Source organism: Phyllostomus discolor, chromosome 13 (genome assembly GCF_004126475.2).
Source record: "Phyllostomus discolor isolate MPI-MPIP mPhyDis1 chromosome 13, mPhyDis1.pri.v3, whole genome shotgun sequence".
NCBI lineage: Eukaryota > Metazoa > Chordata > Mammalia > Chiroptera > Phyllostomidae > Phyllostomus > Phyllostomus discolor.
The window spans coordinates 49,325,253-49,443,627 of NC_040915.2; the positions used below are offsets into that span (position 1 = coordinate 49,325,253).

A 118,375-nucleotide genomic window follows, 5' to 3' on the forward strand; every position below is an offset into this window, starting at 1 on the left:
CCCAGTCTTGGCAACAGCGGCTTGCCTGGTTTCCTCAACTCTCTTAGAGACAACAACATTCAGAAGAGTTGTTGATTTTTTTTTTCTGTCCAGCTTTTTACTTGTTAGGATGGAGTGGAGACTTCCAAGCTCCATACCTGGGGAACCAGAAGTCAACCTAAGAATCTTAACCCAGTCTGGAGAGGGGAGAAGTCAGGGGAGGCTTCTTGGAAGAGGTGACCTCTAAAATAAAACCAAACAGAAGTTAGGCAGGTACAGGTGAGAGAAAATGAGAGATCCAAAGAAGATGCAGCATGCTGGGGTGGAAAGCTACGAAAGGCTGAGATGATTAGAGCTTAGAGGTGATGAGGGAAAGTGTTGAGAGGTCAGACTGCAGAGGGGGCCTAGAGTCAGCCTTTGGAAGGTCATACATGGCATTGGCCTTGGCGAGATCTTGTGGAAATGGACATTAAGATTCACAACACTGACACATCTCTAAGACTTCAGGCGCATTATAAACATCCCTGACTTCATCCTCAAGAAAGCTCCTGCGATGTCCGTCTACAAAGTGCTTGAGCTAATTCTGAGTGGCTCAGGGCACTTCGCTGCTATTAAGTGCCCATATAAATTGCAACGTATTGGCTCAAATGTTTGATTTCCTATTTTTCTTTCCATTTGTGTGTCACCTGTAATTAGAGTTCCAAAGAGCTCAGTGCACCAAAGTGCTCAGAGTGATTTTTCTATTAAAACAGAAAGGAGAGACTCGTCTCTTCAGCAGATTACAAAGTGGAAAGGACCAAGCATCTGTATCTCCGGGATGGGCACTTGTGTTGAGATTTATGTGACCTACGACGTTCCTCGCTTCTTTCTTTGGGGAGTAGATACATCTTTCTCTCTGCTACTCGTGTCTGCGTGTGCGTGGTTGTGCCTACCTTTATTGTCTGCAGTCTCGTCAGCGACACGTATTTTTTGAGCTTCTATTATGCGTGGACGCGAATCTCAGAAATGCCCCTGCCCTCTCTTAGCTTCGTTGTTCGTGGATTAATGCATTCGCTCATTCACTCATGCATTCATTCATTCGTTCAACCAACAATTACTGAGCACTTCCTGGGAACCAGACTCCGTGCCAGGGCTGAGGACACAGGAAGGGCAAGACAGACGTGTTCCCACCCTCAGGGAGCCTGCATTCTACTGGGGGAGACACACCGACAAACGCATAATAAAGAAAACAACGTATCCATTGTTTCGCGCTGACCCAAAGTAAGGGTCAGTATCAGTGGTACAGAAAACTGCGTGTGGACATACTGCTTAGATGCAGGGCTCAGGGGTGTGGAGGTCCCATTCCAGCTGAGAGCTGACGGCCGAAGGGGGGCAGCCGCACTGAGGAACGATATGGGAAAAGTCTTTTGGGAAGAGGAAGGGAAGCGTGTGCGAAGGCCCCCAAGATGGAGAAGGGCTTCGCCTTTCCAGACCACAGACGGGTTTGCACAGGAGGGTGTAAATTACGCACTGAATCCTCGCACGCACTTGCGAGGATGTCACGTGGTGCAGCCGCTGTGCACAAGCAGCATGGCCGGTCCTCAAATCTTTATACGTGATTAGAAATGACAACCCAGCAATGCCCTGCCTCAGAATATACCCAACAGAAACGAAAACGCACGTCTGTGCAAAGATCTCTACTATATGGATGTTCGTAGCAGTGTTATTCACACTTGCTGAACGGTGGAAACAACCCAGATCCCCACCAGTGGACGGCTGGAGAACCAAAATGTGGTCCATCCATATAATGCAGCGTTATTCAGCCATAAAAAGGCATGAAGTCCGAATACATTATACAACATGGACAGAACTTGAAAACACTATGCTAAGTGGGGAAAAAAAGCCAGTCACAAAGGACTTCATATAATATGACTGCATTTACGTGAAATGTCCAAAACACAGAAATCTATAGCGACAGAAAGTGGAATTGTGGTTGCCTAGGGCAGGGTCAGGGGTGATGGCTTTTTTGGGAGTGGAGCTTTTTTTTGGGGGGGGGGTGAAATGTTCTAAAATGTGGTGATGGTACCCTGGCTGCTGTGGCTCAGTGGATTGAGCATATAGGCCTGGGAAACAAAGGGTCACCAGTTTGATTCCCAGTCAGGGCACAGGCCTGGGTTGTGGGCCAGGTCCCCAGTAGGGGGCGCCCGAGAGGCAGCCACACATGGGTGTCTCTCTTCCCTCTCTCCCTTCCTTCCCCTTTTTATAATAAAAAATAAAATCTTTAAAAAAATAAATGAGCCCTGGCTGGTGTAGCTCAATGGGTTGAGTGCGGGCTGCGAGCCAAAGCATCGCATGTTCAATTCCCAGTCAGGGCACATGCCTGGGTTGCAGGCCAGGTCCCCAGTGGGGGCCACGTGAGAAGCAACCACACATTGATGTTTCTGTCTCTCTTTCTCCCTCCCTTCCTGTCTCTAAACATAAATAAATAAATAAAAATACTTTAAAAAATAATGAAGAGGCATATTCTTTAAAAAAATTAATAAAAATAAAAAAATAAATGAAATGAAATGTGGTGATGGTCACACATACCTGTGAACATTCTAAAAGCCATTGACTTGTACACTTTCAACAGGTGAATTATACAGAACGTGAATTATATCTGAATAAAACAGTTTATACAATAAAGTGATTTTGTTTGTTATTTCAAGAACAGTGGTGGTACCTTGAGGTGTTTTCAATAGAGGGGTGTCCCGGTCTGACTCACGTTTCCAAAGCTCTCTGAGATGCATTGCCAGGAGCAAGAGCGGAGGCAGGGAGACCAGTGAGAGTAACTCTAGTGGTCCAGGTGCGATGATGGGGCACCTTGACCTTCAGGCTGTCCAATCTGGCAAATAAAAATACAGGACACCTAGCTAACATTGAATCTCAGATAAGCAAGGGTTTCTGTTTAGTGTAAGTAACCCCACATATGACATAGGATATGCTTATACTATGTTATTCTGGCAATGGGCATACTTATACTAAAAAATAATAACAATAATTGTCTATCTGCAATTCCAATGGAATGGGACACCTACACTTTTTTACCTGGTAATGTTAGGTGGATTAGGTTGTCGGTGGGGGAGGTGCAGGGAGGAGAACAGCTTCAAGATGTATGGTGAAGGCTTAGTGGTCAGGCTCGCTGACTGAGAAGAAAGGGGGCAGGAGAACCAGGTGCCTGGCCGAAGCACCAGCGGAGTGGTGCCATTTGCTGAGAGAGGAAAAGCTTGGATGGGGTCGCAAAGACACAAGTGGAGAGGCTGTGATTTGGAATAAAAATAATGTTGAGGTTCTCATTTCATTGGAGTCAGGGTCAAAGTCACGCTAGCAGCAACGCCTTGACCGCATGGGAGCTACGCCTGGGACAGCCCCAAGGAAAGCTGGCACTTGTGTGGATGTGGCGCTTCCCAAGCAGGCAGGCAGCTGAGTGGAATTGGTTCTCGGGGTCTGGGGTCTGGGCACCCATCCTGCAACCCAAAGCCGCGGGTCGCTTCTGCCCTCGGCGCCTGCGGCGTCTGAACAAAGCTCCTCTGCTGAGCATCAGGCTGGATGGAGCTGCGAGTTCAAGACAGAACTGACCCAAGGACAGAAGCCATTCCTTCTCTGGGGGAAGGGAAGTCTTTCAGAGGGGAGGGCTTTGGAACCCAGATGGGAAGATGCAGTGCTGGTGGGGTGGGGCTGGGGCTTCAGTAAAAGCAGAGGGGGTTAGGGGAGAGAAGGAGAGGTGGGGTGGGTGTCTGGGTAGGACGAACCTCTTGAATGACCGCGTCTGTAACTGGCCGTGGACACCAAAACCTGTCTGTGGAGTGTTTTTTTTTTAAATGAAATTAACGATGGGCAAGTTTTCAGGAATAGGCAAATTGTTTCTTGCTACAGTTTTTCTTTTTTTAAAGACCAAAGTGGTTTTTGTTTTTGTTTTTTTTCTCTGCACAGAGTGTTAGATTTTTGATCATATGAAGGCATCAAACAGCAACAACAGTGCCCATAGTGATGATGACATCAGGGCCACGCTGATACCAAATGGCAAGTTTATATCCCTCTGATGCTTTTGTTAATGCGTCTAAACAATATACTTTGAAATATAAAGTGTATCATATATAGTCATTCTCTTCTCTTAGCTCTCACACTATTCTCCTGCCCTGGATGCTCTCCACACACCAGTGATCCCAAACGAGGTTCGATTCCCCAGTTCCGCTCACAAGAACTCAGGATGTATCTTCCTGTGAGTCGAAGGAGTTTTGTGCTAACTCAGGGATTGTTCGAGAAAGGACTCCTGTTGGGTTTGGCAGCCGCTGAATGCAGCTTACGCTCTTAATAAAAACCTTTTTCTTTTAAAAAGTGGAATCTGTTTTTCATAATTAAAACCCAGGATATTGATTTTTAGAAGCCCTAGACCAGGGGTGTCAAACTCATTTTTACTGGGGGCCATATCAGCCTCGAGGTCGCCATCCAAGGCCCGAATGTGATGTTAGGACTGTATAAATGTAACTGCTCCTTAACAGGCGAAAGCTCAGCGCTGCTGCTGGGTAGAAACAAGGCGCCGGGCCGGACAAAACAAGGTGGAGGGCCGGATTCGGCCCACAGGCCTTGTGTTTGCCACCTGCGCTCCAGACTAAGATCCAAGAGTTGGGTGGAGCCGAGTCCTGTTTTCCCCTGCAGATGGGCATCCACGTCCCCCAGTCCACACCTGGCCCACGCGCCCCATGTCTGATTCCTGGCCTCACCTGGAGGCATTTGAGTCTGCGCTCGCTGGAGGCTGTCTGTGCAGGCCGATTAACGGCCCCCGGAGATATCCAGGACTGAATCCCTGGAACCTGTGAGTGTTACCTTACGTGATAAACAAGCTTTTGCAGATGGAGTAAGTGAAGGAGTGTAGTGTGGATTATCCAGGTGGGCCCAATGCCATCATAATGCCCTTCTAAGAGGGAGGCAAAGGGAGACTTGAATGGAGACAGCGTGATGACAGGGGCAGGAGGCTGTGCTGCTAGCCTTGAAGGTGGAGGAAGCAGCCACAGACCAAGCAGAGCAGTGCCAGAAGCCGGAGAGGGCAAGGAGGCAGATTCACCCCGAGAGCCCCTGGAGGAGGCAGGGCCCTGCCGACACCTGGAAGTCAGCCCTGTGACATGGATTTGGACTCCTAGCTTCTAGAGCCACACGGGAATACTTACGTGTTGTTTTAAGTCACTGAATTTGTTTTGCGGCAGCAACGTAGGAAACTGATCAACCTTCTCACCTTGGACGATGGGTGAACGGATCAGTCTCTGCTCCTGCCACCCACCCTCAGTCCTTTCCTGAGACCCACCTGACGCTGCAGGAAACAAGTGCGTGCCCCTTGGTAGTTCAGCGTGCGACAGATCTCAGAGGACAGTGAGATAGGAGGTGCTTTAGGGAAGAATGAGGGCCATTTTTCAGCCATCATTCTGGGGTTCTGGCAGCCCTGAGCGGGGGTTCCGAGGGGAATGCACAGCCGGTTGACAAAGGGCAGAGACAACTGGTAGCAGGGGAGACCCCAAGACTGAATCCCAGAGCCCCCCTCCTATGACAGCCCCGTTGGTGTTATACTTCGGTTCAGTATCCCACCCCCTTCTTCTGTTTTGGGGAACTTTGCCCCTTTCACTTCATGTGGTCCCAGAAATCCAGCCCATTGTGACCCTTGCCCCCCCTCAAGGGCTGGGAGTGTGACCCAACCAGGCCATTCAGATGCTCTTCTTGGGGAGCGGTTCTCAGGCTGGACTGTGCATCAGAATCACCTGGACAGGTTGTTGCATCTCCTCCCCCGCACAGTGCCTCTGACAGGTTCCCAGGAGATGCTGGGCCAGGGGCCACATTGCGTGAGCCCCTGCTCTGGGAACTGGATTCCCCAAAGACAGAAAGCAGGTGGTGAGGTCATTCAGGACGGGTGGTTCCTGCCCACCTCTAATAAAATCCCTGATTCTGGTTATTCCTTTTCTCTTTTAACCTGGTGAGCCATCCTCCAATCTCAGTTCCCTTTTGCTTAAGGTAGCAAGGCTTGTTGCTTGCAGCTGCAGAATTTTAATGGACTGAACTTGTGATTTAATATCGAGGAAACTGTTTTATATTAAAAACAGGTGGAGCCCCTGGAACATGAGATTTTTGAGAGCATAAGCTAGAGGTAATCTCTACCTGCATGACCGTGATTATGTGGACCACAGCCAGCATTTATTAAATGCCTACTATGTACCTTACGCACGACCTCTAGGAGTGTTCCCGTATTTTATCAGCCTTATGGTCACTCGGAAGGGAAGGCATTTTTACCTTTATTTTTCATTTGAGGCAACAGAGGCCCAGGGATTTGGTGTTGGAGAGATACAAAGTCGGCATACGTATTGTCAGTAAACAACAGATGACACGGACCAAAGGACAGTATTTTCCTTCTTAGCTTATTTCTCTTTTTCGTTTTCCCCGGGTGACCAATGGCCCATTAACCTGCATGCAGAGTCCCTGTAAAAAAATTCTTTGAAAGAGGCAAAAGGAAACCTTGGTTTTTGACCATCATAATTAGGCACTGAAAAATTTTCCAGTTAGCTTTTTGTTTAAAATAACAGATGTTCCATAACTTCTAGAAATATCAGCAGAGCCATATTTGGCTTTTGACCCACAAGTGGATAATCCAAAGAAGTGTGATCCCTGGAATTCATACAGAAAGCACTGAGAATGGAGTGAGATGTCAGATGAACGTTTGGGGAAAATGGCTCATGGTCGATTTTTAGTACAAAAATACTTATTTGTATTAGACAGTTCTTGCACCCGCCCCATATCACGTCCTCTTGACTCATCTTTTACATCAGTTTTTGCTGCAGCACCTGGCTCTGTGCAATGGTAACCTGACAGTCCCTCCTGCTAGCTGCACAGAGTATCTCTTGCTTTTCTTTCCAGGGCATCTCTGCTTTATTGGTGTGGAACGTCCATGGGAATGCATTTACTTACACTCAGCCTGGAAGTGGGAGATTAAAAAAACTCCTGGCTAAAATGTTCTCGAACAGAGAATGAGCCAGTGGATAAATACTCCTCTCTTCCAGCTCTTATCTGGGAAGGCAGTTCTGAGGTGTGTTCTTCAAGGCTCCTTAGAAGGTCCCACTGGGATGGAGTGTAAGTTGCCCACAGCAGGACCAGCTCAGGAATGCTCTTTGGATTAGCTGGCCCTCCTTCCCATTTCACTCTTCTTGGTCCCCAACTCCTGTCCTCTGGAGTCACTTCCACAAATAACAAGCTTCTTGCAAGCCCGGCCTCAGGCTCTGCTCCTAGGGGAACCAGGCTGGGACAACATTCGCTGCAGAAAGTTAGAACATACAGATAAAGACCATAATCCTGTCCTTTCTAGAAACCTGTTCTGAGTTGGAAGCATAGTCCTTTTCAATGCATGCACACTTCTATTTTAAAGACACCACTAAGCTCACGCTGTATCCATGGTTATGTATCCTCACTTTTTTTCACTTGCTGTATTGTGAAAATCTTTTCGTCTGATTAAATTTTTCCAATGTAATTTTTAATAGTGGCACAATTTTTCATTTATTATTTATAGAACAGCTACTATACCCCAGGTACTATTCTGAGTGCTGAAGACATAGCAATGAATAAATATTGGGTTGGCCAAAATGTTTGTTTTTTCCATACAATGACTCTAGCACTGCTTAGTTATATTTAACTTCATTCGCAACAATTTTGTTAGATTGTGTTGTGACAGCTGTCATATCAGCATGCATTTAAAACAACTTATCAAAATTGGTGAGTTTTTATGCAGCCATTTTAATACTGAAGATGGAAGAAGATATGCAACATTTTTACTATATTATGCTTTAATATTTGAAGAAAGGTAAAAATGCAACTGAAATGTAAAAAGAGGTTTATGCAGTGTATAGAGAAGGTGCTGTGACTGATTGAATGTGTCAAAAGCGGTTTGCAAAGTTTCTTGGTACTATTGACATTTTGGCCAAATAATTCTTTGCTCTGGGGTTGTCTGGGGCATTGGAAGATATTTGGCATCACCCCTGACCTCTATCCACTAGAAGCCAATAGCCGACATACTCAAAATACCCAAATCAATAAAACTATTGGTGAAAATGAAAAATGTGTCTTTTTAAAAAAAATTAATATTTTATTTATTTATTTTTAGAGAGGGAAGGGAGGGAGATAGAGAGAAAGAGAAACTTCAATGTGTGGTTGCTGGGGGTCATGGCCTACAACCCAGGCATGTGCTCTGACTCGGAATTGAACCTGCGACACTTTGGTTCACAGCCCACGCTCAATCCACTGAGCTACACCAGCCAGGGTTGTGTCTTTTATTTTATGGAAAAAACTAAATGGGCTTTTTGGCCAACCCAATAAATCAGGTCTCTGCTCCTGTGGATCTTTCTTACCTTCCAATGAGGAAAATTTACTTAATCAGTGCCCTATTTAGATTGCCTCTGACTTTCAGTACTATAAACAGTGCCTCTGTGAACATTCTTGAAGGGATCCTTTGAACTCTTCTCAACTTTCTTCTTTTGGGATAAATTCCTAGAAATGGAATTGCTGGAACAAAGGGGAGGTGAATAAATGAGGGCCCTGGGAGTCTCACCTAGGTCTGTCTGGCCCTGGAGCACTGACTATTAATAATCACACTGTTAATATCACTGAATTGACAAAATAAAACATGGTAACCAGAGGCAGCCAAGTGGTTTCTAGCTGGCTTAGCCAGGTAGGCTGTGTGATTTAATCATTAACAGGTCAGACGTGGGGTTAAAAAAACAAACAAACAAACTTAGAAATGGTGGTGTGCAAATTACCAGCTGTGTGATTTTTGGCTTAGTTTCTTTATCTGTAACGTGAGGGACAATGGTTCCCATATTAAGGGGTTATTTATTCAGTAAATATTTGAGTGCGTACCAATCACCAACCTCCAAGCTAAGAACTTAACAGTCCAGTGGGGAAGGGAGATGTTAATAAACAATCAGACAGATATAATATTACAAGCTGTATTCTGTGCTACAATAAGGATGGGATGCTGTAAGAATGAATAATGGAGACCTGATATTTTTGGAGGGCCTGGCGGGGTCTGGGAGACTAAATAATGTATGAGCTAAGATATGAAAGATGCATAGAGTTACCCAGGTCAAGGTGGGGAGAAAGACTCTGAGAAGGCAACAGCAGGAACTGCAGAGCATTTGAAGGTGGACTGCGACTATATACCTCTTTCTTTTCAACTTGGGGCCCCAAAAGCTACTGGTGCCCGGGACGGCACTCGGGGCGCGCCGGGGGCGGGGCCGCCGACCCGGAACCCGAGTGCGGCCGCGGCTCTGGTTTCCGCCGCAGCGGACACTTCCCGCGGAGGGACCGTCCCGTGGCACCGGCAGAGCCGAGGAGGGCGCGGGGCGCGGGCCACGGGCCGCGGGCCGCGGGCCATGGACGACCACGGTCTGGACGAGTTCCGCCGGCGCTGGCAGGAGGAGCTGGCACAGGCCCAGGCGCTGAGGAAGCGGCGGCGGCCACGGCGGCCCGAGGTGGCCCCCGTGCACGGGGAGCAGGCCTCGGGGTACCTGGCGCTGGCCCAGGACCTCCTGGAGGGCGCGGGGCGACCCCCGGCGGCGCGTGCCACCCGGGCGGAGAGGCCGGACTCGGCGGGCCGTTCTCGCTCCCCTCTAGCCCGTGAGGGCGCCGGGGGCGGGGAGCAGCTGGTGGACCAGCTCATCCGCGACCTGGTGAGTGGCCATCGCGTCCTGCCGAGGCCAGGGCCAGCCCCCGCCCCCGGTACCAACCTCCCAGTGAGTTGGAAAGTAACTCTGTGTCACCAATGTGGGGAGAAAAGCAAGTGAGGGAACACAACTTCCGTGCATGCTTGGAGTGTCAAGTAGTGGTTCCCAACTGCGGGGACTTTGTCCCCCATTTGGCAGTGTTTGCAGACAGTTTTGGACGCCACCACGGGGAGCGGGGCGCGTTGCTAGGAGACGAGGCCAGGGATGCTCGTGTACATTCTGCAACGCACAGGACGGCGCGCCCCACACAAATTATCTGGCCCAAGACGTCAGTTAGTGTAAGAGTGAGAAATCTTGCCCCGGAAGGATTCCTAAACTTTTAACAAGGTTGCCTTTGGGGAGGAGGACCCAGGACACGGTTAGGAAGGAATTTTAACTTGTCTCTATGTACTGGTTGTACTATTGAAGCTTTTCTGACCGTGAGTGTATTCCCTCAATAATAATGAAACCAGAAACAAAGTAGAATCCTTGGGTACTATCAGTATGGAGGTTCTTATCATTTTGTGGGGCGAGGACCTCTTGGCAAATCTGGAAGAAGATGAGAATCCTTATGTTCTCCGAACCTCCCCCCTACCCGTCCCCACCAAAAATAAAAAAAAGGCCTCCTTTACACAGTTGAGACAAGTAAGCTCACCTTGAAACGTATCCATGGTTAAGAGAACAAGACAGCAGGTTTAATTGTGCATTTTAAGTTGGGCTTTTACAACTTCTCAATTGGGCGGGAGTACTTCTGTTATTGGCAGGTGGTTTTGATGAGTGGTGGCTCAGTATTTTACATATTATGTAGCTCTATTCTAATAATATAATAGCTCTGTTTTTTACCACATGTCTGGCTTTGTGCCCTGCTTTATCTCTCATGTTCGGTATAACCTTTTCTTGTGTATGTTAGAAATGTCGTTTAATGGGACAATTCTTATACATATGAAAATGTATGCTGGCATCGCGCCTGCTGCTGTAAAAAGTGGGTCATCCCTGAAGAAGCCTGGCAGGTGTGAAAATAGAATCAGTGCCTTGGGAAGGTGGCCGAGCACCTCCTGATCAGGTGCTCAGACCGGTCCAGATCTGTGCCGAAGGTGTTCCCATGGAAGTGGATTTGTAGGCCGAGGCAAGGCCAGCCCGTGGGAGCAGAAATAAACAGGCAGGTGGGCTATTAGGACAAAGGCAGAGGTGGGGCCTGAAATCCTCCCCACTGAAGGCGGCAGTGTCTGGGGGCTTCACAACAACCCTGGGCACTAGGCTTATCGGTCTTTTAAAATGAAGGAAACTCAAAGAGGTTTTCTGTTATTGGCCTTGGCCTAACCAGCTGATAAATTCTAGGGATTGAATTTGGATGCAGGTCTGTTGGGTTCGACATTTCACCAGGTTTTCCACAACTGACTTGGCATAAGAATGACCTTAAGCTGTATTAAAGTAGAGGTTCGCCCTGGCTGGTGTGGCTCAGTGGATTGAGTGCCAGCCTGTGAACCAAAGGGTCACCAGTTCAGTTCCCAGTCAGGGCACATGCCTGGGTTGTGGGCCAGGCCCCCAGTTGGGGGCATGTGAGAGGGGCAACCAATAGATGTATCTCTCACACATCTTTGTTTCTCTCTCTCTTTTTCTCCCTCTTTTTCCCTCTCTCTAAAAATAAATCTTTAAAATAATATATAGGTTCTGGCCCTTCCCCAGACCTGCTGCCTCACTCCCTGGAGGAGGCATCGGGAAACCTGGTGGCCAGGATGATCGGGCAAGTCTGAGATACTTGCTACTGCACAAGTTCCTTTGGCTGGAGGGCCTGACTCTCAAGGCTCCCCAGCCCTATCACTCGTGAGAGGTAGGCTTTATGCCAGAATAGTGGAGTCCTAAATGAAGTGTTCTAAAAGTGGGAGGGGCCTGCCTGCCGGACGATTCCTGGGGCACACCAGAATCTCAGTTGCGCAGGTAGGTAGTAGAAGCCTTCCTGGAGTGTGCGCCTGTGACCTCTGTCTCCTTCAGAATCACCACGTTGGGCGCTGCTCCACTATGGGCAGCAGCCTACTTTGGAGACACCTCTGCTTTTATTGCTAGTATTTTGCAATCATCAGTAACGCTGCTATAAATAAAGCAGTAACTCATTGTGCGTGCTTCCATGCTGTCTCCTCGGTACTGTCTCACAGGCTTAGGGACATCATTATCTTCTTCAGTTCTCCCAGCAGCCCTCTCCAGTGGCCACTATTAACCCCATTGGACAGATGAGCATTAGGGAGGTAATTGATTTCTTTTTCTTTTTTTTTAAGGGGCAGTAAACCCGATATCTTAAGTCTGAGAAATGGTAACCTTTATAGAAAAGGCTCGGATTCGTAATTCATTGGTTGTAAGCCTCCAAGCCCACGAGGGCCAGGCTGGCGATGCAGGTGAGCGGAGGCGGCTCGGGGTTGCTCTATGGGCCTCGTTTCCCTTGTTCATCAGGTGTTCTGTCGTGCCCTTTTCCCAGATTCTGGCCCTGCTTCCGTAACGATTTGTTTCATAGTGGCTATTGTTCTTTTTATCGTGTTGAATATTGAAGTGTAGAATTTGTCTGTCTGATATCCCCTAAGAAAAATACCTAACTCTGTTTGTGAAACATGGGCACCCGGTTGTCCTTGGTTTTCCACTTCTGAAGTTTCTTAGAAAAATCAAACTCTGTACTGAAGAGTACGAATCTTAAATGTACAGCACGATGGATTTTCAGGCGTGCGTGTCTGTGTAAACAGCACCCAGATCAGAGAACAGTATCACCAGCCTGTCGGAACCCTTGCATGTGCTGGTTCACAGTGAGGCATATGCCACGGGTCACCACTCACCCGACTCCTGACGCCGTTTTCCTTTGTCTGCTTTTGAACTACGTAAGTAGATACGTACAGCACGTGCTCTCTCGTGTCTGGGTTCTCGTGTATAGCGAGCTTTACGTGGGAGACTGAACCATGCGGACGGAGAGTGAGAGTGGGGTGGTTTCCTGAAAGCAGAGGGAATGGGTTCTGGACAGTGGATACAAGAGATGCCAACTTAAAAAAAAGATTTTTATTTATTGTTAGAGGGGAAGGGAGGGGGAGAAACAATGACGTGAGAGAGAAGCATTAATCCGTCGCCTCCTGCACGCCCCCAGTGGCCTGCTATCCAGGCATGTGCCGTGACCAGAAAACAAGCCAGTGACCCTTTGGTTTGTAGGATGATTCCCCAACCCACTGAGCCACACCAGCCAGGGGAAGAGATGCCCACTTTAAGTGGGTGTTTTATGCAATACCAAACTATGGTTAATGTATGTGTTTTCTATCATCCAACATACATGTTTTGATCAGCCGGGTGCTGGGGAATCAACAGTAAACAGAATAGACACTTCCTGGCCTCGGAAGCCTACAGTCTCGCCTCTTCTAGCTGAAAGGATTACATTAATGGGGCAGGATAGCCCTGGTTCTGAGTCCCGGCTCCAGGGTCAGGCAGGCCTGAGTTCAAATTCAGCCTCTGCTGCTGACTAGCTTTTTGACCGTGGGTGAATTAACGCCCTCTGCCTTGCTTGCCAGATGAGGTGATGCTAGTACCTATTTTGTGACGAGGTAATGAATAAGAATGACATGGGACTTTCTTAGCACCAAGCCTGGTGTATAGTCAGCGACCAGTAAATTTAAGCTGGTGCTGTTATTATTAGGATTATGCAAGAGTTCATTTCACTTCCTCTTGCTAAGAGTTATCACTGATAAGCCTCTATTTTCCCCGAGTCTTGTACTGGGAACCCGGAGGGCAGGGTCTGTCATCTTACTCTTGTATTTTCACCTGTGGGACTTCGTGCAGTCGGAGCCCAGCTGCAGTTGTCGAGGTGGAGCAACGTGGGCAGGATTGCTGCTTCCAGCAGGAATCTTGTAAACAGGCCTGACGGTTGTTGGAACCCCTGGGAACATTCAGAGCATTCTGCAAGTTACGATGTGGGATTTTCGGCCTGATAAAGTTCTAATGCTGCCGGCCTATATTTACTGCTCACCATGCCAGCATTTAGTTCATCCGAGCCTCCCTCTGTGTTGTCAGCAAGATCGGCCTGACGGCTTGACCTCTGTGTGTGAATCAGAAACAAGGAAACGTTCTAGTGTGAAATGAGAAGGCAGGTGGAATCCAGTGTGAACTTGTGCGTTGTCCCTGGAGAGACTTCCCTTCTTCTTTGCCTTCCTTGTAAGGCTCAAGTTGAATTTTCTCCCCTATGTTAACTCTTCCCTGATCCCTCCAGCCCAGAGTTCTCTTCCTTCTCCGTTTCTCCATCTAAAAAGTTCTGTTGTGAGTGCCATTTATTTGTTTTTTTCCTGCTATGAATGAGCAGGGGGTCTCTGCTTAGGCACATTTTGAAACAGGCCCTGTGTATCCTAGAACAGCTAGTAACTGAAGTCATCTCTTTGTTGGAAGTTTCCACTGACTGAAGCAGTTTGGGCTTCGTTTGTTCATTCCTAAATATTCACTGAGTGGCTTCTTAGTGCCAGGCGCTCTTCTAGGCACTGAGGATATGGCAGCAAGCAAGATGGGAAAAAAAATCTGTGCCTTTATAGAACTTACGTGGCAGGGAAGAAGAGAAGAGAAAATCAACAAATAATTGTCAGACATGAAGTGGTCTCGGGAAAGGTAAAGCAGCTAGAAGGGATACAGTGTGCATGAGTTTGTGAAGGGCTGTGATTTTAAAAAGTGCTGTCCCGGAAGGCCTTCCTGGGAAAGGTGGCATTTCCGGGAGAGGAAGGAGTGGGTGTTCCGGGGACCTGGGGGGAGGGCTTCTAGGCACAGAGCCTGAGTGCGGAGGTTCTGTGGCCACCAGGGCCAGCTGGCTTCATGGGTCGGTGTGATCACACAGCGCCCCAGGGTCAGAAGGGGCCTGTGCTTGGTTTGATGCTGTGTTGTTGCCATCTTGAAATTTTTAATCATTTTAAACAAGGGGCTCCACGTTTTTGTTTTACAATGGCTTTCACAAATTACACAGCCCATCCTGTTGGTAGAAATGTGCTTGGAGAACTTGAGACCTTTGACATGAAACTGTTTACTCTTTCCACAAACAAATCCCATACCCATACTTAGACCCAAGTTCTGATGAGGGAGCCCCTCCTCCCTCTGACCTCTCCTTCCTGGATCTCAGACCTCCCATCCCAGCTTAGACTAACAGGGAGCTCCGGAAGCAGAGGCCCCGCCCCCTCTGCCTGCTCCTGCACTCCTCAGTGGGCCCCGCCTCCTGGGATGCCCCAGCACTTGCTTCCCCAGTCCTTTAGATTGGCGTTTTTGGCCCCCATCCCTTGCTAGAGGGCTTAGGGGAGTTATACCAGTAGGTGGCGAATGAAAGTTGGGAAGCCCATACAAAAGTGATAAATCCCATAGACATTTATTGTGCACCTACTGTGTATAAGGCACTATTCTGGTTAGAGTCTGTAGTGTTGCAGTTCAGTTATAGCATCCACACACGCAATCAACAGAAATGTATTGAGTGCCTCTTGCTCTCTGTCATAGCTGGGCACGGGGATCAGGTTAAGCGTTCAGAGATAAATAGGCCTGCTGTGGGCTGTTTGGGAGCTTAGCCATTCTGCACAACATTGTTTCTCTGGAAAAATGATTCCTAAGTTCTAAATAGCTGACTTACTAATGAACTTTGGAGTACCTGAGGGGTCCATTTATGTTGCCTTTTGTATTTCCTGATTTTATTCTATTTTACATGAATGACGACTTAATCTTTTTTTTAAGATTTTATTTATTTATTTTTAGAGAATGGAAAGGAAGGAGAAAGAGAGGGAGAGAAGCATCAATGTGTGGTTGCTTCTCACATGCCCCCAAATGGGTGACCTGGCCTGCAACCCAGGCATGTGCCCCGACTGGGAATCAAACCAGTGACCTTTTGGTTCACAGGCCGGCACTCAATCCATTGAACCACACCAGCCAGGACACGACTTATCTTTGTAAAAGATTTTAGCTCTTTGAGTGTAGACCTCACTTCTCATACACTTGTTAACAGTACTTTCCCTTTCCCTCCCCCTCCCCCACAGTGCCATGGCCCTGAATTTGGATAGTGATTTGAACATAAGACAACTTATCTAAAAAAAAAACATGTATTGCTTCTCTTTGTCAGTGAAACGATCACATTCACATGCTCATTGTAAAAAGATGTAGAATAATTCGGAAGTATAGAAAAAAGAAAAATCTCTTGTAATGTCATTGTTCAGGAGCTCCTGCTTTCTATTAAAAAAAAAGCAACATGAATTTTGGGACAAATTTGGGATTGCATAAATAAATGAATGCCTATTTAGTCTGACAGTGTTTCAGGCGCCCCCTTGCCCCGCTCCCTGCCCCCATCCAACTTCTTCTCCTTTAAAGAAGACGCGGCACTCGTCTGGGACTCGTCACCTCTGCTTGAGATCCTGTGGCTGTGCCCAATGCAGGTTTTGCAGTATCTGGGAGGCTGAGATAAATTCCTGTAGAAAACAGTCTCCTTTCAGTCACAGATTGAGCAGAAATGTTATTAAATGTCTATTGTTTGAACTTGAGGTGCTTTTCTCAGTCTCTTAAACACCACCTAGAGAGGTCTTGAGTGTTCTGTTTGCCCTGGAGATATACACTGGGAACCAAACCGAAGTCAGTTGCTTCACTTTTTACTGGTTTGGCTCTGAGTAATTATCCCTTCTTCTACTAAACAAGAGAAGCCAGATTGAATTTCTAACAGTAAGGCACAAAACCAATCCATTTACAGAATTAGTCTTACATTAGCACATAGGAGTACAAATCAGCCTCCCTCGGGAGGGATCTGTTTGCAATTTCTCTTAGCATTTTTGGAGTAAGTCCAGTAGACTTTGGGAAAATCTAGTATTCACTGACTTTGAATTAACAAAGTAACTTGACCCCTTTGTGGGTTTTCTTTTCTTTCTTTGTTTTTTTTTTTTTTTTGTCTTGGTTGAGAAAGAATTGATTTTTATATCTGTCTATAATTTAGGGTTGGGATTCTCAACTGTTAGTATGTGTGAGGGTCCCTGAGGAAGAGATGCTTGAGCCCACCCTCGGAAATTTGGGGCCAAGGTCTGAGAGACCGTGGGCAGTTTTGTAACTCCACAGATCATTCTGACGTGTAACACGGGACAGGAGTCACGAGCAGAGGGAGAGAACACATCCCTACGCTATTAAGGAGCTAAAAGTCACCTTGTACAATATATTACTAAAAAGGTGTTTTTCCTTAAGTTTTAAAAATGTTAGCATTTTGAATTTATTGGTCTTCTGTATCATAAATTTGGCTCTTCCTCCTTTGCTTGGGCTATTACCGTGAAATTATTCTCTCTAAACATTTTCATCACATTGGCATTTTTATAGCGTGACCAAGTTTCCCTGTAGTAGTATTTCCGGTGTCTTTAATCTCTTTCTTGTGGAATATCTTTTCTTCTGAAATGTCATCTCGTGGACTTCTGTGCTCTTAAGCCAGTACAGCAGAGACGTGGTCAGCGTGGCCCGCACCTTCTCGGACGGCGGGGCCCCGCGGCAGCCTGGGTGGAAGTCCGGTAGCACCTTTTACGCTACAAGGCATTGCTCCACACCTTGGTGGGAAGTAACATTTCTCACTCACATTCATGAGCCGTGGGAAGTACCGAGGCCAGTGCTTCAGACACTGCCGCTGCCGTTCGGGCGAACACGGTGACGGGGCCGAGCTCCTGTCCGGGACGTGGCTCTGACTTCCCTCCAGTCACGCGTGCCTACGAAAGAGTTGCATTTCCAACCACAAGGTCCAGCGTGCTCATAACTTCAGTTTTTAGTGAGGTGTTTCCCACGTGATACATTACCATGATAACAAAGCGAAGTTTATGAATGATTGGCTTACCCTTGAAGCTGCTCCAGTGTTTTGTTTGGGGATTTTTGCGGCACGGTGATGTGACTGCTTTGCCTGCGCGCCTTACGTCTCCGTGAGCGGCGGAGAGGGAAGCGCGTCACCTAATGTTCCCGGAGCTGCGCAGGACACCCCTTGGGAACCTGCTGCGCACAGTTACTGTTGTGGATGTGTCTGTCGCCTCGAGGGAATGGAGGTTGGATCTTTCGTGAAGTGGGCTCCGAGATGGAGGTTTACGAGCAGGTGGTGGCTTGGCCTTTCTGAGAGGCCCCGAACGGAGGCAAGGGGGCCAGGCCGTGGCGTCTAGGCACCGGCGAGTTACTGGGTGTGGACTGCCCTCCGGGAGGGGACGCAGCCTCGGAGGATGAGGCCGCTCGCTGGGCCCAGGACAGTGCCAGAGGGGGGACTCAGCTGTGAGCCCGCAGCGGGCAGCATTCTGGGCGCCCGAGGAAGGCGTGTCATGGGGCCAGGGAGGCGACACTAGTGGCCTGCTGCAGCGTCCACTGCAGGGGCCACTGATGGACGGTCTGGCCAAAAAGACGGAAAGTGCTCCACACGAAACTTCAGCATTTGGCCTCCTGACCTGTGGGTCTGCCCGTGTCTTAAAACATAGACCCTCCTTTAGTGTATCTGTTCCCCTTTTTCCTGCGGTTCCCTGACCCTGGCGGCTGCAGGGAAGGTTGTTGACGTAAAAACCTGGGTCTCGATCTTTTTGGAGGTTGACCATTATTTATAATTTGAAGAGCCCAGTGATTTTTTTTTTTAAAGTTTGATTTTGTAATGTTGGTGTTTACATAATTTTAATCAAAGCTTCGAAGCAGCTGTCGCCCTTCAGAACTAATAAATGGTCCAGAGCCACTGGTGCGTTAACAGAGCGGCGTGGCACCTCTCCCCTTCTGGGGGTGCGGCAGCCGTAACCCCCCGACGGTCACGGGCACCCGGGTGGCTGCGCCCCTTTCAGCTGCTGTGCATGAGAGTGTATCCTTCTGTAGTTATTACTATGGTACAACCTTTAAAATAGACAATTCTATGGGAGTAGGGGGGAGAAAACTGTACTTGAACAATGATTAAAATTTAAAAAAATAGACAATTCTTTTTACTTAGTTATTTTTAAAGGGTTTTTACTTATTATTTTTAGAGAGGGGAAGGGAGGGAGAAAGAGGGAGAGAAACATCAGTGTGTGGTTGCCTGCCATGCGCCTCCTACTGGGGGCCAGGCCTGCAACCCACTGGGAACTGAACTGGTGACCCTTCTCAGGCTGGCACTCAGTCCCCTGAGCCACACCAGCCAGGGCTAAAATCAACAATTCTTTCTAGGAAGCCTCTCGGGAAAGACCTGTTGTGTGGGCAGACTCAGTGTCAGAGCCCTGGATGACCTCGCCTCTGCTGTGCCACCCCCGTCCCACCGTCCCCACCGAGTAGCTGCTTGTAGCAGGACTGGGGAGGCGGTTCTGGGTGAACAGCAAGGCAGCGTGGGAGTCGCGTGGAAGGGCAGCCTAGTCAACAAACACGTGTCCAAGGGAAAGGGGCTGGAGTGCCACCGAAGGAGAGAAAGTGGCAGTGTGAGCCCTCTGTGATCACATGCTCAGCCCCGGCACCTGTGTCGGCTCTGCCCTGTTGTGTCGCATTTTCTGTTCGATGACATGCCTGTTCGTTCGTAGGGGAGTCACGTCTGTTTTGCAGTTGAGGAAGCTGAGGCTTAGGTGCGTGTAGCCTGGCCTTGGGGCTAGTCAGGTGGGAGAGCCAGCGTCCTCAGTGTGAATCTCAGCTGCGAACTCCTGTGCTGGGCCGCGCCCCGAGATCTCGGTGGTCGGGATCACAGGGGACGGTGGCAGGGTTGGGGTCCACTGAGGCAGGGGCGCTGTTTTCCAGGGTGAGACGGGAGAATTGGTCCCCCGGATAGGCAAGGGACGGAAGGCTGCCGCCCCCGGAACTGCGACTTTCCCACACCAGAATAGGCGACTTCTCCTGCTTCTTCACAGCAGCTCACAGCAGCGTCAGGTCCCGACTCCGGTTTACAGCGAGTAAGTCCTGGGGCGCCCGGCGGAAGAGAACCGGGCTTGGCAGGCTTCTTAGCAGCGAAAAGCTAAGTTCAGTTTGTGCGAGCCCAGGCTTTCCTTCGCCTTTATTCCGCTTGTTTGGGGATAGGGAGCACTTTTCTCTTGCTGCTTCTGTGAATAGGCGAGGTGGGCTTCTCCATCTCACTGTGCTCAGAGAATCTGAAGGAGGAAGCATGAGCTTGCAGAGGATAGTCTCGCCTCGTTGGGACCCCCTTCCCCCATCGCCTGTGACGGCCTCCAGGGTCGTGTTGAGGGGTCTCAAGTGCATCTGGGCTAGAGAGAGTGATGCCGCATTTCCTTGGCGAGTGAAGCCAATTAGTTGTGGGAGGGTGCGGAGCCCGACGTTAGACCGATGACTCCCCACTGTTGTTTTAGGCAAGGACCCCTTTGTCTTCCAGTTACACGTGCAGATTTCCCCCTGTTCCCCCCTGTACAGCCAACATTTCTCTCTTGATTTAACATTCTGTTCCTTCTTTGCCCACAACGAGCTGTCATCTCTTATTCTTTTCCCCCCTAGAGGTCCTTTTTGGCCCTCACACTTAACTCGCACTGTTTTTGTAGTTAAATACATTTCCTTCTTGTGCCCTGGATTATCTTTTAGCCCCGAGACTCCTAGATGAATGGAAACCATGATTCCAGAAAAATCTGTGCCTTGAGTCTTGGTAGGGTTTAAAGTGGTGCTCACACTCCCTTAAAAATGCTGAGACTATTTTAGTTTTGAGACTTCACCCTTTCCATAAATGAGTGTTGTGTTTGAGTGATGAATTAGTAATTTGTTTGCAACCAGAAAGTCACTGATGTCAGTCAAAGCTTATTAAAGATGAATTTTATTAAGCAATTTCTGTTGGGACAGAGAGCGCGGCTTGGCAGAGCTCTGCAGACGCAGACTCCAGAGCGAGCGGTGGCAGGTGGATTTGGGAGCAGGTGGAGGGCGCGTGTGCACGCTTGGGGTTTTTTTCTGTTTCACACTCATATTTCTTTGTGCTACCAGGATCGTTGTGACAGCCTTATCTCTCAAATGAAGCCTGTTACCTCATCCCTAATTGCTTATCCAGAGGCAGACGAGCTCTAATTTCTCTGCATTAATAAATGACACCGAAGAAGAACTGCTTTGTTTGCACTGGCTCACTCAGGTTAACCAGCGTGCGCCCCCGAGTGCATTAGGAAACCTCGTGCCTCTCCGGCGGCCGCGGCGGGATGCTGTGCGCCCCACTCAAGAGCAGCATTTCATTTATTTGCTTTTTGCTCATGTTCGCCGCCCTATTCCCCTTCTCCTGATGAAAACACTTGAGTGACCCGGGTCAGCATTTCTCCTGTGGCTGTGGGGTACTCACCCCCTCCAGGTCGGTGGGGTGGCAGCAGCTGTCCTGAGGGGGCCGACCGCCTCCCCGATTTCAAGGCTCGCTCTCTTGGCTGCCTGCTGCTCGCCTTTCCTTAGAAGCCAGGAGGCCCCCCCCAAACCTCCACCCAGATACCTGACACACCCCAGCTTGTACCATGGCACCGCTTCTCCTTGTGAAGCATGGTGGGAAACGGTCTTGTGGGTTTCAGACATGGACGTGGGGCGGACTTGGGGGGCGGTGGAGAACTGAGAGTGGTTGTCCAGTGCTGAGTGAGTTCTGTGTGCTCGGCCGAACAGTGAGAAGGGTTGGCTCCTCCTGGGATACACCATAGCTCTCCTGTTGCTGCCTGAGGGTGTCACTGGTTGTTTAAAGGGCCTGGAAATACTTGCATTTCCACATTCAGAACTGTGAGCTCATTTCCTTTCCCTTTCTGTCCTCAGGATGAAATGGACGACGTGCCCTTCTTTGATATCCAGCTGCCGTATGAACTGGCAATCAATATATTTCAGTACCTGGACAGGAGAGACCTGGGAAGGTGTGCGCAGGTGAGCTGCCGTTAACCGATGTGCCAGATTTACCTATGTATGTAATTAAAGCGTAGGGAGCTCCTCCGTAACAGAAATTTCCTTACAGAGTGACCGGCTTTGAAGAAGTAATGAGTTGGGTAGCAGCTTTCCTTGAAGGAATGCAGCCTTGAATGAATAAGAGTTGTGTTCCACATCGGCACTTGGTGTTCGTCTGCCTGTGACCGTCTGCTCAGGAGCTCCGTTCTCCCCTTGGCCTGAGTCGTGGTTGGCCTGGGGCTGCGTGCTTGAGGCCGACCGCTCTGTGCAGCGTCTGTGCTGAGCTAGCCTGAGCCGCTACTGTCCTCCCCGTGTTCAGCGCGAGGGTACGAGCCCTCGGTTTACTCAAGCCGCCCGTCGGGCTGGGAGCCGAGGGTCAACCTGGGGACAGAACAGTGAAGTCATGTTTTAGGTGTATAGTCCAAATTACCCTTTAAACACCAGCAGCCCACTCAGCGAGGTGCGAGGCACGTGAGACCTGAGACCCCCCAGGGAATCGCAGGCCAGTGCCGCCCGTCTCATGCTCGCTCTGGGGCAGATGTTCGCTGGGCGGAGCGGTGGGAGGTAGCGTCTGGGCCAAACTTCATTGTGCACGCGAGTCACAGGGGATCTTGATAAAATGCAAATCCATGCTCAGGAGGTCCAGGGTGGGGCCCGGTAATCTGTATTTCTAACTGGGTGGTGCCAGTGTGGCTTTGCCATGTTTTGAGAGGCAAGGAGTTAGGCCATTAAAATTAGTCTCTTCTTTTCTTTTTGGGGACGAGTGTATAATTTCTCACAAGTTAAATGTGTATATGATTGCTGACCACTGGCTTTTCACGGACAGCTGTGTTGCCCAGAGGACACTGGAATATCCATTGTCCATAAATGCCAAAAAATGAATTTGCTTGGTGGTTGCCACTTCCCACCTCTGGATTATAGAATGATTTTACACGCGTGTCCATAGCTTCCAAAGAAAGGGTTTGGTAAAACTGAGGGGCAGGAGAGCTGCAGTCCCAAGTGCCACCAAGAATGTGAAGTTAAAAGTGTTCAGGTAGTTAGAGAGTGGCGAAGACTGTAGCTACATTGAGAGTCTAGAGCTTGCTATTTCTATGGCAGTTCAGTGAAATCACACACAACACAGGGCAATTGAGAGGGTTTTTGCTTTTATGCTATTTCTTTATGAAGTGTTTTTGCTTAATCAGAATTACAGGATGGGGCAAGAGCAGGCTTACAGTTCTTTGTATGGAAAAGAATACAACATTTAATAAATAATAATACAAGAAAAAAACTCTGGGTTTCATGTATTCACAACTGTAAACATATTTTTGCCCCAACCTTTATTTTTCCACTTAAATAAGAATTTGAAAAATTTTTCAGTATTCTTGATTGCCACAGTATCATTCCAGTGGGGATGCTGGCAAGTGTTTTTTTGATGCAGAGTGTGGAAATCTTTGGGAAATTATGGAAGAAATTATTCAAAGGCTAAAATTCACTAAGTAAAAATGTACTGGAGTGTGAACCGCGCTTAGAGCCTATCGGTTACACTGAGTAAGAGTACCCGCATTGTCTTCTGCTTTCCCCTGCAAACGGCATTTGTTATATTCTAACTTTACACCTTGGCCCTGTTCCCAAGAGTTGAAAACAAGGGTGTAGCTGAGTGAGGCCGACTTCTGGATGTCAGCCTGATCCCGTGAGCCGGAGTCTTGGAACGGGGGCTGATAGCTCGCTGCTTTCCACAGAGTCAGCATTAGATGATACAATCTTCATTCTTGATGGGGAGCTGCTGTTTAAGGAATCTTTTCTTCTAACATTGCTTTTTGCTCTCTCGCTTTGTAGAGGGCCATGTGGTTTTCACATCTGCTGCTGGTTTTCTCATCCAGAGGGTTTATCAGCGACAGATAGGATCTCGTGGAAGAGGAGATCCTCCTCTGGGCACAATGGGGCTGCGTTTCGGGGGGGGGGGGGGGGGGCGGGGGGCTGTGCCGCCGAGATTACTCTGCAGGTGTGAACGGTTTAATTTGCGGCACAGTGGTCCGATTGTCCACCAGAATTCTTCCCTCTTTGGCCAGTTGGATTTGGGTTTGTTTTTTTTTTTTTTAAACCTCACTTTTAGAGCACATGTATAAGGATAGAAAATATTTTAAACAGAATCCCTAAGAGCCGTTACAAAATCATAGAGCTGTTACGTGAAGGTGACCATGGATGGCCAGTACTTGCTAGAATTGGTTTTGTTTTTTTTCCAGGCGTTAAAATAAAACCACAACATAATAAAGATAAGTAGCATTTTCATTTGTTTCTCGTGGTGTTTTTATTTTTGAAACAGGGAAGAAGTCCTTCTGTTGAGTGGACCGTCCTGCTGCTTTATGATTTTATTGTAGAGGGGCTCACTCTCTGTCTCGCGCTCTCTCTTTTAATGGCGCCACCTTGGGATTTTAGTGAAATCGGGCCAGTTGTGTGGAATCGGCTCCACGCACGGTATGTGTGCCCTTAGGAAAAACCTGTTTGCTTAGATCCTTAGGCCAAAATGGTAACTGGCTCACAGGAAGGAACCCCGAGAGGGGAGGACTTTGGAGATTTGATTATGCCACAGACGATGCTCGATGCTCGAGAACTGACTTGGCTCCGACTTGGTCGCCTTTCTGCATCCCCTCTCTCTTTCTGCGTTGTTGTGAGGCTTTCCGCTTTCCAACAGAAAGCCCCACCTCGTTAGTGACCCCTGCGTGCTTTTGATGCTGACCTCTCCAGTTCCGTGCTGTCAATAGTTGTCCCTCCGGGGACTTAGTACCTCCTTGGGAGTGCACCGAACTGAAATGCCTTGGAAACAGTATGTCTCTTAGTAAGCTGAGTTGCTCACTGGGCAGCGCATCGAACAGCTTTACCATCTTCCGTTTATGATGTCGTGGTCATTTCATCACGTGTGCCCACAGGGTTCCTGGCACTTTAAGGGGTGATATTTTTAAATGAGTAATAGTTACAAAATTATCGATTTTAAAAATAGGCAATTGTTTAGTTTTTATGAGAAGGGTAAGTAAGTGTGCTGTTGTTTACGGCATGAATAATTCTCAGGAGTAAAGGTTTTTAGGTATTTACCAGCATTCATTTACTTTTTTAAAGATTTTATTGATTTATTTTTAGGGAGAGGGGAAGGAAGGCAGGGAGAAAAAGGTGAGAAACATCAGTGTGTGGTTGCCTCTCGCGCTCCCCCTACTGGGGACCTGGCCTGCAACAGGCATGTGCCCGACTGGGAATTGAACCAGCGACCCTTTGGTTTGCAGACCGGCACTCAGTCCGCTGAGCCATACCAGCCAGGGCTCAACATTCATTAAAAAACACAAAAACAAAAACTTAAGATAATTATAAATTCACAGGAAGTTGCAAAACATAATACTGAGAGGTCCCTGCATACACTTCCCTGGGCCTCCTCCTCTGGAGGAGCAATAGGAACACCAGGAAGCTGGCGTTGGTGTGGGCCGCAGAGCCTGCGCACGTCTTGCCAGTTTTCCACGCTCTTGTGTGTGTGTGTGTGTGTAGTCCTCCGCAGTGTTGTCGCAGGTGTGGATTCGTGTGGCCGCAGTGAAGGTGCGGAGCGTTCACCAGCGAGGCCGTCTGGCTGCCTTCCTGTAGCCACAGTCACCTCCTTCCCTGTCCCCTGTCTCTGACCACGGCAGCCATTAATCTGCTCCCCTTACCTATGAGTCTCTCTGAAGTCGCATTTTTAACACGCAGTTTAGTTACGTGTATTTCCTAATGTGTCATTCTAGAAGTTTAGCTGTGTAGGTAACATTGTCGTGTTTTTCAAACAAGAGGTGGAGAATTGTGCATAAAGAGAGCAACAGAGAAAAAGAGGCGAGGTGCAGAGGTCACAGACCTGAGATTTAGGAGCAAACTGGTGAGCAGGAAGTAGGTGTCATCTAAATAAGTAAGTAATTCTGGAACTAAAGCCAGTATGTTGGGTAATGATATTTCAGGTTTCACGAAAAATGTGATCTTACGATCTTCCCAGATGTCCAAATAGGAGAAACTAAAAGCTGAGGATTTATGGTTAAAGATCTTAATGAAGTCTTTAAAAGCGGGAATCCATAGCCAAGTGCAGCTAAATTGATTTTCATAGCAGAAATGATTCTGAAGAACCGTTGTTGCTGGCAGGGGTCCCTTAGTTCTTAACTTTCACCTTCCACCGGACCTCTCTCTCTCCCAAGAAGTCGTGTGCAGGCCCGGGACCCGAGCATCCTGAGGAGTTTCCTTTTACTCCGCCAGGTTGCCGTGGCTGCCCCCTCTAGACAGGGGTTGTGGAAAAGCAAAGAGCTCTGGAAAGAAAGGTGGGGGCTGGGTGAAACAAGAGTGGCCAACCAGTAGTGGTGGTGGTTTCAGCTGAGTGGTGGGTACTTGGGAGTTCTTTATACTGTCCGCTTTACTTTTGTGTTTTTGCTAAGTTTTCCATATTAAAGTTTCAAAGAAAAAAAAAGCACGGCATAAGAGATTGTATTTGCATAAGAAAGTCAGGGCCTCCCGAGGGCAGCACACGCCAGAAGCTGACCTTTGAAAATACAAGCAATCTAGTTTATTGAAGTGTTGAATTAAAACAAATTGACTTATTCTTTTCAGTTATGTACAGAGGACCTGCTGTGTGCCATGTAGTGTTCCACACAGTGAGCACCGCAGTGAACAAAGCATAAAGAAGAAACCCTGTCCCTCTGAAAGCCTGCCCTTTGTGGTGGTAACTGCAGTGAAGAAAAACCAGACAGCAGAGGTGGTGCTGGGGGCCACTTTTAGGTGGCCTGGGAAACCTTCACAGACAAGGTGGCCTTTGAGCAAAGACCCGAAGGAGGGAGCAAGGACGCTGTGCAGGTCTCCGCAGAGGTGAGTAGCAGGTGCACAGGCCTTGCGCCGAGCGCACCTGCTGCTGTGTTTGGGGGCAGCGGGCAGGTCACAGAGCGTAGGCTGTGCTAGGCTGAACCACGTCCCCCCAGAGATGCTCACCTCCTAAGCCTCGGAACCCGTGAGTGTGTTCCTCTTATGGTAAAAGGACTTTGCCGATGTAAGCTAAGGATCTTACGGTGGGGTGATTATCCAAGTGGGTTCCGTGTAACTACAGTGCTCCTTTGAGAGAAGAGCGGGGAGCCAAGAGGGGAGAAAAGGCGGTGCTGCTGGCTTGGAGGATGGAGGGAGGGGCCACAAGCCAAGGGCTGCAGGCAGCTGTTAGGAGCTGGAAGCGCGAAGGAAACAGATGAAAGCCTCCTGAAGGAGCGCAGCCCTGCGGCCACACACCTTGCTTTAGACTTCTGGCCTCCAGAACTGCAGGAGAATAAATGTCCATTGTTTTAACCACGAGGTCTGCGGTGGTTTGCTAGAGCATCAGTACGAAACTGACCGGGGAGGAGAGTGGGCAGGTGCGGGTCAGAGAAGGAGACGTGGTCAGAACGGGAGAGACACCTAATCCGTGAACAGAACTTGGACTTTTACTCTGAATGAGATGGAAAGTCATCGAAGTGTTCCGAGCAGAGGGGTGACAGGGTCTGACTTACATTTGGAAAGGGATCCTTTTGGCTGCGATGTAGTGGGACAAGGATGGCAGCAAGGAGACCAGTTACAAGGTCACTGAGATACTCCAGGGGAGAGAATGTGGCAGTAAGGATCAGGACCGCACCAGCAGAATGAGGCAGAGTCGGGACTGCTCCTGGGCTGGCGTGGCGGGAGGAGGAGTCAGCAGGAACTCCCAGGTATTTGGCCTGAGCACCTGGGTGGACGAGGTGGCCCTCTCCAAGGGGAAACGGTGGGTGTGCGAGTTGAGGGGGAAGTAGTAGTTGGCTGTGAGGCTGGAGGTGAGCGCTGGGTTCAGCTCTGCACTCAAGACCCAAAGTTAGAGGCTGTCCGCACACTGATGGCATTGGAAGCCAGGAAACCGGGAGAGATTGTCAGGGAAGTAAGTGTGGCTAGAGGAAGGGGTTCAGGGGTTGCGCCCGGCACACCACAGTGATCAGAGGCCAAGGAGATGGGGAGATGGAGAAGCCGTTACCTGTGAGCTGGGGAGAAAACCCAGGGTACTATAATTTGTTGTGTACAATGTGCACTTTTTTGCCCAAATTTTTTAGGGAAAAATAAGGATGCACACTATACATGGGCATGATGAATATATACTGTGGTATAATGATGGGTATAATAGTCCCGTGTGCAATGTGCACAAAACGGGGTGCACGTTATACATGGGAAAACACGGTACGTGGCACCCCGGAAGCAGGGGCGGGAGTCTTCCAGCAGGAGGAAGGGATCAAAGCAGGTCACGCTGCCCTGAGTCAAGTGAGGAGGGCTGAGAGGTGACCACGGGATCTGGCCACTTGGAGGTCACTGGTAACCTCGGCCGGAATCAGTGGCATGGGGAGGGCAAACGTGAGTGGGTTTCAGAGTGACTGGGGAGAAAGGAAGCCGAGGTAACGAGTCTGTTCCCCCTCAAGTGGACTTGATGTATGGAAGTGTGACCAGAACAATGACGCTCCCCCTGCCGTGGGCCTCACTGGTAACCCTAATCCAGGGGAGTTAATAAAGGTAATTTCTGAGCCAAGGGTTTTTTTTCTTTTTCTTTTTCTTTTCTTTCTTTTTTTGTAATGCTGCAATTCACAGTGGTGCTATAAAGCAAAATGCTGGAGACACTTTTATTAGCAGACTCTTGCAGCTGAGGCTCACTCAGTGGGGCTTTTACCGGGAGAGCCATTCCAGTCCTGGTGTGTTAAAAAAGGACCACTAGGCCTTTGGAAAATCGAGGCTTGTAAACTTGCTAGATTTAATATAACTTAAGAAATCCAAACAATTACATTTCATTTGGGTGAGAGTCTTTACAGTTTACTCGTGAAAGTTTAACTAGGTCTTTTCTTGTTGATTTTTTTCCCTTCAGGATTAAAAGAAATTCTTAATGCCCATAATTTTTGTTCTCCTTTAAGAGAAGGAAAAAAAGGCACCCTCCTTTTATAGTTTGCTAAAGAAATTGTTGGCACATTTCTACGTTTAATACCTAATTGTGGATACAGTCCTGATCCCTTTTTGGAAGTAATTCTCACCTCTAGCTTTTATAAATCCGTCAAAGAGATTTATTGTTTGTTATCCAGGATTTAAACCTTATCCTGAATATCATTTTCTACAGCATAAGCCCCGTGATTCAGTGGTCGGTGGTGGGATGGTGCACCGAAACATCAACTGTTTGTTCTTAGTTTTCCATCCCGTACTCCTGTTGTACAAATTTCAGATTGTGCCATTTAAAACGACCTGGCATTTTCTTTGAAGCTGATAATACAAATCTGTTTTCAGCTTCCAAACTTTTTAACGTCTGATATATTTGAGACTTCTTGAAAATCTCCAAAGTTTCTCCATTTTAAAGTGGTTGAAATTTTGTACGGTTCAGTTCCCAGTGAAAACTTATCCAGAATGTCTAACCTAATTGGGATCTTCTGGTTTGTGATCACTGAGCACTGATTGGGATTCTCCTAAAATGCTGATGATTCAGTGGTCCCATCTGACAAAATGCAGCCTCGTAGCTGGTTTTGGACTGCAAAGTCATGAAGGTTGTCCCCTACTTGGGGCCACTCGTGGGATTCATCCTGACTGCAAGGGCAGAGAGCAAACATTTCCCTCTGGTCCACGGGAAGTCACTCACATGAAAACATATCCGTGTAAGTTTGGCAGATCGAGGTGGAAAGTGGGTGAGAATTGCCAGTCTTAGCGCTCAGCATGTAGCTAGCTCACTACACATGTCTTAATTGATGGGCCAGTGACCCATCTCAGAATTTTCCAGAGTGTCTTCCGCAGAGCACTAGGCTTTCGAGACACTCCTTGTAAGAAGTATTCAGGAACCAAGTCAGTCTGGGGAATGAAGCTTTTTCTGTGTCCTTCTTAGAGATTTGTAACACGTGTCAGGCTATTGAAGGTAATGTATTAACACCCGAGGACCTGTTGTTTTGCGGAGCGTGCCTGGGGGAGTGTTGGTCTCTGCAGTGAAGTCAGAACTTACATTTATGTGACCTCCTAGCACCTCGGTGTGTCTTTCATCAATACTGACATCTCGTACATTTTACTGCATTTTGCGTCTTAAATTTTTACAAAAATGCCTCTGTATCCCGGGATCAGAGTAAATTGTCCTGTGTTTAGTTAGCACTCTCTGCCTCTGAGAACCCCTGAATGCTGGCTGCGTCTTACACTTCTTTAACCCTGCGTCCCAGGGGTCCGTTGGAGGAGGACTCTGCTCTGGAACCGTTTGAGCTGTGGCCTGGCTCAGTCACAGCGATGTCGGTCTTGTCTCTGTGCTTCTCGATTGCCGAGTGCCGAGACTCCCTCTGGCACAGACAGATGGACAGACACCACCCAGTGTCACGGACAGGCTCAGCTGTGGACCAGACATGCCAGAAATGAATCCATGGTGTTCTGTCTAGCGAAAACCGGAACTCCAGCGTTACGGAGTCATCACCCCGTCCTCGATCGCTGACCGCCTGTGATCGGGTGAGGGTCTGTTTCCCTGACGCTGTCGTGGCGAAGATGGGCAAGTGTGGGGTGCCAGTGTGGGTGCGTGGACTTGTGACTGATGCTGTGGCCACGTCAGGCTGGGCTGCTTAATGGACCCACGTGAGCGGGGGGAGCGCGAGAGTGGTTTGCCACAGGCTCTGTCCTCAGCCCCGTCCTGGTTAGTTGTTTGTTTGTTTTTTAATACTTAAGACGTGAAGGCCCGCAGACTGTATTTTGCTGGTGATCTGAGTGTGGGAGAAGTAGCTCATGCAAAGGACGGCAGGATGGAGATGCAAGGATGACATGAAATGCAGGGCCGGGTGTGTGTGTGTGTGTGGTGAGCTGGACTTCAAAATGGATAGAAAGTTTATTGAGAATTTAGTTTTAAAAATACTGTAGAGGTAAGAGACAGGGGCTTTTTTTCTTAATTACAATTCGTTTTAAAAGACTCTGAAGAATAATAAACACCAAAATGAGATTACCATGGGGTTGGGGGGAGGGGACATGAACCCAGAGATGCACAGGAGTCTTAACCTCATTAGTATTGTACTAGTTTATGTCTGAAGTGGGTGGTGAGTCCGTGGGTGTTTGTGATATTCCTTATACCTCTTTGTGTGCCTTGCATGTCTAATGAAACAGACCCCAGAAACTTGGGTGGACCATCCGCTCAGTAGCCGTGAAGCAAAGTAGCAAATTAGAGTCTGGTGACATCCTTCCATTCCTGGCACTCGACAGTCCACACTCAGGGGACTGTTTAGCCCTGGGTGCCACGTTTGGAGAGGGACCGTGGAGATGCAGAAACCCTAGGGTAGTTCAGAGACGGCGGGGCGGGAACTGTCCTCTGACAGGTCGTCGGAGGAAGTGGGCAGTGTTCAGACCCGTGGAGAAATGACTGCAGGGCAGTGGGGTGGCCTTCTTCAGCCATTTGAGGGGCTGTCAGGTGGAAGGGGGAGTAGATTTATTTTTTCAAAAGGGCAAAAATCGGGGCCCTGGTTGGAATGGAACCCGTTTTCTAACCGGTGGAAGGAAGTACTCTGTAGTAGAGCTGCAGGGAACCCGGCTGCTTTGGGAGATCAGCTCTCCCCCCGTGGCCCGCACCGGCCAGGGGTGCTGGGAGGAGCCTCCTGCGACGGGGAGAGGGGTCCAGGTGATCTCCAGGGCCGCTCCTATGTATTCAGTTTCTAAACCACGGAAGACTTGAGCCAGTGTGACCCTTTGGTTCAGAGAAGTGACAGAAGCCTTGCACTTCTTCATGCCGCCTGGTCTAACTGCTGGTGCTGGGAACTCCACACAGAGCGTCCGGGCCGTCCGGGACAGTGACTCGGGTGGCGTGGCACTCCACCTGGTGTCCGCGTGCTCTCGTGGGCAGCCACAGCGCAGTGAAGGAAGCCGGCCCTTCAGTGGACCGTCGGAGTGTTCTGCAGGTCGTTACTGCTCTGACCTGCTCTTGGTTGAATAGAGTATTGTGATAGCGATGATTTTGAATATAGTTTGCTTGTGATGGAAAATCAGAAATTTTGAGATTGAAACAAGCTGAATTCTTGGATTCTGATTCGTTTTTACTTGATTACATTTTAGCGTCTCATGCCATGGAGCAAGTAGAAACCCACTACAGATTTAATAAAAGTTCTTTATTAAAACATAAGGAAGCTCATGGCTTCCTTCTTTAAAGTACTACTGGGAAACATATAATTTCATAGCAAGGTGCTTGGGTCCTGCAGTGCTCTCAGTAGTGGTCTGGGTTAGTATGTGGCGTATGTGGAATTACATTTGCGGAGTACTTCTGTGTGAGTTCTTTGAACTACACAACAGCTCTGTTGTTGGGGGGGTATGATTATTCACATTTTTTAAAAAAATATTTATTTTTAGAGAGAGGGGGCAGGGAGGGAGAAAGAGAGGGAGAGAAACATCAGTGTGTGGCTGCCTCTCATGTGCCCCCTACTGGGGACCTGGCCCGCAACCCAGGCATGTGCCCTGAGTGGGAATCGAACCAGCGACCTTTTGGTTGGAAGGTCCACGCTCAACCCACTGAGCCACACCAGCCAGGGCTGATTATTCACATTTTAAAGAGGAAACAAAGACCCTGAGGTCATAGAATTTAGTGTTGTAAGGGACGCTTTAGAATCCGACGCCCCCACCCCGCACCATTGCAGAGGAGGAAAGGGGTGCAGAGAAGCGCAGCAACTTGCTCTTCACGACACAGCTGGGAGGACCCGGCGCTGGAGGCTGGGTGTGTCCCCGCGCGTGTAACTGGCTCCTGTGGCATCACGCTGCTTCTCGAACGAGGGAGGCAGTCATAACGACGTTTCTGAAAATGTTGTCAAATATATGTGTATACACGATATCCAGTCACTTTATGTCCCCTCGGGGAGGTGGTTACGTAAAGGAACTCTGCCGTGCCGTGAGTTTTTTTGTACCATGTAGAATCGTTTTGAATATACAGAACTCCCGTACTGTTTTTAAAATTTTTATAGTTTTTAACAAAATTTATGAGACCTTCATGTGGTTTATGTCCTTTATTCTAGTAATATATATTACATCGATTTTTATGTTTTAAACCAACCTTGCGTGCTGGGATAGATTGTATTTGGTCATGGCACACATTTCATGTGTTGCTGGATTCAGTTTGCTAGTGTCTCGTTGGGAATTTTTGTGTATATTCGTAAGAGGTGTTGGTTTGTAGTGTTCTTGTCTCATGGTGTTTGTCTGGCTCTGGTATCAGGGTGACACTGGCCTCCTAGCTGAGTTGGAAAGCGTTCCCTCTTCTCTTTTTTGGAAGAGTTTGTGAATGTTTGGTATCAGTTCCTTTTTAAACATTTGGCGGAGTTCACCAGGGAAGCCATCTAGGCCTGGGCTTCTCTGTATGTGAAGTTTTAAAATTATTAATGAAACGTCTTTACTTGTTATAGGTCTGTTTCAGATTTTCTGTTTTTTGAGTTGGTTTCAGTAGTTTGTGTCTTTCTAGGAATGTAACCATTTCATCTAGTTTATCTGATTTGTTGGCATATAATTGTTCACGGTATTCCCTTATAATACTTCACGTCGTAGTGGTGGCTTCTCTTTCATTCTTGAATTTAGTGATTTGAGTCTTTTTTTTTTCTCTTGGTCAGGCTGGGGAAAGTTTCGTTAACTGTTGATCTTTTCTAAGAACTCATTTTATTTCCTTGATTTTTCTTAATTTCACTTATTTCTATTGTAATCTTTATTTCCTTTGTTCTGCTTGCTTTGGGTTTAGTTTTCTCTTCCAGTTTTTGAAGGGAAAAGGCTTTTTGGCCTCAGATCTCTTTCAATGCGGGGAGTTTTGCAGATATAAATTTCCCATGAAGCACTGTGTTTACTCTGTCCCATAAGCTTTGCATGTTCCATTTTTGTTTTCACTCATCTCCAAGTACTTTCTACTTTCTCTCATGATTTCTTTGACCTATCGGTTATTTAGGAGTATGGTGTTTAATTTCCACACATTTGTGAATTTCCCAGATTACTTCTGTTACTGATTTCTGACTTCACTCTGTTGTGGTCAGAGAACATACTTTGTATGAAGTCAGTCCCTTTAAATGGGCTGAGATTCGTTTTACGCCCTAGCACACGGGCTGTCCTGGAGAGAGTCCGCTGCCCTTGAGAAGGGCTGCACCCTGTTGTGGGGAGTGTTCTACGGACGTCTCCTACGTCTGGCTGGTTTGCAGGGCTGTCCAGGTCTTACATTTCCTTGTTGGTATCCTTCTGCTTAGGTTCTCTGTCCATTATTGGAAGTGGCGTGGGGCAGCCTTGGGTATCGTGGTGGAACTGTCCATGTTTTCCTTTACATTGACCAGTTTTTGATTTGTGCGTGTTGGGGCTCTGTTGTTAAGTGCGTGTGTTAAGTTTGTAGTTGTCGTATCTTCCTGTTGGGTTCACTCTCATTATAAAAATATCCTTGTCTCTAGAAACAAGTTTTGTCTTAAAGTTCATTTTATGTGGCATTAGTGTACAAATTCCAGCTCCCTTTTGGGTATTGTTTGTGCCGTGTATCTTTTTTCATCCTTCACTTCCGTCCTGTCTGTGCGTTTGAATCTGCAGTGCGTCTCTCAGAGATGCCGCAGGTCACGTCGTGTGTGTTTGCTTTGCCAGTCTGTGTTCCGACTGGGACACTCGGTCACTTCACCTTCAGTGTGATCACCGATGAGGGAGCCTCGATGCCTGCCGTGCGCTCTTTGTTTTCTGTGCGTCGTGCGTCTTCTTTGTTCCCCTTTTCCTGTATTACTCTCTTCTTTTATGACGACATTTTTCTAGCATACCGTTTTAATTCCCTTGTTGTTTCTGTTACCGTATTTTAAAAAGTTACTGTGTTTTCTCAGTGGTTGCGCTGGGGATTACAAGTACATTATAAAACATTTTACTTTGGGTTAATACCAATTTATAATTTCAAGATTATACCAAAACTGCTCCAATATAATTTTGTTCCCTCTTTCTCCTTTGTACTATCATTTCATACACATCATATTTTTATATGTTATATGCCTGTCAACACGGTTTTGTGCTTCAGGCAGTTGTCTGTGTAACCAGACACTAGAAAAGAGTTGCAAGCAAAAACACACTTATGCCGTCTCTCGTGTGCACCTCCAGAGCGATAGCGACTGGTGTGTGATGCCCTCCCTTGCGTGCGCCCAGTTGGGGTCTGAAGTCCTTTCATTTCAGCCTGAAGGGTTCCCTCCCTTCAGTGTTGCTTGCAGGTCAGGGCTACTAGTGGCGAATTGTTTTTTGTTTATTTGGGAATAACCTCGTTCCTCTTTTCTTCTCAAAGGATAGTTTGGTCGGACAGATAGTTATTGGCTGACAGTCTCTTTTGGCAATTTGCATAGGCCGCCCCGTGATTTCTGATACGAACAGACTCCCTGTGTGCAGTGGGTCTTTTTTCTCTGACGCTTTCAAGATTCACTCCGTCTTGGCTTTCAACAGCTTGACTGTGATGTGTCTAGGTGTGAAATCTTCGTGGAGTTTGTTGAATTTTTTTGATGTGTAGATTGATGTTTTTCATTGAACGTGACAAGTTTTCGATCATTATTTCTTCAGCTAGTCTTTCCACCCCCTCGTCTCCCTCCCTCCTTCTGGAGCTCTCATAGTACTTATGCTGGCCCACATGCACGGTGCCCCTCAGGTCTCTGCGGCTTGGTCGTTTTCTTCGTCGTTTGCTTGGTTGGTTTATTTGTGTATTTTTCCTTCATTTCTTTCTTTCTCAGACTGAAGAATCTTAACTGACCTTGAGTTTCCCGATTCTTCTGCTAGCTCATGTCTGTTTTTGCACCCCGCTGGTGAAGGTTTTATTCCAGTTATTGTGCCTCTCAACTCTAAAATTTCTATTTGTTTTCTAAAAATAGCATATCTCTTTATCGGTATTCTCTACTGGGCGAGACTTTGTGCTTATACCATACCCCTCTACTCCTCAGACATGCTTTCCTTTAGTGTTTTGAACACACACAGTGGCTGGTGCAAAGTCTTTGTTTAGTGATTTTATGATGTCTGGGCTTCCCCAGGGATGATTTCTAGCTCCTGTTTTTCTTGCCCTGTACATGGGTCGCACCTTCCCATTTCTCGTGTGTCTCATCATTTTGTGTTAAAAACCGGCCTTTTAAAACAGTGTGGCACTCTGGAAATCAGATTGCCCACCTCTGCAGGGTTCGTTAACGTGATATTTTTGTTATTGCTCCTCCTGTTTGTTTTGTTTCAGACCAAGTCTCTGCTCAGTTTGCTTAGTGGTTAGGTAGTGTTTAGATGGAGATTCCCTTAAGTACGTTGGACCAATACGTTTCCCAGCCTTTGCTGAGGTGCACCCTGGGTGTGGGGCATGCCTTCAGTGTGCTTGTAGTTTACAGCCTGCGTTAGCCTGCACCTCCTGCTTGTGCAGAGCCTCGGGGTTTGCAAGAGCTGAGAGACCAGGGCTTCCCTGGGCACACGCACACATTTCCGTTCATGCTCGTGACATTCTTTGTTCCCAGAAACATCTTGGAGCCTTTCAGAGCCCGCTCTGGGCACCCCATCCCCCAGATTTTCCTTCTGAGTGTTCTAGTCCTTCTCTTTTGAGCCCCGGTTGGTCATGCTGCCTTAGGCAGCTGCCATGTTCAACAGTTGCCCCTTACTGTCTTTGACAAATGCCCTGGGGACAGGACAGAGTGCACTCTGAGGCAGTTTGGATGAAGACCGGCCTTCAGAAGAGTTTCTCGGCAAGCTGCCAGGCAGGCCAAATGGCGACGGTTCCCTGGGGATGGCACTCTGGGGGCACTGGAAACCTGCCTGGCCCCCCCCAGTGGCTGCGGGGCTCCTGGACTTTACAGCTACTGTGGCTGCAAGGCTGTCGGTCTTCACGGCCACCACGGAGCTGAAGGAGGAAGACGGGATTAGCGCAAGTTCAAACAAAACAGAAGTTTCGCTTCTTACCAAGATTCAGCCATTTTTCTTGAATAAACGCTCCTCAAAATGTTGCAAGCCTTTAGTTAATTTCCAGAGCTGTGAAAAAGTTGATTTTTGACAACTTTTGGCAGCATTTTTGTTGCTTTTATGGAGGAGCAGATTTTTGGAGATCTTTACTCTGTAATTCCAAAAGTCAACCCCTATCAGTTCGTCATTAAGTGAGGCATCCGTGTGCGGGGAGCAGGGCCATGCGAGTGCTGCGTGCGCTCTCTTACTCTGGCTCACGTGTGTTCTTCTCGTCTGTGTACTTGATGTCTTGAAGTGGCCTCGCGGCACTGTTAAGGAGCACTGGTAACTGAAGCCATTGGTCACAACTCTTACTTTATTAAAAATGAGTTGGGTGAGCCACAATCAGAACGCATTGCGACCCACGATCACGGTGATCTGCTGGGTCAGTTTCTCACCTTGCCGGCGGAGTCCACCTTCTGCAGTCTGCCCCACCTTGTGCATTATCGGGGGGTGAAGTAAACTCATTGTTCCCCTCAGATAGGCCTGGAAGACAAAGCACTAATAGCTAAAACTGCCGTTTCCTCTGGATACTGTTGGGATTTGAAACTCAGTCCAGACATAACATTCATTTCTCTGTATCAGATCTTACAGTCCTGGTTAACAGCTTGAGTTTCTGTTAAATATTTTTTAAGGTACACACTTAAAATCTAAGCTTTCACACGTACCATAAATCTGAAATTCTCACACAAGCAGAAGTTTCGAGTTAGGGATATTTATTTTATTATGGCTTCTATTTCAGAGGCCCCGGGTCTCCAGCCCTGTAAGACGGGACTGCAAGGGCCCGTCGGTGGGAGCAAAGTGGTTCTGTTCTGACAAGCTGTGTGCGATTGTCTACCACTCAGCACGGCATAGCGTGTATCTCTTGCCTTTTGTGTGTTTGCGTATTTTTCTCTGAGGTTATATAATACTTCAAGTAGTCTAAAATGTGATATCAGATGATAATACAATAATTTTGCAATCTTGAAAGATAAAACTGGAAACATTTGCTTGTTGCTTTTTTTTTTTTCCCCACCTCGGAGTGTTTTGTTAATGAGACATTTTATACTGCCATAAACCCAGGGCAATAGTAAAGGTGTTGATTGATTTTTGGATGACAAGGGCCTTCTCTAATTGCAGGATTTGACACTTGTGTCACTTCTGCCGTTGTAGGTGAGCAAGACGTGGAAGGTGATCGCCGAGGACGAAGTGCTGTGGTACCGGCTGTGCCAGCAGGACGGCCGCCTTCCCGAGAGCAGCATCTCCGACTACTCTTGCTGGAAGCGCGTCTTCCGAGAGTGCCGAGCCAAGGAACACATGTTAAGAACCAACTGGAAGGTAGGCGGTGGCCAATATCATTACCTGCAGAAGAGCCTGCAAGGACACGGGGATCCCAGCCCGGGACTGATCACCGAGTCCTTCTAGTTGCAGCCCGAGGTCAACTGCCAGGAGCAAAGGGAGAGGAGGATGGGGAGCGTACCTTCAGCTGTTGGTGCCTCGTTGCCTGTTTTGTTCGCCCTCGGAGTCTCTGCTCCTGTTCCAACCACGCTCTTTGGGAGCGTCCTGCTGTTCTCCGGGAGGGGAGGGGGAGTCAGAGAGGCTGGCCACCCCCCTCCGCCGGCAGGGTCTTTGACTCAGGGCTCCGTGTGGCCCCTCTCACCTTCTCCACCTCCCTGGATGGACTGAGAAAGCGAAAGCGCCACCTGAATACAAAAGAGGGGCTGTTTCCAGTAAGTGTTAAGAGGGAGATTATTAAATGTCTCTAAGCACTGTCTTCTCTTCCCTCCCATAACCTCTTGGCTTGCTTCCATCACATTTATCACTTCAGAATCTCTACAGAAATATTAGATCACAGCTAAGACTTTCACAGCGCAGTGTTTCTGTAGGAAGTAAGTGTCGAGAACAGTGTTCCGTGAAGCTGCTTGAGGCGTGACGAGACAGCCGGGCGGCGGTCGTGTTTCGTTGTGTTTCTCCCCACCTGCGTAGCTGGCTATTGGCTGTGTGGAGGGGATAAAACCATACTCTGTCCTCTCCTGTAAAGGTCAGTCCTAGTAGACTTGGAGATGAGCAGGCTTTTGCTCATTACCAATGGTGACACATGGCTTGTGTGCATGTCTGTCCCCAGTCACCTCTAACCTGATTAGTGACTGATACTCTCGATCTGGGCGACCTCGCACGGCTTCTGGCAAAGTCAGTAAGAGCGGTGGGTCTCAGCCCTTGTGCTGGAGGCGTTGGGGCCAGGTAGTTCTCCGCGGCGAGGGCTGCCCTCTGCCCTGGAGGACGCTGAGCAGCCCCCGTAGTCTCTACCCGGTAGGTGCCAGGGGCATTCTCTTTCTCTCCCAGCTGCGACAAACAAAAATGTCTTCAGACATCTTCAGATGTCTCCTGGGGGCAACATCGCTCCTGGTGGAGAACCACCTTTCTAAGGAGAATGAGCAGAGCTATCCTTTCTCAGGCCATTAAGATGCCACCACTAAGTATCAGTTAAAAGTCACACCGCCCACAGGTTGCCTCCTCACCAGGTAATGAACGTGTGTGGGGGGACCCGTGGCTCTCTTGCCTGTGTGCTTGAGTAGGTGGCAGGGGAGGGCAGAAAGCCAGGGTCTAATGCTGGTAGGAGGGGCTGTAATTTAAGGTAGGCTTGAGAGGTGGGCATTAACTGGGCTGTTTCAGGCGGGGAGGAAGGGGAGCTTCTGAGATCAGTGAGCATGAGAGCTGCAGACACTCCGTGTGCTTGTGCTCCGGTTCAGAGATGTCAGGCCCTGAGAGAGAGCGGCGGCCGAGTTTTTGTTTCCTCTGTGGTGCTGGAGAAGGTGAGGGGGGACGTGGCCCGGACATCTCCCCTCCTCCAGGCTGGGGGTGGCCGAAGTGAAGGGGTTTAAACACCCACCTCGTGTCATCTGGCACTTATTAACAGTGCACAAGTCACATGGGGTTTAACTGAACATCTATTTATTGATTTCCTCCAACCAGCATGAAGCCCTGTGTTTGATGAGTGGTTGTTGACCGAATGAACTGAGTCAAACTGCAGGCAGAAGGTGAGAAAGGCTTCTCTTTGGAGTATCTTGGACCTGTTTTTCGGAGTGTTACCAGTGAGGACCACATAAGTAAAGTATTCAGTAGCAAACACTGCATGAGCTGTAATGATGGGATTCTCACTGTGATTCTAGAACAAAAAAGTCCTATCAAAACAGGAAAGGCGGTGTCAGGGCAAGTCGAGTTGCTTCTGTGCGGTGGTGTTCTCCACTCTCCAGTGGGGCTCAGAGCAGCCCTGCTCTCGGGGCTGTGGAGGGGGTGGCGGTCCAACGCTGCACGTCTAATGCTGCACATGTAACGCTACCCCCGCAGAGCGCGGCCTGGTGCTCAGTTAGTGTTGGCCGGAGCGCTCACGGGCCTTTGCACGCAGACACTGTGGTTCGGTGCTGCTTGTGGCTGATGTCGGGATGGGTTGGGCAGGTGATCTGGTTTGGCATTCCCTGGGTCAGTGTCTGGGGAACCCGAGAGGGGACCCCAGGGCTCTCAGGCGTTTCTACACGGGAGACGGGCTGTGAACGCAGGACCTTCCTTGGACCTGCAGGTCAGAGCCAACAGGGAAGTGATTTGATAGGCTGGGCGTGGTGGCTGCAGTGTTCCTCTTCCTGGTGTTTGCGTTAACTCTTTTCTCTGGCCTTCAGAGGATTTCTCCAAGACCAGAGGACCACTGGGGTGGCAGCGGGGTGGGGAAGCCACGTGGCAGAAAGGAGAGAATGCCGTAAGCACTCAGGTTTTGCTTTTTCTTTCAACACCTGCCCCTCAAAAGGGCATTGTTATCCTTGTGCTTACGCCTGGGCTGTGCCCTCACACAGATGACTCCCAAGTCCTCCCCTTCCATCCCCATACATCCACTGGCAGGACAGCTCCACTTGGGTGTCCCTCAGCCTTGGACTTGGTCTTCAAGTGAGATCATCACGCAGATCATCTCACACAGTGCCTAGAATACAACTACTCAGATGTTGTTTTTAATGGGTGGGTGTCATCAGCCGTCTCCTAGTAACATAATAATAAGGGTTGCTACCATTTTTGAACACTTGCTATGTGTTACCAGCCGTGCTCAGCACTCACACGGTTTCCAGTCCTTGGGCCAGTCCTGCAAAGCGGGAGTGACGGCTGGCCCGGTGTTCAGGAATACCATCACGCACGCTTCCTTTCGGCTTCACTCTCCCAGCCTTCCCAGCATCCCACATGTAAATGCTTTATAATCCTTCAGGTTCCCTTTACTTGTATTTATTTATTTATTTATTTTATTTATTTTTAGACAGAGGGGAAGGGAGGGAGAAAGAGAGTAGAGAAACATCAGTGTGTGGTTGCCTCTAGCACACCCCCTACTGGGGACCTGGCCTTCAACCCAGACACGTGTCCTGACTGGGAACTGAACCAATGACCCTTTGGTTCGCAGGCTGGTGCTCAATCCACTGAGCTACACCAGCCAGGGCTATTTGTATTTTAAAAATAATTATTTTACGTGTATATTTGGGTCAATAAAATGCCACGGTACACATCATTTGAGAGTCAGAAAAGGGCATACGGTGAAGGGTACGTCTTTTTCTCGCCTCTCTCCGCCGACCATCTGGTCCCCTGCCCTGGAGTGGCAAATGTCGTGGGTTCCAGGGTTTCCTTGAAGAACTGCTTTCATGGACCTCTGGCCTCTCAATCCGGATCAGCGTCTTTTCTTCCTTTCCCATCCTGATTTTTCCTCTTTGAGTGTACTTGTTCATTTTATTCTGAGGGCTGTTAACAGGTAAAATATCACTAAATACTTCCTCTTCTCTGACCCGAACTTTTTCATGCACTTCATACCTTTCTCCAGATACTTGCCGCTGCCAGCCTTGTGTGGATTGCAGCTACCAGTGCGGACAGGTCGCCTTCCTGTCCCCTTGAGCACAGGGCAGCGTTCTCCCACGCCGGGGCCCCTAGTTCAGTGCTTGTCATGTGTGTGTGTGTGTGTGTGCATGTGTGTGCTCGCGTGTGGTAACTCGTGTGTGCTAATGGGGCAGCGTGTCAGTTGTCATCTTTGCCTGTTTGGCTGTCCAGATAGCTTTGAATGCAGTCTCTGCCGTAAATCCCTGCGGAGTGTAGGTGAGGCTGACCTGCTATGTCTCTGGCCGTCCCAGGAGTAACGAGAACACACCCCCTTTTCCTTACACAGAACCGCAAGGGCGCCGTGAGTGAGCTGGAGCACGTCGCCGACGCGGTTTTGTGTGACGTGCACTCGCACGATGGTGTCGTCATCGCTGGGTAAGCCAGAACAGCTTTTCACTTTGTTCTCCACGCGCTGCCCCTGCGTCCCGGGAATGCTGTCTGTCCTCGAGTGGAGCACACACTCCCGGAGAGGTGGCCCGTGTTTGAGAGGACTCGTCCCCTGGGGCTTGAGACCGCCGGCGTGGGTGGTGAGAAGCGAACGGTGTGGAGCTGAGCTGCGATCCGTTTGTCTCAGTGTGTCCTCCCTGGCTTTAGAGCCACTCCTGTGGCGTGTGTTATGTTATGGTTTCGTTAAGGCAAACAGTTTGTGTTTTATGAAGACATAAAAAAGTCAAGCAAGAGTAATACGCATTGGCACAGAGAGGTCCTTTTCTCGTCCTCTTGTTCTGAAGCTTTTATTGTTGAGGAAGGGCTGCGGCCACACACAGTCCTGCTTCTCCACCACACGGTGCGCGTTTGCCATTTAACTCGGCCTGAAATAGGCTTTCGATTCGTCTCCATGGCCAAGAAATTTAATTTCACTTCTGTGGATTTCTTTGGCTTCTGTTCCAAAAACCACTTTCATGAGGTCTTCATATTTTACTACAGAGATGTGTTGATGTATTTCTGTAATGCATAATAAGAACATCGGTTTTGTTTTGGTTTTGTTTTTGTTATTTTTGATGGAGGTGCCTTGGACTAGATTCTCAAATTGTATCCTCAGTGCTGCAGGCCACTCACGCTTCTGAGACTTGACTGGCATGGGAGCGAGCCGTCCCAGAGGGGCTCCCACCCAGAAGAAGACAGAAACACACGTTGGGCCTAACAACTTAGTAATACGCAAGTTCTTCTTTAAGGAAATTTTTTTTTCTTTAAGAAGCATTTCTTCAAGAGAACCACTTGAAATTGCAGTCAGATTATTTTAATATGTTCTGGCATTCAGTACCTATGAAAAAGTCTTTTTTGCTTTAAACAAGATATGCCCAAGAGGAGCATGTTTGGGGTTTTTTGTTGTTGTTGTTGTTGTTTTAGTTTTCTTATTTTTGTAAGTGCAATTAAATTTTTTTTAAATTACAGTTTACATTCAGCATGCTTTTGTATTAGTTTCATGTGTACAACATAAAGGAACACTTTTGTTCAGAATTTGTTTTTCCTGGCCACAATGTAGGGGTTAATGCTCTTCCTCAGAGCACGATAGAACTACTATTTTAGAAAGATTGATGGGCCGGAAACCTGGAGTTCTGTCCAACCCATGCGGCTTTGGGCTTGCGCCCCTCGCTGTGCAGGTGCGGGCCTGAGAGCTCGTGGTGTGTGCTGTGAGGTCCCCCCTCCCACCAGTGCCGAGGTCCCATGTTACCCGAGAAAGGGACCGCTACCCTTCTAGCCTGAAGGCTGTCTCCTCGTGTGTCTTGGGACCTCTGAGGACCGAATGTGGAGACTGGACTGAGAGAGTCATAAAAGAAATCAGAAATAAAGCAGGCTTGAATCTCGGGGGCCAGTGATGAATTTCTTATCTGGACGTGGACCTCACAAAAGGCAGGCTGGTGCCAGTCCTTTCTCTCCCGCCTCTGTGCTCCCCCGAGGCCTGCCCAGCCCGGCAGATTAGACCCGCACAGAGCACAGCGATGGCAGAGCTGTGCGGATCGATAAGGTGGAACTTGATCCGTGGACCAGAGAGGCTCCTCGCGGCTCCTCTTTCTGAGAGGACCTTGCGTTTACAGCCTAGCATCAGCTACTTCACATCTTGCTTGTGTGTAGAGCATCTTGTGTTTATCATTAAAATTTTATCTGGTGGTTACGATGCTTGTTTTCTGGGTCAGATCTTGAATCCCTTTTCATTTGAGACAGCGGTGTTTGTGGTTACCTCATTCCCAATCAATGTTGTATTCGCCAGGCTTTCTCCAGTCATGTATCTCCAAGGAGCCTCTTAAAGAGACAGTGGCCACTCATCGTTTCTTTCTCTTCTGCTCATCTCGTGTTTCTTATTTTTTTCTCCTCCCCTCTCTCTCTCTCCTTCTCTCTCTCTCTTTCTCTCTCTCCCTCTCTCTAGTGGAATTCAGTTTGTATACCTGGAGCTAAACTCTGTAACATTTTTGCATTTAAACCTATGAAATATATTTCATACCCTTGATAGAGAGCAAAGACTCTTGGAAAATCTCTTGCTTCTTTCCATCCTCTCGATCCTGTGTGTAAATACTCCTGGTGCGGAGTACTTACTGGGCCGTGCTGTGTAGGCCTGGACTCCCCCTCATTCAGTTAGACGTCACTGCCCCAGGCCCGGCTCTCCCGTGTTCTTCTTTCCGCACGTACCCAGAGTAACCTCCGGCTGGCCGTCCACTCATAAACTCGCCCGAGATACTCGAGTGCCTGCCAGGCGAGTGGGACCTGGCCCCGCTCTACCTACTCGAGGCGCATTTTTCCAGCAGAGGACACGCACACACAGCTGTGATCGTTCATGTTTCGGTTCGTCAGTCTTCGCTTCCCTTACTGTCTTGCGGATGATGATTCCCAGTCACCTTTTCCTGACGCTCTCGGTCCCTTGAAACTTGTTTCCAGCCGGCCCTGTCCTCATTACTCTGCTCAGCGTGCCTTTGGATGTTTCTGCACTTTTCAATGAGTTACTTCTGACCCTGTTTTTTAAAAAATTGAAATGTAATTTCCACACCATAAAACTCAACCTTGTAAACTGTATGTCAGTGATCTGGGGCATGTTTACAAGGTTGTGCTGCCATCCACCATTATCCAAGCGAACGTTCGCTTCAGCCCCAGAAGAAACCCCGCCCCCACTCTTCAGTGGGCCTGGGGGTGTCCCTCCTGCGGGTGTCGCAGCACTGCCGCCTGTGAGCCCTCCCCACACCGACACCTGCCCTCTCCTGACTCCTGGAGACGCTGTCCGCCGCAGCTTATAGGGCAGTGGACCGACTGTGTGGCTTCACACTTTCCCCGAACACTTTTGTTTTATGTTGTCGTTTCAACTCTACAGCTGTGTATTTATCCGTAAGCACCTTCTACACCTGGGGGAGGGATATAGTATTTCACTAAGTGCCCGCAGTGCTCACGCACCGTTTTGTCTGAAGCGTTAAGACTTAATGACCAGATGGTCCCTCCCCCACCCTGTTTCCTACACTATGTGGGGAATTGGAGAGATTTCTCTCCAATTCCTGATTTCTCTTGCCTGTTCTCTGATTTCTTAGTTTTTTCAACTTAAAATCATACAGTGTTAAACCTGGAGGCGCTTTAGAGGTGAGCTATTCCAAAACCCTCATTTGTGCAAGGTGGCCGAGGCGCTGAGAGGGCCGATGAGCCGGGCCAGGCGCGCCTACCCTGCAGGGCTGCCCCCTGCAGGCCCACACGCACAGGGCTGCCTTCTCCAGCCCGCACTGCCACTCTGACGGCCTGTCTCTTCTAGCATCATTTTGGTTTTTCTTTTGTGGCATCTTTCTTCTTAAAAATAAAAGCAACAGCTCTGGCTGGTGTGGCTCAGTCAATTGAGTGCCAGCTGGTGAACCAAAGGGTTGCTAGTTTGATTCCCAGTCAGGGCACATGCCTGGGTTGCAGGCCAGGTCTCCCAGTTGGGGGTGCAGGAGAGGCAACCACACACTGATGTTTCTCTCCCTCTCTTTCTCCCTCCCTTCCCTTCTCTCTAAAAATAAATAAATAAAATCTTTTTTAAAAAGCAGCAATAAAGTCATGTTTTTGCAAAACTGTTAGTGGAGAGGAGAAAGCCACCTAAATCTTTGCATGCTAACACAATCTGTTAAGTTTTATGTGTGTGGTTTATTTTTCAGCAGGCTTTTTAATACATACCTTTACAGAACATAATCACAGCCTACATTACATTTTTGGCCTTTTTCCCCCTTACTAAACTGATGAAGTTTTTTTCATGTTATTACATACTTGTCATTACATTCTTTGCTTTGTTGCAAAAGCTCCTAGGATATAATTATATCCTAATTTTCTTACTCATTTCCCTAGTACTGGACATTAAAAGTCATTTTTTTGTGTTTTGTTGTTATACAATAGGAGTATTTTCTGTATAGAGATTTGCAGCATTTTCCCCTTTTTAGTGCTATAAGTCTTTGTTACTTAAAAGCTGTGAGACACCGGCTTATTACAGAAGCTTCGAATTCTGTGAAGTGTGTAGACCGAAGAGTGAGTGAGAGTCCTTCCTTTGCCCTCCCCGGTCTCACTGTTTTCCTGGGCTAAGTCCCACAGGTGAAGTCAATGGATTTAGAAGGATGAATTTTTTGACGTTCCAGGTTACGTTATCTTAAATTACCTCATAACACTCAACTTTTTTCTAATTTAACCTTTTGGTTTGAAGTCTCTCAAACCATTTCTCAAGCCTGCTTCCCCGGATAAACCGCATTTCTATCAATACCATAAGTGACCAGAGTACGCACCCCTTTTCCACTGTCCAGTCTTACGTCTCTGAAGTCCGGCCTCGGTCCCAGTCCCTCCACTGAGCCACACGCACAGGTCACACGTGGTCACACCCCCATCGGCCTTTTGGCACTGATTGATCTTATTGACTGGACCCTCTAAAAACGCGGAGACCACGCACTGAGCCTCCTGATACCCCCAGAGCCTCACACCAGCCCCAGCACACGGGAGACTCTGTGGGATGTGTGCGTGGGCGGAAGACTCACACTCTGGTGGCCCTGCGCTCTCTGAGCGTCCCGCCGCGTCTCTGACCGGCCCCCCTCCCGCTCCGGCCCTTCGTCTGGCCGTCCTGTGCTCTCACGTGGTCCCTCCCTCCGTGGTGACATGCAGATTCCCAGGAAGTACCGGAGCCAGCTGTTTTCCTTGCTGGTTAGGTAAAAGGGAAGTTCCTTCAGCTGTGACTAAGTCATTCAGACTCAGCCTTCACTTTGATTTTCCAGCCAGAGTTCCCCATTTCTTCAACTCGAGAGAAATTTGTGTTCTGAAGCCACCAGTCTCCTACACAATAAGCCGCCTGCCTGCCTGCTTCCCTCTGAGTTAGTTCAGCCTCTGGCTGCATCTTCCCTGGGATCTGACGTCACTGCTGATATAGACGGAGGTTCGGTGTGCGCTTTCCTTGTATTTGGGGAAAAAAGGTGTTATCTAGAAAGTCCGTTGGTAATAAGTGGTTAGAAAGTGTGGCTTATGTTTATTTTACTTTGGTTTTTGTGGTGACAGCCCTGAGAATTTTAGAATGTTTTTCGAATCACGTTTGTCATTGAGGAAAAAGAGTAGAAGAGATGAAATGGAAGCACCCTGCCCTGCTTCTTGGTGCCCAGACTGTTCCCTTGCTCCCCCGTTGCACTGTGGGAGAGAGTCGAAACGGATGATGTCACGAGTTCAGAAAGATCACGTTATAAAACCTGAGATGCAGGGCTAGGTCTGAGTTGCCAGAAGTTTATTTGCTTGACTGCCACCTAGTGAAGGAGCGCGTCGCAGGTGCACCTACAGGAGAAAGTGAGCCCGGGGCGCGCCGGGGCCGCGTGCCAGCGGGCTCACCGTTCAGCTGTGAGCTCACCAGGAGCCTTTATCAGATGCCCAGGAGCGTGGCGGTGCCTTGCAGTGAACTGCCTCCTCACTCCCACTTAGGGCTCCTAGTCCGAAGCGTGTCAGTTTGCACAGGGAAGCACACTTTTCTGTTTGCATTGTAGGACCGGCTTCCTTCCCCCACTGTTGGTTTAAAAAAATTTCAGGCACCCTCCGTGTACTGAGGTTTCTCGCCCTTGCTTCCCTTTGATGTGACTGGCCTTTGTAGGGTGCAGTCCCCGCCTTCCCGGAGCAGTGACTGTATCCTGGTTTCCCTCTGCCAAGTGTGGCTGCAGGGAAAAGTGTATCATTTAATGTTGCAAAATATTAGCACTCCTCTTTCGCAAGAGACGTTCAGTTGTCCCGTCAGGTCTTGCGAGCTTTCCCCTGTCTGCACTCCCTGTGAGGCAAACGTGTCCCGGCAGACACACGGCAGGACGGCGACAGCTCCCCTGGCAGCCAGGCGGCCTCTGGCTGGCGTGCTGGCTTTCACCTGTACTCGGTCCGTCTGTCCGCACACCCCGGACATCGGAGTCGGGGGGTTCCCAGTCTTCTGCAGACATGAGGCACAATTTGGAGCTTCTAGTTTATATACGAAAATCTGAATTCTGAGTATCTTGTCCGTTCAGTTTGCCTCACAGCACTCGGCACTCACGGGGCAAGTTATCATCGCTTATAACTAGAACTGTCAGAAATACCAGTTCAGACAAGGGGGTGCGTCTGAGAGAACTTGGGATTCCTTGCTTTTTGCCATTTTCCTCCAGTTTCTCCAGTAACTAAAAAGGTGCCTTTGTACTGGCCATGTACTGGGCCAAAATATGGTTTTGATCTGAGATGGTGTGTCTTTGCCCTGAATTTTAAAATAGTGTCTAGTCAGGAGCTGAAGATCCCCTGGATGGTGTTTTGAACACTGTCTGGTTTCTTGTGAGTGGGTACAAAATGGATCACACCCAGGACTGTTGTGAGGCTTTTCGGATAAGAGATGCTTTTTAAATACAGACCGGCAATGCAAGCTGAGTTAGGCAGATGTCACCCCGTATTTATACTTACTAAGGCCGTACTTTCTGTCCTTCTCCTTTTTTAAAAAAGAACTTCTCCTCTTGACAGTTTCCCTTTCAACCTCGCTTCGTATTGATTTTGTGCTAGTGCTTATTATGACATCGGGCTGTTTCCCATAAGGAATTTGGTCATTACCCGTTAGGGACTTCTTCTTAAACTACTTTTATTTATTTTCTGCTGCGAGGTATACATGCTCTTCTGGTAAATAAGTCTGAGGTAAGATATTGATAAGAGACCAGAGGAGAGCAGTGCATCTATTTCGTCCTTAATGAAGGGGCTCCAGAATACCCTTAATAAACACTGGTGGACTCGCGGCTGCATTTATCCATCTCTGGCTCTCCAAGGAATAATGGGAAGGGCCACAGCCCCGGCAGCTCTGCATAATCATCACTGACTCGGGCTCTATTGATTGTGATTAACCAAGATGTATGGAAAGCAGTTTTAAGTGTGTAGTGCATGTATCTCATAAGGTCCATTAAGATGTTCATTATTTTTCAATTGATGCGTCTTAAGCTGCACTTGATGTTTGCAGGAGTGCATTTCCACAAAAAGACGGCACTTTGGGATTGAGTTCATTTTGTTAATTGCATAATACAACACAGTCATGTTTCATAGAAAACAGTAAATACTCTTAATTTCATTGATTTGTAATTTTTGGCATTGGTAATGAAAGTATGGAGTCTGTAAATAGTTCTTAAAGCCTCCACATAGTCAGGGGGTAAACGTTTCTTGAGACACGGGTGCTGTGCTTTTTAGGGGCCTCTGCCTCACTGCCCTGTAGGCCTTACACCGCTGCGTCTTGTGAGTTTAAGTGCCAGGAGATTCACCCACTCACCGTTAACGAGCGCAGACGGGCGCCGCAGACACCCCTCGTGCTCACAGCTGCCCGCGGGACGCGGTGGTGGGCGGCCGCAGAACGGCCCGGGGGTCTCGAGGAGGGCACCAGTGCACACTGGAGAGGCAGCTTGTACCGGCTCAGTGGCAGCCCGGGCTCCTCCTGGGACGTGACCTCCCAGCTGAGTCCAGAAGGATGTGAGGGGTCGGCCAGGTAGCGTGTAGGACGGGGCAGAGATGCAGGTGACCTGTGCATTTGCTGCCACTCCCCCCGCCAAACCGACGCTGGGCGCTGGTGACCGTGACAGCGCTTGCTGTTCTGGTGACCTGGGTGGGATACGGCTTCAGAACCCTTCTCAGCACAGGCTGTAGGCAGCCACGAGCTGTTGATTGGATTCGGCTCACAGGTGAAACCCTTGTGCTGTTCCTGGGCCGAGGCCTCATCCCCGGGCTCCTTTTGGCTGCTGGGAGCACCTGAGAGGAGTAAACTCGTGACTTCGTCAGGGGGTGGCTGCGTGAGTGTGGCCCTGTGGGGCGAAGTTTTACCACCTGCCCCCTGTGTCTTCCCGCCTCACCTGTGCCGCAGGTGTGGGAGGCGCCACTGCACCTGCCAGTGTCACTTCTTCCTGAGTCCTGAGCTTTCCGTTGTCGTCGTTGGCTTCTTGCCTTCCGGCCGAGATGCAGCGGTGGAATGGGCGGGGCAGGGTCGGCAGGGGCTGTGTCCTGCAAGCCTGAGTCACACTGTCAAAAACAATAAATTCCTCGTATTGCACTCCAGTGGGATGGCTCTTAAAAACTGCATTTGTGTAAAGACACCGTCATCTGAGGAGGTGGAGTGGCTCGTTGGCTGAGCAGCAGATTGAAAAAAGCCCAAGAACCTGTTGTGATCCCAGCTGTGCCGCTGAAATGTTTCTTGTGACCTTGGGTAAGTCACTTAGCCTTACTTCCAGCATTCTTAAATCAGAACGACCCCCAGGTTATTATGAACAGCTCTGAAAAAATGGTTTTTAGCAAAGAAGCGCTGGCGCCCGGGAGCAAGGTGGAACCAGGCCCCCACCTCTTGCACCCCGGCCAGACAGGACGTTCATGCCTCGAGAAGGAAGGTGGAAGGTTGTGTTTAGTGGTTTGTCTTCTTTTTCCTCCGGTCTCTTAGTCCAAATCAGTAGTCTGCTTGTTGGAAACACTAGTTAGTGAAAGCTTTTTGGTGATAAATCATTTTAAGTTGGCAATTGCTCTGGCGTGCTGAGCTCCAGAGAGGTGCTATTCCCATTCTTCCAACAGAAAGCCAGCTGTGGTCTCTGACCTGTTTGTCTGGGGGGAAGCGCGGCCTTGCCGAGCGTGGAGAGCGGTGGAGAAGGCGCACAGCCCCACGGCCGTGCCATGGGCGGGGGCACCTGCCCTCGTTTGGACCAGGCTGCCTCTTCAGTTCTTCCTTAGGTTCTCCCATCAGCGCACGTGTTAGTGGCAGTTGTACTTTGCACAGGCACTAATTAGAGAGCCATCAGCGTTGGGGTCCAAAGGCTTACTGACAATGCAACTGTCATAGTGGTGTCTTAATTGGTTGAGTGTAATTGTCATTAGGCAGCGATAAAGACATCTGGAGCTCTGGAGGAGAATCAACCTCTCTCCCTACCTCGCTTTGCTGTCTGTTCTTGCTGCTCCCGGCCAAGGCTGGTTAAGTGCTTTTAGATCGCGTTTAGGGTTTTGGTCCAGGCCCCTCTGCCCCAACCAGTGCTTTGCCCTGCGAAAGGTCTGTTTCGTTAGTGCTGAGTTAGAGGGCCACCGCGTTAGGTTTTAGAACCTACAGCTGAGTCATCACGCAGTACCTGCTGAAATAGGCTATTTATTCTCTGTTCTCATCATAAAAGAGACATAAAGTCTCTTATAGCTTGCTTCCTGAGTCATTTGGCAGCAAAACGTTTGTGTTATCGTGCTCTTTGGCCGTGAAGAATAGAGTTAATTTGAATGGTTATCTGTGGAAAATTTCATGTTTACTGAGATAATGTAGCTTATCCTGTGTTTTATTGAGATATTTTATTTTTAAATTTTTATTTATTTACTTTTAAAGAGAAGGGAACAGAGGGAGGAAGAGAGATACAGGGATCTGTTGCCCTACTGGGGACCTGGCCCACAACCTGGGCATGTGCCCTGACTGGGAATTGAACCAGTGACCTTTCAGTTTGCAGGCCAGCACTCAGTCCACTGAGCCACACCAGCCAGGGCTTATTGAGATATTTTCATCAGTTTGGAAATACATGTAAGAAGTCTAATACATGTTGGCGTGTGTGTTCTGGGTGTTTCTCTGACCATTAGCACTGGCAGGTGGGCAGTAGATATGAAAGGAGGTGTCACTCACACCACTTGAGTCGTTACTTGTGGGCGTCCCCCTTCAGTCACCGTTTGTTTATTGTTAGCTGTGTGCAAGGCACTGTGGCGGAGGCTATGTATAGCATTGAGATGTGGCCTTCAGAGGACTTTACAGTCAGATTGAGGGGGCATCACACTTAGCAGTGAATGCCCTTTCTTCAGATGGGGGCATTGTAGTCGAGTCTGAGAAGGCTTCATGGCGGAGGAGGAGGGCCTGAGGACTTGGGAGGCTTGGGGCAGGCTGGAGGTTCTCAGCCTTTGCCGCACGCTGGAAACACGGACACCCCCAGAGGGTCAGATTTAATTGACCTGGGGTGTGCTTGGATACTGGGAGTCTTCAAAGCATCCCAGGGGGTTCTGTGACGTGCAGTCAAGGTTGACACCCACTAGGCTGGGTGGTGGGGAGGGAGGGTGCCCCAAAAAGGTGGATACTGAGTGCCGAGGTCCAGAGGCGAGAGTTTTTGGAAGCTAGTGAATGGCGGGCCTGCCTGGGGGCCGGCGCATGCTAAGGAAGAGTAAAGGAGGCTGGGAGGAGGCGTGGACTCTAGTCTTCAGGGTGTTCCCAGTGCTAGGCTGGCAATTAACCCTTCACTCCATAGGTGTTCAGGCCCAAGTGTTGTCTGTACAGAGGGCTTCCCAGGTGTCCAGTGCTCCTCCAGTCTGACTGTCCGAGTCGCTGCATCCACAGCTGTGAGCAAGACCCAGCCCCCGACCGCAGAAGCTTGTAGGTTTGCAGGGGAGACACACAGTCAGATGATCCATCTCTCTCTCTCTCTCTCTCTCTCTCTCTCTCTCTCTCTCTCTCTCTCTCTCTCTCTCACACACACACACACACACACACACACACACTTGCCACGGGAGTGAGTCTAGGCTGCTCTCGGGGTGTCGATCGTGGTGCGGTGTGGGTAAAAAAGGGAGAAAGGGAGGGTGATTCGTGGAGTCAAGTATTTTCGAGGAGTTGGCCTGTGCGTGGTTGCCTGGAGCTGGGAGAGGCTCAGCAGGAGCGGGGCTGCCGAGGTGCGTCTCTCTCCCGAGGGGCTGGGGGATTAGACTCCAGGGCGTTCCTGGGAGTGAGAAAAGAAAGGGCGAGGTGATTTGAACATACGTGTACAGCAGTGTGGGTGGTGGGCAAAACCAGAGACCCCGCTGGCAAAAACAAGGAATTCGCAGCAGGCTGGCTCGGGGGTGAGCCGAGCGAGCTGAGGAGAGCGTGCGTTCAGCTCTGGGCATGTGGAGGTGCAGCTTTGGGGCCAACAGAGACGACCGCAGTGCCCGTCTCCAGGGCATCTCTGCGCTCTCTCCTCCCCGCCAAGAGGTGGGTGCGGGCGAGCGGCATGTAGCGCTTCACAGCTCGCTGGTGTGTGTTCTGGCAGTTTCCACGGTGTGTGTGGTGTTGCTTTACCTGGGAACCCATTGTGTAAGGGGGACTGGGGTCGGGTGGAGCTCGGCCACCGAAATTCTCTCCTCTGCCCCCGCTGGCCCCAGTGTGGCCCCTAAGGGCTGCTCCCAAGGACCACTTGAAGACCACTCGTGTGGCCCCATTCGCAGGCAATAAAGAACAGAATGGCCAGGCTCGATGGAAAGGAAGTACGTTTTCCTGGTCTGTGCACTGTTTTTTCTCCAAATCCCTTAGTTCTCTGACCCCTGAGATTCTCTCTTTTTTTCTTTCACTCACCTTCTCTGAATTTCTGAAAGACGTAGCCACGCTTTTCACCCTTCTTCCCTGAATTGACTAGTTCCTTTCACTTCGAATTTAACCTTAAGAACCTGCGCACAGTCTAGAAACCCGAACATGTCTTCTCTGCTCAGTGTCTCTAGCTAAGCAAGTGGCCCTGCCAGGGGTCACCTGCGTCATTTTGGGGACGTCAGGGTGCACCCGGGAGTGTTGGTGCAGCGGGGTACGTGTGCTCGCCCGGGGCCCTCGATAGGAAGGGCCATCTGGAACGCAGCCGGTGGGCCTGGGAGCCAGCAGCCCTGCGCTGGCCACCGGGCTGCGACTGGCCCCCTCGCACGTGCGCCGCCAGCTAATGACACTCGTGCGCGCTTCTGTTTCCTGGAGGACCAGTGGTCACGCAGAGGCCCTCCAGCCCAGTCTTAGAAAGCACGTGGCTCTTACATGGCTCCCAGCTGCTGCCTGCAGGGAGAGAGTCTCCAGCCTGGAGCGTGTGTGACAGAATGACCTGTGATTTGCACAGGTCACGTATTTACTGTCAACCCACAGTTTGAGAGAAAGGCTGCTCACTACATTTAGTAAATGAAGCTCTCCTGAGTCAGACCACTGACTCTTAATAGTTTCTCTATTAAGAAATCTCACGTGAGAAATTGATCTGTAATTGCTTCATAATGAATCATGCCGTAGATTTCAGTAGTAAATAAATCTCAGAGGTGATCTCGTTCGACGCTACGCTTTACGGTGAGAGAGCAGTGTCCTGGGCCTCGGGGAGACTGTGGACCCCTTCACTCGTCTGTCTGTCTTGGTGTTTGTGTGAGTACATCTTGAGGCCCTTAAAACAGCTCTCGCAGGCCTCCCCACCAGCTGATGGGCGTGTTGGCTTGCGCCCTCCGTGGCAGATGTCAGGAACTTGGCGCGAATGCCCCAGTGGCAGGCAGCGCACCGCCGCCTCAGCCGGCCGGTCCGTTTTCCCGGGGGCCTCGGGTCTGCGCGGCCCCGGCCCTGCCTGGGCGTCGGTGGAGAGCAGCGTCCTTTGTTGAGTGGCCGCGGCGGCGGCGGAGAGCGAGGGCTCCTGTCCTCTAAGTGGGCGGCGCCGGGAGGGCCGTGCGTTTCGGCAAGGGCTTTTCATGAGGAGGCAGCATTGTCTGGCTGCTAAAGGCAAGACTTAATTGTTTCAGCAAATCAATTAGTCTTTAGGGACTTTAATCAGTCAAATCTGATGCGTGGGTGAGGTATTAGAGAGCTTGGGCCTGTGAGGCCATTAGTCCTTGGTTTCTCTCTCTCTCTCTACCTGTCTTTCTTGTGTGTTTATGTGCGTGAACACTGTGGCTTCCACAAATTTCTGCGCGTGATCTCTTTACTGGGAGAGCCTAAGGCAGCAGGCGGGTAATGGTGTAAAAGGAAAAACCAGGGGATCTCGACACCCCCGCGTCCGTAGTGTGGTGCTCTCTTCCGGGGCGCCAGCGCTGTGCTGTGAGGACGGGAAGGGCGCGTGCCAGCCAGCGACACCTCCTCCTGGCGGGGTCGCTCATCCACCAGGGCGGCGGCGGGGGGGCTCCACACCCACCGGATCGTGCCCCTCGGCTGTCCTGAGGCTCTCCCCACCTTCTCCACTGTGGCCCTGCTCTTCCGTCCGCACTTGGAACCAACTCTGTCCTTCTTTTCCAGCTACACATCAGGGGACGTGAGGGTGTGGGACACCCGCACCTGGGACTACATGGCCCCCTCCCTGGCCTCGGAGCACGAGGAGGATGAGCCTGGAACGCAGCCATATGTCTCCTTTGTGAGGATAAACAGCTCGCTGGCGGTGGCGGCTTATGAGGACGGTAAGTAACTGCAACCCTCCTCTCTATTAGGGGGAAAAAAGGCTTTACAGAAATTAAGCAGCTGTGGCCGGCTCCCCCCTGTAATCCCTCCATACGTACACGTGGGCACACACACATGTTCACACACACACACACACACACACACACACTCTCGGTCTTGCCTTTTTGTGAAGAAGTTGGCCAATCACCCTCAATGCATTAGCGGGCATTGGAACACAGCGCCCATTAAAACTGGCGTTTAACTCCTGCTGGAGCCGACGGGCCGCGCGCGGGTGCCAGGCTCGGGGCTGGCCAAGCCATCTTAAGCAGATAACTTGTTTGGTGTAAAATATTAAATATACTTGGCCTACTTTTCCTCTAGTCTCTGCCTGTCCAAATGGAACAGTGAAGAAGGGTAGACACAGATAATCTATTGACAGATACAGAAACAAAAAAAAGTCAGCGCCTCCCTTTTCCGGCACTGATGCCCCATACGAGGTAGTTCGTGGTGATATGTTGTCTCCCTGGGGCTGATTTTCGGGTGTGCGCACCTGTGGGTTACAGGCGTGGCTGAGAGCAGCCCACGACAGGAACACTCGAGTGCACGGCTAGGAGGTATGGCGGTTTCAGCGGCCGTGGATGTCCCGGACCCTCACCTCACGCCCCTAGCTTCCGCTGTCATGTCAGGTTCGAATTTCCAAAGCCGTGTTTCCCCGCTTGCCCAGAAGTTGGATCACAGAACGTTTCCGAACGTTGCTGTTCCCGTCGCAGCAGCAGCAGCGCTGCCGGTCTCCGGGTCAGCGCTGCGTGGCCGGTGGGCCCAGGGGGACAGCCGGCGGTGAGGTGGGTGACGGGGACTTTTCTGTGCCTGTGCCACTGGGAGGAAATAGAAATCAGGGCTGAGACTCAAATATTTTCATTGTGTGATTTTAACGGCATGAACTCTGTTCTTTGTGGTTTGACATTAGCGGACACCATTGCTGGACTTTTTTCCAGCCTCCAGAGATGGAGCCAAGCCGGGTGTGTTTTGGTGGGTGATATTTTGTGTCTGTGTGTGGAGGTCCTGGGCAGACCGCACACGAGCAGCTTGGGTGTGTTCGCTGCTCTCCAAATCATCCACGAGTCTTTTTTAAACAGCGATGCAAAGGTTGTGGCACTTTTAAGTTCAGAGCGCACAGTTTTAGGATTGTCCAGTAGCCTCCCCTGCCACACACACAGTTGTCTTCAGATGGGGAGACTGAGGTGCAGGGTAACCAGCTAAGCGGTCTGCTTGAGGCTGAGTCATTAGTCAGTGGAGGATCCAGACCTGTGGGTGTGTCTCCAGGGCCACACGTGCTTGTCGCTGTGATTATGTGATAGTACACGCAGAGACACGGAGATGTGCACCTGACCTAGCTGTACCCCGTGTCTCGTAGCTCGTGAACTTGGAAGTGCAGCTCGAGGTGATGTGCAAGCGTGCGGCCGGTTCTGCATTGTCAGGGTTGTCTGTCACCCTCGTCACTGTTGTGGGCACTGAAAGATTGGGGAGCCATGTAGATTTGACAGAAACTACTTTCTTCCGTAAACACGTGGCACATAATTGCCAAAATATTTTTTAAATACTTGGTTCAAAAAATTCATAGAATTCAGAGCAGAAAAGTCTAACGTAAAAGGAAATGTATCCAAAAAGACGTTGAAGGGGCCCTCCCCGCCCCTCCACCACTAGGCCCCCGCACATTTTACATGTAGGTCCTGCTCTGGATATTTCTCTGCACCTTGCTTTCTTCGCCCGGCACCATATCCTGGTGCCTTCCTGTGCTGGCGCTCGCAGGTGAGCCTCATTCTTTCCCAGCCTCTGTAGTGTTGCATTCTCTGGCTGCACTGTAATGCACTCACTAGGGAGCTCAGCGAGGCGCGTTTGGATTGCTTGTCTTGGTTATTGAAAACAGTGCTGCAAGCAATACCTTGAGCAAATATCGGGATGGACTCGTGCAGGTGTATCCACAGGGTGAATGATTAGTAATTCCCAGGTTGGAGGCTACAGGTGCTCTACGTTTTAATAAAGATTGCCAGATTCCCCCCCCCAGCCAAAAACATTCCTCCAGTTTATAGTCAGTCTCACCAAAAGCACACGAGAGTGACCGTTTCCTTGTGCCTGTCAGAGGCGGAAGTGGTGTTGCACTGCGGTTTCTGTTTGCTGTCCTGTGAGTGTGCATGAACATCTCCCCATCGTGTTACTGTTAGTGGTGTGTGTTTCTTTCTCTGCAAATCGTGCGTTCTTCCCCGTTTTTCCTTTGGGTTGTTTTCTGGTTGAAAAGAAAGGACTAAGAACTATTTCAAATATCTTTTCAATTTGTCATTCTTCAGTGGACTACGTTTATGGTTTGTTTTTCTAGGTGGTAGTTGTGTGTGTGATTTTAATTTTTTAATCCATAAAGGGGTGGATTTAGTTTGTAATAAATATTTTTGACCAAGTAAACATTTTTAGGGCTGTAAAATGAAGCTAATACAAACACTAGCACAATGCACGTGCATTGAGACATCTCGCTTCTATTCACTTTGCCCACTCAGTGCTACCGCAGCCGTGTATTTCAGTATGTTGTCGATCCTTCCAGCATTTCTGCATTGCAAATGTAAGCAAATATGAATATCAATTCTTTATCCCTCCCATTTGAACAAAGGATGACATACTACTGTATAGTATTCCATAACTTGGCTTTTTTTCACTTAGTGCCATATCTTTTTTAGTTGTATAAATTTGATGTGTAACAATGTGTAAGTTTAAGCTTGATAGTGTGTTAATTTCACACATTTATATAGTATAACGTGACTGCCATTGTTACATTTATTACATCACCTAATTATAACACCATATTCTTGTCTGAATTCGTTATACTTAAGGCTTGTTTACTGCTTGTTACAAGTTTGTACCGTTAGACATCGTAAATCTTTTCCTCGGTCACCACCATGTTACCGTTTCTACAGGTTTGACTTCTTTAGGTTCCACATGCAAGTGGTCACACAGTACTCGTCCTTCTCTTTCTGACCTGTGTCACTGAGCAGACACGCTCAAGGCCCGTCCGTGTGGTCACCAGTGGCAGGGTCCTGCCCTTGTTCGTGGCTGAACAGCATTCCGTTGCGTGCGCACCGTGTGTTGCATTCGCTCACCGCTGGTGGGCACGCCGGTGGCTTCTCCTCTCGGCGGTTGTGAGCAGTGGTGTGGTGGACGTGGCACATCTCCGAAGGCCGCCTGTGCCAGCGTGCACAGCATACACCCCTTCTCCACCCCTGCGCGGCGTTCCGTTGTGCGAGTGCCGCGGTTCCTTCACGCAGCCCTCCCCGAGGAACGGGTGTGTATGTTGTTTCTGATCGTCGGCCGTCTCAGTGTCGTCGTGGGAAACCTCGTGTGTGTGACAGTTCGTGTGAGTGCAGAAGGACAGCTGTCTATACAAATGCAAGTGGGGTAACGTCATTTTGCACTCTCACCAGCAAGGCGTGAAGGTGTGCTCATCTCCTTACGGTTTTATCAGCAAGCCTGCGTCAGACGCTCAGGTGTTTGTCATTTTGATAGAGTGGAAGTGGTATCCAAATGTAGTTGCAGTTTACATTTCTCTTAGGGCGAGGTTTTCACATGTGTACCTGCTACTTGCAGTTCTTTCTTTTTCTTCTTGTTGTGTTGTATTTAAATCTTGGTCAACAGAGAGTCCATCCTGGACGGGTGTTATGAGACAGGGGTTGGAGTGTAGCCTGTTTTCCAGCATCTGTGTTTAGAAAGCCCGTCTCCACCTCACTGGTTTGTGGCGCTGCCGGTACCACTTTGCAGGTGTGAATTCCTTCAGCTCGTCGGTCTGCTTCCGGATGCTAACCTCGGCCGGTTGGCCTGCCTGGTTGGTCACGTTTGCGTCGTCACATTTGCTGGCGGGTCCTTCGGGGTTCGAGTCCTGCACCGGGGATGTTCCCACTCTAGGTACGACCTACTCCACTTCCATGGCTGCCTGTGTGTTTACACTAGACCTTGGGTTTGTTTCAAATTCCCGTTGGTCTTCGGGTTGTTTCTTTGATAAGAGCTCTTGTGTTTTCCTGCCTGTCCATCCCTCTGAGTCCTGTTACCAGTCTGATCCGGGCTGTTACTATTTCCGAGGTAAACAACAACTTCTCACTCCCCACCCCCCAGACCTCAGGTGGCATTGTCTTTGGTTTCACTGTGGTTTAACAGATTGTCGCTGTGATATTTATACCAACATATTTGTGAGTAGCTACTCCTGGGCAAAGCTAGATCGGGGTGATCAAATGCTCATTTCTGCACTGCTCCTTTCCAGGAGCAGCCAGCAGGCACTTCTTAGGCACAACAGGGCAGAAAGGAAACTTACCCTGTGGGGTCTGCCATGTGAAATCTGTAACTGTACCTCACAGAAGAGAAGAATTAGGAAATAGAAAGTGTTGGTGAACGTCAGTCCCCTGGTTGTGCCAGAGGGAAGCTCTGTAGCCGTTGAGACCCTTGCTGGTCCGTCCGCGCACACAGGACGCGGATCGGAGGGGAGAGGGAACCTGCTTTGGGAGATGGTGAGCCACCCCGCCGCCTCCTCGCCCGGCAGGAACACTGCACCCCCACCTGGGGTGCCGAGGTTTGGCAAGGTGATCCACAGTTGTGATTTTTTGAATTCCAACCCACTGGCCTCATATATCTTCTGCCTTGTTTCCGATTGTCAGCACTGGCCATCCTCCAGTTTGATTTTACCACTAATTGTGTTGCACGTTACCGTACCGAAATGAATCAAATCAAAATGCTTTTCCTGGAGCATTAGATAAAGCAGGCGAAGGTTCTGAGTAATGAGCAGATGCTGCTAATGCAGGGACAGTGGGAGACCTTGCCAGGACTCCATCTGCTCCATGCTCGCCTGCCTCTGGCCCGGAGCCACAGCATCAGGGAACGGCAGCGTCCTGGAAACCCACCCCCGGTTCGCGGAGTGTGTCTGGAGAACTCACTCTCTGGAGGGAAGTGAGATGACACACTTGTAGGTGTAGAGTTCTTATTTGTCCCCCCTCCGTGGGGGGGTGGGGAGAGACGAGACCCGGTGCATGTTAGCACGTGGGAGCCTAGGTGAGGCCCCTACAGCCATCTTCCTGCCATGCCGTCGAGCAAGGCAGAGTGGCTCAGCCACCTCTGTGGCTCTCCCGGTGCAGCCGTCTGGCCCACGCGCTTCACGGTCCGGGGTCTGTTGCCCCGGGGCTGCCGTGACTGAGTTCTCACTCGCCGCCCTGCTGGCAGCGGACGGAAGCGGGGCTCCCCACGCTCCTCCGTAGTGAGAGCAGTGGGGCCGCGTTGCAGTTAGGCAGCCACCGGGAGAAGTTCTATGGTTAGAACAGATCAGTTCTGGGTAATTTCCCATGTGTTTCTCATTTGTACGTGATGACAGACAACGTTTGCATGTACCGCCCTCACCTCTGAACACAGCACTCAGTGTCCTGCCCTCCCCGGTCGGAGTGGATGCTCCGGGGGCGGACCGTGGACTCACCGAAGCACGGCCGGGAGGCAGCCGGGCGCCTGGCTGTGGGTTGTGGAGAGTTTTGTGGGTTTTTTTCCAGACTTTTCTTTTCTGGTCATTTTTCTGTTAGAAATTTCGATAATCAGTTCTTGCCTGAAACCTTTGCCTGCTGTGCCTATTAGCTTTAGGAGACACACTCAGACTCTCCGTGGACAAAACAAATGGGACAACTCTCTGACAAAAACAAACAAACAATACCCAGTGTGGTCCTTTTAAAAGATAAGTTACATGAATAAATTTAAACAATTTCTGAACACTAGGAATGCGCACATTTTAAAGCCATTCAGAGTGGAGTTAAAATTGAAATGCAGAGCTCCGAACTGAGGTGGCTCTTTCTGTGGGGGGAAGTGCTTCCTGAGGCTTTGAACTTCAAAGTCGACTGCCACCTGCTGCGGACGAGGGCACTGGATTTCATAGGTAAGCTGTAGGAGCTGTGTTCCCGTGACGGAGGAGGTTGCGGAACAGCAACGCTGCGCCTCAGGTGGGGCCCGCAGGTGCAGTCGTGCCTGTGGGCTGTTGTGAGGCCTTTAGGAAGACATTTAAGACCCATGTGTTGGTTAGGCTGGTCTAAAAATAGTACAACAATCTGGATCTTTTGACTTTGCAACGGAGCGTGCCACGAGGTCTCCGTGTTTGAACTTGCATTCGGTGGTCACAGGCTGTCGGCACAGAGGTCGCCTACCTGCCCCTTAGCGCTCTGTTTTCACGCTGAGGGCGCACAGATGAACTCCTGACGTCCGCGAGCTCTTGACTTCACAAAACACTGGAGAGGGGAGTTCTCACGCGGTGGGTGCAGACTGACGGGATCAGTTTCTGATACAACTATATTAGTGAAAATAATCTAAAATATTTTTTTCATGCAGAGAAAACGTGGCACATTGAATTTACAGTATAAGGTTTGGTGTTAATCCTTTGGCTCATTGAATGGTTTTGCCTAAAACTGCCTTTGAGTGAGACGCGGTGTGGTGCATGAATTCACAGTAGCTGCCCGTCTTATTACAGTCAAGCTTACAAACGGGAGGGAGCCGTAAATAGCACAGGGACGCTTTGGGAAAATAGCTGAGATTCGAGAAATAAGTTGGCCAAGTTCTTAATGTAGCTAATGAAAACCAAGCATGAGTTTGTTTTAAGTCAGAATTTAATTTTCTTTTCAATACTTACAATTTTGGTTGCAGCATTTATTCCATTCTAAACCCCAGGGCTCTTGTAAAGCAGGAGTAAATATATTTATGGAATGTATTCTTGTTTTAAAAGCACAATGTGCCTTCTTTTGAGGCAGGCATGTGGGGTAGGAAGGCCCCCCCCACCCCCAGCGAGGCCAGGGACAGGTGGAGCGGGAGGTCTGGGTGTTTGGGAAGTTGGCAACAGGTAGGGAGCTTGAGCAGGTGTGTGTGCTGAAGGTGCCGGGAGCCCATTTTCTTACTGTTGGGGAAGGGAGGTGCAGCTGTGGAAAGCAGGTAGTGAGAATGAACCCTGTGGGGCTCGATTGGATTAGTAGGTGTCTCTAGAATTCTGATGTTCAACACAGACCGAGAAGTACCTAGAGGTACGTGTGTGTGTTTGTGTGCGCACATGTCCACATGTGTTCTAGCTTTGTTTGATTAGAAGGTGTGGACGCAGTAACAGCCCAGAGGGGATTAGTACAGTGAGTACTTGGATCTGGAAAATATCACTGTCCACTGAAAGGGGCCAAGGCCGCTGGCAGAAAGGCTGACTCCAGCCCTGGGGTGGAGATAAGCTCCAAATATTTGGAAATTGAACTACATACTTCTTCTAAACAACAAAAGATATTAGGAAACTTTTTGAACCAAATGGAAGTGAAAAACAATCAGAGTGTATGGGATGCAGCTAAAGCAGTGTTTAGAGGAAAATTCATAGCATCAGATGAATGCTTCTCTCAAATCAGCATTGTAACTTTTTTACCTTAAGGAACTAGAAGAAGAGGAGAAAATTAAAATAAGTGTAAGGAATAAAGTAGTAAAGATAAGAACAGAAACCAATTAAATTGACAAGAGAAAAAAATACAGAAAAATCAGTGAAACAGAAAACTTGTTCCTTTAAAAAGATCAGTCATATTAATGAACCCTAGCCAAAGTGATCAGGAAAAAAAAGAAAATTAATTACCAGCGTCAGTAGTATCTGTATTTTCATTACAGATACTACTAATGGTAAAAGGACTATAATGAAATATTCAAACAACTTTATGCCAGTACATTAAACCAGTTAGATGAAATGGATAAACTGATTTTTGAAATACACAAACTCCCAAGAGTCACTTAAAAAGGACTAGAAAAACTAAATAGCTCTATATTTATTTAAAAATTGAATTTATAATTTATAAGTCTTACACAAAGAAAGCAGCAAGCTCAGTGGCTTTCCTGGTGAATTCTACCACACATTTAAGGAAGAAATAATGCCAACTCCATATACTTCTGTAAAAATACGCTAGGAGGAAACTTCCCAACTCAGCTTATGAGGCCAACATTACCCTGATGCTAAAACTAAATAAAGAGGAAAAAGAATAACAGGTACATGAAAAGGAGTAAACTGCAGCTTGATATTCCTCATGAATGTAGATGTAATGAAAGTCCTCAGTGAAATAAAGTGGACCCTGCAACACATTAAAAAGGTGATGTATCATACCCAGTTAGTGTTCACCTCAGGAATTCAAGGTTAGTTTAACAGTTGAAAATCAGTGAATATAACTCATGTTTATAGACCGTAAAGAAAAACCATATGATCATCTCCATGAAACAAAAAATGTTTGACAAAGACCAACGTGTGTTCGTGACAAAAGCCCTTAGCTAATTGACGTAGAGGGGACTTCCTGCATCAGCTCGAGAGGCTCTGTGGGAACCCAGAGCTGATTTTGTACTGACCGGCAGAAGGCAGTGCTTCCCCTCTAAGGCTGGAGAGAAGGCGGAGATGTTCCCTTTCACTACTGTCGTTTAACACTGTGCTTGCCTTACCACCTAGTGCAGTAGTAATAGTTTGATATTGCAGCAAAATACAAGATAGCGGGTGATTAATCCAGCAAATTCTGTTTGTCCCATATGCTGAAAACTACAAAGTATTCCCGAGAGGGATTAAGGAGCACCCAAGCAGGTGGAGAGAGCCGCCGTGCTCATGGAAGAGCGAATGTTGTTAGGAGAGCAGCTCTCCTCCAGTTGGCCTAGAGATCAGTCCAGTCTCAGTCAAAGTCCCTGCAGGCTTTTGGGGGGAGAGAATGATACGCTGGTTCTAGAATTTAAAATCTGGAAAAAGCGTAGAGCCAAGAAGAATGTCACAACCGCAGCATGAAGCGCGAGGACTCAGCCGACTGGACTTCAGGCTCCCTGCAAAACCGCGGGCACCGGCGCTGGGGCACCGGCCCCCGGGGACCCGTAGTCCAGGGGGTGCAATGCCGTCCGGGGGGAAGACCCGCCAGAAGGGTTTTACGGAGATGCTGAGGGAGTTCGGTGAAGAGACGGTCCTCTTCTCAACAAGGGACGTCGAGACAAGCAGGCACCCGTGTGCCGTTTCCTCCTCACCCAGGAACCTTATTACCTTTACCTCATGTCGCAGGAAAGCGGACTCAAAACAGACCGTAGCCCTAAATGGAAATATATAAGTAAATATGTGTATGTATATACATAGGTGTACACACACACACACACACACACAGGTCTGTGCACACATAGACCTAAGTGTAAGTGTATACACATACATATATGTACACATGTATGTAAAATAATATAACAAGCAGGCGCCTGTGTGCGTTTCCTCCTCACGCATGAACCTTTTACCTCATGTCGCAGGAAAGCGGACTCAAAACAGACCGTAGCCCTAAATGGACATATATATATACACGGCAGTACCACATCCTCAGCTTCGAGCGTCCCCTGGGGGACATGGAACACGTTCCCCGTGGACGGGGGGGACCCTGCACTCTGAGTCGCTCCTCTTCCTCGCCTCTGTCTGCCCCAGGTGGGACCGAAGGAGCAGGAGTGTGCCTGCCGCCTCACAAAAGGGCTTCCTGGGGCGGCGCCTCTCTGCAGCCCTCCCTTCCAAGGCTGAAAGGCTTTCCTGCATACTTTTAAGAGTTTGACTTAGGACCTCTGAGGTGAAGACCTAGACTTGCTCATTCTATTTCCAAGGAGTTCTAAGAACTTACTGTGCCAGCTGTAAGTGCCACAGTAAGTTCTGTGCCACTTACTGTGCCAGCTGTGGCTAATATTCAGCAACAGCTGGCACCTAGCTTTGGTTTCTAAATACCATGAATTCTTCGGTAAAAGGCACCAGGGCCAGGGCATGACCCTGGTCATCCTGTGAGGCCAGAAGGTGAGGATGTTTAAAAATGAAACGCGGGAAGGGGCAGCTTCTGTTTATAGGACAACAGGACGACACTGGAGCTCCCAGCAGCCAAATCAGTGACACTCTGAGTAACAAAATACGACGATAGCAATGGATTGTAACCTACAGAATGAGGTAAATATCCGTGAGTCCTTACTGAGATGTAAATAGATAGTGTCTCCTGATAGCAGCATTTCAGTTAAATATATGGGGAAGGGACGAGAAAGTGGAAAACATTTGGCAAGCGCCATGATGTTAACCGTCGCAGGCACGAATCATCATTGGAAACTAAAATCAGTGTGATGAGAAACAGGACACTTGCACGGTCTCAGACTGTGTCCCCAAAGAGAAGGACAGTGACTTTGCGGTGGGAACGCCTGGCAGTGCCGCCTGGACACGCGATGCAGGTCGTCAGCACCGGGCAGGAGGCAGTGGCGTCCTGTGCCTCCCGACGTCACACCCTGGAAAGACACAACCTTACTTCTGTGCTCTTCCCCCCCAAAACACACGACTTGATTTTAAACGTGAGTGAACATCAGACAACGAGAGGCCTTCTGCGAGGCGAGAGTGCAGCACTCTTCAAGCGTCAAGGTCATGAAAGGGCAAAGAAGGGCAGAATTGTCCCAGTCGGGGTGGGTGAAGGAGACAGGACAACTAAGTGCGATGTGGAAGCCTGGATCCTGGACCAGAACAGGGGTGCCGTGAGGACAGTGGATGAACTGCAGGTAAAGTCCGTAGGTGAAGCATTTGTCTCAGCTTTAATTTCTGGCCCTGATCGTGCGGCCCTGGCCAGGCGACGTGCCGGCATTCGGGAGGCTGGGTGAGGGTGTGCTGTGGCTCTTCGCGTAACCGCTGCAACTTTTGGTAAGTTTGAAATGTTTAAAATTAAAAAATGAATGTCAGATTATTAAACAAGGTTAGATTCTTTTTCTCTTGGGAAATGAATGCGATGCTTCTGTGTGTTAAATGGTTACTCGGGAAGAAAACGTTCCGCGCCCTTCCTGGGTCTGGCTGAGCCGGGGGCCTGAGCTCGGAAGCTGCCCTGGGGATGGTCACACGGCTCCCGGCCCTCAACGCGCGCTGTGCTTCTGCGTCTCGCTGCTGATTCCCCTTTTTAAAATGCACGGTAGTGAGTATCTAATCTGTGGTATTTAGTTTCCAAAGAACACTTTTTTGAAAAATGATGTAACCATTTTATTAAAAAATGTCAATATTTAGAAGTATGCTGAAAATTACATTTCGGGGCACAATTTAAAACTTATGATAAACAGTTGTTGGATATATGTGTGTGTGTGTGTGTGTGTGTGTGTGTGTATAAATATAAATAATGTGAATGGGAGACCTAGGTTTTTAAAATTATTTTAGTCTGAAGACCACTGGTTTTAAGGCAGGTGGCGCCGGGGGTCTGGAGTTCAGGAGAGAGCTCTGTATTGGGTCCTAGTGACCCTCCTCACGTGGAGGGGGCCAGAGCCTCGGCCCACATGGGCAGCCCCCCCCCCCCCCCCCCCCCCGGGCAAAACCCGCCTGCGCGCTGCGGAGAAGCGGCCCTGGGACCCGAAGGCCTCAGTGAGAGGGCGGACTGTCTGTGGGTTCCTTTTCCTCCTTCTCACTTGGCTCCACGCAACTCAGAACTGACTGCTGTTTTGCTGTAATCTAAATTTTTACTTGGGAGCTTTTCTTTTTTGTGTGAGCCATTTAATACTTTTATTGAAAGAGAGTTGATAATAGGGTCTTAAGGTCTTTTGAGGATTTGGTGTGGGGTTTCTAAAAGCTGCAAAATGTCATCCCTGGAATTTGCATTGTAAACTTGCTTGTCCTGAGAAGTCGCTTTGTGGTGTAGCTACTGGAAACATTTGTAAACAGAAGTAGTATTTTTTACTTTTACAAGGTATTAGTTTTGTTGTTGATACCCTTTCAAATTATTGTTCTTAAAAGCCCTTTTATTGTGGTACAGAACAGTATGATGAGCCCCCTCATGCTCATCACTCAGCTTCAACAGTTACCAGCATCATTCCTAAGTTATGCTTCTAAATATTACAGTTATGTCAGTCAACATATGAGTGCAGCTATTTTCGAAGATAGACACATTTTCTCTTTAGCAGGAGGCAGGATTTGAGAGAGAAAGAAGAGAGGAGAGAGAGAGAGAACAGGGAGGCTAGGACTGCTCGCCCGCTGGCCCAGGCCTCATGCTGAGCCGCCCCCGCCCCGCCCTGCCCTGCCCTGCCCTGCCCTGCCCTGCCCTGCCCTGCCCCGCCCCACCCCGCCCCACCTGGTCTGGGCCAGGAAGTCGGGGAGTGTTGTGGGGCTTTTTGGAGTTTAATTCACCTTAACCCATTGATGGGTCAGAAGTAGAATTTGAGTTTTTAACTGAATTTTGTACATCAGAGTCAAATATGAAATCATGCAGAGTAAGATTGGAATTAATAATAAATAATAAAGTACCCTATCATTAATCATATACTATTTATAGAGACTTGTATACAAGTTATAATAAATTGTTATACTATTACATGTAGAAAAACAAATAGTATCAAAAGGTAGATAGTAAAAAGTGCTCTTTCTCCACCAATACCTAGTCCCCTGGTTCCCCCAGATTCTCTTGCTTGTTAATCTAAAATGCAGCTTTCAGAATACTTCATACTCACTGGTGTGTCTGTTTTGTCTGTCTGTCTGTCTGTTATTCTATGAGTGGCAGAGTTCAGCTTTGGGCCGTGTGTAGTGGGGATGCAGAGGGTGACGTGCACGCGGTGGCTGCAGCATGCGGGTGAAGGAGGATTGCGTTCAGCTCTTTCCTTTCCAAGACCGTCTGCGATCTGGCCCTTCTCTATAGCCCTTGCTGTTTGCGCTGTGTTAAGTCACCACGGGCCACCTCTTCCACGAAGCAGATCTTGTTGTCCTCTCAGACCTCACGCTGCCTTTACGTTTCTGGTGTACACTTCGTGGTGATGTTCTGTGGGCTTAATGAAGAGGTACACGCTTAGTGAGTGCTGCGGGTCTATTTAAAATTCTTGTGAAAATGCCTTTTCTCTTTTTTTGCAGAGTTTCTTTTGACTCCTGCTTAATATCTGGTAGGCAGGTGTGTATTTACGTGGTGGAAGCTGAGATTGCCAGCTGTCTTTATAAATAGTCAGCTTCATTCGGTGTCTCTGAACTGCAGTTAATCCATCCCGTCTACTTAACTGCTGTGGGGCCGAGACCAGCCTCAGGTGTTTATGGTGCGAGCTCGCGAGAGGGGGAGCTCCGGGCTGAAGGAGGCGCTGGCGAGGAAAGCGCCAAAGACCACGAGGCAAACTCTGCCGTCCAAGAAGCCCCCAGTCTGTGACCTCTTGAACTGGTAACCTGTTTAAAATTTTTTTCTGCATCAAAAAAGATTAAAGGGGAGGGGCAATACCAATTTTGTGTTTTATCAAAACCAGTTCAGCAGTTATTTACCTTTCAAGCAATTACCATAATTACCATTATGCTAAAAAGTAATTTTGGGAAGTTCTGCCCTGAGCTCTTACAGCCCCTCCGGGACAGTTTTCGTTGGGACTTATCTTTTTGATGGAAGCCTAATTGCGATTTTGGCTTTGTGCACACAAACAGAGGCAGCTAATTGTTTAGGCAAATAGCAGATTAATTTAAATATGCATCCCTAATAAAACAAAAATGGTATCCATTATGGTCCTTGTTTCCCATGACGAGGAATATAAATATTCCATGCAAGTACCATTAGGCGGAGGTCTTAAGGATGGTCGACATTATTTCACAGTGGTAGCACTTTCCTGATATCGAGTAATCTTTACAAAAGCCAACATAAATCAGTTTAAACTCATTTAGATCCCATTTCCACTCCTCGCGGTTTCATTACCACACTCTGGCTGGCCTCCTGCGGGAGGCGGGAGGGCGCGCCGCACACTGGCACGGGTGCCCGTCCGCAGCTGCCGGGCGGGCTTGATGTCCCCTCGAATGACCGGCCGTCGTTACTCATGTCACCGTTGATGACTGCTCCTGGTCTGGGGTGCACTCGGAGCTCCTTCAGCCTCACCGCCCTCCACCAGGGCGGAGGGTCCCGAGCCAGAGAGCAGGTGGACTGCCAAGCCCGATTCCTGTCCGCTTGGTCGGCCGAGGGCCTTCACTCACCACGTCCTTCCGGCTTCTCCGAGAGACCCCTTTTCTTTTGTCTGTGTCCTTTTCGTAAATGAAACAGCGTCGCTGTGGCCCCGGCACTAGCTCAGGATGAAACGTCTTTTATCCGGCTGCTGCCGAGGGCTTGTGGGCAGGAAGGCGCCTGCTCCCCTTTCAGTTTCCTCTGTGCGAGGCAAACAGGGCCCCGCCTTCAGCTCTGAGGGGTCACGCCTGGTTGAGGGAGGGATCGCGAGGACCTGCCTCTCGTGTCACTGGTCAGGAGCTACACAGAAGCTCCCTTTGCATTTGCTGAGGTTTTGTTTTACCTTGGCCCAGCAGGCAGCATAAATGTAGTGGACACCTTTATAGGGGCTCCTTGCTCTGAGTCCCTCCCAAGCCCCCTGGAGGCCGGCACGTCCACAGTACTTGAGTTAGCCTTTTGGCCTCTGCCGATTGGACGGGGGTGGGGACCCCTGGCCCCGGGGCAGGTGGACTGGGATGAGCAGGTTAGGCCTCGGACTTCCAGCCTCAGTTGTGCGCTGGAGCAGATGACTTCGTGGGCTGGGAAAGTACGCAGGTTTGTGGAGACAGTTGCAGGCAGGCACAGAGACACGTGGTGAGACGCGTGACAGCCTTGGTTCCGAGTGTTCTCCTCGTCCCCGGTTCGCATCCCCGTGATCTCCAGCGATGCTTCCTGCCCCTGGGTTCCACGGAATAGCCCCGTTCCTCTTCAGTCAGCTTTCTTTTGCATTTAAGCCGTTTAGTAGACGTCTGTTTCATACAACCAAATGTTCTCTTGCTAAAACATAAGGCGAGCGCTCAGCAAACCTCTCTGACGTTCAGCTACGTTCAGTGCTCGGACTTCTGCCACAGGGAGCGCAGCAGAGAAAGCCCACGCGGCATCGGGAGCCAGGGCTCTGTTGTTCCGCGTCCTCGATACGATACGGCTTAGCCTTTCAAACGAACTCACATCCGGTGCAAAACCACCAGCTGCTTGAGAAGTGCACGTGCTTGGCTCTGACAGGAATGAACTACTTTTTTCCCTTAGTGTCACGTGGTGCTTGTGAACCCGGTTCCACCTGGAAGGAGAGCTAGCTGCTCCTTTTCAGGGTCTTAAAATTCTGTGGCAACATGATGAAAAGGTGAGCTTCTCTGTTATCATGTGGAACTTTGTATGTAAGCCTCCGTTATATTTTAGTTAGGAAATGTTTAGGTTCTCTTCAGTGTGAGTTTGGTGAAAACAGGGATCGTCTCCTTTTTCATGCCCCCCGCCCCCCGCCATGAGATGCTTGGGAGATGCCTCTAGAATGTCAGCTCCACGCAGTCGGGGATTTTTTACTTTTTGCTCTATTTTGACTAGTTCATGTGGTTTCCTCAGTGCCTAGAACAGTGGCAGACCCAAAGCAGGGGCTCAGTAGGTATTTGTTGAATGTGTTGTTGCGTTGATTTATTATCGGCTAAATGTTGGTTAATGTGGATGAGAATCTGCTACAGTGTTATAAAACATTCTTATAATTCGAGTATTTGCTGTTCCGAGCCCCTGCAATTTTGAGGTTGTGAAAGCAGCCGTGACAGAGTTGGCTGATTTATTGGTTACATGGTTATAACATTAGCTTTCACTCAGATATTTGTCCCTGTTGGCCATTGTGTCTGTTCCTGCCCGCCTTGCCCACACGTTTTTGGGTCAAATATCCAATAGTACCGTTGCACAGTGGAGTCGCAAATCCTGCAAAACTGCGGATTTAGTGACAGACCCTGCAGGGGCGCCCCAAGTGGTCATTACGCAGGTAGATACAAGTGGCTTTCCCCTGATTTAAGTTTCTGTAAAAGATATCACCTGCTCATGTAAAAATGATAATGATGTAGGTGGGGTTTATAACATGGAGAAATCAAAAGTGTGACAGCAACAGCACAAAGCCCGGGAGGGAGGAGACGGACATACCCACTGTGGCTTCTTACTCCGTGGGAGCAGTTGTGTGCTGTCCCTGCAGGTAGACTGGGTGAGTTACACGTGTGTGTGAAAATCCCACAGCACCCACTTAAATAACACAACAGAGGGTTTTGGCTAACAAGCCAACAAAGGAATTAAAACAGAAGAAGAGGAGGGAAAGGCGCAAAGAAAAAAATGGGACTAATAGAAAAATGGTAGATTAAACCAGCTCTTACCAATAATCTCATTAAAGATAAATAGTCCAAACACCCCACTAAAGAGCAAGACCACCTGTATGCCATCTACAAGAAACTCACTTTAAGTGAAAATACGTGGCAGCGTGAAAGGACCAACACTACCCGCCGTGCCGGCATTCATCAAAGGAACGCTGGACCGGCATTGCCAATACCAGACGGAGTAGATTTCAGAGCAGAGGGTGTACCTAGGGATAAAGAAGAGGGTTCGTATGACAAAGGGTCAATCCACCAAGAGGACATAGCAGCCCTAAATGTTTATGCAACATCAAGTGGCCCTGGGGGACTGTGCCAAGGGCAGCGGCACTGTGACGAGCTAGGGCCTGGCCACGTTGCACGCTAGACAGCCGAAGTGGAGACGCTACCGAAGATGGTGGCACAGCACGCACCCAGAAGAGAGTTGCCCCGAGGGGGCCTCAGAGTGTGTTTTCCAGAATGACCCTCCTCAGGAAAGCTCTGTGAAACCGAGCCTTGTGGTGAAGGGTATTTTATTGCGTACAATTCTGTTGGAAAAAAATGATGCCAACAAAGCCAATACTTGATTAATAATGAAAAATGTGTTTGTAGATAAACTCCATGTGTGCTTAGAGTGAGCTGTGGTTGAATAACTTCCACACTTGGCAGAACGCAGGCTGAGTTGACGTCAGCTGCTCATCGATCCCATGGCTGTTTTATGTGCTTGTAAATGCAGCTGCTCATCCCGCACTTCTCTAGCTAGCTTCCAGCCCGGCCGCATCGCGGACCAAGTGCTCGGACCGTCGTCTAACCGCTCAGCGCGTGTGTCTCTTCTCCTGTGTAAAATGATGGTGAGAGAGTAGACGATCAATTTTTCAGTCTTTTTCATCCCACAGCACACGTACACTGATTACCAAAATTCTGCGGTACACCAACAAATATATATTTTTTGTTGATCTGACAAAATGATAGGTATAATTTTGATCGATTTACAAACAAAAAATAATGATAGTCATTATCTACCCTTATTGTTCCGAAGTGACTTTTAAAAATAATCAGGTGCCTATACTTGTGTATAAGGATTTCTGGTACCAAGAATTAAGCAGTCAGATCCAACTTTATGATGCACTGTGACCGATAAGATGCAGCTCCATTGTATGACCTGTATTTGTGGTTCAGGACAGGGCACTCACCCTGGGCAGCTCTTGTGCTGACCGTTGTCGTTTTTCTGACCATCTAAGGGAAAGGAGGTCAGTCAAATACCACACGTTTCCAAGCGTCTCATGACACACCGGTTGGAAGTTGCCGGAGCAGACTGGTGAAAGCGTCTGAACGTTGGAGAGCTCTCTGCAGGAAGCAGCTTATCTCTCTTTACTGCGGATTTCGATGTCTCCCAACAAGTGCCATGCAAAAATATCTGGAAGAGGCAGTGCGCCTGGCTCCTGTAGAGCCATTGGCATTTTCTTCTGCTTATCTGTTTCTTCCGAGTCAGAATGGAAAGAATTTGCCAAAATATTTGCTAGGAAATGTGTTGTAGCGCCTTTTGCAATCTGCTTATCCCCAAGTTTATCATAATTCTTGTACTTGAGATACCGAGTACTCTGTTTTGCATACGAAGGAACATTCAGCTGGAAAGCTCTGCTTTGGTTTGTAGTCGCCGACTCGAGTCTGCTGACAGTCTGAAAGTCTTGCAAAGCAGCCCGAATGTCTTCTTTTCCCCTGACTGTGTTTACTTGGTGCCGCGGGATAATTTATACTGTAGTAAAATCGTAAGTTCAAGGCATTTATTACGTAGACACAAAGTACAAAGCAAGGAGAAAGAAAGGTGGCAAAACGGATCACAAAGAGAAGAGACATGAAACACTTTATCTGTTTTAGGTAGTAGGAAGTTGTGGGTAATAAGACTGGATTTATGGGTGAGTAATAGAGGAAATTGGTTTTATTAATAGGTTAAATATGCTTTACAACACAGCAGGAACTGTGGAATACATAAAAGTAAATGATTGGTCTGTCTCCAGCATTTCACATGGTTTCTCTCCTCTAATCTGCCCGACAGCCCCGTGTGGCAGGTCCCGTTGTCTCCAGTTTTACCGATGAGGGGACGGGCTCACTGCTCGGAGGACCTTACCCGAGGCCTTCAGCTCTCCAGCGGGGCGGCTGGATTTTCACTCAGACGAGAAGCCACTGGCTGTGTTATGTCCACGAATTATTTCTTAGTCAATTTTGAAAAAATAAAATCAGTTGGAATTGGAACAGAACACTATCTGGCTTGTACAGAAAGTAATTATTTTCTTAGGTAAACCTTTGAGAGAAAAGAAGTAGCTTAGTGGATAAGAATGATAAAAAAAATTATTTGGAGAGGGAAAAAAAAAGAATAAATGTCATTGGAAATACAGAAAAGTGAATATACCTGGTAGAAAAGTGTAAGTTCATGTAGACCACTGGCTCTCAAACTTGAGCTTTGGCTCCAGTTGAGAACTTGCATTTCCAGCAAGCCTCCAGGGGATGCTCACGGTCCCGGGGCCGCACGTGGAGTTCACTGCCATGGACAGCCTGAGAAAGGTGGGGACATGGCCAGTGTGTGCAAGGGAGATGGATCTGGGCGGCATTCAAGGTGCTGGGGACAAGGGTGGATGGTAAATTAGAGTCTTAATGCGTGTGGCGAAGTCAGCTCACAGTTTTTACAAGTATGCCACAATCAAGCGCCATGGCCAGCTGGGCTAGACGTGGTGTGGTGAGGAAGGACGTGAAACGCTTTTGGTGGCTGTTGCCAGGCATTGCCTGCATCTGGAGCAGGGCCTGACTCAGACAGGTGCTCTGTGGGTATTTGTCGCGTGAGCGAGTGGACAGGTAGAAGAATGAGGTAAGGCCTCCTCATGCTAACGCTACTCAGCAATAATGTATGTGCTCCCATTCTTCTTAGGTCTCTCTCATAAAAAACGTTTTTAAAATTTATCTTTTTGCTAAAGACAGTTTTTGGCAAACATTTCAGGATGTACAGGAGGCAGGAAATTTCCCTTTTGCTCTAGCCCCTTTGCTGGTCCCTCTCCTTAGATTCCTCTAACGGTTTCCGCTCCAGTTGTGTGTCTGTGTGTACATTGTTTAAGACACAAAAGTAGCAGAGTGTACTACACCTCTATTTTAGTCATTACTTTTTTCATTTACCAGTGTATTGTGTTGGTCATTTCACATAGCTGATTGATGTGAGGCCGAACTCACTCTTTTTTAACTGCCCGTTTTACTTAAATTACAGACTGTGGAGGGAGCAGTATTCAGCAGCTCTCTGTTGATGGACATTTAGATAACATCCAATCTTTTGACACAGTTGGAATCATCACAGTGACTGTCCTGTATGCCAGAGGTTGTCAGCCAGTGTGCTACAAGAGTTTTTAGAAATGTGCAGTACCTGACCATTTATATTTCGTCAGGGGCACTGACCCCTTTTCCCTCAGATCGTCAAATAAAAAATGACAACAGCCAACACAACAGTAGCCATCTGGTGTGAATGAGTAACATATACCTTTAAAAAAATAGTATATTTTTGGTGTGCTGCAGCATTTAGTAACTAGTTTATATGTGCCACCAGATGAAAATGGTTGAAAATCACTGCGATATCATCTGTAATTTGGGAAATGCTATCCAGTTGCCGTCCAGAGTGGGTCAATTAGCTTACTTTCCCGGCCAACAGTTTAAGATGGAGCCCATTTCCCTGTATTCTCAAAAAGATGTTTAGGGAATTTTTATCTTTGTCAGTTTGATTGATAAAAATTGTATCATGGCTTTTATTTGTATTTTTCTAATTGTGAGTGAAGTTTCACATGTTTTCTGTTTATTTCTTATGTTTCTTTTTTCTGTGAACAGCACACTCATGTCCTTTGCTCACTTTTCAGTTGCTTTTCTCTTGTTGAATCTGAAAAGCCCTTTATATATTCTAGAGGTTGGCCTTTTGTTATATGTGATGGCAAACCATTTTTACCGTCTTATCATTGTTTGCTTTACATTAAACAGCTGTTATCTGATGATCGCGCATGTGCAGTGAGTTTAGAGTTTTACCCGCATGGTCTTTTTCTTTCTCCACAGGATTTCTTAACGTTTGGGGCCTGAAGACTGGAAAGCACCCTGTTTTGCCGCTTCGGGCATGGCGCAAGAATACAGGCGCTCGCCCTCGGCCGGGAGGACGCAACCGTCGCCGCCGCCTCCGCTTTCAGTGTCGTCATGCTGCGCCCCGACGAGGAGGGCTGTTGGCAAGCAGCTGCAGAATTTGAGGTTCAGAAACTGGTAAGCTTTTAGTCTGGCCAGTTCATGTTGCCTTCGTTCTTAGAGCCTCTGAATCGAGCCTAAGCAAATAGCAACCATGTTGGCAACTCCCACGCACCCAGGAATCCCCGTGGGCCTCATCCCCGCAAGTCTCAGCACAGCCTGGTGAGACAGGTCCTGTCACTTTCCCTGGTCACCAAGAAACCTGTGGGGACCCAGAGCAGTGAAGGGACCTGCCTCCGTCTCAGGGCTCGGAAGCCGTGACTCAGACCCCACGGACGAGGGCGAACGTCAGGGCTGGAGGGTGTCGTCGCTGTGCCCCTCGCCCCCTTTCACGGTCAGGATGCCCTCCCCGGGAGCCCTGAGGTCGGCCCCGGGCTGATGTGTAAGGGAAAGATGCGTTCGGCGCCGTCACCCCAGACCTATGGCAAGGAGGGGGGTTTCCATCTTCAGCTTTCTTCACCCGAGTTCTTCTCACCTGGAGTGGAGGGTGACTCTGGAGTGAAGATAGATTTACGTCAGCGTGATTTGGTGCAGCCACCTTCCAGTGTGCCGCGTGCGAGGCCGAGCCGGCCACGAAGAGTTCTTCACGTGGAGCTCATTTCCGAGTTCACTTGCACGTGAGCCTCTACTTTTGCGTGGTAGGAGATGGTTTGGTGGTGAGAAGGAAGAGCTTAAATCTGTCTGTGCTGAATATGGATTTAATTTAAATAACCTTGATTTTGGCACTAGTAGGAGACTGAGCAGAGGAGCCAACACTGAGTAATAAGTTGATGGCCTGACCTGGAACGGATCCTGTTCCTCTCCGTTTCCCTCCCGGTGGAAATCTTGTTAGACCTGAATACCTAAAAAGCCTCGGCGTTACTGCTTCACCTTCGTAAGCTTCTTGTCCCTTTAATGATCAGATCCCTGCCGTCTGGGTTTAGTGTTTCCCCCGAAAACTGCCTAAGGCGGGTATCCTGTCCTGGGTTTTATTGGAGAAACGTGAAAGCTCCATATTTGTTTGTTTTTGGAACAACCGTTGTGCTTATTATCTGGTCTCTGATGGAGAACACTGCAGACCAGCTGTAATTACACAACTCACACAATTGCTTAAGATGTGAGGCCTCTGTAAAATGCAAATCCTGCTTTGGCAGTCAGGTGGCGTCCTGGCACGGCCTGCAGCTTTTGAAGTAGTTTTACAGCTCCCAGCAAATGGCACAGCCGCTGTCAATCCCAGCCTCCGGGTCTGTCCAAAACCCAACGTTAAGACGAAATTAAATGGCTCGACTGAGGATGTCAACTTTAGAAACATAAGAAAGGGCTTTTCGAACGGAGAGGAAGCGAGCTGGAGGCACAGGCTAGACCGCTCGCCATGTGCCATTTCTCGCCCAGGACGAGGGGCTGCCGCAGAACGCATTGTCCCTGCAAAGGCCCCGGCCCGTGCAGCGGGCCGTTTCCACCTTCCCGGATGGGCCCCCTGGATCTCAGTGGCAGCGTTCCCATGTTCGCAACGTTCGCTCAGCGCATCCCTCCTTTGTGATGGGCTCTTGGCTCTGGGTGTGGGGCTGCCACTCACGCTGCTGGGCCCAAGGATTAGCAGTCACCCAGATGTTTCCTCTCTGCCTCCAGCTCCTGTGGACAGGCCTCCGGATTCAGGCCTGGGGACACATTTGGCTTGTCATCAGGGCACTGCTGTCCTCTCACACCAGGCGTTTTCGTGAGCGCACAGCATGGCTCGCCTTCTGCTTCCGTACTCCCCGAGTTTCCTCAAGAAGTGAGACCTGTGGCAGACTGCACCTGGGGGCAAGGTGCCCCTTAGGGATCTAGAAAAACTCCTTGGAACGACTCCTTCATGCACATGCAGGCCAGAGAAAGTGGTAGCGCTGCAGTGGCGTAAAAGTGCCGTTGGCCGTGGCCTTCCTGCGCACGGGGACGTTGAAACCAGGAGAGGGCAGGTGCTGTGTATAATGTGCTCCTGTGTATGCTGCGCATCCATGTTTTTGGCCCAAACTTTTAGGAAAAAAATACTTTTAGTTTTGTAATTAATTTTTTATGTATTTCTATTTAGAAACACAACCTATTACTGTATTCCAGAGTAGTATTTTGCATAAGGATATTGTTACTGCTTTCTAGAGTTATACTTTTAATGCATAAGCATAAATAAAAGAATTAAAAACACAGAGATATGGAATTAGTACTACCCATGTATAATGCTCATCCTTATTTTTCCCTCAAAAATTTGGGCAAAACAAGTGCAAACTATACACAGCCAAATACAGTAACTCAGGTACTGGGTTGGCCAAAAGGTCTGTTTATGGTACATAAAATTAAAGACATATTTTTCATTTTCACCAATAACTGTATTGATTTGTATATTTCGAATATGTCAGCTATCTCCCTGCATGGTAGAATGTTGATTGTTCTTGTTAATGTCTTGATTGGATCATTATCAGCTTCAGCTGGTTTACCAGAGCACGCAGCATCATCCGGCGAGAAATCTCCGGCACGAAACTCCACCGACCACCCTGACACCCTCGGTCAGTCACAGCACCTTCTCCACACACGGCACAGATCTGTTGTTTTATGTTTCAGTTGTGCTTTTACCTTTCTTGAAATAAGGAAGCATAACATGCCGGAAATGTTGCATGTTTTCTTCCACCTTTGGTATTAAAATGACTACACAAAATTCACCAATTTTGGTAATTTTTTTTAATGCACACTGACATGACAGCTGTTGCCATACAGTCTAACAGAATTGTTTCAAATGAAGTTGAGGACAACTAAGCACTACCAGAGCCACCTTACCGAAAAGACCAAATGGACTTTTTGGCCAACCTAATACTTTGAACCTTTTAGCAACACATTTTTGGTATTTATACAAATGTTAAAATGTGGTTTCTGCTCCTTTGGAACTGAGTGAGTTTTATTCAGTTTCTGATAAAAACAATTTTTGAATGGTTATTACACCCACATGGATCAGAATTTAAAGACCCAGTGAAGCTCACAGTGAGAAGTGTCACTTCCACCCTGTCCCTCAACTCGTTCCCCACTTTGAAAGCCGCCATAGCGAGAAGACTCATGCACGTACAAGCCGAGTACCTCACACAGTTCCTCCGTTAACCCGCACACACGCCAGCACACTGACCCCTGTTGCCTGGCTTCCTCGCTTTCCCCCCAGATTTACCTGGGAGAGGGTCCCGTGTGCATCGGGTCGTACAGAGTGTCTCCCTGCTTGCCTCTGTGACTGCATGCGTGGTATTCCATCGCACAGATGGGCTGTAAGGTAGTTAGTCCCTTAGTAATGCATGGTAAACTGTTTCCAGTTTTTAGTGATGACAGAATGATGCTATAGCAAGTACCCTTGTACACAGCGTTCTGCATAAATGTGAGTGTATTTGTAAGGACAATCCTAGAAGGGACTTGCTGGGTCAGAGCTCGGGTGCATTTAACATTATGTTAAGTTGTGGCCAGAGTTCCCCCTGGAGAAGTGGGACCAGACTGCCTTCCACCAGCCATAGTGGGACCCAGAGGTGTGGTTGTCCCCGTCACTTCCAGCCCTGGGTCTCATCAGGCTTTTGGGTCTTTGCTGACATGACAGGTGAAGACGGTATCTTGGTGAATTTTTTTACTTCGTATTTCTCTTCCTGGGTGTATTGTGTTTCTCCAACGAGCATCTTTTCTTTTATATAAGAGCTGTGTTTCATTTCCTGTGAACTGTGCCTTTGCCCCTCTTCTTCCTTGGGGTCGCTGGTCTTCTCACTGCTGTGTAGCAGAACCTAGACACCTTTTGAACAAGTCAGGAGGAATTGTAGCTGGACCCGAAGGAACAAACAACTCTTGTCCTTTTCCAGGTTGACTACCTAGAACTAGTTCCAGACACCGAAAGGCACCCGGTGGCGGTCGCCACTGCTGGAGACCTGGTGTACCTGCTGAAGGCCGACGCCTCTGCCAGAACCCTGCACTGCGTCTACGGCCAGCCCGCCACCTGTCTCGACGTCTCGGCCACCCAGGCTGCCTTTGGAGTGAAGAGTCTGGGATGGGTGCACGAAGGAAACAAGGTATAGAAGGCGGGGTGTGCGGCTGATGCAACGGAACCTCAGTTTTTATGTTTTAGAAGGCAGTTTAAAAGATTAAAGCCCTGAGATACATGCGGGGGGGGGGGTATTCAAGCACATGAAAAGGATATGAAATGAAAAGTAATTGTTTCCTTTCTCCTTCTTTCCGCCAGCCCCACGCCACAGAAGAAACTATTAATAGTTTCTAATAGGTGTCCGTCTAGGAAAAATTCATGCATGTATAGGTACATTTATGTACTAAAACACAAATCTCTGCAGAAATATGTTTGCATTCTCACCAAATGCAAAATTTACATTCTCACCAATAGTGCATAAAAGTACCTCTGATACTCTTTGAGCCAGAAGCAAGGAGAAAAGTTTTTAATTGAAATTCTTTGCATGACAACTAAATTTTATCACTGCTTAGCATTTTACTCTCCTGACTGTAGGCCAAGTACTTAGCCTTGAAAGTCTCACAGCTGATTTATGGGTGTCTCTCTGTCCTCCAGCGGAATCAGGGGGGAGGATCAGGTTCGGGTTTGTTTTGTTTTTCTCCATTTGCCGCTTGTGACCCCCGCTGGCAGTGGCGTCATCCCCGGGAAGAAACTCCCAGGGTTGTGGCTCCGGGGACAGCAGCCTGCCCCCGAGGAAGGAGGCCCCTCCCCACGCAGTGGTGTTGAGTACCAGAGAAGGACTGGGCTCTGGGCCCGCACTGTCCATCCCAGCCCTGCCACCTACTGCCCCAGGAGGCCTCAAGTAGGCTGCATGGCCCTCTTTCTGCCTCGGTTTCCTTGTTTGTAAAGGGGGCTCATAAGAGTACCCACTGCATGGAGTTGTCAGGTTAGACAAATCCTTGTTTGTCAAGCTTTGAGCGTAATGCCCGGCGTGTGACAGTTAGCGGTCACTGTGCATCGTGTGATTTCTACCACGCACAGTTCGATTCTGGCCGCCGGTTGTGACTTTTACATTCCTGTTTCCCCTAATACATCAGTCACCTGTGAGGTCAGGTCTCATTTGTGCAGGTGTTCACTGGTTTTGCAACTTAGTGCTCAGAGAACTGCAGCGCCCCGGGTTCCAGTTATGTATCCCTCATCCCGGAGGGCAGCGCCGCAGGAGCCCGTGAGGCTCCCTGTAATCTCGCTGTGGGGAGGGGCCCTCTTCACGCTCCAGGCCGGCTGTCGGGCTGGGGCAGGTGCCGCACCTGTTAGCTGGAAAGTCTGTGATGATACCGCTCCTGCGTTCTGCCTTCCTGGGAGGCGGGGGAGGGGCAGCAGTTGGTTTCCTAAGGCTGTTTTCTTTCTCGGGCTTTACAGGAACTTTTCTGATCCCTGGTGAGCTCATTTGTTCAGAGAAGAAAGACTGAATATTTACTTTTTCATTTCTCATCCATTATGCTTCCAAGGTTAGGTTATCTCATTTATCTCTCAAGTTCTCAGTGTAGTGAGGGGATGGATATATTTAATGCTAGCCTGGTTTAAATTTTTCATATTTTTAATACATTTTTCATCCGGCAGCTCCTATTTCTCTTTAACTTATCTGAATAAACTTATTTCTGTACCATCGTATATTTTGATACAGTTCTAATGGAGATACTTGAGAAACCACTCAAAGGGGCCGTTCCGCACAAACGCGGCTGGGAGCAGCCTTTGGATGTGTATGTGCGTGGGCGCTTTTGGACGCCTCTGAAAATCCTCAACCCAGTTAAAAGCATTAACTATAAGAATCTGCTGATTAACACCTTAATTTTATGGAAATTCATTTTTAAAGTTTACGGTGTGCCAAATAACTTGTTACTGGTGTGTTTCATTGGTATTTTGAAGTTGAAGGAAGTAAATGTGCCGCAGGATGGCGCTCACGTGTCCTTTGAAGTCCGACAGCAGCCGCTGGTCTCCCGAGTTCTCCGTGAGCCCCGCCCAAGTTCCGGCCCGGCAGGCGTGGTCGGCTGCCGCCGGTGCTCAATCTGCGCAGGCGCGTTTCCCGACGCCAGAGCGTCCGGAGAGTGTTCATCGGACAGGAGCGCAGGCACGCTGTCGTCTGTGCCGCTTCCCTTAGCTTTGCAGATGCAGGGCTTCCCGCCTGATTGCGTTTGATGGGTTTTTCGCTTCTTCAGAAAAACCTGCATTTTTGAGAAATTCGGTGGTCATGTAACATCTCTGTGTGGATTAAGCGCGTCGCCCTGCTGCTCTCCTGTAATATACTGTCGTCATTCCCGGATAGTTTCATGTGTGGTGCTCCGGGCCACTTTGCCTGTGGACGCCGTGTTCTGGCTGCATCTGAGCTCCGGCCCGGCAGTGTGTCCCAGCACATCAGATGCGGTTGGTGTGAGACTGTTTGCAGCAGAGTTTGCCTGGAGCTGCGTCCACTTGGGGGTTGGTGTCTGCGCCTCTGGCCTGGATAACTCGGAATCGATGAAGGCTTTATGAGAACAGAGTTTGGTTTATTTCTGTTTGTAGCTGATGCAGAGCCGGGGTTTAGCTGGGGTCTATTATTGATTACTCAGGATAAAAGCAGGCAGCGAAGTCCAAATGTTGTTGTGGAGGACATCTGAGTGGGGAACTGAAGTTTCTCCGCCTGGAGAAGTACTCCGGAGGTGCTTTTTTGGGTTAGTTGGGGAATATCCTTGCTGTATGTGTGATGAGCGCATGAGCATTTTAGAGGCGCCACAGCTGTCTGAGCATCAATAATAATGGTTCAAATTCATTCATACATCTGGCTGGCCGGCACACCGTGTGTTCATCCCACATAGGTGCAGGGCACCGGATGTGCTCCTGGCGCTGGAGCGTGAAACAGCCTTACGCACAGATTTCAACACACTGGTTCTTGTCAAGTAACCCAGCTCCGTTAATAAACAGTTTTCTAGGAGATGAAACCAAGTAATGAGCAAAATGTATCTATTTAACCTTAAGAGAAGGCTTTTGCGTGCAGCTGGTATAATCGTTTCCGGCTCCCCCGGGGGGATCACAGAGAATTCAAGCTCTGTGCATCAGTGCAGATTCCCAGGCTCGTGAAGCTCACAGGCCAGGCCTTGGGACCACACTGGGAATTGTCAGCATTTTCTCTGCCCGAGTAAAGTCAAAGAAAAATGGCTGTTGTCTATTTTCACTGTTAAAAACCCAGATCTTTAAATATCTTTTTTAAAAAGAGTATTTAAAATGAGGCAATGCATCCGCCTAGAAATTGGAAGATATGAACAAAGAGGAAGGGTGTATGATAGGATGACCCCTTCCCACTCCATCCAGCTTGCCACCTGGCTGCTTTTCCTGGAGCCAGATTGGCGTTGCCAGTGTCTGCACATCCTTGTGGAGATGTTGTACCCATGCGTAAGCGAGGTTTTTCAGACGTGCCCTCAGTCCCCTCCTTTTAAAAAACATAAATGGTAAAATATTATTGTTCTGCACCTTGCGTTTTCCTTAAACAAAATCTCTTTTCAGTTTTAATCCTCACCTGAGGAAATGTTTATTAATTTTAAGGGGTAGGGAGAGACATTGATGTGAAAGAGAAACATCTCCCAGTCACTTCCCCATGCACTCCTACTAGGGATCAAACCTGCAACCTTTTGGTGCCTGGGACAACGCTCCAGCCAGCTGAGCCACAGGCCAGGGCAACAAAAGCTCTTACAAATCATTTCACCATGTCTTGTTATGTAATAGAGAACTGCCTGGTGTTTGGTGGGGTTTTTTGTTCTGTTTTTTGCAACTGTATGGCACCCTCACCTGTGGGTGCGCCTTTGGTTCTTCCGCCCTTGCCACGGTTCGGTTGCACACAGCCGCTGGCTGTTGTGGACGGACGGCACTTGGTCCCATGCGTGTATTTGGAGGGCTCGTTCCTGAAAGGAGACTTGCTGGGCCAGAGGGGCCTGCGCCTTTGTATTCGGACAGCCGTTGCCCTCTGTAGGCGGCGCCCCTCGGAAAGCGGCAGATGCCGTCGTCCACCCCATCTTCCTAGCAGTCTGTGACATCTTTTCTCTCACAGTTTCCAGAAAGATCACAACGAAACGAGGCCAGGAGGAATATGCAAGAGATGCATCCAGTCCTACTCTTCATTAAATTATTGGTAGCGCTCTGTCTTTGGGGTGAATTACTGCCCATCGTACTCACCTAGATTACCTAGAGCTGGTGGCATGGGACCGACCGACAGCCTCTTGGGCTGCTGTTAGGTAGGACAGGGCTGTGACCCACACTGACGCGTGGTCCTTCTGGGTGCATTTGGTGCCACTGGAGGGAGAGCCCGCGGGTTTTTCAGATGGTAAGCTGGCTTGCCTTTTTCTGTGAAACGAGGGGGTGGGGCACAATGCCTTTGGGCATCTGTTGTCCAGCATCCATGGGCCTCGAACCTCGGCTGAAGTGATCAGGTGGTTTAAGCTTCCCCTTCGCCTGCAGAATAGTATTGAGCTGTCCCACCATTGGGAGCCACTGGTGGCTGAAGGATTCTGGAAGGGGCGGAGGAATCATCATCGCCTGCTGCTATTTCTCTAATGAGGTCTCCCTAAGGGCCATGCTTACTGGTGGCAAGAAGCGATTGGCCAGGAAGTCGGAACTTCTTCATCGCTTCCTGAGTCATGCTGGGCAAGGGGCAGGTGGTGAGATGGGCTTCTCAGAGCTCTCTTACTTTTAGATGAAAATGGATACTTGAGTTTCGCCGTTGCCTTCTTGGGTTCTCAGACTTGAGTGGGTCCCCGACCGGAATGGTAGCCGGTCGGAGCATGCGAGTGGTATGCGATTGTGAAAGCAGGCAAGTGCTGCAGCAGCTGCCCTGGCCCCCGCTCCCCAGCACGCTGCCGTGCAGGCACCAGTGTCAGCTTCGTTGTCCTTCCTTCGTCCCCAGATGTCCGTTCGAGGTTTGTCCCTGTGTCTCATAGTCCCTGAATCTGTCAGAAGTTCTTCCACCCAGAAAACGTGGTGTGTGATGCTGCATCATCTTTATTAATTCTTTTTTGCTCCCTGAGTTAAATTTTGCCGTCAGAGGCGGTGGCTTGGAAGATAGGATTGCCCCATTTCAGAGCATCATGTCGACGACGAGTCTCACACCTCACGGAGGGAGAGGGAGACCCACTTGGTGTTCTCAGTGTCACTCTGTGCACTCGGGCCTGTTTCCTCCACGTGGCTCTGGAGCGCCTGGCAGCCTGGCATTCAGGGCCGGCTGTGCTCGGCAGCACGCGGCGCATGCCCTGATCGGGGAGGACGCCAGAGAAGCGATGCTGAAGGCCGGCATGTCTCACAAGGATGCCGGCTGGGCGCTGCTGCCTCCTCATCGTACATCACGCTGGAGAATAGCTGCTGACGTCTCTCCTGCTAATCATTCCCATCACGCGGACGTGAAAGACGCGGGATTGGCCTCCCGCACTTGTCACAACTGGGCGTGTGTGTCTGCGAGAACTTTGGAACCAGACACCGCCCTCGTGGATGCCAAACCCCAGTCTCCCGTCCGGCCCCAGGAGACGCACCCACCCCCCTCGCTTGTTCAGGATGCCACCCCAGAGCCAGATGAGAAGCTCGGTCTTTCCCAAACAGGACGAGCGATTTAAAGCTGAAAGTTCACAAATAAATGTCACATTTCCTTTCCACTTGCACCGTGAACCGTTAGAGTGTTTTATCTTTCCTTTATTCCCGGGGAAGCTAGGAAGACAGTTCTTGGAGACCAGTTTTCTAGGCTATTATGACTGTGGTCGACTACCAGAAGGATCCGTGTTCGTTGCCTAGGTTACTGTCATTGTTAATGACTGTTTATTGAACACGTGCTACAGGCTGCGTTTCTGACTGCACTGGAAGCGGAGGGATGAATCAGGCATGGCATCTGCCTCAGGCTTGCAGCCTCGGGTTCCTCATCGACGGCTGAGCCACGGAGGGTTGTTTCCTCCACACTGAGATGCATGCCGGTCACAGGGAGACCTTCACAGTGAACTTGCTGAGTTCCAAAGCCATGAAAAACCACATGGTTAAATAGAGGGATTGAACATTCAGATGCGGTTTGTGTGTGTGTTAGTGTTTAAATGGCGTCAGTAAGTGACATAATTGTTTGTGTAATTTCATAAGACACGAGATTCTCTGGATGTGTTGGGGGGGACCCTAGAGCAGCTCACGGAGCCATCAGAACTCTCGGGACAGACAGGAAGCGTCTGACCTGGGCACCTTTGAGGCCCTGCCCGCCTCTGATGTCCTACGCAGCCACGACTGAGTCTGTGGAAAGTACTTCTTAGACGGCTGCTACTGGCTGCTGCTGGTGGAACGAGGAGGGGGCTGTAGGGCTGCCAGCGGTCCCGACGGACTCCCCAGTGGGAGCAGTGACCTTATAGAAAGTACACCACGGGGAAAGCTCTTTTCTGCTGAGTCAAGGTAGTGGTAAACCCATTGGGGTTGAACCAGATAAACCTTTGGCAGGTTACTTACATGGGGAGGTAGGTCACGTGCCTGTTAGATACTGAGCACCAGTACCTCCCCACCCCCACCAGCCCTGGGGTTGCGGGCAGTTCATCAGGAAAGCCTGGGCAAGAGGGCAGTTCAGGCAGAGGCGGCAGCTTGGAGGAAGGGTCCCCCAGGGGCCAGGAGGCAGCACAGAGGTGGCCAGGCTGCTGGAGCACAGGTGCCCTGGGCCGGTGTGGGAACTGGGCTCAGGTCCTTTTGTCATGACGATGGCAGTCTCTGCTTCTTCACCAGGTTCATTTCCCCAGAAGTGACTGGAAAGCATGCATTCGGGGGAGCAGGGGACAGGCCAGCTTAGCGCTGTGCAGCACTAATGCAGCAAGTTCAAGCGGCTGCTGAGTCACTTGGCCTGATGGCCTTGGAGGAGCGAAGCCTTTCGCGGAGAGGCCTGGCTCTGTGTCTGAACATCTTTGTCTTCACTCGTATTTGTTTGCATCGTGTTTTACACCAGCGGCACTTGTATTGTCTTCTGATTTCCAGAAACACTGATCAGTGAGTAAACTTGGAGCCCTGGGTGAGCTCACAAGACTCCTCATTACCTTGAAGTGTCTGTATGCTGAGCATTGCCTTTTTCTGGTTTGCTTTTGAATTAATCTCAGAATCTTATTTAGGGCCTGATTTTTCTAATGGCTTTCCCAGCTGTTCATGTGGACTTTGTACCCCGGTTTGCCATTCCGCACACGTGGGAGCCTGTGAACGTGGGGTTGGTCTTCGCTTCTCTTTCTTTTTGTGCACGGGCACGGCTTTGGCTTCCCCCTGCCAGGCCTGCCTCGGGCCCAGGCAGCACGCAGGTTTGTTGCAGGGGTTAACACGTCAGTTTGCTTTTTGGCTAATGTGGATCACGGGGAGGGCTGTCAGAAATGTTTGTTTTTGCCCGGGAGGACAAAGGTAGCCCCGCAGGGCCGGTGCGCACTTTGGCCCTGTCTCCAGACGGCGGAGGCTGCCCGTGCCGGTGCCAGTTGGAGGGGGGCAGGGGAAGGGCCTGTAGAGAAGGGCCTAAGTGAGTGTGAATGTCACAGTGTTAAAGGTGTTTTACCGACTTCATATACACACATCAGCTCACACGAGACTAATGAAATATTGCGGAGAAATTCTGCCTTTTATCCAATATGTAGATGAGTATGATTTATTAATTTCCTCAGTGCTTTCATCTTCTGTAAGGCACTGTGTTAGACGGTGTGCTTGTAATTACCATCAATTATTGAGTTGCAGATGAATTCTTCTAATGGACGCAGAGTTACTCTTTTAAGCATTGTCTTAGTGTGTTGTTAATTTACAGCATAAATCCAGTTTCATAGGTGGGTGAAGGAAAACTCCAGCCTCGTCCACATTCGAACGCTTGCATTCCGCACCCTGAGGGGCTTGGGAGGAGTGGTGAGGTGTGCGGTGTGTCGGCACGAGGCCTGGAACCGTCGGAGCAGTGGCTGCAGAGAGCTGCCCTGCCGTGCGTGGCCTGGGCCCTAGCCGCTGCCCACCTCTCCTGCTCCAGCCCAGAACATCGCGTGAGAACCGCTGACAGAGCCCGGACCAAATCCAGTACCCGGATTGCCTCAGACCTTCTAGGTCTGCCCTGTGGCGTTTCCCTGGGCCGTGAACTCTTATCTCGTGTTAACAATAAGTTTTAAAACATACATTGAAAAAGACATTGAAATAATTCCTCTCTAGCCCTCTTTCCCTGCCCTTGCCCTACCTTTGCTGTCTCTTTGCCACCTGTTGGTGCCCTTCCTTATAGTCCGTTTCGGGTTTTGTCAGAGCGGCAGCTGCACGTGGGCAGGCTCTGGTGCCAGGCCTTCTGCTGGGCCCTCCAGTCCCACAGCCCCGCCCCATGCTCCAGCCCTCCACCCAGGGCAGACCTCCCTGGGTATTCTGATGGGCAGCGACACTCCCTGTCCCCTGTCCGTCCTTGTCCTTGCAGAACAGGCTCGTGCAGAGTCCCACTGGTCCGAAGGAGCCTTACCAACCAACTGCTCCGGCTCTCTGAGGATGGCCGCCTTCCCTGCCCACACGGCGCACGGGCCCTGCGTGTCCCATTTTGACACTGTTGCTGCCCGGCACTGTTCTCAAGCAGAGGGGCGTCAGTTGGGAGGCAGACAGTGAGCACTCAGAACTGGCTAACATCTTTTAGTGGCGGAAAACCGGTTTTGGCTTGGAGGCAGGGTAGGTGTTGGAAAGTAGGGCGCTCTGCGCCCCGGCCCCAAGGCTGCGGGCTCAGGGACTCTGGGGCGGCGAGACTCCGCGTGGTCTGCTGAGTGCTGCCTATGCCGAGCACCGGGCGGGGGGTTAAAGAGCCTGGGTTTGGAAGCCCGCCCACCTGGGTGTGTGTCCTGGTCCCGAAACTTCACACCCACATCCGGAGTTTGACACCTGTGGCATCGGGGACCAGGTGAGAGAAGCGTCGCGGCAGTGTCCTGCCCAGAGGCGAGCACTGTCGATGCTAGGCATTGTCAGCAACCGTCTCTGCAGGAGTCGGGAGGAGGCACGCGGGGCGGCGGCAGGCACGGACCCGGGAGGAGGACAGGGGCCCACCGAGTGCATCCTCCGCTGCTGCCGCTGCTCCCTGTGTGGCCTGGGCCGGTTATTTCGAGTCACTGAGCCCCCGTGTCTTTCTACACAAAAGGCGGACGGGGCACTTGTCCATCTTCCTGTCGGGGGTGTGAGAAGCAAAGGGAAACAGATTCGGAAAGGGTGTGTGTGACAGACAGGTCGTGACTGTCCCCAGCAGCTACTACCGTGTGCAGCGTTCCGTAGGTGCGGGCGTGCCCCGAGCGGTTCTGAGGGCGCTAGGCCCCCAGGGCGGCAGGGGGAGGGGGTGGCCCATGGCTGCACTGTCTCTCCTACGCCGGAGGCCCCCGGTGTTCCTGGGTGTTTCGCTCTCTTCCATCAGCTGTCGCTTGCCTCAGCTGCTGGGTGCAGCAACATTCGGCCCGTCTGTCCACTTCTAGCCTTTGTTGAGTCCAACTTGGGCCAGACTAGCAGCTGCCGGGCTGGTCAACGGGAAGGGTGAATCGCAGGCCGGCGTGCAGCCCGGGATCTCCTGCCGACGTCGCACTCGTTGACCTTCCCGCCTGAAGAACAATACCCACGTTGCCTTTCACGTTCAAGGGTTCGCTCCATAGTGTGCAGCCTCAGTCTTCCTCCCAGCACAAAATAGATTCAATAGTAACTTTTTTTATTCTCCGGGGGACCGTGATTAGTTACATGTCATTAGTATTTGTGAAGCGCTTAGAAGCTGTCCCTGATCTTCACTGTGATGGGGCCTGTTGGGAGCATAAAAGGAAGCTGTGAGGATTTTCAGCTTCAGTCGCTCATTTACATAATAATTACAGTCTTGTCAGTGGACAAAAGGCTCCGGCCTCAAACACTTCCTGGTCGTTTACTGTCCGTGAACCAGTTTGTGGTGGCCGCATCTCTTCCTCACTCCAGTGCTGGGACAGGTTGCCCCGGGAGATCCCCGAGCAAAGCGGAGAGCATCTTCGCTCACGCTTGAGTAGACCTGCCTCCCTCGCTGTTTCCAGCACCCCCCCCCCCCGCCGTGCTGTGTGTGCGTGTGCAGGGGAAGGGACGAGGGGAGACTGGACCCCGTGTGCCTGCATCCTTGCCAGAGTGCACTCTTGCTCTCCGGGTTCCTTTCAGGCTTGGGTCACAATAGGTGCTGGTCTGGCCTCACTCTGGTCCTTTGTAGACATCTGCCCACATCACAAAAGCCCCGCGTTTGGCACGGTCCGCGGTGATTGGCAGTGCCTTCCCGGGCAGAGTCCAGTCCTGGAACAGCGGGGGCTGCAGGTGCATTGGCACGTGGTGGAGGGGAGCGCACGCGGGCCTTGCCGGCTCGGTGCCTGGCGGCACTCGGCAGCGCCGTCCCAGCCCTGAAAGATCTTGGCCTCGCGGGCTTGTCACTCCAATTAAAACTTAAACGTGGAAGCGGCCCAGGCCGCTTCTCCCTCTGTGCCGCGGGTGAGTGCGGGCTGGGCCAGAGCGTGTCAGGGAAGCTGTGCAGGGGCGCTCTCGCTCGGCCCGTGCTCGTCAGGGCGCCGTGTCCTCCAGCTCCGCGTCTTGCTGGTGGCCGCCGCTGAGTGCACCTGAGAGGCAGGGCTGTGTTTGCCAACAGAGAGTCACCTTTGGGAGGGTGGTGAAAGTCGTTTTCCACATGTTCGCAGATACGCCTGTTACCGAGCCCCACGCTCTGACTTGTCCCTGGCGAGGACTTACAAAATAGTCTCTCTGGCTGCTTGTCAAAAATTACATCATATCGGAGTAAACTGCTTTCAAATCAGACATCCATTATTCATGTATATTAACTGCTTTTTTATTTTTTTAATTGGATGTTTTGTGTATGATTTACTCTCTTCTCACTGGCTCCCTCTCCCTCTCCAATTGTCTGTCTCTCTCATTGTTTTGTTTTTAATCTTAGCTCATCTGTGAATTTGTGGGGGGTGCTTCACTTATCTCTGTACGTGAGCATCACTGCGCAGATACCCCACTTTTGTAGTGAGATCTTTGACCACGATTTGTGGGTCGTATTTACGTTGGGTCAGAACGACAACTTGAGTAAATTCTGCCCAACGATGGGAGGTCTTTGCTTTGTGTCCTTATTTTTTTTAAATGAGCGTTGTTAGTCTGGTACTTCAAGATCCCACCGGACGACACTGTCCCTCCTGCTCCTGAAGCAGCTCAGCCTGTGGCCGCGGGTGGAAGCACCCCGACGCCTTGCGTTCACTTCGCGTGCGTGGGGCACGGCCGCCCTGCACAGCCGGCGCGGCGGGGACGCACAGCAGCCACCCTTTCTCCCGTGAAGTGTGTGCCGAGGGCCCCCCTTCCCAAGCCGAGCACGGTGCGTGTGTCCACGGAAGCCTCTGCTCCCTCCGGGCCGTAGTGCTGGGGGGTCCCCTGTGCATCCGGCCCCTGGCGTGGTGTGTGGCCCCGAGCCAGGGCGCTTCACTGTTTGGGACAGCAGAGGTCAGACAGCGCTGTGGTGGCGGTGCACGGTCAGCATGTGGTGTCCTGTTACGCACGGTACCTGGATCTTTCTGCTCACAAGCCCGTTCAGCATCCCTGACCTTCTTTTTCTGGAATGATTTTCTATCTTCTGAAAATATACTCGTGAGAAGTTCCTTTCCTGAGGGTCTCTTAGCCACAGGTGTTCGTTGTGTTTTCATACAACAAAATCATTATTTCCCCCTCAGTGAGGTAGTTTGGCCAGGCCTTTGTGATTCTAGGCTGACGGCTCGTTTCTCTCGGCCCCGGGGAGAGACCATTGGCTGCGCCCTCCCCCGGTGCTGCCGGAAGGTGGCCGTCCACCTCCTTTCCTCCTCGGCTCCGCTCTCCTTCGGCTGCTGGTACGGCCTCGTCCTTGTCTTGGGTTCTGGGGGGTTTCTCTCTGATGTCTCCAGGTGTGGGTTTAGTCCTGTTTTTCCTGTTTGGGACGTCTTACGCTTCCCGCCTTCAGTTGCAGGGACCCCGGCGTTGCTGGAGCTCCCCGCCCCCTCGAGTTCTCCGTTCCCTCCGCCTGGAGTCGGGTCCATGGGGCCGGGCCAGCGCGCCGTCCGCCCGCACTGTCCGCGGCGCATTCGTGTTTGCCTCCCCACTCTGTGGGCTGCCTCCTGAGTGATTTCTCAAATCCATCTTCCAGTTCGCAGCGTTCTCTCTTGGACCCTGTTTCATTGCCTGTGTGACTCATTCGTTGGCATTTCCATTTCTAGAAAGTCTATTTGTGTTGTTTTTCAAAGCTGACAGTCAGTTTTCTGCTTTTGACCCCTACCCTCTTTTATTTCTGTAAACATTTTCTTTATCTGATACCCTTGGAAGCCTAATTCTTCTGTCTGTTTTCTGCCTGTCACTTACGATGAGCTGTTTCTTTCTGTATTTGGAACTTTGTTTTTACTATGAGCTCATATTTGGCTGATCTCCGAAGGAACCTGGGCTGAGCAGGTCTTCCTCCTGAGAACATTTCTTCCAGGTGCCAGGGGCCACGCTACCAACCTGGAAGAACTGGGAACTGATGGGGGGGGGCGGGTTGGCCTCCCCGGTAGTATAAATTCAGCCCCGAACCTGCGTGGGGGCAGATCTGTGGCTGCCCCTGGGGCAGACGTTTCCTGTCCTGGGCGGGACCTGAGGCAGACGAGTTGCCGGCTAGGCTGTCCTCACCAGTGAACAGACTTTCCCCCGAGCTTGCTTCTTACTGAGTGCACCTGGCCGTGCAGGGGCCCTGTGTTCCACGTGGGGCCGAGCCTTGGCCTCCCGTTCCCCAGCCCTCCCGGCTCCTGGCTCCGGGGGTGTCCCGGAGCACCCCTGGCATGAGAGCCCACCTCCCTCTCTGGTTTTAGTGTTCGCCGTTTCAGGCTCCTCTGAATTTCTCCGATTCCGTAGAAGTCAGACAGTAAACTGAAGGGGTGGGTGCTGATCCATGGAATCTGGGTCTGGGCCTTCCTGAGTACGCGCACCCAGCAGGCTGCGAGCTGCCCACGTGGCACGTGCTGGGTCCTCGCTCAGAGCTGCAGGAACGAACGAGAGGGTTCCTTTCCCGGGGAAAGTCCAGTCGAAGCCCCGGGCAGTGTGTTACAACCCAGGGCAGGGCGCTCGGCAACAGCCTCCGCTGCCCTGCCAACGTGACAGGCTCCTCGGCGAGGCGGCGAGTGTGTGGTTTACGAGGGCCCCCGGGACGCAGCCCAGGCGAGGGTGTAGACACGGACACCTTCAGCAGCGACGAGAGGGCAGAGCCCCGTGTGCGAGGGCACCTCACGGGCACAGAGCGGCCTCGGCCGGGATGCAGGCCGGGGGTGGGGTTGTTCGCTCTGCTCTCTAGACTTCCGTGGCTTCTCGGCGTGGCTTCCCCCTCGGAAGGCAAGCTCTGTGTGGGGCGTTGGAGGTGGGTCCGGGACCGGGAGAGAAGGCGGGCAGACCTTGTTGCCCGAGGCGGTCCAGTCAGGCTGCCCCGACGTCCGTGTTTCGCCCCGCTTCAGCCCAGCCCAGCCGCTTCCCAGGCCTGCGCTCTGGCCCTCCCCCGCTCCTGTACCGGTGGCAGACGAGGCCGCTTTAGTTCTCGACGCCTGCCTCTCTGGGTGCTCTGTCTTGTCAGAGGCCTCTGGCCGCGCTGCGCAGCCTTGGAAGGGCTGCGCCGGGGCCTTCGGGGCGAGCAGCTGCCGGGGTTGAGAGCGCGGTCGGCGCGGTGCCTTTGGCGGGTAAGTGAACACGAGGGAACGTAACCAAGGACCACCCAGCGGGGCCCTTCCTTCACTCACCAGCAGGTGACCGGCAGTCTGGGGCCGCGAGCCCCTGCGATCCCTCCGTGGCGATTTCTGCACACGGGCGGTCCGGCCTCGTGGTGGCTGTGGGCGCAGCCCCCGGGTCAGGAAGGGTTTGCGGGGCCGACACAGTTCTTCCTGGGGAACTCGGGCGCTGCCTCGCCTTGAGCTCTGCCCACTGCAGGGACAGGGGCCGCTTCTCCACTCTTCCCTTCCTGGTTTGGTTGGAAAGACAGTCCTGGGCACTGAGTGGTCTGGGTCACCCCTGGGTCACCCCTGGGTGGCGCAGGGCCCGCCTGCACCTGGGCAGTGGCTGCTGCTTCCCTGACACGGCCGCTGCCTCCCTCCTGACCCGACACGCTGTCCCCGCTGCCTGCAACACCAGCTGCTGGGACGTGGCCGTAGGGTAGGTCTCCTCAGAGGGGCCGGTCCCACAGATGCAGGGCAGGACCGCTGGGGGCCGCACACCCGCTGGCCGCAGGCGGAGGCCTCTGCGCGTCATCGCCGTCCGGGTTGTTCAGGGCCCGCTGCGTAAAGACGACCGACGCACTCACGGTGTTGTGGACAGGCTCTCGTGAGAACTGGAGCGTTGTGTGTCTCCTCTCAGAGTCAGAAACAGACGTCCGTCAGTGTGGAGCTGAGTCTCCGTCGGGAAAACAACGAGATTTACCTGAAGGTATTGACAGGGGAAGAACTCGCATGCATTTAGAAGAGAAAAACTGGAGGACGGTAACTGCAGTCACAGAAGAGAGTGATCGTATGCGCACATGCAGGGAGGGGGGGAGACAGACAGACACGGGACAGACATGTGCAAAAGGGGCCGGCAGTACACACGCTCAGCGGTGCACGCGCTTATTCCTGAGAGACGGACAGACAGAGGCCACCACCTTTTATTACGTAATTCTATTCTGTTAGATCAGCTTGAACAAAATAGAAAGTTAGGGTTCCAAGGCCAGGATTTATGAAAACGATGATCTCGAGGAAGAGAAAGACAGACTGAGAGGATGCTCTGCTCAAACAGTGCGTGCTGCCCCGGGTGCCCGTGAGGTCTGCCGGCAGGCTGGCACCCGAGATGGGGCGCCGCCCATTCACTCCGCACACGGCACCCCCTGCCGTGGGCTTGGCCGAGTGCGCACACCAGTCCTGGCGGGGCCTCGTCGTCCTAGAAAACTCTCACAGAGCCATCTGCCTCCTGGAAAAAATCTGCCCTGTAATCACTATTGAAGCTCTTTTGTAATATCCACTTGGTACTTAAAGGAAAAAACCCCAGCAACATGTATTGATTTGCTGGTCACATTAGTGCAGAATCTTTTCTCCGAGATTTTAGCTATGGGTAGTTGTTCCCTTCTTCCCAGCATGCCCACACACCTCTGAGAGTGAGGCGCGTGGCCCTGGGTTGGGGCTCACCCAAGCAGGGCAACAAAGAGAAAAATTAGTCTAATGCATGGACTTAACGAGAGGGAGAGGGTGAGCATGAATAATTAATCTCACCAGTCTGTGGCAATCAGATAAAATGAAGTCCCATTTGCTCAACCTTATTAAAAGAGAGAGAGTGCGGGAGGGAGGGGGAGGAATGGTAAAGGTCGTTAGGGGACTTGTAACCGGGGGAAGAACCGCCCCTGGTAGGGGTAATGTGCTTTCTAATCTCTGTGGTCTTTAACTAAGCGGCGTGATGGAGGTCTTCTTCGGGTAGCTCTGGCTCGGTGAATTATTGAACATCTTAGAAAGTGCTTGACTCCTGACAACTGACTTGGATGTCTCTATGCGGAGTCGCCTTGGAGTGGGATGAGATCTCACTGTTTACCTCAGATGTGACCCATCCACTTGTCAAGAAAGAACTCATAGAAAAGGTCAAGAATAGGAATGGACTCAATGTCAGATTTTAATTTGTGTCTTTACCATGGACATTTCATATTTTAAAGACCTGCCTTCATGCTATAGAAGTTGAACTATTTAAAAAACAAGATATTGAGCTCAAGAACCCTATTAGAAGTTTAATTATAGGGTTATTCTAATGATGAGTGCAAGCTATTACTTTTATGTTGGACCATGAAATTGCTGCTTTTAATTTTTTTCTGTCCAGGGGCAGATTTTATGCTCAGTTTTAAGGTTATTCGCTGAAGATAGAAGATCTGATGATTTCTGTGTTCTTACCTGGAGAAATAATCTTATTTTGGATATCTTAGAATTGTTGAAAATTTCTCAACAATTGATAGAAACTTTTATTTTCAACTGCATGAAAATATAAAAATAAAATGTTCTCTCTATAGTCTTTATGGATTAACAAGGCATTTTAAAATTTTAAATCACCCTCTTTCAGATGCCATAAGCAATAAATGTAGTTGGTTAAATTTCAGTGTTGCGCCCTGGCTGCTGTAGCTCAGTGGATTGAGCGCGGGCTGCGAACCAAAGTGTCACAGGTTGGATTCCCAGTCAGGTACATGCCTGGGTTGCAGGCCATGACCCCCAGCAACCGCACATTGATGTTTCTCTCTCTCTCTCTCTCTCTCCCCCTCCCTTCCCTCTCTAAAAATAAATAAATAAAATCTTTAAAAAAATTTTTTTCAGTATTGCCTGGGCTATTAGGAATTTCCCAAGATTCACTTGTTAGAAATGTGTGTTGACATTGAGATCGATGGAGTTCAAGGGGGAGACGGTTTATGGCATTAGTTTCTCAATACTGGAGCAGGAACCTGTGGACTAGTACTTGATAAGCGAATAAATAGGCCAACAGGAAAAAGAAAGCATGCTCTCTATGTGTGCTAAGGGCAGAGTGTCTCTCTACAAAGTATGAACATTGAAACTTCCGAGTTCGGCGATGGGTTTTCACCCCACGATCAGCCCAGCAGAATGTACACACAGAACTCTGAACCAGCAGGCTTCGAACTGTGTGAGTTTTCTGCCAGGAACCGGGTCCTCAGTACTTCCTGTAAATGCCCCATAGCAGCATTTAATGTTCATGAAGTTGAATTGAATTACTAAAATGTTTTTGTAGTAAAAGACTTAAATAATCTTCAGAAAGATTATTCATGAATCATCCTTTTTCTTTTCGCTGGAGAGAAGGCACGGAAGGGTGCAAGTTTAACAAATGCTTGGTCTAGAGGTCAGGAACGCCTCCTCATTGGCCTCCAGGGCTTATGGGACAGAGCTTCTTAAAACCAGCGAGTGGAGAGTGACGGAGAGAGGAACGTCGGGGCCCGGACTTTGGGACTGGGTCTGTGGCTAGTCTGAAGGAAAGCGTCTGGTGGGAAAGTGAAAGCTGCATCCCCCTAGGTGCTTGTGCTGTCCTTGCTGTTACCTCCGGAGCTGCAAACACAGCCGGAGGGGAGAGCGCGCCCACCAGGCTGGCTCAGCTGCGCGTTTCTGGATCTGCCAACTCCCATTCACTCCCCACCGGAAGCAGCCCCCACCTCAGCGCCCACACCTCTCTCTGTGTGGGAAGGAACCCGGGGAGCCTCGTTTCCCCATCAGGCCTTCTTCTCCACGCGTGTCCTTTGAGTTTGCACCCCGGGCTGGGGAACTCTCTGGATTGTCCTGTGTTTTCTTTTTGAGTTTCCTTTGGTCATTTAACAGCCACACCCCTACAATCACATCACCTGGAGAAGGCCAGGGTGTGTAGGGGCAGAACAGAACACCTCTCACAGGAGCCGAGGTGACGGGCCACCCTGGACGAGGCTGAAACGGAGCGTGTGGGGTGCGGGCCTGCCGTGTGTAACGGGGCGCCTGCGTGTGCTCTTCCCCCCCAGATCCTGGTCTACAGCCTGGACGCGGAACGCTGCCTCTCGAAGCTGGGCAATGCGCTGGGCGACTTCACGTGCGTCAACCTCAGGGACAGCCCTCCCAATCTCATGGTCAGCGGCAACAGGGACAGGAGGTAGGTCTGAGGGACGGGCAGGCTTTGTGGCTGCAGCGGTTTCCGTGGCAGCCTGTGCGGTTTGCTCCGCTGCGGTCACACTCACCCCCTCCTCGCCCCCAGCTTTGCCCACCTGAGCTCAGCCCGACCCGTGAACGCTGTCTCCGTGAGCGTGGAGAGCAGAGTCTTGCATTAGGTAATGGTTGGACGGAGCTGCCTCTGCCTCGCTTCTGCAGCACCACGGGAGGGTTGTCTTTTAAGCCATTTGGTGGACGCAGTTGGTGGAAGGTCCAGTGAGACCCCTTGGAATATCTTTTGTCTCCCTGCTGCAAAATTTGTTTGGCATTTAAAAGCTCACTTTTGAATATTAAAAACAATAACCTAAGGGATGAATCATGTTCAGCATATAGGGTTGCCTGCCAAATGATGTCGAGAGCGTGTTTCAGAGCACGGTGGCGTCCCTCTGGTGATGGGGGCAGAGACTTCGAGTGAGCAGGCTCCAGTTTCCATTTGGGCGATTAGCAGTCTTCCCTGTGACGCGGCGGCTGCGGGAGTCAGCTTTTCCCCGTCCGGGGTCCAGTGCCAGCCACGGGCGCTGCAGGAACCGTCAGCACGGAGGGATTAGAGTGTTTGAAAAGACTCTCCGAGTCCAAATTTTAGGGGTTTTTTTTCCCCTCCCCACGCCCTCTCCCCCTTGTCTTTTCCTTTTGAAATTTTTGGCTGGTTGTCTGCCGTGTCTGATCCAGTGCCCTGAGGAGAGGTAGCGTGGCTGGAGGCCAGGGTCTGCCGGGGCGCCCCCTCCCGTGGGCCCGGCCCCAGGCTGCAGGTGGCGGGCTGCTCGGTGGGGGGGGTCAGATCGAGAGGCGGCGCTCCCCCGTGCCAAACCCCGGATCTCTGTCACACCGGTGCAGCAGCTTGCAACAAATAATTGTTTAGTCAAATAATATTTTCAACTCCCGACCTTCACCCCTCCATGTCCCCCTGCCCTTCGAGCCAAAAGAAAATGCGAACGTGCTTTCCTCAAAGGACACACTTGGTCATTTTTTCCTCAGAGCCTCCTAAAGTGGCTGGTATTTCTGAGGCCTGAGCGTTGAACTCACTGTGTCCAGTTTTTCTCTTAAAAAAAAAAAAAATAGACTTGGTAAGTGGCCGCACATGTGTCCCAGTAAACGAAACACATCGGTTTGTAGTTTCGCTCTCACGTTTTAGTTTCCAGACTGAGCTACACAAAGGCTCCAAGCTTACCCGATGGCATTGGCCCACAGGGGCCGCGCGGCTGCTCACTTTCCAGGAGAGCAAGTGCAGGGGGCGCTTGGGGCAGCCATCGGGAGGGTTCGGGATTGTAGGTCGTGCTTCAGAGTTTGTTTACAGCAGGACCGTTTAGGTGGCGCGCCGCAGCCAGACTCCCGGGAACCAAGATGGTGTTCCAGACGGGAGGCCTCCGCTTTCTGCGCAGCTCGGCCCAGCTGGCTGTGGGGGAGCAGATGAGCCGGACTGGCGCTGCCGCTGACACCAGGGACTGCCGGGCCGAGGTGTGTGCAGGCAGGACGTGTGCTCAGGAGGGCGGACTTCTCCTCCGGAGCCAGGCTGCCTGGTGACGCCACCGCGGCCAGGCGGGGAGTGAAATGCTCGGTGTAAAGGTTCTTGGTCATTTTGCAGTCCGGATTCACCACGCTAAGTCCATTTTAATCAGCAAACCGGTGCTATTTTTTTTAAGCCCTCCGTCGCTGTGGGTGTAAAGAACAGACTAGTGCCTTGGAGCTGGGGAGGGAATGTCGGAAGCGGCCTGCCATCAGGGTGCTCCCAGCTCTCTGCTCACTGCCGGGGTGCCAGGGACTCGGCCTCCGACGGGAGGGCGTTCTTTCTGAGTCGGGAGCCGTGTGCGCCGTGTAGTTTGAAAGGGTTAGAAACGGCACATCTGGAAAAAGGAAAGAATAAGAAATCTAAACTTTTAAATGTAGGAGAGGGAAATGCTGTTGTGGCTTTTTTCTTTTCCAAAGGCTTAGTGGCCGTGAGTAACTGCGCACGCCCAGGCTCACGCAGCTTGTGTTCCATCCCAGAGGTGGGAGGAGGGGTCAGGTGCAGTGAAGGGGGCGCCATCCGTGGCCGTGACTTCCCGGCTGGGGCAGTTTTTTAAAACCTGGAACCTCCTTTCTTCTTTTTTTTTTTTTTTAATTAAAAACCCTGAATTTCCGATGCATTCTCTTAGTACTTTATAAATAACTTGAAAATGAAATGACCTCTAAAGATACATAAAACTGCCCCAGGTTAAGACAAAAATAGTTTTTCATTAAAATAAGGACATCAGCCTGAGTTTGCAGACATGGGTAGAATTTATAAGGAGCTTCCTCGGGCTGGGGTGTAGAAATAGGCTGAAATGGAAAGTGCAAACAGGTCACCTAGCCTGCCTCCCTTTCCGGGAAAACAGGGGTGGAGTCTGATGAAGACCCAGAGTCTGATCCGGGTGGAAGCCAGGTTGTCACTGGGCTGGGCTTTTCCCTCACTGGGAACAGGGATGGGAAGTGAGAGGGGGCGGGGGCTTTGCCCAAAAGCTTTAACGCTGTGGATCCATGAGTTTTTCTAAACGCCCGAGTCGTCTCTTCCTGCGAAACCAGGAAGGAAGAAAGCGACGGGCGATGGTGGCGGAGGAGCGGCGGACAGTAGGCGTCGGGGCGGGAGGCTCAGGGGCACTGCACTCGGGGTGTTTTATGTTTGTTCAGGGCCCACCGTTTTTCCTCGCAGTCTCACTCCTGTGAAACCGGGGTGTGTCTTTCACAATGGCATCTTAAAGCTGATTGGCAGAATCTTACAATGTCACCCAAAGTGATGGTGCTTCTTATCATCAACGGTGTTGTCAGTCACGTGAACGCGTGTGTGTTCAATGAAGGCGAAGTGAATTATAGCTTAGGAATTACAACATCTGTGAGAAGCTTCAACGGGTTGCCAAGAGAAAGTCAGCGGGAAAGAGTTCAAGTTTAGCCTCTGTTTGGGGGCTCACTGAGCACTTCGGACCTGTAAATGTCCCCAGTGTGGGACATGTCTGGCTGTTATTTCTTCAAGTTTTTTTCCAGCCTTGATCCCTTTCTCTCCTCCCTCTGGGGCTCCGGCGATGCGAGTGTCAGGCCTGTGGTTGTCGGCCCACGGGCCCCTGAGGCTCTACATCGTCCCCTGGACTTCCTGTTCTCCATTGGTGGGGGGGACGCACGTTGGTGGTTGAACTTCAGGTTAACTGATTCTTTCCTGTGTCGTCTCCATGCCGCTGACGCGCCCACACGGCGACTTTCTTTATTTAAGATTTTGTGTTTTGGGGTTCATAACTTTCCATTCCTTTCTTTTTCATAGTTTGTTTCTCTACTCTGAATGTCATTCTTTCTTACCATTTGACGTTGACCTCTTGAAAGGTGGCTGCAGTGCCTGCTTTAGAGTCATTAATGACCCCTGAGGCCAGGGTGGTTTTAGGGTTGGCACCTGTTAGTTGTTTTTCTTCCGGGAGTCACATTTTCCTGGGCTTTTGCAGGGATGGGTGTGTCAAGTAACTTTGGGTTGTATCTTGGCTGTCATTAATGTTACAGTGTGTCCGCTTTGGGCCCTTTTATGTAATCCTCTGAGGACTGTTGAGATTGATGTTTTCTTTAGGGCAGGCGGCCACCAGGTTCTGTCTCCCCGTCCGTGGGTGGTGACCCCCAGGGTCCGCTCCATGCCCAAAGCCTTTGCGATGCTTCCCCGGTGGCTCCGTCCGCACAGACGCCACTCGGGGCTTAGCCGGGGAGGGCGACGGGGTGGTCTCTGCCAGGTTCTCAGAGCCGCGCTGTGCGGCCTTGGATCTGCCCCACTGCGCGGCCTTGGGTCTGCCCTGTGCAGCTCGGAGACGAGCCCGGGGTCTCCAGAGCTCACACACAGGCGCCCTTCCTCTAGGCTCCTCTCCTCTCCCCTGCCTTTCTAGCCTCCGGGGGCCCTGTCCTCTGGGCCTCCGGCCAGAAGAGGGGGCTTCCCTCGGAGTTGCGGCTGCCTTCACTGCTACCCCCATGCGTGCAGCTCTGTGACTAGGGCCACATCTCTGGCGCAAAGCCACACGTTCTCTGTTCTCTCCACCGAGGGGCCCCCTGTTCTTGGTTCTTCAGGAGGTGGAGCCTCTTGCAGCGCTGTCGCTGCTCAGCACCCACAGCTCTGCTCCCGGTGCTCACCCTCCGGGTGAGGCTATGGGAGGAGACCCTGTCCCCGCATGGCCGCTTCCCCACAAGCCGCCCTCTCGACCTCGCTCCCCAGAGCCCTCGGGCGTTTGCCTTCAGCGTTTTGTCCGGGGGCTTGGTTGTAGTCAGCGGAAGCCAGAGGCAGTGCTGGGCTTACTCCGTCTTGGCCAGGATTGGAACTCGCGCTTTCTCTGAAAAGATTTGAATAAAGGCTGTAACTGGCAGCAGACGGCTGTGTTCAGTGCGGTCCCTTCCGGGCTGCTGCTCTCAGTGTCCTCACCTGTGATCCGCTGGCTCTTTTCCCATGGGTCCAGGGGTCTGGAATGGAGAATCTTATCATTGCTCTGCTGGGAAGACTCAGAATAAGAGTTGGGGGTGAGGGCCTGTGTCAGGTTGTTACTGGGTTGCCAAGGCAACATCCACAGAACCAACAAACCCCGCTGCTTTTTCTCTGTAATCTTGTTTATTTTTAAAATGTTAGCAACATGACTGAGGTAAAATTCCATACCTACAATTCACCAGTTTAAACTGTATAATCCGCTATAAGGTTCACGAGTTAGTTTTCGGACATTTTCATCACTGCACGCGGGACCCTGGTACCTGCTAGCAGCCGGTCTCCGTTGTCCCCACCCCTGCAGCTCCAGCCGCCAAGCCGCTTCTGTGTCTGTGGGTCTGTCCGTTTCGAGCACTTCGTGTGCAGGAGTCACACAGCATGCGCCCTTTGCTGACCGGCTGCTTCCCCTCGGCGTGCTGGTGAGTGGAACCTGTCGCACAAGTCACCGCCCCGCCCCGTGCCTTTCAGAGCCAGACGGCACTCCTCTGTGGGAGCCGACCACGTGTACCTGTTCGGTCATCAGCGGGAGAGCATGCAGGTGGCCCTTTCTGGATCCACCACGGGTGCTGCCGCTGTCACTCACACGCAGACGTCAAACCAACGTGCGTTTTCAGTTCTCCGGGGCGTGTGCTCAGGAAAGGGGCTGCTGGCCTGTGCGGTGGCTCCGGGCGAGTGTGTCTGAGGGCCTGCCAGGCCCTGTTCCTGCGCGGCTGTCCTGAGCCTCTCGCTTCCCCACGTCCTCACCGGGCGTGCCCCTGTCCCCGACGGCAGCTGTCCTGGGGGCACCAGGTGCCGTCTATCGCAGTGTGATTTTTCCCGTTTTCATTACATTTATTGGGTGACGTTGGTCGGTGCGAGCATGGAGAGTTCAGGTGTCACGTTCTGTGGCACACCCTCCGTGCATCACTCTGAGCATCCGCCCCCGCCCCGCCCCGCCCCCTCCCGTCTTGATGAGAGAAGTCAGTGGGGGGGGGGGGGGGGTGAGCCTCGGACCGCCAGTCTTCGCTTGCATTCTCCCGGTTGCTGATGATGTCGAGCATCCTTCCGTGCGCTTCTCGGCCTCTTCGGACACACGCGTGCTCACATCCTTGGTCCAGTTTTTAAATTGGGTTTTGTCTTTTCATTTATTGAGTTGTAAGAGTTCTTTATATGTTCCAGATTTCAGTCTCTCGTCAGGTACAAGCGGTGCATACTTATTCCCGTTCTGTGGGTCGTCTTTTCATTTCCTCGGTGTCCTCTGAAGCACAAAAACTTTTATTCTGACAAAGTTCAGTTTATCTCTTTTTGCTTTGTTACTTGTGCTGTTGGTATCCTATGGAAGAAGCCCTTTTCCGGTTGAGCCCAGACTCACAAAGATTCACTCCTGTTTTCTTCAAAGACTTTTGTATTTTTGATAAAAAAACACAAAATTTTTGTACTTTTGTATTGTGACCTCTTACAACGAGGCCACGATGCATTTGGAGTTAATTCCTGTACAGGGTGTGAGGTGGGAGTGCAGCCTCACCTTTTGCACGTGGGTGTCTTGTTGTTCTAGCATCGTCTGTTGAAAAGACAGTTCTTTCCCCATCGTCTTGGCACCTTTGTTGAAATCAACTGACCGTAAAATAGAGGGTTATTCTAGCCGTACTTATCTCATTCAAGTTTAAAAGGACATTGAAGTAAGCTAAATGTTTCCGTGTTTCCAGCCTGGGGCCCGTGCCCTACTACTTTGGTGTTGTACACGTGACCGCGTCCACAGGGGTAGGGGCAGTGGGCCGGCTTGCTGGGGGTCGCGGCACTTCTGGTGGAGCGGAGCTCTTCCAGGCTGTGCACAGCTGACCTGGCGGAGGAAACAGGTCCAGGGAGGCTGGGAGGTTAGTCCGAGGGACCTGGTGGCTCTTTCTGGGCCGTGTACGGAGAGGCGGGAACTTCGGGGACAGGGCTTTCGAGCAGAGAGCGCTCAGCATAGCCTAGCTGGATTAAGCCAGGCTGTTTTCCTAGTTGCTCTTTCAAATGGATCACTCACTAAACACCGTCGCCGGTGTTATACAGATAAAGCTATTGACTTGGGCATATAAGGTTAGGTTTAAAATCCTCTTTAATAGCCCCGGTTCAGGGAGACTAAACAGAATCAGGTATTGATTTCTTTTTTTAAAAAATACTAGTTTCCTTGGTTAATTTGGTCATCTTTTTAAGCCTACACTTCAATGCCTTCTTGCTCGTTCCCTTTATGTTCTGGGTAAAAGTCCTGCTGAAGGCCAGGTCCCTCTTAGTGAAACTGCCGGGCCGGAGCCGGAACGGGCCGCGGCTCTGCCGTCCAGGACAGTCGCCCTCCTTTCTGTGGGACCATTCAGTCCGAAGCGGTGGGGAGCGAGCCCTGAGCGGTGACCCCCAATTAGAGGGTCTCGGGCTCACTCCCTGGCCCGACACACACGGAGCTGCGCGTGGCCCCGGCCCTGCTGCCCGCTGCTCCGGGGAGGGGAGGGGGGCGGGGGGCGGGGGTGGCGCTGTGTCTGTGCTCCATCTGCACGCGCCCCAGCACGTCACTCGGAGCCCCCCGCCCAGGCCCAGCCGGAGCGAGCCTCCCTCCCCGCTCCAGCGCGTTTTCCTGCCCGTCAGATGGATGCCCCTCTGCTGGAGTCTTTGGAAGGTTCTGGTGTCTTTTGTTTTAATTGGCGGGCTAGAGCCGACTCCTATGGCGCGGTTTTCATTAGAGAGGGGCTGGAGGGAGGGAGTGTTGGAACGGCCCTCCGAACCCAGCCATGAATATTAAACATAATACAATTACAGCTTTCAGACCAATTATTTTTCTTTTCAGCGGGCAAAGTTGATGAAACACGCGCTAGATGGGGACTCACGGTCTCTGTCATTGGCTGCTGCTTGCCCCTGGAACCGGCTGTCCTGGCGTAGACTCATGCCCGTTCGCCGCGCCGTCTGTGTCCCAGCGCCGGGCGTGTGATCTGAGCGCTGAGCACACGGGCTGTGCCAAGCCGTGCCGCGCAGTCAGGCTGGTGCGGCGCACGGGCAGAGGCTGCAGGCGGACGCCGGGTCTGGGCGCGGGTTTGAACTGCTCGCGTGGGCCTCGTGCTGCGCGCACTGCGGGGTCTGCGGTCCCTGACCGTGCACAGGAGACCGGAGGGGTGGTGCCACCTCTCCGAGGAGAGGCCCCGTGGGCGCTCTTCCTGGCTCCCGTGGGGAGGCGTCCCAGCCTGCTCCGGCCCAGCCGGCCAGCCTTTGCTTTCCTCGGTGGTGCAGACACACGAGTGCTGTGTTGTTTGGAGCGTGTGTTTGGGGCCGTCCGTGCTGGTATCTGAATACAATAGGGAAACAGATGGCAAACTTTGAACTTCTGGACCAAATTTGCGTTTGCCTTTGTCTCCTTAACAGCTAAACTGTGAATTATGGAGGATGAATATTCAACAGAGGGGCTCTTGATGAAAAGCACCACAGCTTACTAACCAGACACGCACTGAAAAGTATTTGGGCTAAACTTTCCCGTGCCCCCGCCCTTTCCAGGTTCAGCGGGGCAGCCGTGGTCGCTCCGGGCAGAGTTCCCTTCACGGCACCTGTCCTCCCTGCTCCGGCCCACCAGGGCCTGTGTTGCGTCTCCAGCACTGCCAGGGCAGACCAGGGCTTTCCAGCACATTTCACGGTCTCCCCGCATGCGTCCCGGCTCCCTCCCGGGAAGTGGGGGGTTGGAGGGCATGCTGGTGAAGTGGAGGTGGCCATTAATATGCATTGCCTAGTTGGTGGCATGTCCTAGCCAGGAAGAATTCACGGATCTTCTCTCTGCGCTCTGAGACTGCACATGTACTTGAAACAGAGTGTGTGTGTGTGTGTGTGTGTGTGTGTAGAGGGAGTGAGGTGTGGTGTGTGTAGGGGGAGTGTGAGGTGTGGTGTGTGTAGGGGGAGTGTGAGGTGTGTGCACGATGCCGAGGAACCCAGCACCTGTGCGCCCCGCCCAGCTTAGGCAGAGCCCGGACGCCCCTCCCAGGCACGGAGGCGTTCTGGTTTCGTAGACGAGCGTACCAGCCGCCTGTGTCCCCCTCATTCTCCAGTTGCCACCCTTCCCCAAGGAAGCTGCTGCCAGTGTGAGTGTGTCCTTCCATCCTTGTCTCTCCAGCACTTTTCAGTTTTACTTAAACAGGTAACCTACACATTCAAACTTTCACTCCCACACACAAAGCTGTAAAGAGGGAGAAGCCGGTCCCGGGAGCTGTCTGCCTTCTCGGAAGGGTGTCTGTCCACACACGCACCGCATCTGTCTCACCTCCGCCCCCAGTGTCACACGGCTGGGACCTGCGACCGGAACCTGGAGCGGCGTTCGGGGGACGGCTGCCCGTCAGTGAGACAGACCGGCCTCGGCCCCTGGTGGCCGCGCAGGGCCGCACTGTCCGCAGGCGCCGTGACTGCGGGAGCGCGCACTCAGCGGCCGGAGCAGCTAACTGTGCCGTCCAGGTCCATGGCCACCTAAACGGTGCTCCTAACTTTTCCTCTCAGGCTATTACCATGCCCCCATAGGTAACGTCTTTTTTCTTTAGGTCGCTTTTAAGACATCTTGATTTTCATGTATTCACACTTTATGACACTCTTAGATGGTGTTTCTCTTTATTCTGATCACTGCTCAGTGAGTGTGAGTGTCCTCTCTACTTCTGGAGACACGGCAGCCACTGGCCGTTGAAGGACTGCTCCCTGCCACGCCACTGTTTTTCCTTCTGGGGCCTCTTTCGGACATGTGCTGACCCACCCTCCTGTCCTCCTGTCCCTGAGCCCCTCCTTCACATTTGCCCTTTAATTCCTGTGCAGCATTCTAGGTGACTTTTCAGATGTGTTATCAAATTCACAAACTGTCCCAGCCTGTCTAATGAATCTAATTTCGGACACTGTGTTTTCACTCATAGAAGTTTTATCCAGCATTTTTTAAAGATTTTATTTTTAGAGAGGGAAAGGTAAGGAGAAAGAGAGAAACATCAATGTGTGGTTGCCTTTCACCTGTCTGCTACAGGGGACCTGGCCTGCAACCCAGGCATGTGCCCCGACTGGGAATCGAACCAGCAACACTTTGGTTCAGAGGCCGGTGTTCAATCCACTGAGCCACATCAGCCAGGGCTATCCGGCGTTTTTATAAAGCAGGATGCTGGCCACTGGCTGTGAGCACAGCAGTGCTGCCGACAAGGTGTCCGTTCAGTGCATCTGGCAGTGTCCAGCGACTTTCAGTGAGAGGGTCGGTGAGTTGTTGAAACAAGAAGCCCCACTTTTTGCTGCCAGAAGGTGCTGTGCCTAATGGCCTTGCACGTGTATATGCACTCGTACACCTGTATTTCATGTGCCTAGATAAATTCCTAGAAGCAGAGTCGCTGAGTGCAAAGTGAGGTGTGTTTCTCATTTTGTTGGATGTTACCAAACCAGCAGCCTCACGTAAGCACCTGCCTACCCGGCCTCACCAGCAGGGGGCCTCGGCGTTCTGCCAGATCCCTGTGCTGGGTGGGCAGGGGACCCGTGGGCACTGCGCTCCAGGTTCGTTTTAGTTTCTCCCATGGCACATGCACTTGAACAACTTACACGTGTGTAAAAGCCATCAGTGTTTCTTCTCTCACTTAATGTTGGGTTGGCAGTCTCTCCTGTGAACTCGGAGGAACCGGCCTGTCTGTCACCAGCGTTTCCCCAGTTACCGATGTCTCTGACTTCTGGGTTTCTTCTGTGCAGAAAGGCCTTCCCTGTCCTGACTATCTAGAGCTTAATTATGTTCGACTCCTTGAGCCCTCTAATTTATTTTGGTGCAATGTATTATACATGGCAGAGCTCTCAGATGGGAAAGTCGTGATAGGGTATTTTGCTTTTAATTGCTATTGTCAGTGGGATCTTTGCTTTGATTACATTTTTTAGACTAGTGGTTGTTGGTACATAAGATACAGCTATTGATTTTGACATTAATTTGCACTTGATTCTGAATTATCAATGAATTGTCTTAGAGTGCCGTCTCTAATGATAAGTCTGCCCACCTCTCATTTTCTTTAATTATATCTGATTTTCTGAAAACAGCGTGAATAGTGGTAAAAGTGTGGGGCACTGTTTCTCAAAGACTTTTCATTAGAACTGTGCTATAGTTCGCCAAGTCTCGTTTCAGCACCCACGGAGGTGACCGTGCGCTCCCCCGTTTGCTGTAACAGTCTGGGGCTGTACACCGAGGGACGTGCCGGGTGGGTCCTGCTTGTCCGCAGGGCGTCGCCGCGGGTCCTCTCAGTCGCCCTTGTGTCTGTCCAGGCCCCAGCCACGGTGCAGGACGGCTGCCCCTGCTCCTGGGGGCCACAGCCCGGCCCGGCTGCTCCTTCCTGGCTGCGCCTGGTACTCCCTGACGGCTGCCCCAGCGTGCTCTTTGCTACTTTATCTCTCTGGGTTTCCTCTCTCTGGGGTGGCAGATTTGGCAACAGTTATTTTCCCAGAAAGTATTCATCGAAATCTTCAAATGTGGACATTTGAAGGAAAAATGAAAAAGGAAGCCTGGATAGCTGATAATGTTTAAATTTGGTTTCTTTGGTCATTAGGTCCAGTAGGTTTTCGTTCTTTTCCTGGCAAGTTTTCTGAACGTTTAGCATCACTCGATCACTCTTGTCTAATGCTCTGAACCCCCCTTTCTGGTACTGAAGCGACTGCCGCAACCGTGTCACCTGCAGACGTGGCTTTGTGTAGCGAACAGTCAGGTCTCGCTCTGTGGTCGTGGTCTGTCCGAAGCTTCTGAACAGCGCAGTCTGTCCTGTGCGCACCCACCGACCCAGCAGACGCGCCGGGTCACACTCGCGCCGTCTGTCCGCTGTGCCATGGGCAGCGTTTGTCTCTCTCGTCACTGCGTGGCCTGTGTGCTGCACCCTAGTGGCCTGGCCGCTCGGCAGTGTGCTGCATGGCTGTCTTTCAGAGCGTCTGTCTGCAGGTAGCTCACTGTGAGTCCTTTTCTGTCGAAAGAAAAAAAAAGCTCTTAACTATGCCTTCAAATAATATTAGGTAACCCAGGTATAGAATTTTCAGTTCAAAATAACTTTCTCTCCACTCTCTGAAAACAACAGATCTCCGTGTGCGTGCACAGGGCAGGGCGTGGGACGTGCACTCAGATGACCCCTCCCACCCCAGTCTCGGCGTCGCGCTGACCAGGCCGGCATGACGCCCGCCCGGCGCCCCGCTGGGGAGGTCACAGCACGGGCTCCGTGCGGTTCCCCGGTGCAAAGACGTCTGCACATTCGAGTCCCGCTCTTCCAGGCGGCTTCTTTCAGGCGCCGCGTGTGCTGGCGTTTCTAGTGGGTAGGAGGTCTCCGCCAGCACACCGAGGAGTCGGCGTCGTTTCAGGCTCTAACCCTTGTGCTCGCCTCGGGCCTTCCAGGGTGAGGATCCACGACCTCCGCACCCACCAAGTCGCCGCGTCGCTGTCTGCCCACCAACTCGGGGTGTCTGCAGTCCAGATGGACGACTGGAAGATCGTCAGCGGAGGCGAGGAGGGCCTGGTCTCCGTGTGGGACTACCGGATGAGCCAGAAGCTGTGGGAGGTGCACTCTAGGTGAGGGGCTTCTCCCTGTTCCAGCAGTAACAGCACTGACAGTGCAAGTCCGCCCCTGAGCCGGGGGCTGCGCAGCGCCCTCTAGGGGCCTCAAGCCTCACCGCGCCCCGTGTGCTAGCTGCGGCTTCCATGTTCCCACGAGGCAGCTCAGAAGTGCCGCTGGTGAGTAGAGAGCCAGTCCCTGTCTACGTCGTTAAACTTGCCGTAATTCATTCCCAGCTGGGCGGAGACCATGCGGGACTCCCGCCAGGGCAGGGGTAGGGCTAGCCAGGCACACCGCCCTCCACTCCAGTCTCAGCGTGCCGCTGCCTGCTGCCCGGACTTCCCTCACACCATGCAGAAGGGCACTTAGAGCTGAAAGTAGTCAGACTTGAACTAGGAGGGATTTGCGATCTCAACCTTCAACGTGAATGTTCAGGAGAGAGAGAGGCTGTCCCACGTGCAGGCCGATGGCGCCACAGGTGCAGGTGCTTTTGCACAGGTGGGGCCCAGCTGGTCGGACATTCTCCAGCCCGCTCCTGGCCTGGAGCGCACGCCGCCTGCACCTGGGCCCCAGCGGTCCCTAGGACCGCTGCGGAGAGAGGTTCTGAGACAGGCGGCCTGTGAGAATCAAGGGAAGCATGTGCAGGTGCTCAGGCCCGCAGGCAGGACCTGAGCTTTGATTCCTGCTGACGCAGCGCGTGGTCAACCGCACCCACGAGAAGCAGCAGAGTCTAGCACAAAGTCAAGTCTAAGAGGTGGCGTGGTTAAAGGAAGGCTTTGGTTTCTTTTTGGAGGGTGGTGCCTGCAAGTGCCTCAGCCAGCAGCAGCTTTTAGCGGACCAGAGCCCTGGGTTTTGTGTGCACGGCCGGGCCCTGGCCGGCAGGGTACTTACTCCGCAAGGTGGGCGCTTTTCCTGACTTCTGTGGTGATGCACTAAGTTACCACCAGGTGGTGCCAGAAGGCAACCAAAACTCCCACACGTTGGATTCCCAGGAACCTTTGCTTTTAAGGAATCCCTTTTCCCAGTTCAAGAGCTGGCTCACCGGGGCCCCTAGGACAGCTCCCCTTCGGTCAGTGCACTGGGCCTCCACCCCAGCAGGTCGAGTTTTCGGCCCCTGAAAAGCTGTGCTCCCTTGGCGGAGTCCTTCCGGTGAAGCAGGGTGAGTGCGGGCTTCCCAGAACGGCCGCCCCGTCCCGGAGCTGGCCTTCCCAATCCGTCTGTGCGTGAGGGTGCAGTTCTCCCGCCGGTTAGGGGCTCGTCCCTCAGGCGGACGCCGTTCCCACGGAACGAGGCTAATGTGCCGCTCCTCCGCTCACCGCTGCACCGCTCACCACCTCGAGGGTTCTCTTTTGAGCTCTGGCCGAGCCGTCGCCTGGTCGGTTCCCTGTCCCCGCCAGCGTCCACTTTAACCTCTCCACTTCCTCCCACCTCTCCCCTGCCCTCCCCTTTCTGTCGGCAGTGCAAGCAGCCGGCCAGGCACATGCTTGGAGCTCGGGCCACTCGCCCCGTCCTCCTGGTCCCGCCCCAGTCTTTGCTCTCCACTCCTCCCGCCCCACTGGGCTCCTGGTGAAGTCCCGGGCCGACAGGGCCGGGCACAGATGCCCCTGAACTCCCAGCGTCCGTGAGAGAACCCTCCGCTCTGGCCGAGCAGCCTGTGCCAGTCTCCCGCCAGCCCAGCCCAGACAGACGCTGTCTCGTCCTTTCCTCTGCCCCCCGGGCCTTCTGCAGGGGTCCCGGGGGACCCTTTCAGCCCGTGGTCTGCCCCCCCCCTCCTCCCAGGTGCTGAACTCTGGGCCCCCCCGTGTGGTCTGTAGCCTCCCGAGCTCTGCGAACACGGCTCTGCTGTGCGGGGTGCAGGTCGGGGCAGAAGTAGGTCCACTGTTGTGTGGAAATGATAATTAATAACGACAAAAGAATAGGCAGTGTTGTGTACTCACAACGGTGAGCCTCCTCTCGCCCCACCCTGGACACCTTACCTTCCAGACCAGGCGCCAGACTGTATGGGGCGCGTGTAGCCCCAACTTCAGGACTGGGGGGGCTTTGATGGAGCCCCCCAGACGGGAACCTGGCTCGGAGAGCTGGAGGGACTGGTCCGAGGCCAGCCGGCCTGGGGCTGGGCAGGAAGGGGGGTGTTCTCTCCTGGGGCTGCTGAGTCTATCTATCCTCTGTGTCAGAGACACCGGGTTGTCGGGGGCGGGCGGCCAGAAGGCAGGAGGCGCACTCAGGCCTGTTTACAAAGTGGGGCTCACACTGGCTTTGGGGACTAAGGTGAGACGCAGAGCCCCTTGCAGCTCTGCGCCCCCGAGACTGCGGCAGCAGCGGTGGGACACGCTCAGTTCGGGGGGCCTTACCTGTGCGAGCACCCTCCCCTGTGTTCCAGGCACCCCGTCCGCCACATCGCCTTCGACAGCCACAGCCTCATCACGGCCAACGTGCCCTCCGAGAGGGTGGTGCGCGGCGCCGACCTGGACAACTTCACCACGCACAGGAGGTCAGCGGGCCGGGCTGCTGGGGACGCGCAGGGAAGACCTCAGGGCGCGATGTTAGTGATAGAGCCCCACACCGAGCCCCGGTGCGCCCTGCTGGGTGCACCCTCGGGCACGGCCAGGTGCAGAGGCTCTAGGGAGAGAGGAGCAGATGGTGTGCTGAGCGTCCATTTCATGCATTTTACCCACACCGTCTCTCACCGCTCCTGCAGGACAGCCCCTGGGCAGGGGGCAGGTATACAGGGAGGGAGGGCTGGCCCTGCATGCCGAGAGGCCGAGACCAAGGGCGGAGGGACCAGTGGTCACAGCAGCAAAGCCCAGACCTCTGAGTTGAGGCCCCTGCTGTGTCCGCTGGGTGACTCGGCTGCCACCCAAGCGAGCCCCCCCTGCAGGTGGCGCAGGTGCCTTTTCCTGTTAGACTGTGGGCCTGGCTCCCGCGCAGCCTCTCCGTGAGGCCAGCGCCTTCCTTGCCTCCTGGCTCCGAGCTCCCTCCGTCAACCGTGTCCGCTTACCGGTGTGCCTCTGGTGCAGGACCCGGAGTGCCCGGCACACTGAGGCCCAAAGACAGCTGCTCGGTGACCTGCGGCAGGAGCTCGGGGCTGAGGGCCGTCTCTGTGCTCTCCCTAGACACCAGGGGCTGGTCCAGGCCTACGAGTTCTCGGTGGACCAGCTGGCCTTGCGGAGCACGCTGCCCCTCTGCCGCCCGTCCTGCGACACCACGGAGAGCCACGGCTGCGACCACGTGCCGGCCTTTCCCTGGGGCGGTGTTTAGGGAACGGGGAGGACAGGAGGAGAACCACGTCCGTGAGTCTGAAGACACCTGAGGAGGTCTGCGGGAGCACACCGGCCCAGGGTGCCCCTGTGTAGTGAGTGCCCAAAGTCCCGAACTGCCCGCCTCCAGCCGCTGCGAGCAGCCCGAGGGTGTCGGGCGTGTTCCAGCTTCCTCTGTTCCCTGTCTCAGGAGTGACACCCCAGCCAGGCTCCCGTGGGCCCCGGCTGCAGCACCAGCTGAGGCCTGGGGTTCTCACTGTGCACAAGGCCCTTGGGGCCCTGCTCCTGCCTGCTGCCCACCTTTCCCGCCTCCAGACCCTTTCCTTCGACCCTCTGGGTGTGCTGGTCTCTAAGCCTGCAAGGCCCCAGCACCCACCCACCCACCCTTTGGAGAAGATGGAACGTTCCCTCGGGGTGGGCATCTGACACCACCCCGACCACCCAGCGTAACCCCGGGGTCAGCGGTGCTGCCCCGCAGAGCTCCTGCCACAGTTTGTAATTACACACCCGCACCCTCGTTTCCCCAGTGACTGGATACTGACTGTTGCGTCTACCACACGGGATACGGGGCAGGTGTCTTCTACATCGTCACCCACAAAGCAGCGGCCTCCGAGCAGGGTGTGAGGTGAGTCTGCAGGGGAGCCTGGGCGCGACAGGGCAGAGCTGTCGGGGCACCGTCGGCCGAGCCACCAAGCGAAAACCACCACCAGAGGGCTGTTCGGTGTGACGGACAGCCCCCATTTCCAGGGGCCACAGGGCATAGCCCTGCTCTCGCTTCACACCGTGTGCAGCCGCCGCCGCCTAATACACCTTCAGAATACCAAAGCGGAAAACAGACCCACTAAGGAGCACAGCATGGGCCCCCCGAGCGTGAGCGACAGCCCAGAGCAGTGGGAGCACTGAGGCATTGAGCGTTAATACAGCCTCCCAGTTGCTCCAGCAAGTGCATGCGGCATTGTGAGACCTTGGCAAGTGCCCGCAGACCGTGCACAGGAAGTGGCCGTGGAGGAAGACCACCAAGACAGTCTCGATGCGTGAGGACTGGTCCTGGGCAGGCCCCGGTCAGCGACCCCCAACCCTGGTGCAGGAAAACCGGAACCGACGACAAGCTGAAGGATAAAAACGTACCTGCCACTTCCCAGCGCTGCAGAATGAACTCAGTTTTAAAGAAGGAAGTCGAAACGGAAAAGCGTGAACTCCCCAGACCTGGGGGACCGGGGGAGCACAGCCACAGCCCGGGGACAAGGCCACCCGAGGTTCCTGAGGGAAGGGTGTCCTCGTCATCCTCACGGGAGATGGCACCTGTGACCTCGCCTCCGTGAGGGTTTCACTCCTCGAGGCCTCGATGCAGCGAGACTGCTGGGCTGGGGGGCACACGTTTCCTCTGAAGAAACGGCTCTTCCAGCCTGGTGTCACAGCCCCCTTTGCGGGCACACCCGCCCTTCCTGGCTTTGCAGTGCCTAAGACCACAGTTGTAAAGGAATCAGGCCCGAAGAGTTACTCTAAAATGGAAAACAGTTGCAAACTAGTGTCAGTCACCGCCAGCAGCTGGTCCAGTATAAAATGCTGTAAGCACGGGGGTTTTTTTCCCCTCCCCCACTTGTGTGTTCTTCATCTCCCACTCACGGTAAGCGTGCGGGTTCTGCGAAGGAGAGCTGACCAGGCCCGGACCCCCCCAGCGCACGGCCTCAGGTTTTCTGCCGCGAACCCCTCCTCCTGGGGGGCGCCGGCCTGATGGGGAAGGAGCGAGCCCCCCGGAGACCAGCGTTAACCTGGCAACAGTGGAGACCTCGGCCCGAGGCCTCTCAGCTCCACTCACCCCGCCTCACCCTTCTCCCTGCCCACCGCCTCCCGGGTCCTGAGTCAGCAGCAGCCGGGTCCTCTCCTGGCACCTGCTGCTGCTCGAGCTCCTCCCCCGAGGTCCCCTGCCGACAGGAGGGACTCCGGCGTGCCACAGGGCAGGGTGGGGGTGCAGGGGAGTGGAGCGCCGTACCCCAGAGCTCCGTGTCCTGTCTCAGACGTCCTGTGGGTTTCATTTCTGCTTCATAACACATCTGTCGGCTCTGATATTAAATTCTTTAAACTTGATTGCTCAGGTGACTTGTTACCTTCAGGTGCAGCGCTGTCCCCGGCCCCAGAGAGCACACCTTGTGTGGTAGCACACCTTGCGTGGTGGCCGGGTCTGCGGCCCACGGCAGAGCCGTTTTTCTCAAAGCCTCTGCCGCTGCAGGGGTCCCGGCCCAGGAGCCAGGAACCCACAGAACCACACGGCGCCAGGGCGTTTCCTGAGAACCGCCCCCCCCTGCCGCCAGCTGGTCCGCGCCGAGTGCTGCTGCGGCCAAGGCAACAACTCACGTTTAAGGGGTCCCGGGCCTCGCCTTCCCGTAGCTGCCGACTGGGTACCAGTGGACCAGAGGACACACCGGGCTCCCCTGAGCGGGCAGAGCTGGGCCCTTCTGAGAGGGGAGGCTGCAGCCCCCAAGGTGAACTCTTCCACATCCACCTGAAGACCAGGGCCTCAGGTTTAAACAGCCAGTGCGTCCTGCTCAGTAAACGACAAACTGGCCCCACGATTACAGAGAAACGGCTTCCCCCGGGGACAGCCCAGCCACCGCGTGAGAGTCCCCCAGGGGCCTCCATCGGGCCCGGGCCACGGGCTGAGACCGGAGCTGCCCCTCCCTCCCGATGGGGGCCTCTGCTCTGGGCAGCAGCTGCCCACCACAGAGCTGCCCGCCTTCCCCCGCGCCGCCAGGCCCCATGGTTACACGGCCACACCCAGGGCTGCAGCGGTCTCTGGACCGGCTGCCTCTGGGCTGTGGCGGCAGAGCCCCTTGCTGGGCACCAGCAGGAGCCACGCGGGCACTGCCCACCGTCAGTCTCTGGTGTTGACCGTGCGCTTCCGGCAGCGGGCTCTCGATGGCTTGGCACCGGGAACCTTCCTCCCTGGGTCGGGGGGTCCTGCCCCCACCCCCAGAACTGAGCCCGTCAGGTCGTGTCTCTGACTTGGAGGTGGCAGCGGACTGCTGCTGACCTCTTGACCTCACAGGCCTCACACCCCTCGACTGCACTGCTGCGCACAAACCACCCTCAGGGTCGGACCAGAAGCTGATGCCACCCCCCCACCCAGGCTCAGTCAGTGGGCAGGGCAGGGCCCTGCAGCCGTCCGTCAGCCCCCGGCCCCCCTCGAACCCTGCCAGCGCTCGGGCGCAGCTCTGGGAGAGCGCGGAGACAAAGGCGGCTCTGATGCCAGGGAAGTGTGGTTTCAACCCCGGCTCCCCCACTCGGGCCTCCAAGGCCTCCCCAAGGTCACCGTGTGGGTGGACAGCTTGCAAAGCAGGTGTTTGCAGAGCCCTCGCCAAGGCAACTTGTATTTTTAACTCTGCAGCAGCCCACGTAAGTCACCGTGCCGTTCCCGAGACTCGGCTTAGCTGCAGCCCTGTCGGCGCAGCGCGGCCCGGCGGGGACAGGTTCGGCCGCTCGGCGACAGAGACTGGGTCCGTGCGTGACCCGTCTCCCACTAGCAGGGCACTGGAAGAACTTTCCAGTCCCCTGGACCCGAGCGAGGATAATGGAGCTGTTGTGTTGCAGCCTAGCGATCATTTGTTCCCGGAGAGGGTGCTCGGGCAGACTGGAAGCCGCTGTAACCTTACTCCGTCCCCTCATCCATAATTCACGACTGACGCGGCTGCGGAGCGCGTCCCCCGAGCTCCTCGTGTCAGATTCCCGTCGCACAGCCCTTTCGGACGCCCCCCAGACTGCTGCTGGGTTTGTGTCGGACTGCCGCATCTGTCCGGAAGCTGAGCTCTGACAGCTCTCCCCCGGGGTGATGCGGCGGTGTGGACCAGAGCCTGCCGCCGGCCGGATCCCGGGGCAGAGCGCCCACGCGGAGGAAAGTGACCACACAGCACCGCCTGGACACTGTCCCGGCCCCGGCTTCTCCCCCCACGGCCCGACGCCCACACAGTCTGACTTGGCTTCCTTCAAATATTTGCCTTTGCACTGATTTCTGCCCAGTTCCTTGCAGTCGCCGGTACAATTCCTGATAGGAGGAAGGCTGTCAACAAAGGCGTCTGACTTACCACTGCCTGTTGCAGAACACACTCAGAACAAAGCTCACTCACTCACTCCCGGCTGCTCTGGTGAGGTGGCCTGTCCAGGGAACGTGCCCTGAGTCCCTGTGGCCGGAAGCCCTCCCCCCGCCCCCAGCGCACACGCCGGCCCCACGGGTAGGAGGAGCCGTTTCCGGGCCACCTGCCTCCGTCCTCTGCACACTCCATGCTGCCAGATGGCCACCTCGAGACCTGCGCCCCCAGCAGCAGCCCCACTAGACTGTGGGGGGTCCCCTACCCTCTCTAGCAGGTTCTCCCCAACTAAGAGCCAGCTCTGGTGACTCCCCGAACGAGCCAGCGGCACAGCCCCCCGACCCTGGGCCCAGGCAGGAGAGCCCAGGGGCGCTTGGCAGACCACGCTCTGGGGTGAGCCCCAACCCGACAGTCAGAGGCCGCCCTCGGGCTGAACAGACCAGCTGTCCTTTGAGGGGCCCGGGCTGGGCTCCCAGTGGGTGAGTCCCACTTTAAGTAGCCCTTTGAGGCGAGCGGTGGCCCAGAGCCTTGGAGACACCGGGCCGCCACCTGTGGTCTGACGAGTGGAGCGTGGAGTGCGAGCCCACAGCCCCCAAACGCAGGCTCGGGTACGGGGGCTGAGGGGAGGGCCACTGTTGACAAAAACACTGGGCTTCAGGGCTGAGAGCAGCACGCTGAAGCAAACTGGGAACGCCCCAGGACATCCAGGCCTGCTGTGGCCGTGACCCAGCTGCTGGGCGACAAGGGGATCCGCCTCACTCCCTCACTCTCGCAGGGCAGGGCAGGTCGAGGCGCGTGGGGCCGGGGGAGACGCATGCTTTGGACAAAGCTGACTAGTACTGATCCGCCCACACCAGGCCGTCCAGGGACTTTCTGGATTCCTCCTCCTGCCGTCAGCCAGGAAACCCAAGGGCAGGAGCAAGATGAGGGGACGGCAGGGGAGCAGGAAGTGAGCTCGCATCCCCTCCCTCCCACCCCCAGAAACTGCCGGGCTGGCCGCTCCCTAGCTGCCACGGTTGGTCCTTCCCACCAGACCGTGGCCCCCGGAGGGCAGGAAGCGGCGGCCTTGGCCCCCGACCTACCGCTCCGAATGCCTCGTGCTGGCTGCAGCGAGCGCCAGTCCAGGACGCAGAGCTCTGAAAGTGACTTCCGACGGCCTCGCCGCTTCCCCGGAGGCGGGGCCGGCAGCCTGACCACCCACCTGCCAGCATCGGGAGAGCGGAGGCTGTGTCCACCACGTGGAGTCCACCTCCTGTGCCGTGGTAGCCTGTCCCGGGCCAGCACTCCTCAGCACAGCCAGGGTCAGAGGCCACAGCCGCCTCCTCACCTGCGCAGTCCCCCGGACCTACGCACCCGGGACTTCCGTCCCACTGTTCTTTAACCGGCCCTGCGGCTCTGTTTGGGGTTCTAATGTAAACGCTGGCATTAACTTCATCCTAAACCACATTTCCGCTTCTGTGTGTAAGAAACTGGAGAAGGGGAAGCTGGGGGCCGGTCCGGGGGCAGGGCCAGACCCCACAGTGTGCCCGCCTGCGCGTCTCGAGTCTGAGCCGCGGTGCTGGGCACAACAGGGTGCCGTGCAGCACGCGCAGCGCCGAAACCATGAATTAGAAATTCAGGAATGCAGGTGACAGCAGTAGCCAGTTCCCAGGAGAACCTCCTTAGAAGGCTAGAACCGTGCCTCCCAGCGCGTGTCAATAAAGGGACCGAGCACACCCTTCATGTGACAACCAGGGAGACGCCTGGAATGCAAACAGTGGCCCGGAGAGGCAGCAGGTCATCTCAGTGCCAAGTGCCAGCTACGCAGGCATGACACGCGCCAGCCCTCTGCTGACTGACTCACAAGCCACAGCCACCAACTGAGAGCAACCACCTTTGCTTCCTTGTCCCCACCCACTGTCCATCCCCCCCACCCCAGTGACAACGTTGAGAGATGCTTACCTGGGGCTGTGGGTCACCTCCTCCGCCGTGCCGGGTCTACACTGCTTCCACTGGCGCTGGGGGCCGCCGAGTGCTGGGGGCAGAGCCCTGCAGCTGGCTTCCCTCCCTCCAGGAAGAGCCGTAGCACCCCAGCCTGAGCCTGGGGTCAGCCGCCAGCCTTGAACGCTGGGCCCCTGCACCATGAGGCCAGCAGGGGTCGCTGCAGCCGCGAGGTCTTGACACAGGATGCCCCCCACCCCGGGGCGGCTCCTGGACTTCAGCGCCTT

General features: G+C 51.5%; 1 protein-coding gene across 1 annotated transcript; it reads left to right on the forward strand.

Moving 5' to 3' along the window:
- Window positions 1–9,364: 9,364 nt before the first annotated feature.
- Window positions 9,365–112,165, forward strand: FBXW8 (F-box and WD repeat domain containing 8). The gene is given in 12 exon segments (XM_028528251.2): window positions 9,365–9,695; window positions 21,405–21,509; window positions 37,599–37,763; window positions 41,611–41,699; window positions 54,751–54,908; window positions 75,071–75,114; window positions 75,116–75,268; window positions 79,081–79,287; window positions 96,691–96,818; window positions 108,673–108,846; window positions 111,210–111,320; window positions 111,943–112,165. Coding segments are annotated over 12 exon segments (1,776 nt in total). The 5' UTR covers window positions 9,365–9,398; the 3' UTR covers window positions 112,088–112,165.
- Window positions 112,166–118,375: the final 6,210 nt, after the last annotated feature.